General features: G+C 38.7%; 1 protein-coding gene across 2 annotated transcripts; it reads left to right on the top strand.

Moving 5' to 3' along the window:
- Positions 1 to 42,445: 42,445 nt before the first annotated feature.
- LOC128654301 (retinol dehydrogenase 7) lies at positions 42,446 to 89,409 on the top strand. 2 transcript variants are annotated; one of them, XM_053708163.1, is made up of 5 exons: positions 42,446 to 42,554; positions 67,370 to 67,707; positions 80,722 to 80,980; positions 86,725 to 86,888; positions 87,736 to 89,409. In XM_053708163.1, exons 2-5 carry the CDS (start codon positions 67,392 to 67,394, stop codon positions 87,954 to 87,956), a joined length of 960 nt encoding a protein of 319 aa, XP_053564138.1. In that variant the 5' UTR covers positions 42,446 to 42,554; positions 67,370 to 67,391; the 3' UTR covers positions 87,957 to 89,409. The 2 variants fall into 2 exon arrangements, with proteins under 2 accessions (XP_053564138.1, XP_053564137.1); XM_053708162.1 differs by lacking the exon at positions 42,446 to 42,554 and adding an exon at positions 60,751 to 60,972.
- The last annotated feature ends 40,775 nt before the right edge of the window (positions 89,410 to 130,184 follow it).

Consider the following 130,184-nt stretch of genomic DNA (forward strand, 5'->3'; position numbering starts at 1 on the left):
TAAGTTAAGGAGGTTGCGATATTGCAAAGTCCGAAAGGTAGGGTGCGACGGGTTTCGCCCCACTTCAAATTATTTACTTTCAACTTATAATACGAGTGCAACTCGATGCGTGCAAAAGATTATTTCTATCAAAGTTTGCTTTTGAGCGGGAATACCAAATAGCATGCCACTTGTAATCTAGCCCACAATATTTTATATCCCTTGAAGGATAAAAAATATAGAAACAAAAGTGGGCGAGGAAGAAACTTAGCACTAGAGTGCAACTGACAAAAACATAAAAAAAAAACAACACACACAGACACAAAAATGTATTGCATAAATCTATGGGGTAGTAAATGTACTAAGGGAGTACCTTCATTGTTCTCAGGATTCAGTGATACATGAGGTGGTAAGGTATAAGTTAAAGCTAGGAACCAGCAGATTTATCAATAACCAGGTGGTTGGACACAGGAGTAGTCAGGTACAAGGCTGAGGTCAGGAACCAGCAGATCTGTCAGTAACCAGGCTGTTTTACAAAGGAAATATACAGAGGAATAGTCAGGTACAAGGCTGAGGTCAGGAATCAGTAGATCTGTCAGTAACCAGGTGGTGATACACAGTAGATATACAGAGGAGTAGTCAGGTACAAGGCTGAGGTCAGGAAATAGCAGATCTGTCAGTAACCAGGTGGTGATACACAGTAGATATACAGAGGAGTAGTCAGGTACAAGGCTGAGGTCAGGAAATAGCAGATCTGTCAGTAACCAGGTGGTGATACACAGTAGATATACAGAGGAGTAGTCAGGTACAAGGCTGAGGTCAGGAAATAGCAGATCTGTCAGTAACCAGGCAGTGTTACACAGGAAATATACAGAGGAGTAGTCAGGTACAAGGCTGAGGTCAGGAATCAGTAGATCTGTCAGTAACCAGGTGGTGATACACAGTAGATATACAGAAGAGTAGTCTGGTACAAGGCTGAGGTCAGGAAATAGCAGATCTGTCAGTAACCCTGCAGTGTTACACAGGAGATATACAGAGGAGTAGTCAGGTACAAGGCTGAGGTCAGCAACCAGTAGATTCATCAGTAACCAAGCAGCAGAAGACTGGGGAGGTCAAGAAGAAAATCATTCATGAGAATCAAGCAGGATTTATGGCCATCAGAAACTCCGTAAAAATATGTGTAAGGTCTTGATTTTATTGGATTATTTGGGGAACGAATTCAAAGATACTAAATGCATAAATAAAAATGATCTTGCAAGGTTGCCCTCTATCGCCACTGCTCTTCAATATATTGTTAGAACCATTAGCAACGCTTTTACAACAAAATCTAGAAGGGATCCAGTTAGGGGGACAGAAACTTGTTCTATCCCTATATGCAGACAATCTGCTTTTATTCTTAATCCAAAATTAGCTGCAGGAATGGCATTCCCCAATATAAGACAATACAATCTAGCTGCTTTACTCAAAGTTGCAGTTGATTGAATTACTAAGAAGGAACAGGTTTCATCCCTATAGTTTGAAACCAATCTGATAGCGCTGTTTGATCTAAAAGCAATCCACTATTGCCCTTTATCAAATTTGCCATGCAACGCTTCTAATCTAATAACTTTTAAAAATATAGTTCATGTCTGGCAGAAATATTGTATTGCGATTGAATGTTCTCCATATGCTACTGAATTTCTTCCAATCAGCAGCAACCCTACCTGATTATACTAATATAATATTTAAAGACTGGGCAACTAAAGGATTAAAGTGGGTTAAGCAATTGATTAGACCGGACCTGGTGCTTGAAACATTTGAGAATATTTCTCGCTGATATGGACTAAGAGAGATTTTTATGCATATCTCTGATTGAGGCATTATATTTTAGAGCTGAAAAACAAAAACAGCTTAGACTGGTCACTGGGGACTCTCTTGAACAGAATTAAATAATATCAAGAAGGTACTGTATATATTCTATTTCTTCTCTGTATGCTATTCTGAACTCATTTAATATTCCCAAGCAGCTAGTTTATCTTCAAATGAAATGGACTAAGTTTTCCCCAAACATTAGTCCTCAGTATATAGAGGATAGTTTAAAAATAATGGATAAATCCTGAGTTCTGACATCTTGGCGTGAGTCACACATAAAACTAATATACTCTATTTATGTCACACCCGAGAAACTGACCAATTGGTACAAAAAGAATAGTCCCTGTACTAGATGCAGTGTTAACAAGGCAGATATGTTTCATAGTTTTTGGTCTTGCCCAAAGATTACTCAATTTTGGGTGAAGGTTAATTTCTGGATCAACACAGTATTAATGATAGACTATGATATCACTCCGCAAAATGTATTCTTCTTAGTGAAATATATAGGCAGATAAAAAAATTAAAATTTAATTAATATAATTATATTCCTAGCTCGGAATCTCATTTTAAGAACATGGAGAGCATGGCAGGCCCCCAAATTTAGCGATTTGAAAAAAGCACTGATTTCTCATATTACTATGGAACAATACAACTTACAAAACCCCAGCAGTCATCAATTGAAAGTGTTTTTTTAAAAATTGGTTAGGAACTATTAAAACTCTCCCAGAGGCAACTAGTTAAACCTTGGGTCAACTCAGATTACGTGCTACTAAATATATATGCTGGTCTTCTCCCAGACACTTGACTGGATAATTATCCCAGTTTTTAAATTTTGTTATGTTGATTATTGAACCCGTTAGAATTCTCTGAGGTGGAGACGGCGGGGGAACGGAGTGTGTGTTTTTTTTTTGTCTACTTCTTTGTCCTTTCTGAATAGATTCTGTTACGGGTCACATAAACATGCTAAACTATTATTTAGATTAATCTGATGAGAATGTATTATTCAATTTATATGGATACATGGAGATCTCATAATTATTTGAACTTTTAAATGACACAATATTTTCTTGCTTGTGTACTCTGTTTATCTGCTTGTTGAGATTTGTTATTTTGTTGTGCTATGTTACTTGTGTGACTATATGATACCAAGAGATTGGCATGGAAGATAACGTTTTAATTTGTAGTATTATATGGATTTATGTTTTTTGTTTTTTATCTGCTCTGTTCTTTCTTATCGATATCTTGAATGTTTGTGATGTAATACTTTATTCAAGACAATTAATAAAAATATATTTAAAAAAAAAAGAATAGTCAAATACAGTGTTCTAAAAGTTAGAACTGTGTTTCCTTTGATGCTGTTTCTATAGCAAAAGAAGAAAGTTAATACCGCTGCAGATGTCTGACGTGTGTGAGAGGAAGAAGGTCTAAGCCAAACGGAGGTAGCATGGAGCAGGCTAAATAAAGCAGAGGACAGTCTGCACATCCGTAGGCAAAAAGAAGGAAAGCCGCTACTGAGCAAAAGTACAAAAAGAAGCTTTATTTAAAAAAAAAAAAAAAAAAAAATATATACACATACAAAACAGAGAGGGCTCCACCGTCTTACGGGTTTCGCGCCGAAGGGAGCTTACTCATAGATTTGGAGCACAAGTAAAAGGCCATTTGAAGGGGAAACAGCCAATCAGCCTGTGTGTCAAACAATGACGTCAGCACTACGTATTATGCAGCCACGGCCCCTTGTTACTGGAGCAACACCTTCATAATGCTACGGTATTTAAAAACATGTTAGTTATTACCTGTAGATGGAGGCAAAAGGCAAAACACATTAAGATAAAGAGACTTCATTAACATTGGTGTGTTGATAGGAAACAATTTCACAATGTAGCTATAAGTGTAAATATTTAAACAATGTAACAAATTCTGCAGCAAATCATCACGCAGTCATGTGCGCCACTGATCAAACATGACCCACAGCAGAGAGGTAATACAGAATTATCACATTAAATTAACTTGCAAACTTAACTGAGTGTTATGTACTTCAGAATATTTATCAAGCAACAATATAATTAAATAATGTTAAAGGAAAATAGAAATTCTCTATGTATGAATATGCTGATAAACTAATTAAACACTATTGCAAAAAGTATCAAATCTATGGGGGCCTATCTATCAAGCTCCGAAAAGAGCTTGACGGCCCGTGTTTCTGGCGAGCGTTCAGACTCGCCAGAAAAAGCAGTTATGAAGCAGCGGTCACAAAGACCGCTGCTCCATAATCTGTCCGCCTGTTCTGAACTGGCGGACAGACATCGCCGGAAATCAACCCGATCGAGTATGATCGGGTTGATTGACACCCCCCTGCTGGCAGCCCATTGGCCGCAAGTCTGCAGGGGGCGGCGTTGCACCAGCTCTTGTTAGCTGCTGGTCCAATGCTGAATACGGAGAGCGTGGTGTGGTGCAGAATACATGATACAAATATACATATAATTCATTATAATGGGTGATTCATCTATAATGGGTATAGACTTTAAAAGTCAATAATATCATGTTCTCATTTATGTGTATGATAATTTATGCAATACTACTTTACGTATTAGACAGTTGTAATGGAGTTCAGGATATTTAAAGGTTACATAATACATCCACAAAATAAGTTCACAAAATAAATCTACAAAATCAATCTACAAAGTCAATATACAAAGTCCCATTCTAAGTTCATGCCAGATGGCGATTTTGTTTTTAATTTATAAACTTATAAAAGTTCTTTTTTTATCAAGAATTGTGGCTTTATTGCCTCCTCTTTGTGGAATTCTGGCTAGATTAATGATTTTTACTTTGAATTGCGTGACATTGGTGAAATGTGTAAAATTAAACTGCTAGATTATGAGTCTTGCGTTAGCCTTAAAAAGCAGCGTTGAGAGGTCCCAACGCTGCTTTTTAACGCCCGCTGGTATTACGAGTCTTGCAGGTACAGGTGTACCGCTCACTTTTTCGGCCAGACTCGAAAATACCGCAAATACACTTACGTCAATTGCCTATCCTATTTTTTCAATGGGACTTGCATAACGCCCGGTATTATAAGTCTTCAAAAAAGTGAGCGGTAGACCCTCTCCTGTCAAGCCTGGTACCAGCATTTTAAAAGTCAGTAGTTAAGAGTTTTATGGGCTAACTAGTCCTAAAGCCCATTCACACGGGCCATTTTTTGCAGTACAGCGGTCCCACCCCTTGCGCTCTCTCCCTCCCCCTCACTTTTGCTCTCTCTCCCCCCTCTCTTTTGCTCTCTCTCTCTCTCTCCCCCCTCTCTTTTGAGTTTTTCTCTCTCCTCCTCTCTTTTGAGCTCTCTCTCCTCCCTCTCTTTTGCGCTTTCTCTCTCCCCCCTCTCTTTTGCACTCTCTCTCCCCCCTCTCTTTTGCTCTCTCTCTCCCCCTCTCTTTTGAGCTCTCTCTCTCCCCCATCTCTTTTGAGCTCTCTCTCTCTCCCCCCTCTCTTTTGGAGCTCTCTCTCTCCCCCCTCTCTTTTGCGGTCTCTCTCTCCCCCCTCTCTTTTGCACTCTCTCTCTCCCCCTCTCTTTTGTGCTGTCTCTCTCCCCCTCTCTTTTGTGCTCTCCCTCTCCCCGCTCTATCTCCCTCCCTCTCTCTCCTCTCTCTCGCCCCCTCTCTCTCCCCACCCCTCTCTCTCTCCCACACTCTTTCTCTCCCCCCTCTCTATCTCCCCCCCTCTCTCTCTCTCTCTCTCTCTCCCCCTCTCTCTCTCCCCCTCTCTCTCTCCCCTCTCTCTCTCTCCCCCCTCTCTCCCCCCTCTCTATCACCTCTCTCTCCCCCCCTCTCTCTCTCCCCCTCTCTCTTTCCCCCTCTCTCTCTCCCCTCTCTATATCTCTCTCCCCTCTCTATTTCTCCCCCTCTCTATCTCTCTATCTCTCTCCCCTCTCTATCTCTCTCCCCTCTATTGTGCGACCGTGCCCAGGCCACGCCCCCTTCACGACCATTCACATCTGGCCATGCCCCCGCTCATGCCCACTTCTGCCGCAGAGCGCAGATCAGCTAGGGACTCAAAGGCCAGGTGTGTTTGTCCTTGTGCTGTCTCTACTGCGCATGACAGCTTCGGACAAACACACTTGGCCTTTTATTATATAGGATGCAGTAGCATAAAACTCTTAACTAAAGTGCTAAAAAGTTCACTAACACCCATAAACTACCTATTAACCCCTAAACCAAGGCCCCCCACATCGCAAATACTAAAAAAAATGTTTTAACCCCTAATCTGCCGAACCGGACATCGCTGCCACTATAATAAATATATTAACCCTTAAACTGCCACACTCCCACATAGCAAACACTAGTTACATTTTATTAACCCCTAATCTACCATCCCTAACATCGCCGACACCTACCTACATTTATTAACCCCTACTCTGCCACCCCCAATGTCGCCACCACTATATTAAAGCTATTAACCCCTAAATCAAAGTCTAACCCTAACCCTAACACCCCCTAACTTAAATATAATTTAAATAAATCTAAATAAAATAACTATCATTAACTAAATTATTCCTATTTAAAACTAAATACTTACCTATAAAATAAACCCTAAGCTAGCTACAATATAACTAATAGTTACATTGTAGCTAGTTTAGGATTTATTTTTATTTTACAGGCAACTTTGTACTTATTTTAACTAGGTACAATAGTTATTAAATAGTTATTAACTATTTAATAGCTACCTAGTTAAAATAAAGACAAATTTACCTGTAAAATAAAACCTAACCTAAGTTATAATTACTTTTAACACTACACTATAATTAAAGGGACAGTCTAGTCCAAAGCAAACTTTCATTATTCAGATAGAGAATATAATTTTAAATAATTTTCCATTTTACTTCTTTCACCAATTTTGCTTTGTTCTCTTGGTATTCTTAGTTGAAAGTTAAATCTAGGAGGTTCATATGCAAATTTCTAAGCCCTTGAAGGCCGCCTCTTAGCTCAGGGCATTTTGACAGTTTTTGACCACTAGAGGGTGTTAGTTCATGTGTTTCATATAGATAACACTGTGCTCCTGCACGTGGAGTTACCTAGGAGCCCGCACTGATTGGCTAAAATGCAAGTCTGTCAAAAGAACTAAAATAAGGGGCAGTTTGCAGAGGTTTAGATACAAGGTAATCACAGAGGTAAAACATATATTATTACAAATGTGCTGGTCATGCAAAACTAGGGAATGGGTAATAAAGGGATTATCTATCTTTTAAAACAATAAATATTCTGGTGTAGACTGTCCCTTTAAATTAATTCCCTAAATTAACTACAATTAAATACAATTATCTAAAGTACGGAAAACCCCCCACTAAATTACAGAAATAATAAAATAATTACAATTTTTTTAAACTAATTACACCTAATCTAATCCCCCTACTAAAATAAAAAAGCCCCCCAAAATAATAAAAAGCCCTACCCTATACTAAATTACAAATAGCCCTTAAAAGGGCCTTTTGCGGGGCATTGCCCCAAAGTAATCAGCTCTTTTACCTGTAAAAAAAAGTACAATACCCCCCAACATTAAAACCCACCACCCACACACCCAACCCTACTATAAAACCCACCCAATCCCCCCTTAATAAAACCTAACACTAACCCCTTGAAGATCACCCTACCTTGAGAAGTCTTCACCCAACCGGGCCGAAGTCCTCAGCGAAGCCGGGCGAAGTGGTCCTCCAGACAGGAAGAAGTCTTCATCCAAGCCGGCCAGAAGAGGTCCTCCAGATGGGCAGAAGTCTTCATCCAGGTGGCATCTGCTATCTTCATCCATCCGGCGTGGAGCGGCTCCATCTTCAAGACATCCGGCGTGGAGCATCCTCTTCGTTCTTCATCCGACGACTGAATGAAGGTTCCTTTAAATGATGTCATCCAAGATGGCGTCCCTTCAATTCCGATTGGCTGATAGAATTCTATTGCATCAGCCAATAGGATTTTTTCTACCTTAATTCCAATTGGCTGAAAGGATTCTATCAGCCAATCGGAATTGAAGGGACACCATCTTGGATGACGTCACTTAAAGGAACCTTCATTCAGTCGTCGAATGAAGAACGAAGAGGATGCTCCTCGTCGGATGTCTTGAAGATGGACTGCCTGTCTGGAGGACCTCTTCTGCCTGGCTTGGATGAAAACTTCTGCCCGTCTGGAGGACTACTTCGCCCGGCTTTGTTGAGGACTTCGGCCCAATTGGGTGAAAACTTCTCAAGGTAGGGTGATCTTCAAGGGGTTAGTGTTAGGTTTTATTAAGGGGGAATTGGGTGGGTTTTAGAGTAGGGTTGGGTGTGTGGGTGGTGGGTTTTAATTTTGGGGGGTATTGTACTTTTTTTTTACTGGTAAAAGTTGATTACTTTGGGGCAATGTCCCACAAAAGGCCATTTTAAGGGCTATTTGTAATTTAATATAGGGTAGGGCTTTTTATTATTTTGGGGGGCTTTTTTATTTTATTAGGGGGATTAGATTAGGTGTAATTAGTTTAAAAAAACTTGTAATTATTTTATTATTTTCTGTAATTTAGTGTTGTTTTTTTTTCGTACTTTAGATAATTGTATTTAATTGTAGTTAATTTAGGGAATTCATTTAATTATAGTGTAGTGTTAGATGTAATTATAACTTAGGTTAGGTTTTATTTTACAGGTACATTTGTCTTTATTTTAACTAGGTAGCTATTAAATAGTTAATAACTATTTAATAAATATTCTACCTAGTTAAAATAAATACAAAGTTGCCTGTAAAATAAAAATAAATGCTAAAATAGCTACAATGTAACTATTAGTTATATTGTAGCTAGCTTAGGGTTTATTTTATAGTTAAGTATTTAGTTTTAAATAGGAATAATTTAGTTAATTGTAGTAATTTTATTTAGATTTATTTAAATTATATTTAAGTTAGGGGGTGTTAGGGTTAGGGTTAGACTTAGATTTAGGGGTTAATAACATTAATATAGTGGCAGGGACGTTGGGGGTGGCAGATTAGGGGTTAATAAGTGTAGGTAGGTTGCGGCGACATTGGGGGATGGCAGATTAGGGGTTAATAAATATAATGTAGGTGTCGGCGATGTTGGGGGCAGCAGATTAGGGGTTAATACATATAATGTAGGTGGCGCTGGGTGTCCGAGCGGAAGATTAGGGGTTAATAATATAATGCAGGTGTCGGCAATGTCGGGGGCAGCAGATTAGGGGTTAATAAGTGTACGATTAGGGGTGTTTAGACTCGGGGCTCATGTTAGGGTGTTAGGTGTAGACATAGATGTATTTCCCCATAGGAATCAATGGGGCTGCGTTAGGAGCTTTACGCTGCTTTTTTGCAGGTGTTAGGTTTTTTTTCAGCCGGCTCTCCCCCATTGATTCCTATGGGGAAATCGTCTACGAGCACGTTTAGCCAGCTCACCGCTAGCGTAAGCAGCGCTGGTATTGAGGTGGGATGTGGTGCAAATTTTTATTTTTTTTATTTCAAAAGCTTTATTAAGCAAAAGTCAGTACAAAGAGAATGCAAATAAATCAATAAGCATAGAAACAAACTTTCAACAATTCCAAATGTAAAGTATAAGATTATTCATTATACATAACTAGCACGAAATTTTGACATAGGATCAATTACAATCTTTTAGGTTACTCTCATACCTACACCTGGGTCAGAGAGAGATATCTCAAGAAATAGAGTGTCATCCCTTGTATTATCACCTATAGCAAAATATAGTTTCATACAATTAGTTGGGGAATGTCACAGGAATCATTAGCAGTGAGTGTTCCTAGTGTCTCAATCTACTGATAGGTACTAATGTAAGTTAAAGTAGCCCCTAACAAATTTAATAGATAGAAAACATCAGAAGAATTTATAGCAAAATTTAGAAGACAAGCATTGAGATATAGAAGAGAGAAAATAGGGGAAAGAAAGGGAGAGGAAAAAGAGAGGAAGAGAAGAGAGAAAGAGAGAGAGAGGGGAAGAAGAGAAAAAAAAAAAAAAGGGAGGGGGGGATAATGGATCAGCCAGAGGAACGGAAGGACAATAGTGAATATTTGGACGTCTAAGGAGGTTTGAGGAGCCACCTACTCCAGATCGTCCAATACTTGTCAATACGATCAGTCGTGTTGTAGAAGCCTTTCTCCATAGAGGCTAGATAGTCTATAAGTTGAGTAGTCTGAGCAAGAGTAGGAGCTTCAAGTTTTTTTCATGACCTAGCAATGCACACCTTAGTTGCGATAAGGATTGCAACTCCAAGGATTTGTCGGGGTTTCTGCAAGTCTTTAAGACCAATATGCAGAAGGGCTAGAACTGGGTATCTAGGAAGTGTCATACCCAAATCAGAAAGCAGTGAGAAAGTCTCTCTCCACAGGGGAGCAATTTTTGTTTGGGCAAGACCACCAGATATGTACATCTGTGCCCTGTTGGCCACATTCCCTCTAGCATTGGGGAGAGGCTGCAAGATATATCTTTGACAACTTGAAAGGGGTTAAATACCATTTTAAGAGAACCTTTAAATAGGTTTCTAGGTATGTTATGCAATGTATGGCTGATTTAGTAATTATTGTCGCATGCTCTACATCTGCCGGTGTGATTTGAACATCAATTTCTCATCCCCAAGCCTTTATCTGCCATAGGATTACTTCACTGTAATCACTGAGAAGAAGCAGATGATGGTTCGTAAGTGGTTTTATAGGCTTAGTCCCTGATTGCCATCTTTTTTCCCAAGTAGTACTTTCTCTCAGATTCGTCTTGGGGAAACCTCAAGCCTGACAGTACTCCAGTAATCTATAGCTTGCGAATATTAGCCACCGCGGAGCCTCTCTCACCTGCTCGACTATTTGTTTAGTTGTTAATAGCCTCTTTTGTCTATAAAGGTCGCCGACAGAAACAAAATTCCATGATAGCCAGTCCTGTGTATGTCTATCTGGAAGACCCATCATCAATCCCTGGAGACTATGAATAGGTGAGGGATGTGGGGCCAGTCCTTTGTGATGTCTGAGTCTATGCCAAGTCTGGCAATTGTCCAAAATTATTTTATTTGTGAGCGCTATATCAGGGAGCCTATGCTTGGGAATCCATATCAGGTCTTTTAAATGGAATTTTTTGGGGATAATCTCTGTCTCGAGCAAAAACCACGCTGGTTTCTCTTTCTTATTGCTCCAGGCTGCAATATGTGTTAACCTGGCTGCGTCATGATATAAGTATATATTGGGAAAAGCTATACCTCTTCTGTTTATCGGCAGTTGGAGAATGTGATTCGCCACTCTCGGAATCTTCCCTCTCCAAACATAGTTGATGAATAAGGAATGAATCTGAGAGAGATAGGTTTTTGGAATCGTGCAGGGTATGCACCTGAATAGATACAACATTTTTGGAAGGATGGCCATTTTGAGAGTAGAGATACGTCCCATCCAGGAGATTTCTCTATAGTCCCACCTCTGCAAAAGCTTTTTGATTTCAGTAATCAGTGGCTCAAAATTGTGTTTAGTAACCTTACTTATATCAGGGTCGAGAAGTACACCTAGGTGTTTTATAAGGTCTGATTGTCCCAAAAAATTCTAAGGTCCTAAAAACTTCCGGAATTGAAGAACTCTGGTTAGTTAGTATGATGGTTAGGTTGTTGGCAAAGAGGGCGATCTTCTCGGATCGCTCACCTATCTTGACCTCTATGCCTTGAGAATGTCTGATCTCTTGGGCTAGAGGTTCCATAGCCATGGCAAAAATCAGAGGTGAAAGAGGGCAACCTTGTAGGGTACCATTTGCAATGGAGAAGGCTCTAGACCGAAAACCTACTCCTCTGACAGTTGCAAATGGTGCAGTATACAGCGCCTTGACCATTCCTACAAATTCTGGGGGAAAGACAAATGATTTAAGAACTTGACAAATATAGTCCCATCGAACCCTGTCAAATGCCTTTTCCGCATCTAGAGACAGGGCCACAATGGGAACTCCTAGTTTAGCAGACTCAGAGAACACCTGCAAAAGTTGTCGGGTCCTTGCCTACAGAAGGTAAAGCCAACTTGGTCTATTTGTATAATATCAGGTAGTAGATGAACAATCCTGTTGGCCAATAGCTTAGAGTACATCTTGACATCTAAATTTATCAGTGAGATAGGCGTATAACTGGCAAAGTAAAGGGGGTCCTTTCCCGGTTTGGGAATCGCATAATAGACGCTTCCAAGAACTCTCTCAAGAAGCTTCCCAACTCAGCCACCTCATTAAAAAAGGGCATAGAAGAGGTAATAGGCACTGTTTAAACATTTTATAGAAAGAACCTGTAAAACCGTCAGGTCCTGGAGACTTATTCGGTTTGAGTTGGTTAATGACATTGTGAATTTCTTTAGTGGAGAACGGGTGCAAAGAGAGTTTCTTGCTTCCTCAGTAAGTTTAGGGAGCTCAAAGGAATCCAGAAACTCCTGTATCCTGTCAATAGAGGGAGTGTCTAGGTTTTCTACTTCCGAGATATTATAAAGTTTATGGTAATAATCAGCAAAAGCATTTCCGATATCTTCTGGAGCTAAAATTTTAGAGCCGTTGATCTCCAAAGCTTGAATCCTAGAGTGGGCGGTTCTCGCGTTGAGTTTTCAGGCCAGGAGCTCATTTGCCTTATTACCTTTATAGTACATTATTTGCTTAAATTTTGCCAGATTGGCTTTGACTATGTCATGCTCTAGCTGTAGGATTTGTCGTCTAAGGGTACTGATTTCATCAGAAATTGAAATGGTAGAATTATTTTTGTTGGTTTTCTCTAGATTCCTTAGTTTTGTAGCCAGCTGGCCGAAGGGGCCTCCTTTATTCTTCCTAACTCTAGCTGATTCAGAGATGCAATACCCCCTAATATATGCCTTAAATGCCCCCCATAGGATTTGGAAAGAAGTTTGGCCCGGTTTATTAAACGGAATAAAGTCATTGAGCGCTTTTGTGAGGGAGTCTTTGAACCCTGGCTTCTCCCAAAGGGAGTTCGGGAACCTCCAGGAATGTCCCCCTTTGCGAGCCCCTGATGGAAAAACATCAAAAGAAACCACATCATGGTCTGACCATGTACATATATGTATACGTGAGTTGGTGACCTCGTTAAGAAGCCTGGAATCAATAAGGAAATAATCCAACCTACAATAGGATTTATGTGGGTTAGAGAAAAAGGTAAAATCTTTGTCCTCTGGGTGGCATGACCTCCAGACGTCATATAATTCATGTCTAGCAGACAGAGATCTAAATTTGATTGCTGTAGAACTAGTATAGGAATCGATAGATTTATCTGATATAAGTTTTTTTGTCTAATTTAGGATCCCAAATGACATTAAAATCGTCCCCAACTACGATATGACCTTGTCTCACCGATTTCGCTATGTTAAGGACTTTTGCTAGCAAATGTAATTGCTGCTGATTTGGGGCATAGAGATTGACTAGGGTGAAGAGAATACCGTTAAGTTTGCACACACAGATAATGAATCTACCTTCAGGATCTCTATCTAAGTATATTTGTTCGAATTGAAGGTCCTTATGTAGGAGTATTGCAACTCCTCTTGACTTATTGGTAAAGGAGGCTGTGATAAGGCCTGGATATAGAGACGATCTGTAGGGTTGGGGCCTATCTATAGTCCAATGAGTCTCCTGAATATATAGGACGTCCCCCTTAAGTTTTTTGCCGTATGTTGTTAACAAACTACGTTTGTCGGGCGAATTTAAGCCCTTAGTATTTCGAGTAAGAAATCGTAAGGAGGTCTCCATTTTTAGGAGTGGGGCAAAGGAGAGGGAAAAATGGGGGAAATCAAACAGGAAAGAAAAAAAAAAGGGAAGGAGGGACAAGTGGAGAGACTAAAGTATAAGAATCATATAGAAGAGGAAGTTGAAAAAATAAGAAAATATGATGTATAGATTCTTAGGGGTTAGATGTACCAAACAATTAGCAGTATTCTAAGAAGTGTAGGGATTCTAATTGATCCACAAGTTTACGTCCTTAAACTTAAATATTATGGAGGGGGGTAAACAAGGCCAGACAAAAATAAAGGCCTCAAGATTGGAGAACAGATAATGTGAAGACAGAGAATTGAAAACGTATATTAGTTTATAAGTGCTTGTAGCTAGTGTATTAGGTGTAAATAAGGGAGAAGAGCCAGTGCCCTCCCTTAAATAATAAATAAGTGAGATCCAATGGGGAGGGTTAGGGGATGGGGAATCTTTTTATTTTTATAGGGTGTCGTGGGAGACTTAGGAAAGTATCCTATGTTTATCCATATACTCTCTTCAAAGAACCTATGTGTCTATGCTGAATCTAAATTAAAGACAATTTTCAAGTAGGTAACATTTAGTGGAAAAACCACTAAGCACTGAACAGTTATATGATTAGTAACAGTTACTTGGCCTGAGATAGAACATGGCCTACACATGTTCCATAGAGTCTCTGGAAGGGAAATGTAATCCTGTAATCACCATAAAACTAAATGTCCCTGAGGAGACTGATGATAACCTATTACATATAATGGCAATGACTGTATACCTTATCACCAGAAAGATGAGATAAGAATGAGCAAAAGCACACTTAAACAAAAACCTAGAAACATATTGCTGAGATGATCTGGTCTCAAAGCCAGGGCCAACAGCCTTCCATTAAGCGCCCCTCTAACAGAAAGGAGCCATGCAGGCTATGGGTGCCGTTCACTCCGACGAGGGAACCAAAACATAGGTTTTAACATTACCGGGCAACAAACATTGGAGTAAAAACAAATAAAACAATAATTGCATGAACAAACCTGAGACCAGTGACGTGCAGTCATAGGAGGCAGGTGAGGCAGCACCTCACCTGTCCTATGTGTGGAATTACACTTTTTGTAATAATCTTGAAAATAAGTTATATCTTTTTTAAGTTTAAAAAAAAAAATTGGTGTTCCAACTGACCAACCCTACCCCCCCACCCTCTGCCACCGCTGCCATCATGACAATTCCGAATCTAATTAGTAAATTACATTTGTTGTCTTATGCATCCATATTGCGCAAGGATGGAAAGGCTGTGAGCCGTTCAGCTCCCCTCCCTTTGCGCAATATGGCTTGTCTTTTAGGCTTTTTTTATATGGGCTACACAGACTGCCACCCAGTGGTTAAGTTTTAGTTTGCTGCCCATATTATTCCCAATAGAGGCTGCTCTCTATCAGCCTCGGAGCCCTCAGCCCAGTCAATCAGCGCTCAGTGCTCTTTTCGTCGGTGACGTCATCAAGGTCCGGGGGGTCGGGTGGGACTGGGAAGAGAGAAGCGCCACGCGTAGTAGTGAGACGTGCTGTGTCATTTGGTGAGCCAGGTGAGGTGATCGTCTCTGTCTGTCAGTGAGCTCTGAGCCCAAGCCCTTAAGCCTGCCATTGTACTAGGACCTCTCCTTCATTACCGGAATACCGTCCGGCAGTACAGCTGAGCAGCTTGTTGGTACAGTACAGTGTTAGGTAGGTGCGTGACTGTCAGGGACAGGATCAGCCTGGGTGGGTCTGACTCTGAGGTCTCTCAGTCACAGTCAGCAGCAGCACTCACAAGTACTCAGCAGGTCACGGTGGCAGTGCCAGGACCGGGGTGGACAGGGACAATTTTAAATGATGAGAACATCAACACACTGGATTTGGATTATAATTCAGACAGATCAGCTCTGGAGTAACTGGATTTTTGCCTAAATCAAAAACAACATAGAGCCTCTGTTGTTTTTTATTTATGCAAAAATCCAGTTACTCTATGATAAAGGTTATAAATTTGCGGGTACTGCGCCTTAGATTAGATTGTTATGTTTGATCAAAAACGGGTAGGAAATTTAAATTGACAATAAAGTAATTTTTGTTATACATACATCATAGTTCTCTGGAGACTGGTAGATAATCAGCCACAATTTGTATAACAAAAATTACTTTATTGCCAATTTAAATTTCCTACCCGTATTGCAAAAATCTAGTTACTCCAGAGCTGCACTGTCTGAATTATAATCCAAATCCAGTGTGTTGATGTTCTCATCATTTAAAATTGTCCCTGTCCACCCCGGTCCTGGCACCGCCACCGTGACCTGCCCACAATAACTATTATATATTAATTATACAGCAGACACTTGTCATACAAAAACAGTGAATCAAATGTGTGCAACACTAGCAGCTAATGTAAAAGTAACATAGCAGCTGGCAATAGAACCCAATCAAAGCTTGCACAAATCATATTTAGGATTTTTAAAAATAATTATATTACTTTATTATCCCACATGCAACAGAAGAGATGCATTTGAAAGGGATATAAAATTTGTATTTAAAAATCACATCAACACAATCAGTAGTATTTTAGAAAATGTGTTTGTGTACTTTGTGTCACATGACTTGCTGCAGATAAAACCTCAACCATGACCCCACAGCATAGCATACAAATTCAGCTCAGAACCACCCACTTAGACGCCTCCGTCCGAAATGTCTGCTGCCCATGAACTTCCAGACTCCACTCCATTTTACCAGGAATCAGGCTCAATATAATACAGTATACACAAAAGGACATGTAAGTAGGTTGTTTATGCCTATATGCAGAGTAGACCAGATGCTGTTTAACATCTATTTTTATTAAAGGGATATAACCCCCCCCCCCTCAATTTGTAGAGAGAACATATGATTTTAAACAAGATTCTGTTTTCCACATTTGTTTTGTTCTCTTGGTATCCTAGGTAAGCATACCTAGGTAGGCTCAGGAGTTAGCTTATGATTGGTGGATGCACATATATGTGACTTGTCATTACCTTATCTAATAAAATAAGTTCATATAACTCCCAGTACTGCATTGCTGCTCTTTTAACAAAGGATACCAAGAGAATGAAGCAAATGTGCTAACATTGGAAAGTTTTTTAATTTTGTATCCTCTGAATTGTGAATGAAAAATTTGGGTTTTATTTCCCTTTAAGGCTAGTATACATGTGCAACTATTGCCTTGGATAACCTCGATAGTTAAGAGTTACACATGATGTATGGTGTGCACTGCACTATGCAGGGAGGCTCATGACTAGCGCTGTCCAGAAGTACAATACATGTTCCTTTCTGCACACCGGTAGCAAGTGTAACTCATAACTACTCAGGTTAACTTGGCCAAAGTAGTATCCCTAGCTGAAATTTCCCACATTACTAGCCTTTCTCCCTACTGTTATACCAACAACACTGGACATGGAATATTATTATGCAGGCGTGGCCAGGGACAAGGCAAGCACAAGCCTAGCCTTGAAAGCTATTATGTTCCTTTACCCCAACATATGGATGAGTCAGTGTGACCTTATGAAATTAATCTCAAGTAGATCCATTCAAAACTAGTCTTCCTTTCAAACACATTGCTAGTTCTAAGCAAAACAGAAGTGTACACATTATACCTATTGTACCTATATTATTTTGAATGGTTTCTCATTAAGTCTTTTACTTTAAGGGGAACTGGTTCTGGTGAAACTTAGTAGTAGTGTGACTGAGTAGACTGTAGTCAGAGGGTGTAATGGGGTTAGAATAATATTCTGTTTTGTTTTATTTAACATTATTATTTATATAATAAATGAATAGCGTGATGGAATATGTTAGACTTTTTACTACTTCATGTGGTGACATGTTTTTTAACGTTTACCTATATTGTGCCCTATAATTTTCTAATTTTCTGAATTTCTGCTGCCTTAGATCCCATCTGTCCTAGTGGAAATTGAAGGTACCACTATTATTGGAGCATATAATATAGTTGCCATGTAAAACCTAGTTTTCACAGCAACTTTACTATAATGATGATTTTAATGTACAAAGTATAGGCCATTTGGAGATTGAGTTTCCAATTACTTGTTAAACCAGCTGTAGAGTGTTAATAGTATTGGAAACTTTTTAGGTTTATTTTGGCATATACAATAATGGGTTTTGCTAATTTAAGCCACAACCCATTTTAATGGGCTGAATTTACAAGAAGTGCATAAGTAGAGTCTGTGAGAGAGATAGACAGAGAGTGTGTGTGTGTGTGTGTGAGAGAGAGTGTGAGAGATAGAGATTGAGAGAGAGTGTGTGAAAGAGTGTATGAGAGAGAGTGAGAGAGTGTGAGAGCGAGAGTGTGTGAGAGAGAGCGAGAGTGTGAGAGAGAGAACGAGAGTGTGAGAGAGAGTGATAGAGTGTGAGTGATAGAGTGTGAGAGAGAGTGTGTGAGAGAGAGTTCGAGAGATAGAGAGTGTGTGAGAGATAGAGAGTGTGTGAGAGATAGAGAGTGTGTGAGAGCGAGAGTGTGTGAGAGAGAGCGAGAGTGTGTTAGAGAGAGCGAGAGTGTGCTAGAGAAAGCGATAGTGTTTGAGAGAAAGCGAGAGTGTGTGAGAGAGTGTGTGAGGGAGAGTGTGAGAGAGATAGAGAGATAATGTGAGAGAGAGACCATGTGTGTGTGAGAGAGTGTGAGAGAGATAGAGAATGTGAGAGAGTGTGTGAGAGAGAGAGTGTGAGAGAAATAGAATGTGTGAGAGAGTCGGAGTAAGAGAGTCTTGGAGAGAGAGAGAGAGTGTGTGAGAGAGTCTGAGTGAGAGAGATTGAGAGAGAAGAGAGTTAGAGAGTGAGGTACAGAGTGAGTGAGAGAGTGTGAGTGAGAGAGTGAATGAGTGAGGGAGATAGAGTGTGAGTGAGTGACAGATTGAGTGAGAGGGAGTGTGAGTGAGTGAGATTAAGAGAGAGTGTGTGACAGAGAGAGTGTGAGAGATAAAGAGTGAGAGTGTGAGAGATAAAGAGAGAAAGAGAGAGAGAGAGAGAGAGAGTGGGTGAGGGAGAGTGTGTGAGAGAGAATTTATATATATATATATATATATATATATATATATATATATATATATATATATGTGTGTGTGTGTATATTTCTCGGGAGTGTCATAGCCACTGCCTCACCAGCCTCTGACCTCACCGCACCTCACTGCCTGAGACCATCATATAAGTACTGTTTAAACATTGAGTAGGCACATTAACTGGAATTAGGTGGAACAAGTTACTCATAGCCGGGACTTTGTAGTATAGGTAAGAATGCAGGAAGAGAACTATGGGTCCAGGGTAAGAACAAATATCTATGTTAATACTCAGGTCTCTAAGGTTTCATAGTGGGTATTTTATGGTAATCTAGTATATCATTATTGGGTATCTGAGTAATACAGAATCTCAGCAGCATCATGCTGTTGGTTCCACCCCAAAACCAGACAACATCTCTTATAAGGCATAACAAGCCAAAGGGGCCAAATACGAGGCCACATGTCACTGTATCTAGATCCAAAGGCAGAGCCAAGACCATATTTACACAAAATTATAGGCAATGGGAAGTGGCTTTGAAAATAGAGCTTAGAAAATTACCTCAAGATTGGTATAAGAAATTTGAAAAACTCTGATAAACAAAAATCTAATGGTGAACAAGCATATCATAGAACTCACAGTATGTGTCTCCGATGGGTTACTTTCAGAGCCAGAATTATAACTCCCCTCTCGGGCTGATTATAGCCACCAAAATAGGAGCCAAATCGACATGTGTTGTCTAAACTGGCAAGGAAAGTAAAACATAGGTTTATCCACTGCGAATCAGTATAATTATACAGAAAAACATACATTATAATCAGTGTATAAACAAATTTGAAAACAATACATTATAGCGCTCTATAAGAAAACTGTGTACAAAATGCACAAATAAAAACAGTGAACCAAGAAAATAAAGTCTTTCCCAGAGTCTCCCACAGCATAAGTGGACAATATACATAAATGAAATTGCAACGGGTGTTGCAGAATGGCTCCCAGTGAAGCAGTGGCCAAAAGGATCATCACCGGAACAGTCCTGGGACTAAAAAGCAAAAAACATATGCAACAAAGTTCAACATTAGGGTAAATACTTATCAGATTATCCTGGAGAAGATTCCCTGGAAGCCGAGTTCCTTTTACTGGACTGGAGGCGTTGAGGAAGGGGGTTCCATTGATCCACTGCAGGTCTTAGCTGTGGGGGCCTGGTAGGAGAGTGGGCAGTATGATTGTCCGATTGATCCCATTTCTTCAAAAGATCTTCGCCTTTCGCTGGGGAGTCCACTGTAACCAGAGATCCCTCAGGATGGATGATTAGCTTAGTTGGATAACCCCATCTGTACTTTAATCCTCTTGAACGGAGAGATTGGGTAAGCAGGCGGAAGGTGCTCCTCTTCTGGAGGGTAAACTGCAATAAATCTGGAAATACTTGGATATGACTCAGATGCTCAGGGAGTTGAGGTTTGGCGAAAGCTGCCCTCATGAGTTGTTATTTATATGTAAAGAAGTGGAACCTTGCTATTACATCTCTGGGCTTGTCTTTGGGAGCATTTCTGCACCTAGGAATCCTATGGACTCTGCCAATTAACATATCATTCGGATCCGAGGGAGGTGCTAAGGAGACACAGAATTTCTTGACAAATGTCTCTAATTCGGCCTGTAAGATCTCTTCAGAAATGCCTCTAAATCTGGCATTATTGCGGCGCAAACTATCCTCCTAAAGTTATGAGAATGGGCAATTTTATTCTGCTGCTCAATCGCCAGGTCCTCCTGTTTACGCTCAAGCGCTTTGGTCCTCTCTTCCATTTCTGCTAGGTCTTTTTTAAGGTCTGCAACTGAGGATTTAACGGTAGATGTCAGATTATCCTGCAGGTCATTTAACCTCTTAGTCAGGGTATCAACTATATCTGACCTAGTGGTAAGTTCCATTTCTTCCTCCTGTTGTTGGAATACGGGGAAATTAGTATTATCAGAACCCTCTTGACATGAGTGAGGCGATGCAGGTCCTCTATGAGCAGACGAATCCTTAGGTTTAAAATGATCAGCAACAGAATTCTTAGATCTGGTTGATGTCTTATTTCTATTCTTGAAAGATTGAGAAATTGCTTGTATGAATAGCTGATCTGTATATTTACCCAAAGAAGGTAGTGGGGATGGAAGCAAATAGAGGGACAGAGTCAGTCACTGGATCTCATCTTGTAGCTCAATGTAGACGACTAGCAAGGGGAGGGCATCTGATTACCAGCCCCCCTACCCCTGCATTTTAATGATGGATGTCTTGTAAAATCTCAGAAGAGATGGTTGTAATGAAAACTGCAGAGATTAGCTAGATGAGTAAACAGATATTATAATTGACTCTCCAGGGCTGCAGAGCAGGAGCAATAAAAAGTTTGCCTAGGCCTTCATGTAGAGAGAAAAATAAAAACAGGCAATAGTATTGTTTCTTTTTCCACACAGTTGCAAGCTTCAGGCCCACACTAGAATAGTAGTACACCACACTCTATGTCACCTAAACTATAAAAGTGACCTTCAAAAGTCTTAAAGTGTGTTGTAGAAAAGTAAGAAATCTTGGGCTGAATTTCTCCTAATAAAAAACAGGGCAGAATAATGTTCCCAGCCTGCCACGTGGGTTTCCTCTAGGCCCTCTCACTTTAGGCTCTAATTAGGAGTTAATAATCACCTGCTCTGTGTCTGAAGGAGGTCTAGCAGTGTGATGGCACCTCTGGTCAGTTAAACTTACAGTTATGTGCGGTTTTAAGGCCGCAGCCGCGGTGTTTCCTAGAAGAGCCTCCGGTTCTCCTTTCAGGCCTATTACGATCTCCGAAAGTTGCAGCCAATTTGGCTGGAAAAACTCTCCAAACGTTCCCTCTGAGTGGCCCAAGGTGTCTATGGTCAAAACCGCTTATGTTTAAGCAAATAATATGTATTTTAGCTCTTAGTTGTAGCAGAGCTCTGTCTCCACATGTCTGCACAGCTCAGCCATTGGTTCCGCCCCCCCAGTGGAGCAAAATTTTGCTCTCCTCTCACTTTTCTAGAGCTAACGCCGGGTTTGTCAAAACCCGTAATACCAGCTCTGTCTGTAGGTGAGTGGTGAGCATAAACTGCTCATTAGCACCGCACACCATTAACGACAAAACTCGTAATCTAGGTGAAAATGTTTGGCAAATGCAAAATCTTTGTTAAAGTTTTTTTTGTTTTGTTTTTTTCTGCTCTTTTCATTCTTAGCGATGTCTTGAATGTTTGTGATGTAATACTTTAAGAAAATTAATAAAATATATTAAACAAAAAAAAAAAAATAGTCAAATACAGTGTTCTAAAAGTCAGAACTGTGCTTCCTTTGGTGCTGTTTCTATAGCAACATAATTTCTGATGCATGAACTATAATTAGCACCATTCAGAGCATCAGCCGTAATACTTGTGCTTTTTCTAGTGTTCCTTCAGCTGGAACCAGAACCTTCTTCAATGTGCATTAAAACATGATTTGCTCTACAAACTACGCTATAATTGGCATCCTTGTAGGAGTAAGCTGCATCTATAGCACACTTCAAAGCCCTGAGTGTGCAACAAGCTTTACTCTCCATAATGCAAGTTGGTACCACCAGGTCTGTGAGTAAAGATGAACACAAGTGACCTAAAGCTATTAAGAGAAGATTGAAATAGAAAGTTATGTGCAACCTGTGCATTTATCATAATATACAAACTAATAACACCTGCTAATAGCTCATATTCCAACCTCACACACTGGTCTTAGAGCATCAGAACTTTTTTGTTAAAGAGATACTAAACCCATTTTATTTTACTTTCATGATTCAGATAGAGCATGCTATATTAAGCAACTTTATAATTTACTCATATTATCACATTTTCTTCGTTCTCTTGGTATCTTTATTTGAAAAGCAGGAATGTAAGCTTAGGAGCCGGCCCATTTTTGGTTCAGACCCTGGGTAGCACTTGCTGATTGGTGGCTACCATTTAGAAGAAAAAATATGGGTTTTAGTATTCCTTTAAATGTGTGTGCATTTTTTATATTTATTTTAACAAATAATTCAAAAAATCAATTAATTTTGCAATCGTTCATATAGTTAATCAAATTAGTTAAAATTCTTTCACCTAGATTACGAGTTTTGCGTTGCAGCTTTTAATGCTGAAAAAATTGCAATTTCAGCGTAAAAGCAGTAACGCACTATTGGGAGTCGTGACGGCATAGCTATACTGCAAACATTTTAGCCTGTAATGCAACATCAATCCGCACATTTTTGTGCAGGATTTCCATAGCGCCGGTATCACAGGTTGTGTGGTGAGGCTAAATTGCTTGCCTCACAGCCTATACCGACACGATCCATACCGCCATCTGAGAGCTGTAGTTATGGATTTTGTGTAACAAAAATGTCTTGTAATGCAAACACTATATTAAACCTACTAACCCCTAATATGCTGCCCCCTTTACCAACACTATTTAAATATATTAACCCCTAAACCGACACTCCCCAACATTGCCGCCACTATAATAAGGTTATTAACCCCTATTCCGCCACTCCCTTACATAGCCGCCACTAAATAAAGTTATTAACCCCTAAACCTCCGGCCTCCCACATCTGTGCCACTAAATAAACCTATTAACCCCTAAACCGCTGCCCCCCACATCGCAAAACACTAAATTAAACTATTAACCCCTAAACCTAACACCCCCCTAACTTTAAATTAAAATTACAATATAACTCTATTTAAATAAATAAAAACTTACCTGTGAAATAAATATAAACCTAACATTAAACTAAAAATTAACCTAACATAACTAATCTAATAAAATTAAAAAAAAAATACCAATTAAAATATTAAAATTACAAATTTAAAAAAACATTACACTATGAAAAAAATAAAAAAAATCTAAAGTACAACTAAAAAAAATATTAGCCAATAGGATTCAGCTTGCATTCTATTGGCTATTCCAATCAGCCAATAGAATGCGAGCTTAATCCTATTAGCTGATTAGATTAGCCAATAGGATGAAAGCTCAATCCTATTGGCTGATTGCAACAGCCAATAGGATTTTTTCAACCTTAATTCCGATTGGCTGATAGAAATCTATCAGCCAATCGGAATCTAAGGGATGCCATCTTGGATGACGTCATTTAAAGGAACCTTCATTCGGAAAAAGACGTCGAAAGAAGAGGATGCTCTGCGCCGGATGTCTTGAAGATGGAGCCGCTCCGCACCTGATTGATGAATATAGAAGATGCCATCTGGTTGAAGACTTCTGCCGGCTTGGATGAAGACTTCGGCCCGCTTCGATGAAGACTTCTGCCGGCTTTGCTGAGGACTTCTGATGCTTCGTTGAGGACGGATTTCAAGTCTTCAGAAACTGTAAGTGGATCTTCAAGGGTTAGTGTTAGGTTTTTTTTAATGGTTTATTGGTTGGGTTTTAATTTTAGCTTAGGGTTTGGGCAAGGAAAAAAATCTAAATGTCCTTTTAATTGCAATGCCCATACAAATGCCCTCTTCAGGGCAATGGGGAGCTTAGGTTTTTTAGATTAGGTTTTTATTTGTGGGGTTGGTTGTGTGGGTGGTGGGTTTTACTGTTGGGGGAGTATTTGTATTTTTATTTACAGGTAAAAGAGCTGATTTCTTTGGGGCAATGCCCTGCAAAAGGCCCTTTTAATGGCCATTGGTAGTTTATTGTAGGCTAGGTTTTTTTTTTTCTATTTTGGGGGTGGCTTTTCTTATTTTCATAGGGCTCTTAGATTAGGTGTAATTAGTTTAAATATTTGATAGTTTATTTTTTATTTTGTGTAACTTAGTGTTTATTTTTTTTGTAACTTAATGTTTGTTATTTTGTGTAACTTAGTTGTTAGTTTTTTGTAACTTTGTAACTTTTAATAGTAGATTTAAATTATTTGAGTAGGGTTAGGTTTTTAACTATATAATATATTTAATTTAATTTGTAGTTTAATGTAATTTTAGTATAACAGTTAGGGTAGATTAATTAATAGTTTAATATAGTTTAATATAATTTTAGTAAAATAGTTAGGGTAGGTTAATTATTAGTTTAATATAGTTTAATGTAATTTTAGTCTAATAGTTAGGGTAGGTTAATTATTAGTTTAATATAGTTTAATGTAATTTTAGTCTAATAGTGTAGGTTAATTGTTAGTTTAATATAGTTTAATTTAAATCTAAAGGTAAGTTTTAATTTATTATAAGATAGGGATGAGTTAATATTTAATATAAAGTTAGCGGGTTGTTAGGTTTAGGGGTTAATAGGTTAATTTAGTTTATGGCGATGTGGGGGGCTGGCGGTTTATGGGTTAATAGGTTTAGTAAGTGGTAGTGATGTGGGAGGCCAGGGGTTTAGGGTTAATAACTTTATTTAGTTGCGGTGGGCTCCGGGAGTGGAGGGATAGGGGTTAATACATTTAGTTAGTTGCGGATGTGTCGGGGAGCGGCAGAATAGGGGTTAATAAGTTTATTAGAGTTGCGGTGGGCACCGGAAGCGGCGGGATAGGGGTCAAACAGTTTAGTATAGTGGCGGTGTTTAGTGACAGTATATAAATAAAGCTTGGAAAAAGCTGAGTAGCAGCGAGATCGATGACTGTTAGTTAACAACAGTCCGCTGCTCATTGCCCCGTACCTGGTGCGCAGCTTTTTGACAGCTTTTTATATAAATATGGAGAGCATATTCAGGTCCGTGGCCGTGATGTTAGGCGATATCAGGCGAGCGTATTGGTGCCGTCGAATGCAAGTAAGTTGACGGCTTGATAAGTAGGCCTCTTAGAGTGTGGTATTACAAAGTTAATTTTAATCCGCCATACCTTGATCTTAGTGATTCCCTGTTGACTTTGACAATCGTATGGTTGTAGAACTGTGGCCCTGCTGCTAGGCCATGATGGCGAATGGTGACATAATCTATTTAGAACCCTGCAGATGTTTGATATGCTGATCACTGGCCCAGTATAATGGAAGGGCCCCTTGTATTAATAATGTGGAGAGGTGGGAGCCGTGAGGATAGATGCAACACTATATTTTAAAATGCAACTGGCAAGTGGGATAGGGGTTTAACCTCCAGAACACTCTATTCTCAACCAATGTGAGATCTTTCTATTGTGCCCAGTTGGATTTGGTGGTTATAAGTATGATCTGACATCGTACTTAGGGAGGCGGAGTACTTTCTCCCACTGTTAGAGGTTGTGGCTAGTGATGTCGCGAACAGTTCGCCGGAGATGTTCGATCCGCCCCCTATTCGTCATCATTGAGTAAACTTTGACCCTGTATCTCACAGTCTGCAGAAACATTTCAGCCAATCAGCAGCAGACACTCCCTCCCAGACCCTCCCAGCTATTATGTTCCTTTACCCCAACATATGGATGAGTCAGTGTGACCTTATGAAATTAATCTCAAGTAGATCCATTCAAAACTAGTCTTCCTTTCAAACACATTGCTAGTTCTAAGCAAAACAGAAGTGTACACATTATACCTATTGTACCTATATTATTTTGAATGTTTTATCCTTAAGTCTTTTACTTTAAGGGGAACTGGTTCTGGTGAAATTTAGTAGTAGGGTGACTGAGTAGACTGTTGTCAGAGGGTGTAATGGGGTTAGAATAATATTCTGTTGTGTTTTATTTAACATTATTATTTATATAATAAATGAATAGCGTGATGGAATATGTTAGACTTTTTACTACTTCATGTGGTGACATGTTTTTTAATGTTTACCTATGTTGTGCCCTATAATTTTCTCATTTTCTGAATTTCTGCTGCCTTAGATCCCATCTGTCCTAGTGGAAATTGTAGGTACCACTATTATTGGAGCATATAACATAGTTGCCATGTAAAAATCTAGTTTTCACAGCAACTTTACTATAGTGATGATTTTTTTCTGTTTTTTTTTTTTTAATGTATTGTACAAAGTATAGGCCATTTGGAGATTGAGTTTCCAATTACTTGTTAAACCAGCTGTAGAGTGTTAATAGTATTGGAAACTTTTTAGGTTTATTTTGGCATATACAATAATGGGTTTTGCTAATTTAAACCACAACCCATTTTAATGGACTGAATTAACAAGAAGTGCATAAGTAGAGTCTGTGAGAGAGATAGATAGAGAGAGTGTGTGTGTGTGAGAGAGAGTGTGAGAGATAGAGATTGAGAGAGAGTGTGTGAAAGAGTGTATGAGAGAGAGTGAGAGAGTGTGAGAGAGAGCGAGAGTGTGAGAGAGAGAGCGAGAGTGTGAGAGAGAGTGATATAGTGTGAGCGAGAGAGTGTGAGAGCAAGAGAGTGTGTGAGAGTGAGTGATAGAGTGTGAGACAGAGAGTGTGTGAGAGAGAGTTCGAGAGATAGAGAGTGTGTGAGAGATAGAGAGTGTGTGAGAGCGAGAGTGTGTGAGAGCGAGAGTGTGTGAGAGAGAGCGAGAGTGTGTGAGAGAAAGTGATAGTGTTTGAGAGAAAGTGAGAGTGTGTGAGAGAGTGTGTGAGGGAGAGTATGAGAGAGATAGAGAGAGATAGAGAGATAATGTGAGAGAGAGACCATGTGTGTGTGAGAGAGTGTGGGAGAGAGTGGGAGAGAAATAGAGAATGTGAGAGAGTGTGTGTGAGAGAGAGAGAGAGTGTGAGAGAAATAGAATGTATGAAAGAGTCGGAGTAAGAGAGTCTTGGAGAGAGAGAGAGTGTGTGAGAGAGTCTGAGTGAGAGAGATTGAGAGAGAAGAGAGTGAGGTACAGAGTGAGTGAGTGAGAGTGAGTGAGTGAGGGAGATAGAGTGTGAGTGAGTGACAGATTGAGTGAGAGGGAGTATGAGTGAGTGAGTGAGATTAAGAGAGAGTGTGTGACAGAGAGAGTGTGAGAGATAAAGAGTGAGAGTGTGAGAGATAAAGAGAGAAAGAGAGAGAGAGAGAGAGAGAGAGAGAGTGGGTGAGGGAGAGTGTGTGAGAGAGAATATATATATATATATATATATATATATATATATACATACACGTGTGTGTATGTTTCTCGGGAGTGTCATAGCCACTGCCTCACCAGCCTCTGACCTCACCGCACCACACTGCCTGAGACCATCATATAAGTACTGTTTAAACATTGAGTAGGCACATTAACTGGAATTAATGGACTTTGTAGTATAGGTAAGAATGCAGGAAGAGAACTATGGGTCCAGGGTAAGAACAAATATCTATGTTAATACTCAGGTCTCTAAGGTTTCATAGTGGGTATTTTATGGTAATCTAGTATATCATTATTGGGTATCTGAGTAATACAGAATCTCAGCAGCATCATGCTGTTGGTTCCACCCCAAAACCAGACAACATCTCTTATAAGGCATAACAAGCCAAAGGGGCCAAATACAAGGCCACATGTCACTGTATCTAGATCCAAAGGCAGAGCCAAGACCATATTTACACAAAATTATAGGCTATGGGAAGTGGCTTTAAAAATAGAGCTTAGAAAATTACCTCAAAATTGGTATAAGAAATTTGAAAAACTCTGATAAACAAAAATCTAATGGTGAACAAGCATATCATAGAACTCACAGTATGTGTCTCCGATGGGTTACTTTTTCGAGCCAGAATTATAACTCCCCTCACGGGCTGATTATAGCCACCAAAATAGGAGCCAAATTGACATGTGTTGTCTAAACTGGCAAGGAAAGTAAGACATAGGTTTATCCACTGTGAATCAGTATAATTATACAGAAAAACATACATTAAAATCAGTGTATAAACAAATTTGAAAACAGTACATTATAGCGCTCTTGAAGAAAACTGTGTACAAAATGCACAAATAAAAACAGTGAACCAAGAAAATAAAGTCTTTCCCAGAGTCTCCCACAACATAAGTGGACAATATACATAAATGATATTGCAACGGGTGTTGCAGAATGGCTCCCAGTGAAGCAGTGGCCAAAAGGATCATCACTGGAACAGTCCTGGGACTTAAAAGGAAAAAACATATGCAACAAAGATCAACATTTAGGGTAAATACTTATCAGATTATCCTGTAGAGGATTCCCTGGAAGCCGAGTTCCTTTTACTGGACTGGAGGCGTTGAGGAAGAAGGTTCCATTGATCCGCTGCAGGTCTTAGCTGTGAGGGCCTGGTAGGAGAGTGGGCAGTGTGATTGTCCGATTGATCCCATTTCTTCAAAAGATCTTCGCCTTTCGCTGGGGAGTCCACTGTAACCAGAGATCCCTCACGATGGATGATTAGCTTAGATGGATAACCCCATCTGTACTTTAATCCTCTTGAACGGAGAGATTGGGTAAGCAGGCGGAAGGTGCTCCTCTTCTGGAGGGTAAACTGCAATAAATCTGGAAATACTTGGATATGACTCAGATGCTCAGGGAGCATTACATGCTATTACATCTCTGGGCTTGTCTTTGGGAGCATTTCTGCCCCTAGGAATCCTATGGACTCTGTCAATTAACATATCATTCGGATCCGAGGGAGGTGCTAAGGAGACACAGAATTTCTTGACAAATGTCTCTAATTCGGCCTGTAAGATCTCTTCAGAAATGCCTCTAAATCTGGCATTATTGCGGCGCGACCCATCCTCCTAAAGTTATGAGAATGGGCAATTTTATTCTGCTGCTCAATCGCCAGGTCCTCCTGTTTACGCTTGAGCGCTTTGGTCCTCTCTCCCATTTCTGCTAGGTCTTTTTTAAGGTCTGCAACTGAGGATTTAATGGTAGATGTCAGATTATCCTGCAAGTCATTTAACCTCTTAGTCAGGGTATCAACTATATCTCGCCTAGTGGTAAGTTCCATTTCTTCCTCCTGTTGTTGGAATACGGGGGAATTAGTATTATCAGACCCCTCTTGACATGAGTGAGGCGATGCAGGTCCTCTATGAGCAGACGAATCATTAGGTTTAAAATGATCAGCAACAGAATTCTTAGATCTGGTTGATGTCTTATTTCTATTCTTGAAAGATTAAGACATTGCTTGTATGAATAGCTGATCTGTATATTTACCCAAAGAAGGTAGTGGGGATGGAAGCAAATAGAGGGACAGAGTCAGTCACTGGATCTCATCTTGTAGCTCAATGTAGACGACTAGCTAGGGGAGGGCATCTGATTACCAGCCCCCCTACCCCTGCATTTTAATGATGGATGTCTTGTAAAATCTCAGAAGAGATGGTTGTAATGAAAACTGCAGAGATTAGCTAGATGAGTAAACAGATATTATAAGTGACTCTCCAGGGCTGCAGAGCAGGAGCAATAAAAAGTTTGCCTAGGCCTTCATGTAGAGAGAAAAATAAAAACAGGCAATAGTATTGTTTCTTTTTCCACACAGTTGCAAGCTTCAGGCCCACACTAGAATAGTAGTACACCACACTCTATGTCACCTAAACTATAAAAGTGACCTTCAAAAGTCTTAAAGTGTGTTGTAGAAAAGTAAGAAATCTTGGGCTGGCTGAATTTTCCTAATAAAAAACAGGGCAGATTAATGTTCCCAGCCTGCCACGTGGGTTTCCTCTAGGCCCTCTCACTTTAGGCTCTAATTAGGGGTTAATAATCACCTGCTCTGTTTCTGAAGGAGGTCTAGCAGTGTGATGGCACCTCTGGTCAGTTAAACTTACAGTTATGTGCGGTTTTAAGGCCGCAGCCGCGGTCTTTCCTAGAAGAGCCTCCGGTTCTCCCTTCAGGCCTATTACGATCTCCGAAAGTTGCAGCCAATTTGGCCGGAAACGTTCCCTCTGAGTGGCCCAAGGTGTCTATGGTCAAAACCGCTTATGTTTAAGCAAATAATATGTATTTTAGCTCTTAGTTGTAGCAGAGCTCTGTCTCCACACGTCTGAACAGCTCAGCCGTTGGTTCCGCCCCCCCAGTGGAGCAAAATTTTGCTCTCCTCTCACTTTACTAGAGCTAACGCCGGGTTTGTCAAAACCCGTAATACCAGCTCTGTCTGTAGGTGAGTGGTGAGCATAAACTGCTCATTAGCACCGCACACCATTAACGACAAAACTCGTAATCTAGGTGAAAATGTTTGGCAAATGCAAAATCTTTGTTAAAGTTTTTTTTGTTTTGTTTTTTTCTACTCTTTTCATTCTTAGCGATGTCTTGAATGTTTGTGATGTAATACTTTAAGAGAATTAATAAAAATATATTAAACAAAAAAAAAAGAATAGTCAAATACAGTGTTCTAAAAGTCAGAACTGTGCTTCCTTTGGTGCTGTTTCTATAGCAACATAATTTCTGATGCATGAACTATAATTAGCACCATTCAGAGCATCAGCCGTAATACTTGTGCTTTTTCTAGTGTTCCTTCAGCTGGAACCAGAACCTTCTTCAATGTGCATTTAATCATGATTTGCTCTACAAATGACGCTATAATTGGCATCCTTGTAGGAGTAAGCTGCATCTATAGCACACTTCAAAGCCCTGAGTGTGCAACAAGCTTTACTCTCCATAATGCAAGTTGGTACCTCCAGGTCTGTGAGTAAAGATGAACACAAGTGACCTAAAGCTATTAAGAGAAGATTGAAATAGAAAGTTATGTGCAACCTGTGTATTTATCATAATATACAAACTAATAACACCTGCTAATAGCTCATATTCCAACCTCACACACTGGTCTTAGAGCATCAGAACTTTTTTGTTAAAGGGATACTAAACCCATTTTTTTTTACTTTCATGATACAGATAGAGCATGCAATTTTAAGCAACTTTATAATTTACTCCTATTATCAAATTTTCTTTGTTCTCTTGGTATCTTTATTTGAAAAGCAGGAATGTAAACTTAGGAGCCGGCCCATTTTCGGTTCACACCCTGGGTAGCACTTGCTGATTGGTGGCTACTATTTAGAAGAAAAAATATGGGTTTTAGTATTCCTTTAAATGTGTGTGCATTTTTTATAATAATTCAACAAATCAATTAATTTTGCGATCGTTCATATAGTTAATCAAATTAGTTAAAATTCTTTCACCTAGATTACGAGTTTTGCGTTGCAGCTTTTAATGCTGAAAAAATGGCAATTTCAGCGTAAAAGCAGTAACGCACTATTGGGAGTAGTGGCGGCATAGCTATACTGCAAACATTTTAGCCTGTAATGCAACATCAATCCGCACTAAAAAAAATTTACATTTTTGTGCGGGATTTCCATAGCGCCGGTATCACAAGTTGTGCGGTGAGGCTAAATTGCTTGCCTCACAGCCTATACCGACACAATCCATACCGCCATCTGAGAGCTGAAGTTTCACAAAACTCATAACTAAAATGTTAAAAAGTACACTAACACCCATAAACTACCTATTAACCCCTAAAACGCACCCTCTCGTAATGCAAACACTATATTAAACCTATTAACCCCTAATCTGCTGCCCACTTTACCAACACTATTTAAATATATTAACCCCTAAACCGACACTCCCCAACATCGCCACCACTATAATAAAGTTATTAACCCCTATTCCGCCGCTCCCTGACATAGCCGCCACTAAATAAAGTTATTAATCCCTAAACCTCCGGCCTCCGACATCTGATCCACTAAATAAACATATTAACCCCTAAACCGCCGCCCCCCACATCGCAAAACACTAAATTAAACTATTAACCCCTAAACCTAACACCCCCCTAACTTTAAATTAAAATTACAATATAACTCTATTTAAATAAATAAAAACTTACCTGTGAAATAAATATAAAACTAACATTAAACTAAAAATTAACCTAACATAACTAATCTAATAACATTTTAAAAAAACCTAACACTACGAAAAAAATAAAGAAATCTAAATTACAACTAAAAAAAAATATCTGCCAATAGGATTGAGCTTGCATTCTATTGGCTATTCCAATGAGCCAATAGAATGCGAGCTCAATCCTATTAGCTGATTGGATCAGCCAATAGGATGAAAGCTCAATCCAATAGGATTTGTTCAACCTTAATTCCGATTGGCTGATAGAAATCTATCAGCCAATCGGAATCTAAGGGATGCCATCTTGGATGACATCATTTAAAGGAACCTTCATTTGGAAGAAGACGTTGAAATAAGAGGATGCTCCGCGCCGGATGTCTTGAAGATGGAACTGCTCCGCGCCTGATTAATGAAGATAGAAGATGCCATCTGGATGAAGACTTCTGCCAGCTTGGATGAAGACTTCGGCCCGCTTCGATGAAGACTTCTGCCTGCTTTGCTGAGGACTTCTGACGCTTCGTTGAGGACAGATGTCAAGTCTTCAGAAACTGTAAGTGGATCTTCAGGGGTAAGTGTTAGGGTTTTTAAGGGTTTATTGGTTTGGGCAAGGAAAAAGAGCTAAATGCCCTTTTAATTACAATGCCCATACAAATGCCCCTTTCAGGGCAATGGGGAGCTTAGGTTTTTTAGATTAGGTTTTTATTTGTGGGGTTGGTTGTGTGGGTGGTGGGTTTTACTGTTGGGGGGGTATTTGTATTTTTATTTACAGGTAAAAGAGCTGATTTCTTTGGGGCAATGCCCTGCAAAAGGCCCTTTTAATGGCCATTGGTAGTTTATTGTAGGCTAGGGTTTTTTTTTATTTTGGGGGGGGGGGGCTTTTCTTATTTTCATAGGGCTCTTAGATTAGGTGTAATTAGTTTAAATATTTGATAGTTTATTTTTTATTTTGTGTAACTTAGTGTTTATTTTTTTTTGTAACTTAATGTTTGTTATTTTGTGTAACTTAGTTGTTAGTTTTTTGTAACTTTGTAACTTCTAATAGCAGATTTAAATTATTTGAGTAGGGTTAGGTTTTTAACTATATAATATATTTAATTTAATTTGTAGTTTAATGTAATTTTAGTATAACAGTTAGGGTAGATTAATTAATAGTTTAGTTTAATGTAATTTTAGTAACATAGTTAGGGTAGGTTAATTATTAGTTTAATATAGTTTAATGTAATTTTAGTCTAATAGTTAGGGTAGGTTAATTATTAGTTTAATATAGTTTAATATAATTTTAGTCTAATAGTTAGGGTAGGTTAATTATTAGTTTAATATAGTTTAATTTAAATTTAAAGGTAAGTTTTAATTTATAAGAAGATAGGGATGAGTTAATATTTAATATAAAGTTAGCGGGTTGTTAGGTTTAGGGGTTAATAGGTTAATTTAGTTTATGGCGATGTGGGGGGCTGGCGGTTTATGGGTTAATAGGTTTAGTAAGTGGTAGTGATGTGGGAGGCCAGGGGTTTAGGGTTAATAACTTTATTTAGTTACGGTGGGCTCTGGGAGCGGAGGGATAGGGGTTAATACATTTAGTTAGTTGCGGCCGTGTCGGGGAGCGGCGGAATAGGGGTTAATAAGTTTATTAGAGTGGCGGTGGGCACCGGGTGTCACGGGATAGGGGTTAATAACTTTATTTAGTTGCGGCAGGGTCTGGGAGCGGCGGGATAGGGGTTAAACAGTTTAGTATAGTGGTGGTGTTTAGTGACAGTATATAAATAAAGCTGGGAAAAAGCCGAGTAGCAGCGAGATCGATGACTGTTAGTTAACAACAGTCCACTGCTCATCGCCCCGTACTTGGTGCGCGGCTTTTTGACAGCTTTTTATATAAATATGGAGAGCGTATTCAGGTCCGCGGCCGCGATGTTAGGCGATATCAGGCAAGCGTATTGGTGCCGTCAAATGCAAGTAAGTTGTATTTAATTGTAGGTAGTTTAGGTAATTAATTTAATTATAGAGTAGTGTTAGGTGTAATTGTAACTTAGGTTAGGGTTTATTTTACAGGTATATTTGTATTTATTTTATCTAGGTAGTTATTAAATAGTTAATAACTATTTAATAACTATTGTGCCTAGTTAAAATAAATACAAAGTTGCATGTAAATTAAAAATAAATCCTAAAATAGCTACAATGTAACTATTAGTTATATTGTAGCTATATTAGGGTTTATTTTATAGGTAAGTATTTAGTTTTAAATAGGAATAATTTATTTAATTATAGTAATTTTATTTAGATTTATTAAAAATAGATTTAAGTTAGGGGGGTGTTAGGGTTAGGGTTAGACTTAGGTTTAGGGGTTAATAACTTTATTATAGTAGCGGCGACGTTGGGGTCGGAAGATTAGGGGTTAATAATTGTAGGTAGGTGTCGGCGATGTTAGGGACGGCAGATTAGGGGTTAATAAAATGTAACTAGTGTTTGCGAGGCGGGAGTGCGGCAGTTTATGGGTTAATACATTTATTATAGTGGCGGTGATGTCCGGTCGGCAGATTAGGGGTTAATAATTGTAGTTAGGTGGTGGCGAGGTTGGGGGCGGCAGATTAGGGGTTAATACATATAATGTAGGTGTCGGAGATGTTGGGGGCAGCAGATTAGGGGTTCATAGGTATAATGTAGGTTGCGGCAGTGTCTGGAGCGGCAGACTAGGGGTTAATAATATAATGCAGGTGGTGAGGATGTCGGGGGCAGCAGATTAGGGGTTAATAAGTGTAAGGTTAGGGGTGTTTAGACTCGGGGTTCATGTTAGGGTGTTAGGTGTAGACATAAACGTATTTTCCCATAGGAAACAATGGGGCTGCATTAGGAGCTGAACGCTGCTTTTTTTAGGTTTTTTTTCAGACAGCTCAGCCCCATTGTATCCTATGGGGAAATCGTGCACAAGCACGTTTTGCCAGCTTACCACTACCGTAAGCAACACTGGTATTACAGGTAGAAGTGGCGCTAAATTTGCTCAACGCTCACTTTTCTGAGGCTAACGCAGCTTTGTTTAAAGTGAGCTGGGAAAAAAAGGCTCGTTAGCAACGCAAGTTTTTACCGACAAAACTTGTAATCTAGCCGTATGTTAGTCGGCTGGCACAATAGCTCCCTTATAAGTCCAGCAAGTCTGTTGTGTGGGGCTAAGCAGAAGCTGCAATATTTAAAGTAAAATGCGCTCCGTCAGACAGAGCTCCTGTGAAGTGCGACTGCTTAGTTCAGAACAATTTTAAACAACTTTTCAATGTAATTTAATTATCAATTTTTGTTTGTTTTTTTGTTATCATTTTTTGAAAAGCAGGAAGGTAAGTTCAGGAGTGTGCACATGTCTGCAGCACTATATGGCAGCACGGTTGCAACAATGTTATACATTAACAAAAGCACTAGATGGCAGCACTATTTCTTGTCATGTAGTACACGAGACGTGCATGCTACCTATCTAGATATCTCTTCAACAAAGAATAACATGAGAATAAAGCAAATTTGAGAATATAAGTACATTGGAAATGTCTTCATAATTTTATTCTCTATATGAAACATGAAAACTTTGTTGTAGAAAAGCGTGATGCATCTATTGAAGCATCATAGATAAAAAAAGATTGAATAATTTAATAAGAGAATGTATGTCTAAATGGTTATTTTGGTTTAATCACTCTTTCTGGAGTGTCTCCATGACCATTTACAGTCATACATTCATAGTTCTGGATGCACAAATTTTAGCCCTAGTGGGAAAGAAGAACCAGTCTTTCAAAAACTTTGTATAAAGATGATTTTGCTTACTGGGTTTTTTAGGTCCTACTCTAAAAAGGGACAGTGGTATGCATTGGCAGCTGATATAGGAATCGTTTAAAGGGACATGAAAGTTAAATTTAACTGTTCTCAAAAACTGCTCACATTGTTTTGAAGATATTCAAGTCAGGTGATTGAACTGGCCAGGGCATATATTGAAGCTCATCTTGGTGATCCTCAAACCAAGACTGAACTGTTCTGATTTGGTGTTTGGACACTGTATCATCTTGAAAATGGCATCATTGTTGGGAAACTACATTGGGACCATAGGATGAACCTGATCTCCAAGAATGTCCAAGTACTTGCTGGCAGTAACTCAACCATTTAGGTTAATAATGGGGCAAGCCATATACCAAGAAATGGCCACCAACATCATCACAGGTCCTCCCCCATGTTTGACAGTTGTACCCTTCATTGGTCGTTCACCATACGTAAACCCAACTGTTGGGAATAATGTAAATTTTGACTCATCAGACCACATTGCCGCCACTATAATAAAGTTATTAACCCCTAAACCTCCGGCTCCCACATCACCACCACTAAATAAACCTATTAATCCCTAAACCGCCGGCCCCCCACATCGCAGAACACTAAATTAAACTATTAACCCCTAAACCTAACATCCCCTTAACTTTAAATTAAAATTACAATATAACTATATTTAAATAAATAAAAACTTACCTGTGAAATAAAAATAAACCTAACATTAAACTATAAATTAAACTAACATTACTATTCTAATAAAATAAAAAAAACTACTAATTAAAAAATCTAAATTACGGGGGGCGGAGCCAACTGCAGAAGCAGCAAGACTTAATCTGAGAGTGCTCTCAGTTCTAAATGTCAATAATGGAGGCTTTTTGATATAATTTTAACTTCTGACTGAATTTCTCAAGCTCCTTAATCTTAGCTGAGGTCGCTGACTAAGAAAGGAAGCCTGCTCTACTACAATAGTGTCTCTTAGGAGATATATGGAAAAATTGGACCTCAGAGGCACATAGTGTTTGGGATCAAGATGGCGGCGGACATTGTTAACGCACTTTCTGCACTGCAGTATACTATGGACTTTCACTGTTGCGGTCTGAATCGCCAGACATGCCCAGCCATGAAGATTGTCGGTTAACCTACCTCCCCACCTCAGCGGAAGATAGCTGTGACATGTTGCCACCGGATCTTATGGATACGCCGGACACCCGGTCTTTTATTAGGCCCAATGATTCAATGATGCGGGCTGAGGGGAACTACCATCTGGTGTTCCTTCGTGCGCATTTGGATGAGTATGCGGGCGAGCTCTCTGAGGCAGTTGCAGCGTCATTGGACCCTGCGAAGAGGCGGCCGATAGGTGTTGGGCCAGTGACCGGAGCTATAGGAGATGGATACTTACCACCGCACTTCGGGCGGCCTCTGTGTTGGGCTCCGAAAGTTAGTACTCACCTGATTTCGCTGATGAGCGGTCGGAGCTCTCTGTCAACTTCTCCCTATGCCGGCTCTTCATCCCAGGCGATCAATCTATTATGTTGCCTTCCTTGCAGCATTTTTCTTCAGAAGATGCACGGGGAAATTTGGAGCAGTCCTATGAACGCAGTAAGGCTGGGCATTGGGTAAATTTATACTGACTATTTCACTACCGCAGGTGCCCAACCTTTGCTGGTTCGTTATGGGACTTACAGCGATGGTATGGTCTCCTCTGGGACTGTTGCTAAATACCTGCGAGAATACTTTTTATTTATTATTATTTTATTGACGTTCTATTGCTAATTCTTTGGTGTCTAAGTGTATTTGCACCATAATGTTTAACCTCACTCTGTGTAAGTTTAGTGATGTCCTTCCCTGCAATAAATAGCTTCCAGGTTGTTTATCACCACATAGGAGCTCAGTACAGAGAGACTCCCTTACCCCATTCGAAAGGTTTAAATGGTTAGATAGTCTTGTTGTTTTACTCTTAGAAGTCAACTAGGATAGTTGTTGTATTTTATTATTACTCTGCTCTATAATATAGGGTGCCCTAAAGGATCCCAGCTATGCACTTAGGACTGTTGTTATAATGTGTGTATTGGGATATTTTTGATATATATTGTCATGTATAACCTATAGGTGTGTGATTGTTTAACTTTAATTATGTTCCATTGTAATTAGACATATCTATGGAACCATTACAGTTGACTGCTTTTGGCAGCTGAACTAGATTTAAATGTCGTATAGTATTTACATATGCAGCCGTTACTTCTAGTAGATTCTGTTTAGCACCCAGTAATAGGATTTAAGCTCATGTTTTACTATGCATACCTATGGCGCATCAATAATGTATATAATTACGGCAGAAGGCATATCTGGATATTTTATTCTTACAGATAAGCTCCAATATCACCGTTAGAAAGTTAGTTGCATACTGAATTGTCTATTACCCTCTATCTCCGTGAAGTCTACAGTAAATAGGTACACTATATCCTGTGTCTTCAGATAATGAGCCCCTGAGATATCGCTATCCTTTCCACTGAAGATGGCTTATAATTAGGATACCTTAAGGATCAGGGTTGCATATATGCATTTTAAGAATTTATATGTGCTTGGTTTCCCTATGGCTATGGCCACACTTAACCTATACAGAAGCTCCTCTGTAATGTGCATGCACAGATTTTGCACCATTAATCTACATTTCAGGAGATAGAGCTTTAATATCCCCCCCCCCCTGAATTTAACTATTTCTCATTGATAAAGAGGGTTATCATTATACTTATAGACACTCCTCATTTTTGCTACATTTTATTTATGCTAATTGTATTCACTGTTTTATGTTGTATTAGTATCTCATATTTGACTGTGTTATGTTATTTATTGCAAGCACTTCCAGAGCTAGGCTTGAGTAATCCTTCCATATCTTCCCTGAAGCATAGCTATATTATAGGCTAAAAAATAATGTCGCAGTTTAGCCCTAGCTAGTGTGGTTGTTACTGAACGTTGGAACCTTGTACAACAGCATATGGTTATATATTACTGTTACCCATTCCCCATGCCATCCCTCTTTAACTCTAAATAATTTATATTAGCACTGCTACTTCTCCCCCTTTAATTATAAGACCAACATAATTTCTGCCCTACTCCATATATTTATTATTAACAGATGTCCCAGACTCCCCTCAATATTAATAAATGCACTGTTTGGGTACTTCCAAACATTAACAACATTAATTTATTTAGTAGTGAATTTCAAAGCTCTAATCTTGCAGTACATTTACAATCCCGGTATACTAACTGGCTCCGCCCCCACCCCCCTAACTCTATTTTGAGCGGCTCTTGCCCGCTGCATCCCTCTTCCCCATGAAACTGTAGAGCTATCGCCTCCCCAGTCCCAACCTTATCTGAATAAGACACCTTACTCTTCTTTTTATACAACTGGGAGAGGACCATTTTCTGTTTACATTACATTTAAGATTCTCTATGATAAAACTGAAGTCTTTCTATATGTTCGCCCACATTTTCTAGGAACGCTTGAGATATTTGAATACATTACGCTTCTGTTTACTCTGGGTATACATTTCTATGTAAATGTTTTGGGTCATACCCTATATATTGTATCTGTTTATGACTTCAATAAAAATTATTTAAAAAAAAAAAAAAAAATCTAAATTACAAATTTAAAAGACCTAACACTACAAAAACATTAAATATCTAAAATTACAAAAAATAATAAACACTAAATTACAAAAAATAAAAAACAAAATTATCAAAACTAAAAGCAAATACACCTAATCTAATACCCCTATAAAAATAAACCCACCACCCAAAAAATAAAAACAAAATAAAAAACGTAACTCTAAAAAAACCTAAGCTACCCATTGCCCCTAAAGGGGCATTCGTATGGGCATTGCCCTTAAAAGGGCATTCAGCTCTTTTTCACTGCCCTTAAAATGGCATTCCGCTCTTTTACAAAAAACAAAAAACCTACCCAAAAAAGTGAAAAAAAACTAACACTAACCCCAGAATATCTACTCATGGTTGCTGAAGTCCAGACATCCATCTTAATCCAGGCAGCGAGAAGTCTTCATCTAGGTGGTGTCACCTTCATCCATCTCGGGGACATCTTCTATCTTCATCCCGGTGACATGGAGCGAAGCCATCCTGGAAGCCGATCCCATCCTGCATGGAGCGTCCTCTTCATACGGTTACTGCCATACACTGAAGTTGAATGCAAGGTAGCCGTTTCAAAATGGCATACCTTGCATTTCTATTGACTGATTTGATTCTTCAAATTCAAATCAGCCAATAGGATGAGAGCTTTTGAAATCCTATTGGCTGTTCAAAACAGCCAATAGGATGAGAGCTACTGAAATCCTATTGGCTGTTTTAAGGGATATTGGTAGTTTATTGTAAGCTAGGGGGTGTTTTTATTTTGGGGGGCTTTTTTATTTTTTATAGGGCTATTAGATTAGGTGTAATTGTTTTTATTTTTGATCATTTTGTTTATTATTTTTTGTAAGCTTAGTGTTTTTATTTTTCGTAATTGTTTATTATTTTTTGTAATTTTAGATTTTAATTTTTTTTTCGTAGTGTTAGGTTTTTTCTAAAATTTGTAATTTAGATTTTTTAATTGGTAGTTTTTTTTTATTTTAATAGAATAGTAATGTTAGTTTAATTTATAGTTTATGTTAGATTTATTTTTATTTCACAGGTTTATTTTTTTAAATATAGTTATATTGTCATTTTAATTTAAAGTTAGGGGGGTGTTAGGTTTAGGGGTTAATAGTTTAATTTAGTGTTTTGCGATGTGGGGGGCAGTGGTTTAGGGGTTGATAGGTTTATTTAGTGGCGGCAATGTGGGAGGCTGGAGGTTTAGGGGTTAATAACTTTATTATAGTGGCGGCGATGTGGGAGGCTGGAGGTTTAGGGGTTAATAACTTTATTAAAGTGGCAGCAATGTGGGAGGCTGGAGGTTTAGGGGTTAATAACTTTTTATAGTGGCAGCGATGTCGGGGAGCGTAGGAATAGGGGTTAATAACTTTATTATAGTGTCGGCAATGTTGGGAAGCGGCAGAATAGGGGTTAATAGCTTTTATTAGTGTTGGCGTTGTCGGGAGCGGAAAATTAGGGGCTAATAATTTTATTTAGGTGTCTGTGATGTCAGGAAGCGGCAGGTTAGGGGTGTTTAGACTTGGGGTTTATGTTAGGGTGTTAGGTTTTAACGTAAACATTTTTTCCCCATAGACATCCATGGGGTTGCATTATGGAGATTTTTCATTCCGCACTTCAGGTGTTAGGTTTTTTTCTAACACTATCTCCCCATTGATGTCTAGGGGGGAAAGCGTGCACGAGCACGTCAAAGCAACCCTTGGATTTTGTGCGGTATGGAGCTTAACGCCACCATATCGCACGCACAAGGAGGCTTTTCAGTAACTCGTAATGACAGCGGTATGGAGAGTGAAATAACGCAACTTTTTTAGCGTTAGTTTCGCACCCTGTTTAGCGCAAAACTCGTAATCTAGGTGTTAATGTTTTTAGAATAAATTAACATCTTTTTTACTGCAATTATTAATCAATAGCCAAACTCCACCCACCATTTGCTTTATTTGGGGGAGCCAATCTGGGCTTTAGTCAACAGACAATAAGGAAACTCACTGTTATCTGATAAAGCTAATTAATTACATATATGTAGCAGGGTTAGTCCTGATGAGTCAGTAGGGTACATTTCAAGGTCTGAAAATTAGAAATTGCTCAATTTTCAGAGCTACATTTCACGAGAAGCGGACAAAATAAATAACAACAACATTTTGCAAAGTTGTTTCATTATACATAACTAAACATTTTATATGAAAATATCAAGGTGTTTACTGTCAATTTAACAAATATTTCTGCAAAAACAGGTAATATTGCAAAACAAAAAAAGTCTCTAATGGTGTTCATTTTAGAGGGACATAAAATCGTAATGCAGATAAATGAATGAATGAATAAATGAATATTGCTGATGAATACACATCACCATTGTGTGTCTGAGCTGAAGCAGTGTTTGAATGAGGGCACACAAAGCATATGTAGATATGCTCTGTGAACTGTAACAGTCATAACTTCTATTAGAAACATTTATTCTTTTAATACTGAAAAAAAAACATTTATGTGAATTTCTATTATGGATGCTATATCCTTTTAATGATAATTATTTCAATATAAATTAAAGTGCATTGGTTTTTCTCAAGTTTTGTACACCCTTTTAAAGTCGGTAAACCTACAATAAATCCATGCTATTGCTCTTAAAGTAAATCTACTAATTCTATTTTATTTCTGCTAGGTTTGTATTTAACATTTTATATGGGGTTTAGAATAAGTAAAATGCAAACTTGGCAATTTGAAAAATGAAACAGCAGCAACAGCTAGAAGCTTTTTTTTTTAATTATATCTGGTTTTATCACTTCCTTTTCCTCCTACTACATGAAAGGCTGTGCTTTACTTCAGAGCCAGCCTATTTATTCTCCCTTATACAGCAGTGCAGCTGTTCTGTTTACTTTTCATTTGCTGAGCTGACAGCCACGCTTGCCACTGATACTTTTTGCTAAAAGGTGAGTGACTGTACTACTATTTATCCCTATACAAATTGTTTTATATATATTCGGTTTCCCCACCTGGGGGTCTTGGAGCATTGGTATGCAATATTCCAGGACTTGCTATTTAATTATCTTTCTTTTGCCCTGATACATCTAAGGTAAATAGTCTGTAAAACAAAGCCAGCCCTCATGCGCTCACAACAGGACAAATTGTTTTGTGATATGCTAAGATAAAGTGTGCCGCAGGCGATGTGCCAGGTACAGTGTGTCAAGTGTCACAGAGGGGAACTGTGAAGGCTAAATTGTATATGAAATTAAATAAAATGGTATAGTGAATGTTATGTCTTGCAACATATGATGAAATTAAATATTTTATTTTTTATATGTATAATGTAAGAGACACTGTTAACCCTTTCACTGCTAAATCATTTGTTTGCTCCCCCCCCCCCATTGCTTTAACATATTAATTTCAGCTTTTTTTCTTTGAGGTACCCACACAAATTGTACCTCATTCAGCAGACCTGGCATTTTTAATTTTGCTAATATTTAAAACCCAATTTTTTGTCCCACGTTTAGCGTCAGTTCACATTCACAATATTCTAAAATTATTCTCCAGCATTGCAAGATCCCTAGGGAAATATTCAAAAGGCAGATTTTGCTTTACTTCTCCAAGGGGCGTTCCCTACATTTCTGTATGTAAAGGAGAGACAAGCCCAGTGCAATATAACACTACATAACCCAGCAGCTATGATGAATTTACACTTTGTGCTTTCTATTTTATATCAATTTACATTTCCGATTAAATTTTATTACATTTAAACTTTGCACTTTAATTTGTGTACAGCAGCATATTTAGGATTGTGATTTTTTTTAGTTTCTGTGTAACTTTAACAAATTAGGCTCATACTTTGTATATACTATATATATATATGTGTGTGTGTGTGTATTTTATAAATTAGATTGCACTTTGAATATCTTTTATTTAAATGCAAAACTGAAGCTGACATTTTTTTGTTTTTGTTTTAAGAGAGCGTCATTACTTTCTATGGGCCAGATAATAAAACATTCCTTAGTTTGGAGAGAGACTATACAGGGAGTGCAGAATTATTAGGCAAATGAGTATTTTGACCACATCATCCTCTTTATGCATGTTGTCTTACTCCAAGCTGTATAGGCTAGAAAGCCTACTACCAATTAAGCATATTAGGTGATGTGCATCTCTGTAATGAGAAGGGGTGTGGTCTAATGACATCAACACCCTATATCAGGTGTGCATAATTATTAGGCAACTTCCTTTCCTTTGGCAAAATGGGTCAAAAGAAGGACTTGACAGGCTCAGAAAAGTCAAAAATAGTGAGATATCTTGCAGAGGGATGCAGCACTCTTAAAATTGCAAAGCTTCTGAAGCGTGATCATCGAACAATCAAGCGTTTCATTCAAAATAGTCAACAGGGTCGCAAGAAGCGTGTGGAAAAACCAAGGCGCAAAATAACTGCCCATGAACTGAGAAAAGTCAAGCGTGCAGCTGCCAAGATGCCACTTGCCACCAGTTTGGCCATATTTCAGAGCTGCAACATCACTGGAGTGCCCAAAAGCACAAGGTGTGCAATACTCAGAGACATGGCCAATGTAAGAAAGGCTGAAAGACGACCACTACTGAACAAGACACACAAGCTGAAACGTCAAGACTGGGCCAAGAAATATCTCAAGACTGATTTTTCTAAGGTTTTATGGACTGATGAAATGAGAGTGAGTCTTGATGGGCCAGATGGATGGGCCCGTGGCTGGATTGGTAAAGGGCAGAGAGCTCCAGTCCGACTCAGATGCCAGCAAGGTGGAGGTGGAGTACTGGTTTGGGCTGGTATCATCAAAGATGAGCTTGTGGGGCCTTTTCGGGTTGAGGATGGAGTCAAGCTCAACTCCCAGTCCTACTGCCAGTTTCTGGAAGACACCTTCTTCAAGCAGTGGTACAGGAAGAAGTCTGCATCCTTCAAGAAAAACATGATTTTCATGCAGGACAATGCTCCATCACACGCGTCCAAGTACTCCACAGCGTGGCTGGCAAGAAAGGGTATAAAAGAAGAAAATCTAATGACATGGCCTCCTTGTTCACCTGATCTGAACCCCATTGAGAACCTGTGGTCCATCATCAAATGTGAGATTTACAAGGAGGGAAAACAGTACCCCTCTCTGAACAGTGTCTGGGAGGCTGTGGTTGCTGCTGCACGCAATGTTGATGGTGAACAGATCAAAACACTGACAGAATCCATGGATGGCAGGCTTTTGAGTGTCCTTGCAAAGAAAGGTGGCTATATTGGTCACTGATTTGTTTTTGTTTTGTTTTTGAATGTCAGAAATGTATATTTGTGAATGTTGATATGTTATATTGGTTTCACTGGTAAAGATAAATAATTGAAATGGGTATATATTTGTTTTTTGTTAAGTTGCCTAATAATTATGCACAGTAATAGTCACCTGCACACACAGAGATCCCCCTAAAATAGCTATAACTAAAAACAAACTAAAAACTACTTCCAAAACTATTCAACTTTGATATTAATGAGTTTTTTGGGTTCATTGAGAACATGGTTGTTGTTCAATAATAAAATTAATCCTCAAAAATACAACTTGCCTAATAATTCTGCACTCCCTGTAGTTAGTGCTGACTTCACAGGGGCAGAACTCACTGAATTTTCTAAGAAAATGAGAAGAACCTGGAAATCCCAGAGAGATGATATATGCCTTCTATAGAAAGCTCTCTGGGATAGAAAATTTCTCATGGGAAAGAGAAAGTAACTGGAGAACACCTGGGGCTGATATAAAGGCTCCGTTTGCATCAATTCCAAATTAAACTGAAATCTTTTCACTACAATTTAACTTGCTTTTGTCTATATTTTAGTATATATTACTTTTCTGTTAGTTAAAATAAGTTTATTGTGAATTTTTAGAAAACTTCAGGAGTGTCCCGCAAACATCGGGACAGATGGGGGGTATGTTATATTGCACTGGGCTTGTCTCTGCTTCAGATACATTCATTAGAGAGATCTTGCCATGCTGGAGAATTCCGTCCTTTTGTTTTTGAAAATTAAATGAGTTCTATAAAGTCTGAACTACAATTTCTCTCCAATCTGGATAATCTTTGACTATCAGGGCCTTAGGGCCTGATATTCAAAAGCTCGCCGCTCAGGTGAGAAGATCTAAGATGTCTCGTCAGTAGGGAGAGGTCCCTAAAAATATGTTAGAAACACAAATTTTAGTTTGAAAGATGTTTATCTCACTATGCAGGATTCTTGATGTGAAGGAGAAACTCCTACATTACAATATTTATAAGGTCTAAAAAAAATCCCCAAGATTTTGCATGATTTCTCTCCATGCCGACGAGCCTTTGAATATCAGGCCCTTAGGCCCTGATGTTAAAAAGATCTCTGGGCTGCTGAGATTCTTTAGGAATTCTCGCCTGTCCTATTTCCCTGGTTGAATTATATAAAGACACTTGAACAGGGTGTTTCTCTAAGGGACGTATACTGCATTTTCGTATGTGAAGGCGTTGCTGACATTACAAAAGTGCACAATAAAATTTGTTATTTTCAAAATCTTACAGAACAAATAATTGAACAAATTCACTCAAAAATATGCATGGAAAGCTTGTATTGTTAAGGTGCATACAAATTTTTAACAAATTTTTAACAAAAAATCATATTTTATCAAAAACGTAAAATATGTAGGTAAATTAAACAGGAATAAATCATATTAACTAAGTACACTAGATTTGCAAAAAAATAAAAAAAGCAAGAAATTAAAGCGTAATTGTTGTTATATTCGTAAAATAGGCTGAACCTGGGCGTTCCATTGGCGTTTATTACATTTTCTCTCAAATCCCAGCTTAATTCTATTAACATTTTTACTCTACAGTTCTAACTGTTTTTTCTCGCCAGTTAAAAAAAGACGAGTCTTCACCAAAATACTGAAAACACTAATTATTTTCAGGAAAACCTGAAAACAGTGTAATATGATTTGTATTATGCGTAATATTCAAGTTTTAAAAAACGCTAATTACATCCCCTGTACTTTGCCCTCCATTGAAAACTTTTACCTACCATTACTTGTATGGAAGAGATCTCGCCACCTGCAGGGACAGACTCTTTTTTTTTTTTTTATAGAATTCCAGGAGGGCTTCCTTGTAAGTGTGGAAAACCACGCCTTTACTGTGACATTTTTAGAATCGGGGGCTTCAGCATAACAAAAATATATTTAAAAAAAATACTTTTACCACATGAATAGAATTCAACAAAAAATCACTGAGTTTAACATTTTCCCAGTTCTCTTTAATTTATTTTGATTTCTTAAATGTTTTATTAGTTCATAGAAACATGGATCTATGAGCTGTGACACCAAACAACACAACACAATAAGGCTAGTGGTCACTGGTTACCAGGGCCGCCATCAGGGGGTAACAGGGATGACTCCTGTCAGGGGCCCAATGGGCCAGGGGGGCCCCATGAGGCAAGAACAACTTATTTAAAAATTTTTTTTTTTTTTACATTTTGGCAGCCACCATAGCGTACTACAGCTGTGCTATTGAGTGTGGGAAATGCTATAAAGTAAAGCATTAGCATTTGAGAGGATTTCGGAGTGTGCACTAAACCACTATGCACAGTGTGAGACGGACTTGGCACTTAAGTTTGTACAGTGTGTGCCTGAGTCAGATGGAAGATCACTTTCATTTGCAGAGGAGGGTAGGACTTACTAAGTAAATGTTTTTTATTTCTTTGTGCAATTTTGGATTGAAACTTCAGTGTGGTAGTAGTGGTATGGTGGGGCCAGGGGTCCATAAAAACACATAAAAAAAAATATGCAGCAGTGTATTTATGATTATTTGACAATACTGTAGAAATTCTATATTTAAGCCATGCATAAATATTTCCTCCTCAATACACAAATGGTAGGGGCCCTTGTGGCAGATATGAGTTTATTTGTTTTTTTATTAATATATATATATTTTAAATTAAATTCCAGTTTACTGCCCCTTTATGCAAGGACTTTCCAGATGCAAGGATGCATTTTATCTAAGATTTTTACATCTGCATAAAATGTTATACTCTCTAACTTAACACTGTTTAGTGTACACTACAGCTAACTTAATTTTGAAATACATACAAACAAGCCTTAATCCTGCATTTAACCAGATCTAATGGTATGAGACTGAGTACCACAGCGTATGGTTCCACCAAGACCATATAGAGTACAGCATTTTCAAAATCCATAAGTACAGATGACAGATGGGAACATTTGTACACCATATTTGAAGTGGTGCTCTTGGTTGGGGAAAATGGGGAAAAAAACAAACATATGTCAACCTTTCAAAAGTACTTTTCTTCATCTAGCCATCTACCCAGATCATTAATGTACAATTTTGAATTAACAGAATTATTTTTGTTTGCACATTTACAAATATGATTCTTTAAAAAGTGATCTCTTAATTTTTGCAATTTTTTTATCATGCATGTCACACACTGTTGATTTAGGGGATGCAATGTGCAGAAATGTTACCTCCTGTGAGTGTTTCTGTGGGTATATGTGTTTATGTCTTTGTGCTTTTGTTTGTGTCTCTATGACTGTGTATGTATTTTTTTCATGTGGGTCTCTCTGTGGGGGTGGGTGTGTATGTCTTTGTGCATTTTCTGTGGATGTCTGTGAGGGTGTGTGAGTATGTCTTTGTGCTTTTTCTATGGGTGTCTCTGTGAGAGTGTTTGTATGTATTTCTTTGTATATTTTCTATGGATACCTCTGTAAGGGTGAATGCGTATGTCTTTGTGTGTTTTCTGTGGATGTCTCTGTGAGGGTGGGTGGGTGTGTATGTATGTATGTCTGTGTTTTCGGTTGATGTCTCTGTGAGGGTGTGTGTATGTCTGTGCATTTTCTGTTGGTGTCTCTGTGAGTGTGTGTATGTCTTTGTGTGTTTTATGTGGTTGTCTCTGTGTGTGTGTGTATGTCTTTGTGTGTTTTCTGAGGCTGTCTCTGTCAGTGTTTCCTTGGGTGTATGTGCAAGTTTGTGTTTGAGTTTGTGTGTGTGTCCACTGTTACTTTTTAGGACATTTTGACCTTACTACTGATTAGTCACATCTTTCTACAGACTTTGAGACCTTTCCGGAAGTCACCAATCCACCATTTAACCTTTCAATTATTGCTTAGACAGTTCAGGGCCCATCCTTGCAGCCACTGCATGCTGTTGTCATCATTTAGTTGGTATCTTCTTTGATAAAAAGATAATCAGAACTCCTTATTTTGTTTTGTAAATCTCCTTTTTTGACAAAACTTTAGTCTACCTCATTACTTGTCAGGTCAATGTAAACAAGTGCTGAGTTTCTGTTTGGGTGTCTGTGTCTAAGTGTTTTTGTGTGTTTCTTTGCGTGTCTGCTATAGTGTCTATGAGGTCGAATTATGAAAGGTCTTGCGGACCTGATCCGACAGTGTGGATCAGGTCCGCAAGACCTCGCTGAATGCGGAGAGCAATACGCTCTCTGTATTCAGCATTGCACCAGCAGCTAACAAGAGCTGTTAGTGCAATGCCACCCCTGCTGACTTGCGGCCAATCGTCCGCCAGCAGGGAGGGGTTAATCAACCTGATCGTATTCGATCGGGTTGAATTGCGGCGATTCCTGTCCACCTCATCAGAGCAGGTGGACAGGGTTATGGAGCAGCAGTCTTTAGACTGCTGCTCCATAACTTGTGTTTCTGGCGAGTCTGAAGACTCGCCAGAAACACAGGCCCTCAAGCTCCATACGGAGCTTGATAAATGGGCCTCTATATGTGAATCCTTATGTGTGAGTGTGTTTCAGTGTATGAGTGTGTCTGTGTGTTTCTGTGTTTGTGTGTTGCTACCTTTACAACATTTCAAAGTTTGACTACACTTAAGAATAAAGTGCATATACGTTTTAGTCATTTGTTTAAAAATTGCACATGTCAAAGGGGGGGCCTGATCAATGGTTAAGTCAGGGGCACCAAAATTTCTAGTGGCAGCCCTGCTGGTTACTGACAGGTTATCATTATTAGTATAACTTCTTATCTATAAGGACAAGACATCTCATAGTTGAATAATTAAACCTAACTCTTTCAAATGCCGTGGCTTATGATATATTACTATTTTGAGGGTTTAATAAAAGGTCTCTTAAAAAGTGCTAGAACCTACAAAATACACCCAATACTGGTCAAGTTGAGCGCTATTGATAGCAAGAGTGCACTATCGATATAGCCGGACCACAATAACATTAGCGTGCAAATTTTTATTACATGGTAAAACTGAATAACCAGAGAATATTTAGCTCAGCTGACATCCCCTTAGCCTGCCCTATACTTTCAATGGAGTGCAACACATAATAGAAAATTTCACAAAACACATGAAAAACATATTAAAATAAAGTATTGCACTCGTATATGTAAATATTTAATAATATAAAATATGTTTATTATTGAAAAAAAAAGTTTATGGTATATGTAAAGGTGTTTGACTGTGAAGTGCTCAAAAGTATATATATATATATATATATATATATATATATATATATATATATATATACATGCAGTGTTTTCCCAAGGACCTTTTTAGCATGTGCAGCACCTGGCTAAAATTCTAGCCAATATTAAGCTAAAATTAGCTAATATTAGAAATGTTTTGATTGAACAAATTATTATTAAATACCTGTATGTTAAATTATGCAATTAATGTGTGCTTTGGATAGCAAAGAATTTTATAATATTATAAAATATTACACTGCCCTCACTCGGCTACTTCTAAATGCCACCTGGTTGGCAACATTTTCTGTGGCAAAATTGGTATGTATTTATATACGTGTGTTTATGTGTGTATGTATGAATGTGCACACATACATACATGTATACACATCTATCTATCTATCTATCTATCTATCTATCTATCTATTATCTATCTATCTATCTATATAGCAGCAAAGGAAAAAATGTTGCAGACAGCGGTTTGTAGTAATAAAAATCACAGTCTTTATTTGAACAAAGTTAAAAGTTGAAACACTCCAGAGATCAACACAGGTACATCACAACAATAGGTCCGCTAACATGTTTCGGCCTCAGGCCGTAATCATAGCTAAAGGACAATGCACCAGAGCCACTTAAAAAGGCACCAGGATCACCCTGATTGGGTAAAATCAAAATCAAGTTGTGAAGTAAATTTAACTCTATGAGTACTTATATGAATTATACAGCCAATAGTCAATATTAAGGAATATGCACTTATACTAAATGACAAATCAGAAATCAGAGAATTATTATATAAAACAGTACATTATTACAACTATATCATTAAACCAATTAGGTAAGGCACATAGTCGCATTTTATTATAACACATATTAAATAGCAATAGAACTTGTGCAATAAATAACATATTTCAAAGCCCATTTTTTAGACTAAATTGGGAGCTAAATAACTGTGTGATAGAGGGCAAAACATATCAAAACATGATGAGCCAACATGATAAATACATAAATAGTGAAATTCAGTGCCAAAAATAGTAACAATATACTGTAGTAAAAATAAAAAGTAAAAAGATGAAAAATAAAAGAAAAGGATTATTAGAAAGTATGAAAAATGGAGAAAGAAATACTGAAAGGGCAATAATGTACTAGTAGGTGTAATATTGGAGACATAACTGGACCAGTGCAGGATTAGGACAGGCTGCTGCATGATAGGGAAGAAATGACCCATGACAATAAAAGAATCTATTGCCAATAATTTATTAGGTCATATTCTGAATTTAAACCAGTGGGTACACGTGTCACTGTTTTACCCCATTCACACGAGGGGCAACACCTTGGAGACTTTCTTCAAATGTGTAGAACAGGACCTTATTAAACTAAAGAACTCTGTTGGGTATCAAGCCCCTAATCTATCTGGACCGGAGAGAGCTGCCCTTAAGGAGCTTCAAGAGAATCATGACATTGTCATACGTACAGCGGATAAGGGGGGCTCTTTGAGTTTTTGGTGGTTGACCATCCTGTGGTGCCCATCTTCCACCACCTACCAAAGGTGCACAAATCCCTTGAGGACGTTAGGGGTCATTCTATAGTCAGTGGAATTGGCTCACTGATGGAACATGTTTCACAGTGGGTGGATAACCTCTTGCAGCCTTTAGTTCAGAATCTGTATAGCTATATTCAGGATACTAAAGAGGTCATATGTACATTTGAGGATTTGAAATGGCAACACAATAGCCATAAATGGGCCACTATTGATGTGGTCGCATTATACTCCTCCATTCCACACGAGGAGGGTCCGACAGCGGTCAATTTCTTTCTGGAATTTTATTCAGATTTTTCTGTTGAGTTTAGACACTTTATTCTTAGAGTTCTAAAATTTTTGCTCACACACAATTATTTTTCCTTTGAGGATGGCTTCTATCTCCAGAGACGTGGGACGGCAATGGGGGCCCAACAGAGTTCTTTAGTTTAATAAGGTCCTGTTCTACACGTTTGAAGAAAGTCTCCAAGGTGTTGCCCCTCGTGTGAATGGGGTAAAACAGTGACACGTGTACCCACTGGTTTAAATTCAGAATATGACCTAATAGATTATTGGCAATAGATTCTTTTATTGTCATGGGTCATTTCTTCCCTATCATGCAGCAGCCTGTCCTAATCCTGCACTGGTCCAGTTATGTCTCCAATATTACACCTACTAGTACATGATTGCCCTTTCAGTATTTCTTTCTCCATTTTTCAATCTTTCTAATAATCCTTTTCTTTTATTTTTCATCTTTTTACTTTTTATTTTTACTACAGTATATTGTTACTATTTTTGGCACTGAATTTCACTATTTATGTATTTATCATGTTGGCTCATCATGTTTTGATATGTTTTGCCCTCTATCACACAGTTATCTAGCTCCCAATTTAGTCTAAAAAAATTTGAACTATGTCATTTATTGCACAAGTTCTATTGCTATTTAATATGTGTTATAATAAAATGCGACTATGTGCCTTACCTAATTGGTTTAATGATATAGTTGTAATAATGTACTGTTTTATATAATAATTCTCTGATTTCTGATTTGTCATTTAGTATAAGTGCATATTCCTTAATATTGACTATTGGCTGTATAACTCATAGAGTTAAATTTACTTCACAACTTTTGATTTTACCCAATCAGGGTGATCCTGGTGCCTTTTTAAGTGGCTCAGGTGCATTGTCCTTTAGCTATGATTACGGCCTGAGGCTGAAACATGTTAGCGGACCTATTGTTGTGATGTACCTGTGTTGATCTCTGGAGTGGTTCAACTTTTAACTTTGTTCAAATAAAGACTGTGATTTTTATTACTACAAACCACTGTCTGCAACATTTTTTCCTTTGCTGCCTTTTTTTCTGGGCTGCAGCAGCGGTTTCAGGACGTCAGCTCTGAAGTTCTCTTGAGGGATTCCCTGCAAGTATTCGAATCCGTTCCGGATTGGCTTACGGATACCACGTGTCATCCGACACACCCCCTCCCGCATAGTGGGACGCCTCACAGGGACGCCGCAGCGTTTGTTGAGTGAGCTCCGAGAAACTGCCTTTTCCTACCCAGGATTTCAAGTAAAAGCTACAGGAGGAGATGATGATCGATGCACCCCGGGTGGTGAGTTTTAGGCGTTAGTGCCTTATGGGAGCACGGCTTCCCTTGTCTCTCATTCTCCACCTGTATGGCTCCGAATTGCAGGAGATTTAATGTTCACGGCTTATATCTATCACACCTGCATTGCTAGTGGCTGTGATTTCTTTTTCTCAGGAGCTCTGAAGTGAGCTGCACCCACAGTGGAACTTCATGTGAGGCGTGTATATATAGGGTTTTTTTTTCTACAAGCAATATCTTAACAGCATTCATTTATTTAAATCAGTTCACTGTTATATCAGTGTCCTTGTTTATAGGAACTTTTACCCTCTGGAATTTGAACTTTGCTTTACAATATTAGTATTTGTGTTAATACATGGACAGCAACTGTGAATTGTACTTTACTTTTGATTTATATATATATATATATATATATATATATATATATATATATATATACACACACACTTCTGATCCCTTCCAAGTCAAACACGTTGTCAGTCATATAAAATATATATTTTTTGGCTTATATATCCAGAGAAGGTATACAAACTCTGGCATATTGATGATAACCAGTCATTGTTGCTCATATAAAACTTCTAAATCATTGTATAATTTATATTTATATCAATATTATTTACGTTTTTGCTAAAAAAAAAAAGGGTGAGATATACCACCACATATGAACGAAACAGGTAATTTCCTCAAACGGTAGAAATGAATTCCCATTCAATTTACATAATTCTTAGTTAAAACATGACAATATGGCCCCCATTTATTATTCTGTGTGCTGACAATGTTCTCATAAAGAAACCTGTCCGTATGCCTTCTGGGCCTCCAGCAAAGCATTGCTTGCTGAAATATAAAATTACACAAGAAATTGCTCATGCGACCAATTGCACAAAATCAGGATTTGTCAGTCATCATGAACAAATGATTCCGGGTTGTCTGACGTCCACAATTTCTGAGATTGCGGACCCATTACAAATCAATGGTTGTATGACCGGTGCCACTTAACTGGGTTAACAGCCCTGAATCTGCTGAGCCAGCCTCATAAATGAGGGCCTGTGGCTAGATTCATAGATGCTTATTAGGCTGCTTAGGGGCCTTTTTACTAAGGTGACATGACGTTCAAAATGTATTGAGGCTTGGCTCACCTATATTATCTGCCTTTAATATATATTGCTTTGTTATGTGCCTCAATATATGATATCTTATACAGTAAATGAGAAACACGAGCAATAATTGCTTATGTCAATGTAATTGTAAAATATTTGTATGTATATTTTATTAGCAGATACAAACAAGGGACTGGCCATGGAAATTCAAGGACATTCTTGATGCGCTGTCAGGGTTTTTTACCTGAAACTTGTTCACACATGCAATGTTCATAACAATTAGACCAACCTGAGAAGTATCATGTATCGTGGTTGGATTTCATAGTGACTCGTGTTTGCGTTAATTATAACTGAAAATAAAAACAAAGATGTAGAGCGCTGGTCTGTAGAGGGATTATCAAAAAGTCCTACTAAGACCTGCTGAAACAATAATACAAATATAAAATGCAGTACCTTGTGTTAGATACAATTTATTAAATCAAACATAAAACATACTACAAAATGATAGGCACAAACAAATAAAAATGCAAATACAATACAAAATGATTAAAAAGTCAATATTAGTCCCAGATGATTACATGAAAGTTGAGATCAAAGAAGAAAATGTGATTCTAAAAGTGAGTAAATGGGGAAGTCCATTACAGGTGGCAATCTTTAGTCGGGAAAAGGTTTCTTTAGTTACTTACACCATAACTTTTACAAATCGTGTCCCAGTCTCGGCCTCCATTTCTAATTGTCCCGGCAATGTAATCCGTTTTACAGGATGATAATCGATTGCATGGGTCCTGGTAAACATCAGCCCTCAAGGATTAAAGACTGTTTGCTACTTTTAACGTTCTTGTATTCAAAGCAGTCTCTTAGTGTTCCTGGGCAGGACCTCCTGCAAACAGGTATTCCTTAGAACTGAAAGTGTATTGAGCAACGCGTTTCTGAGGTTACTCCTTCTTTCTCAAGCTCAATTTCCTTTGCTCCTGGCATGTGTATATATCCACCAGGATCCTTAATATATTTAGATAATAACATTTATAAAAAAACATTTTTATACTCATAAAAACTAGTTTAAACAAACTTTTAAAACATCATATAAAAATTGTGTATATTTAAAATAACCCTTTTATATAAAAATACATTATTAGGCAATCATTTATATAATGTAGAAATGTCAAATTATTATAATTGGGTAGAACCAGTGATGCTTAAATGAAAATTTCACAGCATATTAGAATTTTTTTTTAAATCTATATTAAATTTAAGTTATCTTGACCATATAAGGAGCAGTACGATATCCTTATTTTAACCCTAAAAAGTTCATATGTAAAAATGAAACTAGGGAATATAACATCTATCATACAGCTAGATTACGAGTTTTGCATTATGAGTGAAAAAGCATGCTTCATAACGCTGCTTTTTCCCTAACGCCGCTATTACAAGATTTGTAGGTATAGGTGTACCGCACACCTTTTTGGCTGTCACGCAACATCAGTACCAATGTCAGGGGAAAAATCCTGTTGGCTGTTGCAATCAGTCAATAGAATTGAGCTTTCATCCTATTGGCTGATTGGAACAGCCAATAGGATGAAAGCTCAATCCTATTGGATTTTTTCCCCTTTAATTCCTATTGGCTGATAGAAATCTTTCAGCCACTAGGAATGTAAGGGACGCCATCTTGGATGACGTCACTTAAAGGGAAAATTCATTTTCCAGCAATGACCGTAAGAAGAGGATGCTCTGCGCTGGATGTCTTGAAGATGGACCCGCTCTGCGCCGGATGGATGAAGATAGAAGATGCCGTCTGGAAGAAGACTTCTTTCCACATGGATGAGGACTTCACTGGGTGGATGAAGATCTAAGAGGGCCTCCTGGATGAAGACTTCTTGCTACTTGGATGAGGACTTCGCCGGCTGGATGAGGATGGATCTCCGGACTTCGATAACTGTAAGTGGATCGTAGGCGGTTAGTGTTAGGTTTTTTAAGGGTTTTTGGGTGTTTTTTTTTTCTTATGTTCGGGTTTTGGGCAATGTAAAAGAGCTAAATGCCCTTTTAAGGGCTATGCCTATCCAAATGCCCTTTTCAGGGCAATGTTTATATTAGGTTTATTTTAGGTTTTTATTTGGGGGGTTGGTTGGGTGGAGCTTTTGTTTCCACAATCGCAAGTAAATTTGTCTTTATTTTAACTAGGTAGTTATTAACTATTTAATAACTACCTAGTTAAAATAAAGACAAATTTACCTGTAAAATAAAACCTAAGCTAAGTTACACTAACACCTAACACTACATTATAATTAAATTAATTACATAAATTAAATATACTTAATTACAAATAAATAAAATTATCTAAAGTGCGAAAAAAACAAACACTAAATTACAGAAAATAATAAAATAATTACACGATTTTTAAACTAATTAAACCTACTCTAATCCCCCTAACAAAATAAAAAAGCCCCCCAAAATAAAAAAGCCCTACCCTACACTAAATTACAAATAGCCCTTAAAAGGGCCTTTTGCGGGGCATTGCCCCAAAGTAATCAGCTCTTTTACCTGTAAAAAAAAAGTACAAATACCCCCAACATTAAAACCCACCACCCACACAACCAACCCTACTCTAAAACCCACCCAATCCCCCCTTAAAAAAACATAACACTAACCCCTTGAAGATCACCCTACCGTGAGACGTCTCCATCCAGCCAGGCAGAAGTGGTCCTCCAAATGGGCAGAAGTCTTCATCCAAGCTGGGCAGAAGAGGTCCTCCAGACGGGCAGAAGCCTTCATCCAGACAGCATCTTCTATCTTCATCCATTCGGCGCGGAGCGGGCCCATCTTCAAGACATCTTCTTACTAAATGACAGTACCTTTAAGTGACGTCATCTAAGATGGCGTCCCTTCAATTCTTATTGGCTGATAGAATTCTATCAGCCAATCAGAATTAAGGTAGAAAAAATCCTATTGGCTGATGCAATCAGCCAATAGGATTGAGCTTGCATTCTATTGGCTGATTGGAACAGCCAATAGAATGCCATCTCAATCCTATTGGCTGATTGGATCAACCAATAGGATTTTTTCTACCTTAATTCCGATTGGCTAATAGAATTCTATCAGCCAATCGTAATTGAAGGGACGCCATCTTGGATGATGTCACTTAAAGGTACCGTTTATTTTAGTGTTTATGTGGGGGGGCCTTGGTTTAGGGGTTAATAGGTAGTTTATGGGTGTTAGTGTACTTTTTAGCACTTTAGTTAAGAGTTTTATGCTACGGCGTTGTAGTGTAAAACTCTTAACTACTGACTTTAAAATGCGGTACCAGGCTTGACAGGAGAGGGTCTAACGCTCACTTTTTGGAAGAATCGTAATACCGGTGCTATGCAAGTCCCATTGAAAATATAGGATACTCAATTGCCGTAAGTGGATTTGCGGTATTTCCGAGTCTGGCCAAAAAAGTGAGCGGTGAGCCTGTCATTTCACGACTCGTAATACCAGCGGACGCTAAAAAGCAGCGTTGGGACCGGCCAACGCTGCTTTTTAAGCCTAATGCACAACTCGTAATCTAGGTGTTTATTTTTTTTTCATTATATGTGTAATTGAATGGGAATGAAGCCGAGCGCATGCACGCTTGTTCATGGCCACTTTAAGAAGAAATGTGAGGATTACATTTCCTCTCTGTTGAGACTTGCTACATCCATGTCCATGTTTGTTGTCGCACTCCACACATTCTTTTGAAAAATATGTGGAGATGTTGAGTGCGTTTAAGTAATTGTGCAGATGCGCACACAGAGATAGCAAATCTTGTTGCGGTAGCAAATTTTGACAGAACACCGGGGAAGATCCAATTTATCATCACTGGGGAGTTGCAGTTCAGGGTTTTCTCAGACTCAGAGCAATTTGTTTGCTAAAGAGATGTGAGGGGATGGATCTCTGTTCTTGAAGTTTGAAAAGTCTGTATCTTCCAGCTCTAGTTCTTCAAGTTTATGTACAGTAATTAAAGTAACCCTATAATAAAAAAATAATAAGCATGTATCTTATACTACGTTGTCTCTTTGTGTCGTCTGCTTGATAAGCTCCTGTAGCGTATAGTTAATTCATTTAGGAGTAATGTTAATTAATGTGCATATTAAAAATGATGGAGAGGTGGAGACAAGCTTTGTTTCATTTTGATTACATATTGATATTTAATTAAGAAGTAGAGAAGCACTTTATTTATTTTTCATTATATGTGTAATTGAATGGGAATGAAGCCGTGCGCATGCACGCATGTCCATGGCCAATTTAGAATGAGGGTTACATTTCATCTCCATCGAGATTTGCTACATCCATGTGCACATGTTTGTTGCGTTTAAGTAATTGTGTGCATGTGCACACAGAGATAGCAAATCTTGACGCGGTACAGTATATATATGTATATATACTGTATCTCACAAAAGTGAGTACACCCCTCACATTTTTGTAAATATTTTATTATATATTTTCATGTGACAACACTGAAGAAATTACACTTTGTTACAATGTAAAGTAGTGAGTGTACAACCTATATAACAGTGTAAATTTGCTGTCCCCTCAAAATAACTCAACATACAGCCATTAATGTTTAAATCGTTAGCAACAAAAGTGAGTACACCCCTAAGTGGAAATGTCCAAATTGGGCCCATTTAGCCATTTTCCCTCCCCGGTGTCATGTGACTAGTTAGTGTTACAAGATTTCAGGTGTGAATGGGGAGCAGGTGTGTTAAATTTGGTGTTATCACTCTCACACTCTCATACTGGTCACTGGAAGTTCAACATGGCACCTCATGGCAAAAAACTCTCTGAGGATCTGAAAAAAAGAATTGTTGCTCTACATAACGGTGGCCTAGGCTATAAAAAGATTGCCAATACCCTGAAACTGAGCTGCAGCACGGTGGGCAAGACTATACAGTGGTTTCACAGGACAAGTTCAACTCAGAAAAGGCCTTGTCATAGTTGACCAAAGAAGTTGAGTGCACATGCTCAGCGTCATATCCAGAGGTTGTCTTCGGGAAATATACGTATGAGTGCAGCCAACATTGCTGCAGAGGTAGAAGGGGTGGGGGTCACCATGTCAGTGCTCAGACCATATGCTGCACACTGCATAAAATTGGACTGCATGGCTGTCGTCCCAGAAGGAAGCCTCTTCTAAAGATGATACACAAGAATTCCTGCAAACAGTTTGCTGAAGACAAGCAGACTAAGGACATGGATTACTGGAACCATGTCCTCTGGTCCGATAAGACCAAGATAAACTTATTTGGTTCAGATGGTGTCAAGCGTGTGTGGCGGCAAGGCAACCAGGTGAGGAGTACAAAGACAAGTGTGTCTTGCCTACAGTCAAGCATGGTGGTGGGAGTGTCATGGTCTGGGTCTGCATGAGTGCTGCCGGCACTGTGGAGCTACAGTTCATTGAGGGAACCATGAATGCCAACATGTACTGTGACACACTGAAGCAGAGCATGATCCCCTTCCTTTGGAGACTGGGCCGCAGGGCAGTATTCCAACATAATAACGACCCCAAACACTTACAAGATGACCACTGCCTTACTAAAGATGCTGAGGGTAAGGGTGATGGACTGGTCAAGCATGTATTCAGACCTAAACTCTATTGAGAATCTGTGGGGCATCCTCAAATGGACGGTGGGGAAGCGCTCTAACATCCACCAGCTCCATTGAAGAGGAGTGGAGTGGAAGAGGACTTCAGTGGCAACCTTTGAAGCTCTGGTGAACTCCATGACCAAGTACTGGAAAATAATAGTGGCCAATGCCATACAAAATATTGACACTTTGGTCCCAATTTGGACATTTCTACTTAGGGGTGTACTCACTTTTGCTGCCAACGGTTCAGACATTAATGGCTGTGTGTTGAGTTATTTTGAGGGGACAGCACATTTACACTGTTATACAGGCTGTACACTCACTACCTTACATTGTAGCAAAGTGTCATTTATTCAGTGTTATCACATGAAAAGATATAATAAAATATTTACAAAAATGTGAGGGGTGTACTCACTTTTGTGAGATATTGTATATTCATTAGTACTGTGCCATTTTAATAAAATACAGATGTATTAGGGGAGTTACTTTAGTACAGATATGATAAAAACAAATAGTCTAACATAAAAAAAGGTTTTAGATAAAATAAATAGATACATTATTAAAAAGATCTAATGGGCGTCCAGTATATCTCACAGGGCAGCATATGTATTCTCAAGCATATTCACAAGGAATTCTAAAACTTTCTAATTCTTGCATTATCCTAACAGACAAAAATACAGTCTTCACAGCCACAATGTCATACTGACTGACTAAAATACTCTTATTTGCATTCATGCTGACATAAATAATCATACAGACACACACTAATAAATGACAATCACACACAAATTAAATGCTCACAGTTTAATCTAAGCTGTTCTGCCACCATTTCTAACATTGCTTTCTCCACAGCAGTGAGTCAGTGTATACTGCTGAGAAGAGGGAGGAGTTCATCATGTCCTAGGGAGCCAAGAGAAAAGTTATTTTGGTTGTTCATAACTCCTAAGGCAGCAATATACACCATAAAATAAAGAAAAGTTTTGATGGAAAATCTAGCAGCAGAAAAACTTCAGAAGTTTTTTTCTTTTGAGAAACTATGGTCTAACAGGGGTGAGGGGACATTAGAAAGATCAATCCTGTGAGGAAAGTACAGAGCATTCTTGTGGAAGGTAAGGTATTTATTAAAATAAATGGCTTTAAAACTTCTTTTGCAGATAATGTAGATTGTGTGTGCAAGCATGTGAAACAGCAGCAGCAGCACGTCTGTATGCACTTATCTTGCTCTACAAGCAATACGGTAATTATTTATGTAAATTAGTCAGAAGGCCTGTGCTTGCTTAGGCAATTTTCATTTTATGCCTCAAAAATGTAGCTGCCCATATGAATAAACACTAACAAAAAAACTTTAAAAAAAGAGGGTGACAAAATAAAAGTTTTAAAAGAAATAGGGCCAGATTACATGAGAGCGCGCTTCTATAGGCTCCAAAAAGAACCTCGTTCTGATGCCGTCATATACGGCACAGAATCAAAGCACAGCTTAGGTGATAAGTCGCTCAGCGATGGCAGCAAATTGTAAATATAGATATATATGTATATGCTTATATACATATATATTTATGTGTTAATATGTGTGTCCCCTGTAATTATATATGTACAATTATATATGTACAGTATATGCTTAAATACTGTACATATATATTTATATGTTATTATGTGTGCCCCCTGTAATCATATATGTACAATTATATATGTACAGTATATGCTTATATACTGTACATATATATTTATGTTATTATGTGTGCCCCCTGTAATCATATATGTACAATTATATATGTACAGTATATGCTTATATACTGTACATATATATTTATGTTATTATGTGTGCCCCCTGTAATCATATATGTACAATTATATATGTACAGTATATGCTTATATACATATATATTTATGTGTTAATATGTGTGTCCCCTGTAATTATATATGTACAATTATATATGTACAGTATATGCTTAAATACTGTACATATATATTTATATGTTATTATGTGTGCCCCCTGTAATCATATATGTACAATTATATATGTACAGTATATGCTTATATACTGTACATATATATTTATGTTATTATGTGTGCCCCCTGTAATCATATATGTACAATTATATATGTACAGTATATGCTTATATACTGTACATATATATTTATGTTATTATGTGTGCCCCCTGTAATCATATATGTACAATTATATATGTACAGTATATGCTTATATACATATATATTTATGTGTTAATATGTGTGTCCCCTGTAATTATATATGTACAATTATATATGTACAGTATATGCTTAAATACTGTACATATATATTTATATGTTATTATGTGTGCCCCCTGTAATCATATATGTACAATTATATATGTACAGTATATGCTTATATACTGTACATATATATTTATGTTATTATGTGTGCCCCCTGTAATCATATATGTACAATTATATATGTACAGTATATGCTTATATACTGTACATATATATTTATGTTATTATGTGTGCCCCCTGTAATCATATATGTACAATTATATATGTACAGTATATGCTTATATACTGTACATATATATTTATGTTATTATGTGTGCCCCCTGTAATCATATATGTACAATTATATATGTACAGTATATGCTTATATACATATATATTTATGTGTTAATATGTGTGTCCCCTGTAATTATATATGTACAATTATATACGTACAGTATATGCTTAAATACTGTACATATATATTTATATGTTATTATGTGTGCCCCCTGTAATCATATATGTACAATTATATATGTACAGTATATGCTTATATACATATATATTTATGTGTTAATATGTGTATATACACATATAAACTCATAAATATATATGTATATATTCATATATATGTATTTATATTTGCTGCCAATCGCTGCACGACTTTCCACCTTCGCTTAACGAGGCTCCCACTGGTGCCTATGGAAGCACACTCTCGTGAACGCAAAACTTCCATGCAATGCGATGTCACGTTGTCATTGCATCTCTCTTGTAATACCAGTGCACATTTGCGTAGGCTGGTATAACTCAGTTAAGTGCAAATATCGCTTTTGCAGAAGTGATATTTTGCACTCAATTTGTAATCTGGCCCTTATTATTTTGCTGTACAACATGTATATTAAATTAATTTTGGGTGACTGCCAGTTATGTGTTCAATAAATAATTGAGATTACTTTGGAAAACTGGCAGCCTTGAATCACCCATCACACAAGTGATTGTCCTTTTTTGGGGATTAAATGGTACAGACATGGATCCTTTGAAAGTTGGAAACATATTTGTACCTTATTTACCCCTAAATGGTACATATTAGTTCCTTAAGGTGTAATTATGATCCATTGAGGGTACAACCACAGCAGTTTTACCCTTAGTGTTCCCAAACGGCTCCCAACCACACCCTTTTTTTCTGACAGTGTGTGTATATATATATATATATATATATATATATATATATATATATATATATATGTGTATATATATATATATATATATATATATATATATATATATACATATATATATATACATACAGAGGTGTAACTAGAAACCACAGGGCCCAGGTGCAACAATCAAAGAAGGGCACCCCCAAAAAAGGTGAATTTGATACATATCTTTTTTTTTTTTTTTTTTACATTTAACACAGAAAAAGAAAATGTGAATCAGATTAATTCTGCAAAAGGAGGTACCCTTTGCCCACAGCCTGTGAAATGGTCTGACCCCCTATTATTGTATATAGTGACACTGTTTAACCCACCAGTACTGTATATAGTGAGTTAGTGACACAATCTGTAATCTGCCGGTGAGGTGATTGGCCTGACCCTACCTGCCCCAGTACTTTATAAAGTGACCGCAGTAGTCAGTGACATGGTCCAGCCCCCCCATACTGTATATAGTGGTACTGTGTAGTGACACTGTTTACCCCCTGCCCCGCATGCTGTAGTAACAAGGTCTGTAATTTGCTGGCTCCACAAACATACACACAAACACATACATGCATAAATACACACACAGTCACATACATACACACACACACACACGCACACATAAACACCAATGGGTCAAACAGAAACACTAACCCCTGTAGTCAGAGACACTAGTGAAGCATCATGTCACTCTCACATAATATCAGTGCAAGCAGTGGCAGGTCAACATTTTTTTGTGTGGAAAAAATGTTTTTGTTTTCTTTCTAAGTTGGGCCCCCACCCACAGGGGCCCAGTCACAGTTGGGGCCTCTGCACCCCCTGTATTTCCACCTCTGTATATGTATACACACACACACACACACATATATTTAAAATTTGCAGTTCTGGACAATTCCAAGTTTACTGAATAAGAATACCCCAGATTTATTTAGGTTCCTATGTCCATGTGTGTGTTTATACATGTTTTAGATTTGTTTAACATTTTAGTATACAGTAAAGGGCATTTTAACACTTTATACCTAGGAACGACTGACAAAAATGTTAAGCCATTAAGGGCTGCTTAGTGGGGTCAGTATAAACAGTGAGCAAAATATTATTATTTTTCTTCTCCAATTAACATAAATAGGGGCTGAAAAAAAACTTTTGATTGACAGCCATTTTAATGGCAAACAGTTAGCACCACCAATAGATGAGTCACCTGTGTTTACACAAAGATGTAATAAATAATAAAAGTTCAGTATTACAAAACAAAATGGCAATAATAAGAATAGGAATATTTTACTTTCCTCTTGTTATACCTTTCAACAAATACAACCCATCTCTTCCCTCACATTTTCCTCATTCGAAACCCACATGATTTGCTTATTCTCTCCCCTCTCTATACATGTTGCAGTCATATACCGACCCCTGGCTCCTCAACTCAATTTCTAGATCACTTGGCTGCCCTTCTACCTTATTTCCTTTCCTCAGACACCCCTGCCCTCATTCTTGGCGATTTCAACATCCCTCTTGACAATCCCACTGCCTCCTCTGTAAAACAACTTCTGCAACTCACTTCCTCTTTCGGTTTGTCAAAATGGACTGATTTTTCCCACTCACAAAGATGGTCACTCCCTTGACCTGATCTTTAGCTATCGATTCACTATCTCAAACTTCACAAACTCCCCTTTTCCTCTTTCTGACCACCATCTCTTTACTTGTAACATATCATCCCTCCCTACAACTCTCCCTCCTCCTACTCCTCACACCAAACTTCACAGAAGCATTATGTCATTAGATCAGCAACAGCTTGCTAATTCCTTTGAACCTGTCCTCTCATCCTTCTCCTCCTTTTCCTGCCCTGACCAATCAATCTGCCACTATAATTCCACCCTTACATCCGTCCTTGACAATTTGGCCCCTCTTACCATAGCTTGGAAATCACACACTCATCCTCAGCCCTGGCATACTCCTCTGACATGGTACCTACACAGATATTCTTGTACTGCTGAGCGGCACTGGAGAAAATCTCGGAGTTCAGCTGATTTTCTTCATTACAAATTCATCTTGAACTCCTACTTTTCTGTCCTTAATCTCTAAAAGCAACATTACTTCTCTACTCTTATCTCTAATCTTTCTTCAAACCCAAAACATCTATTCTCCACTTTCAATACTCTTCTCCGCCCACCCCCACCTCCTAATTCAACTTCTCTGTCAGCTCAAGACTTTGCCAGCCACTTTAATAACAAAATTGACTCCATCAGAAACAAAATCAGCTCTCAACATAATTCCATTTTCTCACCCCCTCAAACGCTCGCAACCAACCACAACCCACATAGCCATAAACTTAGCTCTTTCTCCCCTGTTACCAAGGAAGACGTTTTGTCACTTATATTGTGCTATCACCTCACTACCTGTCCCCTTGAACCTATCCCCTCACAGCTACTCCCCTCCCTCTCTTCTACCCTTACCACTATACTCACACACATTTTCAAGTCTCCCTCAGCACCGGTATATTTCCCTCATCTCTGAAACATGCACTGGTCACACCTATCCTCAAAAAACCTTCCTTGATCCAACCTCCCCATTTAACTACCGCCCTATTTTCCTCCTCCCTCTTGCCTCAAAGCTTCACGAAAAAACTAGTATATGCATGTGTATCCCATTTGACTCATTTCTTTATTTCACTCCTCACATTCAGTCCATGGCTAAAACCTGCCGCTTCCACCTTAAAAACATCTCTAAAATTAGATATTTCCTTACACAAGACACAACTAAGATTTTAATCCACTCTCTCATCCTTTCCCGCCTTGATTACTGCAACTATGTCCTCTCTGGTCTCCCCAACTGCTGCCTAGCTCCTTTACAATCCATAATGAATGCCTCTGCCAGGCTCATCTTCCTTACACGTCGCTCTTCATCTGCTGCACCTCTCTGCCAATCTCTTCACTGGCTTCCTTTTGCCTCTAGGATTAAACACAAAATTCTCACTCTGACATACAAAGCCCTCAACTGCACCGCTCCCCCCTATATTTCAGACCTTGTCTCCAGATACTCTCCCTTCCTTCCCCTTTGTTCTGCTCATGACCATTTACACTCCTCCTCTCTTGTTACCTCATCACACTCTCCCCTAGTTTGAAAGATTCAAGCACTCCCTAAAGACGCTACTGTTAAGGGAAGCATACAACCTACACTAACCTTTCTTATTTCTTTATACCAGTTCCTCTCCTCCATTGCTATCCCCTGAACCCCCTTAGCATGTAAGCCTAAGAGTCCAGCTTTTGTAGATCACCTTCTTAAGAGCTGACTACAACAGTGCAACTCTTGGCAGGGCCCTTTACCCATTTGATCAATATAATTGTTTTGTTGTACTCTGCCTTTGTTATAGCGCTGCAGAATCTGTTGGCGCTCTACAAATAACCGATAATGATAAAAATAGTGTGACAATATAAGCAATTCAAATAGGGACTTTTTCAATTGTAACATGGAAGTTCCAATAAATGGTTTTCTTGAATCTTTTATATCGAACCCTTAAAGAAAGAAAGTGATATATATACAAGTTACTCAGTGCTGGTAAAAAAGCAAACTGATAATGCACACAGATTTCAGCTATCTTACCGTTTTGCTTGCTCACCTATTTACACCGTCAGGCTATAGTTTCTCTTCTCAGTAGGTAACTTTCTGCAGAATTATGTAACATTAACCTAGGGATGCCTGTTAAAAAAAAGGAGGCATATTACATTTTTCAGCCCCAAAACTTTACTTCCCTTCGTCGCTGTCCTCTTCAGCTCCTCATTTTTTTCAAAATTGCGTGACAGGTCTTATAACAGTGTGCCCGGTCGCGCTGTTGAACTACATGTAGTGCGCTCCCTCTCTAGGTAAAACAGCCAACATCGTTAGCCAGCACAGGAGCACGCTACTTTTTTCCCAGCAAGGTTAATGACAATGATGACTGGCTCTTTAACTAAGGTGTATACTTTAAATTGCTCAGTTTGGTGCAGCTGACACATAACATATAGAAGTATTAAACAATCTCTTTGATATACAAATTAGTATAACTACTAATACTGTTTTTTACACTAATGTAATTCTATTACAGAAAAAACACTGCTGCTTCAGCCATGTGGCTTCCTTTACTGTTACTGCTGTTTGCTCTGGCCCTGGTGTACAGATGGTACAGACAAAGTCAGATACTAGAGAATCTCTCAGATAAATATGTGCTGATCACAGGATGTGACTCTGGCTTTGGGAACTTAGCAGCAAAACAGCTGGATCGCCGTGGTCTGAAGGTGCTGGCTGCTTGTCTGACTGAGAAAGGTGCTGAGGAGCTGAAGAAAGAGACATCCAGCAGACTGCAGACTGTGATCCTGGATGTTACTGACAGTGAGAGGGTGAAGTCTGCTGCAGAGTGGGTCTCTAGTATTGTTGGAAATGCAGGTGAGATCACTTTAACTTATGTCTGTAGACTGCTATTTATTGTGCAGTTGACCAGTGTTTCTCAATATTTTAAAAGTATATGGCCTAGATTTGGAGTTTGGCGTTAGCCGTGAAAACCAGCGTTAGAGGCTCCTAACGCTGGTTTCAGGCTAACTCCGGTATTTGGAGTCACTCAAAATAGGGTCTAACGCTCACTTTTCAGCCGCGATTTTTCCATACCGCAGATCCCCTTACGTCAATTGCGTATCCTATCTTTTCAATGGGATATTTCTAACTCCGGTATTTAGAGTCGTGGCTGAAGTGAGCGTTAGAACTCTAACGACAAAACTCCAGCCGCAGGAAAAAAGTCAGTAGTTAAGAGCTTTCTGGGCTAACGCCGGTTCATAAAGCTCTTAACTACTGTACTCTAAAGTACACTAACACCCATAAACTACCTATGTACCCCTAAACTGAGGCCCCCCCACATCGCCGCCACTCGATTAAATTTTTTTAACCCCTAATCTGCCGACCGCCACCTACGTTATGTACCCCTAATCTGCTGCCCCTAACACCGCCGACCCCTATATTATATTTATTAACCCCTAATCTGCCCCCCACAACGTCGCCGCCAGCTACCTACAATAATTAACCCCTAATCTGCCGAGCGGACCGCACCGCTACTATAATAAAGTTATTAACCCCTAATCCGCCTCACTAACCTTATAATAAATAGTATTAACCCCTAATCTGCCCTCCCTAACATCGCCAACACCTAACTTCAATTATTAACCCCTAATCTGCCGACCGGAGCTCACCGCTATTCTAATAAATGTATTAACCCCTAAAGCTAAGTCTAACCCTAACACTAACACCCCCCTAAATTAAATATAATTTTAATCTAACGAAATTAATTAACTCTTATTAAATAAATTATTCCTATTTAAAGCTAAATACTTACCTGTAAAATAAATCCTAATATAGCTACAATATAAATTATAATTACATTGTAGCTATTTTAGGATTAATATTTATTTTACAGGCAAAATTATTTTAACCAGGTACAATAGTTATTAAATAGTTAAGAACTATTTAATAGCTAAAATAGTTAAAATAATTACAAATTTACCTGTAAAATAAATCCTAACCTAAGTTACAATTAAACCTAACACTACACTATCAATAAATTAATTAAATAAAATGCCTATAATTATCTACAATTAAACCTACCACTACACTATCAATAAATAAATTAAATACAATACCTACAAATAACTACAATGAAATAAACTAACTAAAGTACAAAAAATAAAATAGAACTAAGTTACAAAAAATAAAAAAATATTTACAAACATAAGAAAAATATTACAACAATTTTAAACTAATTACACCTACTCTAAGCCCCCTAATAAAATAACAAAGGCCCCCAAAATAACAAAATGCCCTACCCTATTCTAGATTACTACATTTCAAAGCTCTTTTACCTTACCAGCCCTGAACAGGGCCCTTTGCGGGGCATGCCCCAAGAAGTTCAGCTCTTTTGCCTGTAAAAAAAAACATACAATACCCCCCCCCCAACATTACAACCCACCACCCACATACCCCTAATCTAACCCAAACCCCCCTTAAATAAACCTAACACTAAGCCCCTGAAGATCATCCTACCTTGTCTTCACCCTACCAGGTTCACCGATCCGTCCTGAAGAGCTCCTCCGATGTCCTGATCCAAGCCCAAGCGGGGGGCTGAAGAGGTCCATGATCCGGCTGAAGTCTTCATCCAAGCGGGAGCTGAAGAGGTCCATGATCCGGATGAAGTCTTCATCCAAGCGGGAGCTGAAGAGGTCCATGATCCGGATGAAGTCTTCTATCAACGGCATCTTCAATCTTCTTTCTTCCGGATCCATCTTGCAGACCTTCGACGCGGAACATCCTCTTCTCCCGACGCCTACTAGCCGAATGATGGTTCCTTTAAGGGACGTCATCCAAGATGGCGTCCCTCGAATTCCGATTGGCTGATAGGGTTCTATCAGCCAATCGGAATTAAGGTAGGAATATTCTGATTGGCTGATGGAATCAGCCAATCAGAATCAAGATCAATCCGATTGGCTGATCCAATCAGCCAATCAGATTGAGCTCGCATTCTATTGGCTGATCGGAACAGCCAATAGAATGCAAGCTCAATCTGATTGGCTGATCGAATCAGCCAATCGGATTGAACTTGATTCTGATTGGCTGATTCCATCAGCCAATCAGAATATTCCTACCTTAATTCCGATTGGCTGATATAATCCTATCAGCCAACCGGAATTCGAGGGACGCCATCTTGGATGACGTCCCTTAAAGGAACCGTCATTCGGCTAGTAGGCGTCGGGAGAAGAGGATGTTCCGCGTCGGAGGTCTGCAAGATGGATCCGGAAGAAAGAAGATTGAAGATGCCATTGATAGAAGACTTCATCCGGATCATGGACCTCTTCAGCTCCCGCTTGGATGAAGACTTCAGCCGGATCATGGACCTCTTCAGCCCCCCGCTTGGGCTTGGATCAGGACATCGGAGGAGCTCTTCAGGACGGATCGGTGAACCTGGTAGGGTGAAGACAAGGTAGGAAGATCTTCAGGGGCTTAGTGGTAGGTTTATTTAAGGGGGGTTTGGGTTAGATTAGGGGTATGTGGGTGATGGGGGGGGGGTATTGTATGTTTTTTTTTACAGGCAAAAGAGCTGAACTTCTTGAGGCATGCCCCGCAAAGGGCCCTGTTCAGGGCTGGTAAGGTAAAAGAGCTTTGAAATGTAGTAATTTAGAATAGGGTAGGGCATTTTGTTATTTTGGGGGTCTTTGTTATTTTATTAGGGGGCTTAGAGTAGGTGTAATTAGTTTAAAATTGTTGTAATATTTTTCTTATGTTTGTAAATATTTTTTTATTTTTTGTAACTTAGTTCTTTTTTATTTTTTGTACTTTAGATAGTTTATTTCATTGTAGTTATTTGTAGGTATTGTATTTAATTAATGTATTGAGAGTGTAGTGTTAGGTTTAATTGTAGGTAATTGTAGGTAGTTTATTTAATTAATTTAATAATAGTATAGTGTTAGGTTTAATTGTAACTTAGGTTAGGATTTATTTTACAGGTAATTTTGTTATTATTTTAACTAGGTAACTATTAAATAGTTCTTAACTATTTAATAGCTATTGTACCTGGTTAAAATAATTACAAAGTTGCCTGTAAAATAAATATTATTCCTAAAATAGCTACAATGTAATTATAATTTATATTGTAGCTATATTAGGGTTTATTTTATAGGTAAGTATTTAGCTTTAAATAGGAATAATTTATTTAATAAGAGTTAATTAATTTCGTTAGATTAAAATTATATTTAACTTAGGGGGTGTTAGTGTTAGGGTTAGACTTAGCTTTAGGGGTTAATACATTTATTAGAATAGCGGTGAGCTCCAGTTGGCAGATTAGGGGTTAATAATTGAAGTTAGGTGTTGGCGATGTTAGGGAGGGCAGATTAGGGGTTAATACTATTTATTATAGGGTTAGTGAGGCGGATTAGGGGTTAATAAGTGTAGGTAGGTGGAGGCAACGTTGTGGGGAGCAGATTAGGGGTTAATAAATATAATATAGGGGTCGGCGGTGTTAGGGGCAGCAGATAAGGGGTACATAAGGATAATGTAAGTAGCGGCGGTTTACGGAGCGGCAGATTAGGGGTTAATAATAATATGCAGGTGTCAGCGATAGCGGGGGCGGCAGAATAGGGGTTAATAAGTGTAAGGTTAGGGGTCTTTAGACTCGGGGTACATGTTAGAGTGTTAGGTGCAGCGTAGGAAGTGTTTCCCCATAGCAAACAATGGGGCTGCGTTAGGAGCTGAACGCGGCTTTTTTGCAGGTGTTAGGTTTTTTTTCAGCTCAAACAGCCCCATTGTTTCCTATGGGAGAATCGTGCACGAGCACGTTTTTGAGGCTGGCCGCTTGCGTAAGCAACTCTGGTATCGAGAGTTGAAGCTGCGTTAAATATGCTCTACGCTCCTTTTTTGGAGCCTAACGCAGCCTTTCTGTGGACTCTCAATACCAGAGTTATTTTTATGGTGCGGCCAGAAAAAAGCCGGCGTTAGCTACGCGGGTCGTTACCGACAAAACTCTAAATCTAGGCCTATGAAAGCTAAACATTGTTTTTGTGATTCACACATTTAGATTTATCCATTTAAAAAAAGTTTCCAATTTACTTCTATTATCAAATTGACTTTGTTCCCATGATATTCTGTATTGAAGAGATACCTAGGTAGGCATCTGGAGCACTACATGGCAGGAAATAGTGCTCTTGCAAATGGATAACATTCTTGCAAACACTGCTGCCATATAGTGCTCCAGAAATGGGCCGTCTAAACATACGTCTCTGACTTTCAAAAAAGGTACCAAGAGATAGAAGAAAATTTGATAAAAGAAGTAAACTAGATTGTATTTTAAATTGCTTGCTCTATCACAATTATGAAAGAAAAATGTTGTTACAAGTATAACACTTTTCCTAAAAAAGCCCAGAAATTGATTTAAAGCAACATTTAGTTAAAATAACATAGCTTGATAATGTAATTGCGCCAAAAGAATCTTTAGAATGGCGTTTCTAAGTAGGTTAGTTTTATCAATGTAAAATGCAGCAAGGATATACCCATGGGCGGACTGAGACCAACCAGGGCCCCGAGCAAAAGTGTGGCAGGGCCCCCCACCTCCACTTTGCTCCACCTACGTACCTCCTCTGCCCCTCCTCTACCATATTGCCCCTCCCATCCCATGTGCCCCTCCCACTTCCCTTGTCCCTCCCACTTTATATGTCCCTCCCCACCATGTTTTTAATTTCCATATAAAGAGACAATTTTTTCCTTAATTTTTTTTAATAAGAACTAAATATTGTAAATTAACAAGTGCTTGTGCAAAAAAAAAAAAGAAAATCCAATGCCTATATGCACTACAGTATGGAGCAGAAAGTAGTGACGGGCAGAGAAGAGTTTAAAATCACTTCTGTTTACTTGTTACTGGCAGCTAAATAGGTACAATCTTAAATGTGTATGTTACTGGCAGCCAAGGGGTAAAATGACTGATCAGTTATCAAAAATATACATCATGGGATTAACATTGGGGCTAAGGTAGTGCTGTTAGGTGGGACATTGTGTGAGACAACTATCATTGTGCCCATCACAGATTGTACTAGTGATGTCGCGAACATAAAAATTTGGGTTCGCGAACGGTGAACGCAAACTTCCACAACTGTTCGTGAATGGGCGAACCGGGCGAACCGCCATAGACTTCAATAGGCAGGCAAATTTTAAAATCCACAGGGACTCTTTCTGGCCACAATAGTGATGGAAAAGTTGTTTAAAGGGGACTAACACCTGGACTGTGGTATGTCGGAGCGGGATCCATAGCAAAACTCCCATGGAAAATTACATAGTTGATGCAGAGTCTGGTTTTAATCCATAAAGGGCATAAATCACCTAACATTCCTAAATTGTTTGGAATAACGTGCTTTAAAACATCAGGTATGAAGTTGTATCGACCAGGTAGTGTAAGGGTTACGCCCGCTTCACAGTGACAGACCAAACTCCCCGTTTAACGCACAGCAAACAACCGAAAACAGTCCATTTGCACAACCGCAAACTCCCCATTTGCACAAGGTTGGATACCAAGCTCGCCATGTCCCATTCCTTGTCCTCACTGATGTCATTGAAGGTCTCTTCCTCCACCCAGCCACGTACAACACCAAGGGTCCCCGAAAGGTGACAACAAGCCCCCTGGGACGCCTGCTGTGTTTGGTCTTCCACCTCCTCAAAGCCACTTTCCTCCTCTGACTCCTCTTCTTCAGACTCCTCTCTCTGCATTGCCTCTCTCTGCATTATTATAAGGTGTGTTAAGTAGTACTATTCCTATCAGTTTAATCCCTGTTACGTCCCCTATCAGGGGACGTGTATATGGCATCGATTTTAGGAACCGGGAGATGGAAAAAGATGCTTGGTCAGTCCTCCTACTTCAAATTTGGGGCACTGCACGTGCAATCTAATGTGCCACCAGATAGGAGTGGTGTGTTAAGTAGTACTATTCTTATCAGTTTAATCCCTGTTACGTCCCCTATCAGGGGACGTGTATATGGCATCGATTTTAGAAACCCGGAGATGGAAAAAGATGCTTGGTCGGTCCTCCTACTTCAAATTTGGGGCACTGGGCGTGCAATCTAATGTGCCACCAGATAGGAGTGGTGTGTTAAGTAGTACTATTCTTATCAGTTTAATCCCTGTTACGTCCCCTATCAGTGTTGTTTTTTTTAAATGTACACTACTGTTACACCAGATATGAGTTGCACTGGTGTGACAATGTGCCCTGGCAGGCAGGCAGGCAGGCAGGCACTGAAACCCACACGTGTGAAGGAAACTGACTGCTATTATTTCACAGTCAAAAAAATGTTGTTTTTTTTAAAATGTACACTACTGTTACAACAGATATGAGTGGTGGCACTGGTATGACACTGTGCCCTGGCAGGCAGGCACTGAAACGCACACGTGTGAAGGAAACTGACTGCTATTATTTCACAGTCAAAAAAATGTTGTTTTTTTTAAATGTACACTACTGTTACACCAGATATGAGTGGTGGCACTGGTATGACACTGTGCCCTGGCAGGCAGGCACTGAAACGCACACGTGTGAAGGAAACTGACTGCTATTATTTCACAGTCAAAAAAGTGTTTTTTTTTTTTTAAATGTACACTACTGTTACACCAGATATTATGTTGCACTGGGGTGACACTGTGCCCTGGCAGGCACTGAAACGCACACGTGTGAAGGAAACTTACTGCTATTATTTCACAGTCAAAAAAGTGTTGTTGTTTTTTAAATGTACACTACTGTTACACCAGATATGAGTTGCACTGGGGTGACACTGTGCCCTGGCAGGCACTGAAACGCACACGTGTGAAGGAAACTGACTGCTATTATTTAACACAGTCAAAAAAGTGTTTTGTTTTTTTTAAATGTACACTACTGTTACACCAGATATGAGTTGCACTGGGGTGACACTGTGCCCTGGCAGGCACTGAAACGCACACGTGTGAAGGAAACTGACTGCTATTATTTCACAGTCAAAAAAGTGTTGTTGTTTTTTTTAAATGTACACTACTGTTACACCAGATATGAGTTGCACTGGGGTGACAATGTGCCCTGGCAGGCACTGAAACGCACACGTGTGAAGGAAACTTACTGCTATTATTTCACAGTCAAAAAAGTGTTGTTGTTTTTTAAATGTACACTACTGTTACACCAGATAGGAGTTGCACTGCGGTGACACTGTGCCCTGGCAGGCACTGAAAAGCACACGTGTGAAGGAAACTGACTGCTAGTATTTAACACAGTCAAAAAAGTGTTGTTTTTTTAAATGTACACTACTGTTACACCAGATATGAGTTGCACTGGGGTGACACTGTGCCCTGGCAGGCACTGAAACGCACACGTGTGAAGGAAACGGACTGTTATTATTTAACACAGTCAAAAAAGTTTTTTTTTTTTTTTTAAATGTACACTACTGTTACACCAGATATGAGTTGCACTGGGGTGACACTGTGCCCTGGCAGGCACTGAAACGCACACGTGTGAAGGAAACTGACTGCTATTATTTAACACAGTCAAAAAAGTGTTGTTTTTTTTAAATGTACTCTTCTGTTACACCAGATATGAGTTGCACTGGGGTGACACTGTGCCCTGGCAGGCACTGAAATGCACACGTGTGAAGGAAACTGACTGCTATTATTTAACACAGTCAAAAAAGTGTTGTTTTTTTTAAATGTACACTACTGTTACACCAGATATGAGTGGTGGGCAAGTGGGAACATTATACGCTGTGAGCCTGACACACACGCTGGCAGGCAGGCAGGCAACTGCAATTAGATTACACAGAAAAAAAAAAAAAGCAGACTGATGTTCTAGCCCTAAAAAGGGCTTTTTGGGGTGCTGTCCTTACAGCAGAGATCAGATGAGTCCTTCAGGACTGTAGTGGACACTGAATACACTAGCCTAGCTATCGATTTCCCTATTAAATCAGCAGCAGCTACACTGTCCCTCCTCTCATTAAGAATGCAGCTTCCGAATGAATCTAAAATGGATGCTGTCCAGGAGGTAAGCGGGTCTGGGAGGGAGGGTCTGCTGCTGATTGGCTGGAATGTGTCTGCTGACTGTGAGGTACAGGGTCAAAGTTTTACTCAATGATGACGAATAGGGGGCGGATCGAACATCGCATATGTTCGCCCGCCAGCGGCGAACACGAACAAGCTATGTTCGCCGGCGAACTATTCGCGACATCACTATTGTCCAGTATATTGGTGGAGGACAGCTGGAGTCTGGTTTTGAGGATAAAAATAAAAAGCCCCTTTAAGTTAGCCTGGGGCATGTGATGCTTGTTTAAATAAGAGAGTTATATGGTCTTTTAAAGGGACAGAAAGTGAAAATAAAACTATCATATTACAGATAGTGCATGTCATTTTATACAATATGCCAATTTACTTTTATCAAATTTGCTTAATTTTGTTGGTTACTTTGTTGAATAGTAACCCATGGTGGGCTTAGGTGCAGAAATGCACTACTGTGAGCTAGCTGAACATATTGGGTGAGCCAATGACAAGAGGCATATATTTGTATCCACCAATCGCCAGCTAGCCCTCAGTAGTGTATTGATGCTCCTGAGCCTACCTATGTATGATTTTAATGATATCAAAGGGGAAAAGCAAATTTTAATATTAGAAGTTAATTGGAAATTTGTATAACATTGTGTGCCGTCCGAAGCATGAAAAGTTTAATTTAGATTTTATAGTCCCTTTATGTATCACGTGTCTGATATAAATATATACATTTTTTATCTAACTAGGCAATGTATCTAATTTTAAAGATAATATATATCTTTTAAAGGGATATTCCAGTCAAATCTGAATTGCACATAGATGAACCTTTCTCAAGACTATGGGGTCAATTTATCAAAGCGTCAATCTCAGTGCATTCGCCAGCATCAATACGCTCGCGAGACATCGCTGACGCGGATTTGAATACTATACCCTTATTTATCAAAAAAGCCGTCAAAAACACTTGCGTCAAGTACGGTGCAAAGTGCATCGGACTGGTTTTTACTGTCATCGATGTTGCGGTTATTCGGGTTTTTCCCAACTTTATATATTCCATTTTATTACTGTCCATGAACAAGCATGTATCTCTAAAGCTAATCTTTTATTTTTCAACTGTTATTGCCCAAGAAATATCTACATTTATACCTCAAAAAATAATATGTCATAGAAAGTTATTTTTATATTTATTTGTTATACAAAAAAATCTGTTATATGATACTTTCACATAAATTAATGTGTATTTCTATTTCTAGAAGTCATGATATGCTTTTCTCTCATTTTTTTTTATTATAAATGATTATTAATGCTAGAATTTGTACATATATCTTTTGTACATATATATATATATATATATATATATATATATATATATATATATATATGTGTGTGTGTGTATTATGTCAAAAATCTTTTGCAAACATATTTACATGTCCCTAAATTCATTTTGTTGTTCTAAACAATGTTGTCTTACATATCTCTGTGTTTATTTATACCACTTTATGTATATAGTGTAAATGTATTATTATTCAGGAATAATTGCAAATATAACATGTAATCAGAGTATCATGTGTATTTATTTGCAGTCAATGGATATTTTAAGAGCTGGGTCAGTTTTTTATCTGCACCTGTGTAACCCCTACTGATTGCAACCTAGTTTTAAAAGCCACCCCTTCACAGGTGTTATAAAATGGGCTGGCATATAAGATGACATTTCTTACTGAAAAAGAAATCCAAGAGAAGGAAGAAATACACTGAAAATAGCATGCCAGTAAAGAGGTGGTTTTAATATCTGCTGTATCTTAATCATGACAGTTTAAAGTTAGGTGACTATCCCTTTGAGCTATCAGTTTAAGATTATATTGAATCAAACATCAATTAGAATTTTAAAATCCTTGTCTAAAATATTACACTGTGTGTTCTAATGTCAGCATCAATGTTTATCTTTAATACTAATTTCATATATACATACTTTCAAAGTATAATATACAATGTCACAAAAGGCACTTACACTTACGTCACAAATTTCAACATTTGCCGATCTTGATGCTTTGATAACTACGGCGGATCAATCTTCTGACAAATACAACGCTGAATTCAAGTGTATTTTCAGTTGACGCTTTGATAAATCGACCCCTATAAACAGTTCTATTGAGGTGTCTATATAAAGGGTATATGATGTTTCCTTATTGGCTGATTTCCATAATCATTTGGCACCATAATTTAGAGAAATATGCCCCTTGATGAGCTACGTCCTATGACAGACTTAGAACGCATGTTTAACATATACAAGATATGATTGGAATGCATGTAACGGAAGTGATGTCAAATCGTTATTGTCACTTCCAGTATTCGTCAACTGCGTAATCCGTCATCCACTAGCCGTGTTATCCACTTCCGCAAACACAAATAACACCTATTTACATACACCCTCATACACACACGCATGCATACTCATACACACACAGTTATACACCTACATACATACCTGCTCATATGCACATATTTACACACACATGCACTGTTATACACACACTCAGTTATACACCTACATATATGCTCATACGCACATATTTACACACACACACACATGCACAGTAATACACACACACAGTTATACACCTACATACATACATGCTCATACACACATATTTATATACACAGACACTTATACACATTTACACACACACATGCAAAGTTTATACACACATATACACATTCACACATTTACACACACATGCACAGTTACATACAAACACACTTATACACACTTATAAACATTTATACACACACATACTTATACACATTTATACACACATTTACACACACATGCACAGTTATACACACACACTTATACACACATATACACATTCACACATTTACACACACACATGCAGTTATACACGCAAGCATACATACTTATACACATTTATACACTCATATACACATACACACATTTACAAACACACATGCACAGTTATACACGCACGCATACATACTTATACACATTTACAAAACACATATACGCATACACATATTTACACACACACATTTATACACATACATTCAAAAATTGTGTAAAATTATTCATCTACCTTAGTAATAGTATAAATTAATCTCATGAAGCTGATTACACCTCAGGCAATAATATCTCATAATACTACACATCCTATGCTATGTTAGTGCTACATGCACAAGTGTGATCAGGCAGTATTGTTAATGAGTTTGAGCAGCTTACTAGAAACATTTATTTAGGACAGTGTTATACATCTTGTGAATATTTCAAGACTACCTGTCCTGCTTACTGGTAATATGCCATGTTGTAAATAACTTTAGAGCACCTCCCTTGTTATATAATTCTAGTAAGTGCAGTAAAAAACCATCTGCTCTAAAATCAAACAAAGTGTATATAGGAGCCAGGACTAGATCTGCTTCCCCAGCACAGCCATCATCTAGCCTATAGACTGAATCCAGACTGAGTGGTCATGACCGGTGTGACGTCCTCACTCAGCTGAGCACACCACACAATTACAAGTAGACATAGAGGCAGAGCACTGCTAGTCTGATCTGGTCCTCCTCGAGACAATAGTTAGCGCGGTACACAGTTGTTTTCACTCCTGAGCTCAGCCTCATTCAGACTAGAGCAGAGCCAGAATCAACACAGCACATGCAGTCACGTGCGCCAAAAACCCTGTGACACTTGAGCGTGCATCAAAAACCCTGTGACACTTGAGCTGATATTGGAGATGTGATAAAGTGATAGGAGAAATTATCTGGGGTATTAAATAGTTGTACATCATTCCTTATTCAGAAGTCCAAGCTGTAATTAATTTTGTGTAATTATCCCACTTTGAAAGTTCCGTCCCACTGTCATTACTTCCCCTATAAAAGTTTTGCACAAAAGTAAACAGGTGACCACATAGACCCCACTCACAGACTGCTTACTGACTACAGGAACTGCTCAACCACAATCAGGAACACAATAACTCTGTGCCAAGTCTTCCAGTGAAGAGGTCTGTCTGTAGTCAGAATATACAAACTCAGTAGTGGTGATAATCTTTACCCGGTAAGGGTCTTTGTCAAAAACAGCCCACAAACAAATCAATGCTTATGTGTGAGTAACGCACTAAACCCTGGAGCTATGCTCTCTACTTACGTAACCAGTAGATGCACAGGGAGAAAGAAGCCACCAGACCTCAATATACTTCAAACTCGTCTGTGCCACTGTGGCGTCTTCGGCGTTGCTCTCCAGCTTAGGTCCGTTACACCTTTCATGGTCCAATGACGTCACGTAGTGGAATCCCTTACCCAGACTCTTGGAGATGACGAATAAGCAGGCAAAATTCCATGCCTGGTAAATTAATCCACAATGAAGAAAGAAGAGTCCGGTCCTCTAAAAATTTACTTTTATTTCAAAAGTGTAAAAACGGAGATGCACACAGCAAGGAGCAAAACATACAAGCGCAGCCTGACAGTGCTGCGCTTGTATGTTGCTGTGTACGTCTCAGTTTTTACACTTTTGCAATAAAAGTTAATTTTTAGAAGACCGGATTCTTCATTGTGGATCCAAGTCTTCCAGTCCCAGAAACAAAATAGTCAGAGTTATTAAACAAAAATGTGACTGCTCAGCCAAGTAAATACAATCTATAATGTTATACAATGCATTAATTTGCTTTCTTTTAACAACACAGGCCATGGTAGTGAATTTATAGAAGTTAGATGGTTGTTGAATGAGTAGACATATTGACAATTCAGATAAGCATTGGACATTTTGCAGGTTGCCCTAAAGTTAACAGATAAGACAAGGACTGACAACTGCTAAATTATATAATTAAAGAAAAGAATAATATAATTTGTTCTATAGATTCTTCATTATATTCTTCTTGTATCCTTTAGGACTCTGGGGCTTAGTAAATAATGCTGCATTTGGCCATGCATTTGCACCAAATGAATGGCAAAGAAAAGAGGATTTTGCTAAAGTGCTGAATGTGAACCTGCTTGGTTTGGTGGATGTGACACTGAATCTGCTGCCACTCATCAGAAAAGCCTGTGGGCGCATTGTTAATGTTTCTAGTCTTGCAGGAAGACTGTCAAACATTGGTGGAGGATATGCTCTTTCTAAGTATGGAGTGGAGGCTTTCTCAGACAGCTTGAGGTAACATGAGCTATGAACTGCTTCAATGTGTGTCTGTACCATTATTGCATAAAATAGAAAATTTATGTTAAACTTTTATTACATCATTCTAAAATCATAATATTAGCCTTATCTTTGATACACATAGGGGCTTGTTGTTTCCTCAAATGGGAAGGATTACAAAACTTAGGGCAGCTCACAATATACAATTTAATACTTATTGTCAGCTTAATGGCTTCCAGTGTTGATGCAATCACAATCACACTTTTTCTATTGGTTTACAGCACCGAAAATGCAATATCTGATTGCTGAAAATGGCCTATATACTTATCATGGGCCAGGCTTGTTCAACGTCATCACAATGCAAAATCACAATCCTTATCAACACATTTACAGGTCTTTTTGCCACTTACTGAATTAGGCAGATAAAGGTACTTGATAAATTGCTATTTGATTTGTTAGTATATATCTCAAGAAGTTTTTGAATGGTGCAGTGGTTTTTGGCAAGGGCAAAACACTGCAACAATACTGGTGCTCAGCTGAATTGGAATCTAGTAGATGGTGTAATTATGACAAGCAAAAGTCAAGAATCAGAGAGAGCCGGAGTAGTCAAAGAAGCTGTAGTCAGTACACAGGAACACAAACTGTAGAGACAAAGCTGTATTCTTGCTGGATTCTTGCTACAAACATCCGCAGTAATCAATGAATGAGTTTTTGCAGGAAATGGGTTCTTATAGGCCCAAGCCAGTAACATGGTCAGATTCAGGAGTAGACAATTTATGTAATTACACAGATCCAGATACAGAATTATCAGAGTAGAGGAAAATATCTAAATTCAGATCAGTAGATGGACAGAGCAAAGGAACAGGGAGACCATAATTCAATACCATACAAAGACAGCTCCAAACACACTCAAAAGAGCTGACAATGCCATATTGAATTAACTTTTAAAATTATGGTTTAGATTCATTTAGGCTCTCTTCATCTTTTTTTATCTAGTCTTTCGCTATTGGGCATTCCTGTAATTTACATTTTTAATTGTATTTGTTGGCCAAATACCTGGGGGTAGATTTACCAATGTCTCTTCAACATTATACGCTGTAGCGAATCATGTCCGACAGACATCGCTGAATGCGGTCAGCATACGCTGTCAGCATTTATCATTGCACAAGTAGTTTACCAGAACTGCTTGTGCAATACAGCCCCCTGCAGATTTGCGGCCGCGGATTGAAGACCGCAGCCTCAGAGACAGCGGACAAGTTATGGAGCGGCGGTTTAGACCGCTGCTTCATAACTGCTATCACCGGCGAGCCTGAAGGCCCTTGTTAAATCAAATCCCTAATATCTTGTACAGCAAAGGAAAACTTGCAGAAATAAGAGAAAACAAAATTCACAAGAGCAAAATCTAGAAAACCTGTTACGGCAAATGTATCTAAAAGCATGTGTATTTATTTAATACTCACATTTCAGTATTGTAAGTTACAGTTTATTTGTTTTTGAAATCATGATTGACATAAAAGAGATTTTATTCTCTGGTGTTCCGTGTGTTTGTGGCAATTGTTGGCGTTCTAGATCCATGGTACATGTTTTTTGGCACCAATCTGATGTTACTAACAGAAATCTTTTAGGATATTCCTTTTAAAAAATACATAACATATCCACATTCTAGAGCTGACTGTTTTAATATGGGTGTTGTGGTATTTTTTCCATTTTTCAAATGTTTTTTTAAAAATGTTGTTGCCATTATCCTGCAGAATAAAAACACGTTATGTACAGTCAAAGGGGCATATTTATCAAGCTGCGTACGTGTTCGGGCTCGCTGCTCCATAACCTGTTCGCCTGCTCTGAGGCGACGGACAGACATCGCCAGAAATCTGACAGCCCCTGCTAGCGGCAGGGGCGTAATTGCACCAGCAGTTCACAAGAACTGCTGGTGCAATGATTAATGCCTAGAGCGTATGCTGTCGGCATTTATCGATGTGCAGCGGACATGATCCATAATATCGGATCATGTCTGCTCGCACATTAATAAATAGGCCCCATAATGTAAACCTTTAGTGGGATTGAAACATCTGCATTGTTTCAGCAAAATAAATCTAACAATGTTGTGCTTTGATGATGAATATTTAGAATCCCACTATTGTAGATTATAGAATTTAGGGACACTTTTCTGTGATATATTCATTTCCTGCACAGTTATTCATTGAAGTCCAAAATCAAGCAAGACTGATACACACTTATTCTTGATCAATTATGATTTAAGAAATAAAAATAAAAAAATAGCTCTTTTACACTATTATCAACATAAATAAACCATCCTACACACAATCCCACTATACCCATAATGCCCCTGTTCAAATGGCTTTATTTGTCATTAACACATATTGCTTTTGTTTTGGAAAAATTACGTTAATTTTGCACGTCACTTATTAACATTAGATACTTCATAAATAGAGATCAATCAAAACGCATATCATTTAATATTTAAAGCTGCATTTGTCATTTTCTTTTGGATTTTGATTTTTTATGTCAGTATCAAGAACTTGACAGAGGCAAAATACATTTTTTGTGTTATGTGGGAAAAACAATTTTGCAGCTGAGGCCTTTGATTGGCAGAAACAATTTGGGAATGTGATCACTTGAAATCCATGCTGGCAATATTGACTAAAGTTCAGAACTTAATATTGTCTGAAAATATTAGATTATGACTTTCCCCTTAATTAGATATGGGCTATAATAGAAATAGTTTGGCAAAAACATGAGCTTGGGTACAACCCTTGTTAGAAACAAGTTTCAATTTGACTTGTGGCCATTAGAGGTACAGTAAACACCTTGTAATTGCAATGTTTCTCTGCAAAAAAATCATCATTTTAGGTCAGTGTAAAATGCATTAACACCTTGTTTTTGAACAGTCAAACGCCACCCATTATTTAAAGGATCCTATCAATTTGTTTCTGGAGAAGACACAGCTAGCCACAAGAGATTATGTTGGCAAAGCGCGTTTTTTCCCAGATCTTATCATCTCGTTTGAAGCCAAATAAAGGGATGGCAAGCTCAAAATTTAAGTGTGCATGTGTGCATTTCAATTTTAAATAGGAACGTTTTTGCAATATACATCCGTTGGCACAAATGCTTCTAGTAAAACTAGTTTTCTAGTTTTTTTAGGTTCATAATAAGCTGTAGGGGCCTTTGCACTAGTATTTAAACACTAAATCTTCTCAGAGCCACTAGTGGCTTGTATGACAGAAAAATATTAAGTTTTAACAGCCACAATAAAGACCATCACCAGCTATCTGAGCTTGAATACTGGTACATAGGAAGTAATGGAAGTATGTTGCAAAAACATGTCTATTTAATCCCTTCACTACCGGGACATTCAGAAAAAAACTTTCCAAAAATACCGGAGAATTTTTAGCATTTTATTGCTATCACTCCATTTAAACAGAAATAGAGCTTTTTTTTTATTTACCATTCAAAACGATATTTGTTTTTTAAGTAAACAACCCAAGGTATTGATCTAGGCCCATTTTGGTATATTTCATGCCACTATTTCACCGCCAAATGCAATCAAATTAAAAAAAAATAATCAATTTTGTTCTCAAACTTTGGGTTTCTCACTGAAATAATTTATATACCGCTTGTGCAATCATGGCACATATGGTTTTAAAATATTTATTGGGATCCCCTTTATTCAGATATAGCATATATATATGGCTTTGCCATTGCTTTTTGGTAATCAGAAGGCCGATAAATTAAAGCTGCGCACCACACTTCCATTATTCCCAGCAGTGAAGGGGCAAATTAGGTAGCTTGTAATTTTAGCTTTAGTGTAGAGATTACTCTTCCACCTGAAACTTCCCACCCCTGATCCCTATCTGATCTCTCCCAAACAGCTCTCCTCCCTCCCCCCCCTCCCCCCACTGGTCACCCCCATCTTAGGTACTGGCAGACAGACTCCCAATGTGAAAATGTAACACTTGTTTTTAATTAATTTTTTTTCTGCAGTGTAGGATCCCCCTTATCATCCACCCTCCCTGATCCCCACCAAACAGCTTTCGAACCCTCCCCCCCATCTTAGGTACTTTTTAAAAATATATATATATATTTTTTTTATTTTGATTATGTAGTGTAGTGGTCCCCACCCCATCTTTTTCTGTAGCCCCTTCCCTCCCTCTCCCTTTATTTTTTATTTTCTGCAGTGTAGGGCCATCCTACTCCCTCCCCCCTCCGCTGCTCGACTAACCACCCGCCTCCCAAATTCCCTCCCACACCCCCGCCAGCGCCGCAGATGATTGTTACAGACAGTGACACACACAGTGTGACTCTCTGTAACGATCTTGCATCTGCCCTCACCGATCGTGCTCCGGTACAATATGCAGGCAGATGCCTGGAGCTCAGGGACTCCAGCACTGGAGCTTCCTGAAGCTCAGACTTATATATACGTTGTGCTGTATGATAGCCAAAGTACCACACAACGTATATATACATCCAAGTGGGTGAAGGGGTTAAAGAGACATGAAACCCAATTTTTTTTCTTGCATGATTCAGATAGAGCATAAAATTTTAAAAAGTTTCAAATTTACCTCTATTATCAATCTTTTCTGAAAAGCAGAGTCATATACTAGGTAGCATGCATGTGTATGGAGCACTAATATGGCAGCAGGTTTTCAAGAATGTTATTCTTTTGCAAGAGCACTAGATGGCAGCACTTATTTCCTGTCATGTAGTGATCCAGACACCTACCTAGGTATCTCTCCAACAAAAAAATGCAACGAGAATGGAGCAAATTTCATAATGGAAGTAAATTGGAAACTTTTTTGAAATTGAATGCTCTGTCTGAGTAACAAAAGAAAATCTTGTGTTTCATATCCTTTTAGCATTGAAGTGCACCCATGCGCATTTCAATTTTGAATGTTCTAACCCTTTAAGGAAAGACTTGTGAAGCTTACCCTGTGCGCTTGTTGTTCCTAGAACAGGAAACTCCTCATTTGTCAGACTTAAAGGGACAGTCTACCATAGAATTGTTATTGTTTTAAAAGATACATAATCCCTTTATTACCCATTCCCCAGTTTTGCATAACCAACACTGTTATATTAATATACTTTTTACCTCTGTGATTACCTTGTATCTAGGAACCTTCTTCCAGCCCCCTGATCACATGACTGTGACTGTTTATTATCTATTGTATTAAATTTAGCATTGTGTTGTGCTAGATCTTAAATAACCTCCTGTGTCTGAACACAGTGTTATCTATATGGCCCACGTGTACTTTCTGTCTCTTTTGTGTTGAAAAGAGATTTAAAAAGCATGTGATAAGAGGCAGCCCTCAAAGGCTTAGAAATTAGCATATGAGCCTACCTATGTTTAGTTTAAACTAAGAATACCAAGAGAAAAAAGCAAATTTGATGATAAAAGTAAATTGGAAAGTTGATTCAAATTAAAAGTCCTTTCTGAATAATGAAAGTTTAATTTATACTAGACTGTCCCTTTAAATAACAGAAAAAAAGGTAAATACATAATTGAAATGCATTGCAAAACTATTGTACTGGATATGAATAATTAACAATTTTATAAAACAATATCAGGGTTTACTGTTTCTTTTAGATGTATATATTGTGTATATGGGCATATAGATTGTGTCATAAAATGATGGTGCAGAACAGATTGAATTTAACAGCTTTACTTCAATAATTATGGTGATAAAGGTGTAAAGAGTAAAGTTGTTCCTATAATTATAACAAATATTTTTATCTTCTCCCTACAGAAGAGAGTTGCGGGACTTTGGGGTTAAAGTGTCCATCATAGAGCCAGGGGCTTTCAATACTCCATTGGCTGTCTATGAACCTCATTTTAAGAACTTGGAGAGGTTGTGGAACAATCTCCCTGCTGAGAAGAAGAAAAGCTATGGAGAGCAGTATTACCAGCAATGTGAGACACTTATCAATACTCTAATTGGTTGACAAGTATTTGTGTTATGAAGAGTGTAGTCTGTGCTTCCGGTATAGGTTTCAAGCTGGATCTATATGACCTCTTATTTGCACCATTTATTTTATATATAATTTACCTCTCCTCTGTGACCCCCCCCCCCGCTATCTCCTTCTATACTGAAGTTACTCCAGCAGTACTTTTTAAACTTCTAGGGTACATAGGGTTAACAGACAGCTCTTTTTTTAATCATAGGTAAAGAGAGAAAGGCTGTGTCCCATATAAATTAATTTCCTAGCAAGAAGGTTATAGTACATACAGCCGATGCTTAGCACTCTTTAATTTGCGTTATAGCACACAGACATTGCAGAACTAAGAAGAAAGAAATCCCTTGCCTGGTCCAGGTGATCACTTGGCGTAAATAAATGTGCATTTATTTGAGTAGAGGCTCATGGGAGCCCCTATGTCACTTTATATACCCAAATGCTTTATATGAGGATAACCCCTTATTATGCCCATAGAGCTTTGGAAAAAAACACCCTGTTTTTTACAACCTTGTTTATTAACATTTTAAGACTATTCTCACTTTGTGTTGTAGATTATATAAATTGTTGAAGATTATCATATGTGTAGCTTTTTCACTGAAAATAGCCTAGGGTAGGGTTTAAATGTGAACAGCATCTAAAAACACTAAAACAGCTCAGCACAGGGGTGAGTGGGAAATGATTCAGCAGTTAAAGGGTTGACTATCAGTCAGATGACTACATTGGCTTGGTGGCAAGTTTAGTGCCACACTTACATTTCTTACCTTTCTCCTGATCTTTCATACTTTTTAATTTTTTTCAAACAGATGCCAAGGGCCTACAACAAATACTTGGATCTGGAAGTCCTAAATTACACATGGTTACTGACTGCATGGAACACGCCCTGACTGCTGTTTATCCATGGACACGATACTCCCCTGGATGGGACTGCAAGCTATACTATATTCCCCTCTCATACTTACCTACTGCAGTATCTGATTATGTGCTCTCTGCCAATGGCCCAAAAATAGCTTGCAAAGTAGAATAACCTTATTTTGTAATAGTTGTCAAAAATAAAGACACTAAAAATAAAAAAAATCAAAAAAAAATCAACATTTTCAAAATATCAACCTGTTGCACCAAAATAAAAAACTTAACTTAAATTATAATTAATTAATGATTAAATGCCAGATTACAAGTGGAGCACTAAATATTGCTTTCTAGAAAGCGATATTTGCGCGCTCCACTTTGTAATACCAGCACACGCTAATGTGCACTGGTATTACAAGTTTGGTGCAATGTGAACGTGACTTTGCGTTCGCATTGCATGGAAGCATTGCGCTCATGAAGACGTGCTTCCATAGGCTCCAATGGGAGCTTCGTTCTGATGCCTGCAGAGACGGCATCAAAACCTCACGCAGCGAAAGGGTAAGTGGCTCATCGATGGGCAGCATTTTTAAATATATATGTATATGATTATTTACATATATATTTATGTGTTAATATGTGTATGTACACATATTAACACATAAATATATATGTATGTAGTCATATAGATATATGTTTACTGGGAACACACAGTTCCCATAGACCGCAATGTAAAGGCACTTTTCAGTGCCAGATTTTTTCTAACACCCCACTTCCACCAACTTTAAAGCCCCAAAACTGCCTAGTGACAGTCTCTGGTTAATTTTCTGAGCTCTAATTGCTACTGTGAGGTTGCAGTAGCCATAACCAGTCACTTGTAAGGGCTGGTTAATTATTGCATTCCGTTTGCAGGAGTAAGCTCCACTTGTAATCTAGCCCTAAATGTATTTTTTTATGTTAGCTTGAGTATCAACAGAATGCTACACATTTACTGAGATACATATGGGGTTGATTACCTCAAGCCATTCTTCCCAAAAAAAAAACAGACTGTCCCTCCAAGTTGTGAGATGTCTCCCATAGAAAGTATGGAGTTTATTGTTAAGGAAGTGAAGTAAGCAGGGGGCAGGGGGGACACTTTTTAAAAATTACATTTTGCGGCCAATACAAATTAGATGACCTGTTTTCAGGTATTTTTGTATACGTGTGTTTTTATTTTAGGGTAATACATTTTTTAAGTATTTTGACACAATCTCACCAGTTTGCAAGATAAATCTGCAGGGAGAAAAAGTTAAAAGAGAATATACCAGACCTGAGAGACAACCTTCATCTATGCACTTGTTCAACCCACTAGCAGGATTACAATAAGGAAAACAGTATACTTTGACTTGCATTTTATAAATAAAAAAATAAAAAGCATTCTTGCACGTAAACTGTTATTTTATCTCAATTTCTACTTTGTGCATTAAATTTGTTTGTTTTGTCTTGTGTACTTTTAATATGAGTTTCTCTGTACAATAAATATTTTGCAGAATAATTTCATTATGAATTTAAATGAGATTTAACAATGCAAATTTGTACAGCAAATATTCAATATTTCATTAATTTGTTTCAATAAATGCAATTTTTAAATTACAGTTTTAATATTGTAATGAATGCATCTCCTTCACATACATAAATTAAGAAAACACCCCTTTGCGACACACTGTTCTGAAGGTAAAAACTGCCTTTCGAAAATTTCACCAGGGGCTTCCTGGCGAGATTTCTTACAGAACCTTTAGATAATCCCTTGTTTTAACAAATTGTGCACTATTGTTTGCACAAGTTGCGATAACTATATCGTGACCATGCTAACTTTAACCCGCTATTGCAAGTTGAAAGCAAATGCGACTGCTTCAGCACAAACTACATTTGTGATTGTCGGGTTGGTGTCACTGAAGACCTTGCATTATGATAAGGAATTAAAAAAAAATATGCACCAAACAGTGTTAATACATTTATTTAGTTGCGGTGGACTCCGGGAGCAGCGGGATAGGGGTTAATACATTTATTTAGTTGCGGTGGGCTCCGGGAGCAGCGGGATAGGGGTTAATACATTTATTTAGTTGCGGTGGGCTCCGGGAGCAGCGGGATAGGGGTTAATACATCTATTTAGTTGCAGTGGACTCAGGGAGCAGCGGGATAGGGGTTAATACATTTATTTAGTTGCGGTGGACTCCGGGAGCAGCGGGATAGGGGTTAATACATTTATTTAGTTGCGGTGGGCTCCGGGAGCAGCGGGATAGGGGTTAATACATTTATTTAGTTGCGGTGGGCTCCGGGAGCAGCGGGATAGGGGTTAATACATCTATTTAGTTGCGGTGGACTCCGGGAGCAGCGGGATAGGGGTTAATACATTTATTTAGTTGTGGTGGACTCCGGGAGCAGCGGGATAAGGATTAATAAAAAATAAAAAAAATTTAAGTTTTTATTGAGGTTTTTAGCGAGTACAATAAATGAAAAATAAACAGAAATCAGGAAAAGGCACAACCTGGATTATTACATTATAGTTACAAAAGACACATAAAGATCATTTTCATTACCTATTTTCTAACATATCTGAAAAACAAAGTACTCAAAAATAATTAACTTTAGTAAGCATGTTGATGAAACCTCATTTTATATAAACTGTAACTTCCTCCATATCTACATAGAGCCACTCATGGGCTCAATGAAGTTTGAATGACACAGGGGAGGAAAGATAGTGATACAAGCGGTCACTCTTGGACCTTTGAAATAAGAAAATGTTAAAACTTGGTAAAGCTAAAGCTACAATTCTGACAGCACATTGTTGTACACAGCGTATATTTCCTAATACTGTCTTTGTTTAATGTTTAATTAGGGTGCTAGGAGATTAGGACCACTGGTGGGCTGTATCAATCACTTATGAACCTATATACACACAGGTTAAAATTGACCAATAGGGGGTTTAAAACAGGGTTAGAGACATCCCCTGGTTCTTTGACTACAAGCATAAAACCTTTTGGGAAATGTCATATTTGTTTACAACTCATCAGTCTAAAGAATTTGATGGAGCAAAGTCTGCGGCTCGAACACATATCTATAAGCAAATTAGTCTATAATTACCATTATTTAATGGCAAAAAAGGGGAGCTGAAAATCAGTACCATCGGCAGGCTGAGTCAGTTATTTTATTTTTAAAAATAGCTAATGTACTTTCACCGATATTAGCAGCAGATTGGGCATATTTAGATCAATATAAAGGGTATTGTATATCTTATGACTCTTAGGGTAGCTTATTGGGGTAGGGGAATTAATACTCATTAAAATACTATCAGGTCATCTTTGTTCTGATATAATATATATATAAACTTCTTCCATGTTGCCTCGGCCGTAGGCAACATGGCTTAACACTATACCTGGATTAGCTGGTTTTAAGAAGAGTGTTATGGGAGTAGGGATATACACCACATAAAATAAAACTGCCATTTTAGTAGTGATACAATTGAGGATCTTAGCATTTGTACATTAATAGGCTGATAGAGAAAATTTGTTCCATGAAAACCTACTACTGGAGTATTTATACAATGATAGATATAAACTGGGAACCTCACTTAAATGATCATGGACTATCAATACAGGCAAACATAAGCATAAAACATAGCAATACAAATTAACAAGAGAATAGTGGCTCGTGTATTTGTTATATATCCTATGTGAATTCTCAATATGACTATTATGGCACGAGTATAATAATCTGCTTGCTTTCATTCTACAACTGCTGCAGACCAGATTTGTGAAAATTAAATACTGCTATATACACGTTGAGCCTAAGAGAGCTAGCAGAGTGTTAGCAAAGAATTTGTCAGTATTAGAGATGTTGAAACCCATGAAAATAACTACACTGACATGAATGTGCCCCAATATATAGAAGGTAAGAGTGTAGCTAGTGGGTGTTGAGCAGCATCCTCGCTAAACACATGATGTTCCTGCCACCAATCTTCTGTCAATACTTAGACTCTATTATGTGTTTTGAACAAAATTTAATTATTGGATTAACAAAATTCTGGCCATCTTGGCAAACTATCAACAGACAATTTCAAACTGAAAGAGATCTTGAGTAAACAGGGGGTGACTATCTAATTTCAGACATTGTGTTCATATCTAAAGTCACTGGGAGAACATATAGGTGATGAGGACTTACAGACCAGCATAGGGTTGCACAAAGTCCAGTTCACTCCGGGGTATATGTGTAAATTCCCAATAGAAAACCTTGTAGGGAACACCATTAAGTAGGAGGTCGAGCTGTCCGTTTCAGAGACTGCGTTATGGTGACAGTATCTAAGTCTCAAAGCAACCAACTACCTCTGCATTAGAAAAATTTAACCCACTCCAGCCCTGTCTCTTTGAGCTGCAATCTATTCCTGAACAGGAGTGAGAAGTGTGCCTCACTTGAGAGAATACCGTAGGTAGGTTGGTAGATGCAAAGTGCCGGACCAAAAGAGGAGCATAATCTCAGAGGACCAGGCTGCAGGCCGTATTTTGCATGATGGTTCTTGGATGATGTGTCACTCTGCGCGGCATCCTGTGTCCATTGCTTATTATACCCTTAATCGCTAAGGGTTAGGAGCCCAGTGACCGGCCACAGTATCTTGGAGCAATAAATTACTTTCTTGCTCCATTGTGCAGTCTGTATCCCCAGACTGGGTAGACTCCGCAGTGTAGTCACAATAGGTCTCCACAATCTGGCTAATCAGGTAAGTTGTGAGTGGTGTCTGCAACTCAGATGCCGTGTTGATTGGTACTGAGAGTGCCTCGGCTCTCAAATGCAAATGATGAATCAGTGTATGTTCAGTATACATGACTAAGGACCTATAGCAGGTCTGAAACGTTGTATGTTTGTCAAAAGACCCCATATGAAGAAATAAAGGTTTTTTAACTATTGGTGGCTGGAACAAATCTTTTTTGCTACTTGAAGTATTTGCAGGATAAGGCAGATCCTGGGTTCCGTGCCCCACAAGCCACATATCTGTTGGTGCTGTTTTCCACACTTTGCTTTGAGGATTTGATTTCTGCCATTGGAAATACTTGCATCAAATTATGGCTGAAGGTATGACTGAAGATATGACAGATACAATAAAGGGTCCTAAGACTTTTGGCTATGATGAAGAAACTGCACAGCAGATTAATGCTAAAGTACTGGGAAACAGAGACTTTCTTAAAATTGCTTCCTCTGATGTTTCAAGCAGGAATTTGGAAAAAGACTGCAAGAGGAAAATGGTGTTGGAGCTACATGCCATCACACTCTCTGAATACCATAAAGTGCAAAGGATTCCCAGGGGGCTAAGAATGTCTACCTGTCCTACTTTATTTGCAGACCGTAAGGAGTATACTGACAAGTTTGAAAGTATTTTAAACAAATGCTCCTTCGATATAATTACATGGACAGTAGAATATGCCCAACAAGAAATAGAGAAATACAAGGGAACCATTAACAAACAGAAAGAAGAAATGGTGAAGAAAATACCTTTAGATGAGTACAAGAAATTGGTGATGGAGGTAGAAAAATCCGTTAACGACTATAAGAAGCAATTGGAGAGTCGGAAGCGTCTTAAGTTCATCAGGGATGAGCAGGATTATTGCCATGGGTTGGTCTATAGGTGGCGACAGAACACAGGCACTGGTAGGAGCTTCAATTATAGATCAAGAGAGCAAAAACGTCAGGCCACACGAAAATCTACCCCGGAGGAAGGTCACAGTGGCTCTGAATCATCGGTGAGTTTTTTTAACGGAAGACTCCGACATCGATGCCACCGGGCCGGTAGGAAGCACAAGAGAAAGCCTACCGCGCCAACCGATGACGTCAGAGCGACAGCGTCCGCGACGGACGCGCGGAAATCAACGAGGACACTATCGCTACTAGTTCCAGAGAAGGCACTCAGCATGAATGTAAAAACGGAAGACGCTAATGGGTATAGACGCTCCTCACGAATGGATGGCACAAATGAATATGGGGTAAGAGATGCGAAAATATTTTCCAATAACATGCATGCAGTTTGTTCCTATGTGAGAGTGACTGACTCCAATGACCGGCTGGGCTGCCTTGACATAACTAGTGAGCATGGAGAAAAAATATCTTATCTAAGCTTATTAGATGCTCCAGGATATAACCAGACCTGTAACCCTATAGACCAAAATCCTGTAACAGAGACTATGGATGTATGCACGAAAGGTATAAATGATGGATCTCATTCTGCCTTGAGGGATATGGCTGTTACAAAGGGACTATCACCCAAACAGGGGATCTGCACAGAACTCTCATATGCAAATGTGGACTGTAACACTAATACCACTATTGTATCTAATGATTCACAGAATGGATATGAAATGTCTAATGTTGAAAAGGTTGATGCACAGGTTGATTCACATATTGTTTTTAAAGGTTTAAATAAATCATTACACGATATTACACACCAGAATTCACAGTATAACACACAGCACTTAGAAGAGAATTTAATTTTTAATTTGTCTAATTTGAAAATGACAAAAGAGCAAGAAATAGCTCTTAATAAAGGATTATCCTATTGCCTAGAGAATTATTGTGATGAATTTAAAATTCAACAAGATCTACAGAGGTTCTATAGGAAACTGAGGCTAAAGATTTATTTCTCTATGCAAAGGGATAACATAAATGACACCAACACAATTAATAAAATAAAGTTTAATGACATTAGGCACTTTGGTCTATCTAAAAAAAGCACTTTTTCACCAGCATCCACACATAGTGCAGCCACATATGTTAATCTTGTACAGAGGGAAGTGGACAACTTATTTAAAAGAGAGAAAAAAAGAAAATTGGTGCAAAGAAATAGGAAAAATAATAAAGAGGATATGTCAGCCGTTAGATCTCTGAGAGAGAATAAAAATATAATCATCAAAGAGGCCGATAAGGGCGGGGCCATTGTGATTTTAAACAAATCTGATTATATAGATGAGATCAATAGGCAACTAAAAGATACCCAAGTTTATGAAATACTGACTAGAGATCCCACCATACAGATTAATAAAGGGATAAATAACATCTTAACTCTGGCTACACAAAGAGATATTATAACAGACAAGTTTAAGGAGGCCTTATATGTAACAGATCCAATTAGGCCAGTAATATATGTACTACCAAAGGTACATAAATCCTTAAAAAATCCCCCAGGTCGCCCTATTGTGGCAGGGATGGGTTCAGTATTTTCTAATATCTCCATCTTCTTGGATAAAGTATTGCAGCCTTTAGTTAAGAACACTACATCTTACATTAGGGACACTAATGATTTTTTGGCTAAATTACAGGACTTAGGACATGTAGGTGATAAATGTATTTTGTTTTCATTAGATGTCTCAAGCCTTTACACATCTATCAAACATACAACAGGGATCTCATCTGTGGAACATATGCTTAGATCTAGTAAGAGTTATGCTGAGGCAGATATCTGGTTTCTAATAGAACTTCTATCTATTATTCTTTATCAGAATTATTTTCTGTTCATGGATACATATTATCTGCAGAAAAAGGGTACAGCAATGGGCTCCAACGTTGCCCCCTCATACGCCAACATTTTCATGAATAGCTTTGAGGAATACTTTGTGTACCCTCATGGCTTGTTCCAGCTCTATGGCGCCTCCTGGTGGAGGTACATTGATGACGTGTTTGGCGTGTGGGGGGGGGGGTGACGTTGGTAGCCTATTGTCCTTTGTTGAAGATCTTAACAATTCTGTCAATGGATTAAAATTCTTTAAATATGAGTGAAATTGGAATTGAGTTCCTAGACACCTATGTATACTTTAAGGATGGTTTCTTAAAAACAGATATCCATACAAAAGATACAGATAAGAACAACATATTGAAATATGGAAGTCACCATCCAGATAGTATCTTCAGGGCCATTCCAAAGAGCCAATTTTTAAGGGTTAAACGCATAGTGTCTGAGGAGAATAGATGCAAGCAAAGGTTGGAGGAGATGGCTGACAAATTTATCAATAGAGGGTATCCAATATCACTAATTAAGGAACAACTAGATGTAGTTAATAATAAAGAATTACCTAAAAGGTACAAAAGTAAAGAAACAGATCGTCTAGTGTTTGTAACACAGTTCAATGAATTTAGTCAGAAGATCAATGGTATTTTAAGAAAGCATTGGCACATCCTAAGGGACTGTAACCCTCAAGTGAATGAGTTTAAAGAAAATTTTATGACAGCATACAGAAGAAATAGAAGTATCAAAGATAGCCTTGTACATTCAGATATAGGCAGCAACAGATTGAACATAGAGAAGACTATAGGCCCTAGGAGAGATGGATGTTATCCCTGTTTGAACTGCAGTAACTGCAGTTCAATGATTAAAGGCGAATATTTCTCTCACCCCACAAATGGTAGAAAATACAAAATTAATAAATATCTTACTTGCAGGTCATGTTACTGTATTTATTTGATCAAGTGTCCATGTGGTCTGATCTATTTGGGCGAGACCTGTAGAGAGGTAAGGGAGAGGATAACAGAACATAAGTCCAATATTAGATGTAAGAACAAAGAGGCTCAAGAGCTGCTGGTGCAATGCCGCCCCCTGCAGACTCGCGGCCGTCAGCAGGAGGGTGTCAATCAACCCGATCGTACTCGATCAGGTTGCTCAGAGCAGGCGGACAGGTTATGGAGCAGCGGTCTTTGTGACCACTGCTTCATAACTGCTGTTTCTGGCGAACCTGCAGGCTCGCAAGAAACACAGGGCATCAAGCTCCATATGGAGCTTGATACATATGCCCCTTAGAGTCTGTTGAATCTCAGGGATGTAAACCTGCTTAGATGATCAAATTATTATTAGTTTACTGCTAGTAAATTGTAATTATCTGTTCAAACTCCTGGAGCTTCACCAAGACGTGCCTTGCCGCTTTGAGGGTAGGCTCTGCCCCCCCCCCCAAGGATTAATACATTTAATTAGTTGCGACGGGCTCCGGGAACGGCGGGATAGGGGTAATATATTTATTTAGTTGTGGTGGGGTCTGGGAGCGGCGGAATAGGGGTTAATAACATTATGTAGGTTGCGGCGATGTTGGGTGGTAGATTAGGGGTGTTTAGACTCGGGGCTTATGTTAGGGTGTTACTTTTATTCTAGGATAGAAATCAATGGGATATCTGGCAGCATCGAACATAAGCTTTCGCTGCTTTCAGACTCCCATTGATTCCTATGGCATCCGCGGCCTCCAGGGTAGCGGATTGAAAACCAGGTACGCTGGGCCGGAATAGTGGTGAGCGTACCTGATAGAAATTTGTTAACTTGCAAAAGGTGTCAGATAGTGCCGATTGTGTATTCGGAACATCTGTAATGATGTATGCATCGATCTGTGTCGGATTGAGACCGGCGGATCGTTTGTTACGTCACAAATTTCAACTTTTGCCGGTCTGTAGGCTTTGATAAATGGGACGAATCAGGCTCGCCACAATTACGCTGCAGAATTCCAGCATATTTGCGGTTGATGGCTTGATAAATATCCCTCATTGTCTCAATAGGCCTGGGGTACTAATAACTATTTTGTATTAACAAATTCCTCCCAAAATAAGTCAGAAAATTTAAATTCTGTAGCAGCATTATTAAAGGGAGAGTAAACGTAGGTATTTGGATATAAATGTACTAAATGCCTAATGTAAATATCACAATATAGCATTATTTCATTTAAAATTACATTATATAACATACCTTAAACAGACTGCTAATCTCAGATGTAGGGAGTTAAGGCCGCCCGCCCAATACTTCTTATGTCTAGATATTTTTTTACATGCTTCTTAATTCCTTCCAATCCCCTGTATATCGATCACGCAGCTCCTTCAGTGTCAGGGGCGCGCGTTCTTTGATTGATAGGGATTGCAGTAGACATACTGCGCATGCGCATTACCACACTACACACTAAAACTGCAGTACATAATAAAACAAAGTATGTGATTGATATTAAATAAATGTATTTATTAAACATAATTAATAAATATTTTTCCTTTTATTATTACGTTCGAAAATAAATGATTATTACTTTGCTGCCCGGTCTCATAGACTACTGAATCGATGTAGTGAAGTAACAGAGATCCGGACTTTACCCTATCACTCCGCTTTTGCTATTGCGCATGCGCAGTATTATTAGATGGCGAGACATATAGAAGCTTGTGAATGGGCAGTAATGGAAGGAACGGGGGGGGGGGGGGCGCTTGTAGCCCTTCCCATGGGATGAACTGTTATCAAAGAAAACACTCCCAGAGCAGGAGCGGCTTGCTGGGCGTTGGTTATTTTAGTTAACTTTAAAACGTTATAACTTTATTTTTAAAAAGTTTATTTGAAAAACTAAAATACAATATATATTACAACATTATAGTCTGCCTATATGTGAAATGATAAACTACACTATTTACTGACACTTTAACTGGACCAGGGTTAATCTTTTTAACAGCCGCCCACAGGTGGGAAAAATTAGGAAAGTCTCTGCCAATTATTATTTCATGGGCTAACTTTTTAAAAAAACAACTCTATAATTTACAGTGCAGTCATGAGCCTCAATGAGCTCCTCAGCTTTAGGATAACTGTGTATGTCCCCATCTACACATGCAATTTCTAACTCATGTGAGTCATCTATATGAATATTTCTTAATAAACCTTTATCTAAAAGGGTAACCATACTCCCAGAGTCTAGTAAAGGATGCACTTCTTTACCTTTCACCTGCACGGTACACCAGGGGTGGCTATTCAAACAACCAATTTTGTTAACAGAATACACTGTTAGAGAATAAAGAGAATAGCCAACCCTATTACTCCCAATATTACATTCCATAGTTTCATCATTCTCAGAACATTCCTTCGCTATATGTCCATATTATTTACATTTAAAACATTTGACATTATAGTTAGACATAGTCTTTGAGACTTTTATAGGCTCTTCTAACCTTAAAAAAAAATCCTGCCTCTCATTTTATAGTCCCATATGCTCCTCCAGAGACCCCCTTGGAACAGTATTACATATTTTAATGGGGTTCTGGATCTTTAGGGTCCTAGGCCTCTCTTGTATGGGGATTGAAGAAACTCCATGCCACGTGCCATTATACCAACACAACTAGTTGGTCAGCCATTTTCAGATAACTCTAGCTTACTCAGAGACAAAGAGAAACAGTCAATCCTCTAGGAACCGTTCCATAACAAGCTGTTCCGCAATATAACTAGATGAGTTGACTTCTGGCTGTAACCATTATCTGGCAAGATGTATTAAGTCAAACTGTAACCATACTGCTTTATTTGGATTATATAACCAGGAGTGAACTCTCTGGGCCCAAATTGTTGTTTTTACTCCTAAGTGGGCCAAGATTTCTGCTTTCAGTTTGCTGTAATCACTGGCTTGAGCTGGCTCCAGATCATATTATGTCTTCTTAGGCTCTCCAATTAAAAACTGTGCAGGAAGACTTGCCCATTTAAGAAAAGGGCATCCTTCTCTTTCAGCTGTTCTCTCAAAGACCATCAGGTATGCTTCCACATCATCTGTAGCAACCATCTTTTGTAAGTAGTTACTCCTTCTCAGCCTCTTGGGACTTTGTAGTGCTTCTGTGGTGTTCCTGACAAGCCTTTCAGAAAGGACCTGGATTTTTGGCTGCATAGCACAAGTAGCATTTTGCTGCTCATCTCTTTAGTAGGGCTCAATTTTCCCAGCAATTTATCTGTAATTTGACTTTACAGACTTGCAGTGTGGTGTCCACATTCTCCAGCATATGTGACAAAAGTACCTCTTGCTTGTACCATTTGTCCAGGGATCAGTGATACCACACAGTCTTTGCAATTTAGCCTTGAGACAAAATCTCTCCATCTCTCAGCTAGAGGAATTTTTATTAGCAGTCTCTGCTAATCAACAATCTCCGGTGAATATAATTTGGAGGTTTCATTAAACTGCCGGCCTGGATTCCCAACCTTATGTGCTGTTTATAAAATGTTGAGTGGACCACTGGCCCACCCTGTGCTCCAAATGCTCCACCCCAGGGACCCAAAATACTACTGGCTATTTGCAATAGCTTCTATAAATTAACACAGATGAAATCTTTCTCCCTGGGGTTATAGTACCGGTTATCCAGTCTTCAGCAATAATAGAGAAATATAAATGCCATCCATGATGAGACCTTGCACTATCTATCTATCTATCTATCTATCTATCTATCTATCTATCTATCTATCCCCTCATGATAGATAGATAGATATCTTGTTTTTGCCATTAATTCCTTGCCCGGGTGCTGCCACCATGAAATATTTGTATAAGAAATTAGTTGCTTGAGGGCACTCACAGGTATTTCCAAAAGTCTATTACTTATTATGAATTTCTATACAGCATAACTGAAGTTGGCGTTTCGGCTTTGAATTAAACCTTTTCAAGACATCACAAACATTGTTTTAAATTTGTGTACATAAATGACAAATACAAAAAATAATCAATCCCCTTACCAAATTGCTATACAACATAATCACTACCCCACCTGAAAAAGCTACACACCAATGTGCTATCTATGTCTAACTGTTGTTTAGCGTGTTTTAAAACCGCCATTACACATTAATATAGTCTATGCATGGTAACAAAATTACACTAGTTATAATTCCTAACGCTTTACATATGCATCTAAACCCCCTACATTGTGCAAATAAATTAGCACATAAAACACAAAATCAACTGGGTTACTTACTTAATTCAGTGTAACCATCATGTAACAATTGCTGTATCTCCTTGTTGGCTACATCAATCTATTTGATTTAATTTTATAGCAAACCCCTAGCTCCAACTCTACTCCAGCTTTTTAATGACCTAACTAAAAATCTCCAACTTACCAGCTCAATACTAGAAGCCCATATTACTGTAATACCCAAAACCAGGCAAATATCCTACTCACCTTGAAAACTTTAGACCTATCTCACTGTTAAACACAGATGTTAAAATCCTAGCCAAAATTCTTTCTCAATGCTTAAATAAATACCTCCCATACCTCATCTTGACGGATCAAGTGGGCTTTGTCCCGGGAAGAGAAGCCAGGGTCAACAACTGCAAGGTTTTGCAATTAATACAATATGCTTGAGTAGAGGACGTACCTATGGCACTCTTCTCGACGGATGCGGAGAAGGCCTTCAACCTTGACGACTGGCTTTTTCTGCATCAAGTTATGAAAGCAATGCATTTTGGGGACTCATTTATTAACATGACATTTGCACTATATTCCAAACGCACGTATTAGGGTAAACGGAACCCTATCGGACACATTCAACTTTACAAATGGCACAAGGAAGGGTTTCCCCCTGTCCCCCCTATTGTTTGCCCTATCAATTGAAGCCCTTGCCCAAAAAACTAGGAATAACTCCAATATTACCGGAATAAAAATAGAAGATGTCGAGTACAAACAAGCACTTTATGCGGATGACATCCTATACACCCTTACAAATATAGACACCTCTGTCCCAGAACTTCTTAAAAAAATAAATGAATATGGCACCCTTTCTAACTTTCACCTTAATCTCAAAAAGTCAGAGCTCCTAAACATTAATGCGCCCCAGGAACACATACAAAACTTACAAGCATCTCACAAGGTGCCCATAGCAGCTACACAACTAAAATATCTAGTTGTAATATTACAAAGAACCTTCAGGATTTATATAAAAATAATTATTTAAACCTAAAAGAGGAAATAACAAGAGATCTCTCTTCATTAAAGAATAAACCTCTTATATGGCTAGGTAAAATCGGGGTGATTAAAATGAATATTCTCCCACGTATCTTATACATCCTGCAGACACTCCCGATCCCTCTTCCAAAAGATTTCCTACCACACCTGCAAAGAGCACTCAAGCAGTTTATTTAGACAGGTATGAAACCACGTGTCCCAAGAAAAACAATGTACCTTCCGTGAGATAGAGGAGGGCTAGGATTCCCTGAACTGGCTATTTATAGATGCGCAATACTTTTTCAGTGCCTAATAGAATGGTCCCACAATACCACACACAAAGCCTGGGTGCGCCTGGACGGACAAATATTTAAGTTAAATAACATGGTAATTTTGGCTTGGACCCCATCAATGTTAAGCCTAAAAAGACTAAATAAATATCCATTATCTGCTGAAACATTGTGAGAGTGGGACAGGACAGTAAACACTAAAACACACATATCTTCCAGATATTCACCATTATTGCCTATCATCGAAAACCCAGAACTGCCATATTATAATCTAGGTACATGCTTGAGTAAACCATATAGCCTTAGAGCCGGCTCATTGCATTTTACTATTGAAAATGGAAAGTTATACCCACAACAACATATGGGAGAGAAATATGGTGACATACTTTATTCTTGGATGAGATACAATCAACTTTCACTCTACCTAATGCACCACAAACACAAGAAACACGTTGCAAAAGAACTCACTGCATTTGAACACTTATGCACATCTGCCAAGCCATTGAGGCGCCTAAAATCTCTGGTTTACAAATTGTTACTTTTGCCCCCGAATACACAACTACCTACATATACATCAGCCTGGAGAAAATATCTTAATAAAGACATTGACCAAGACACCTGGTTTAAGTCCTTTAAAATATCAAAACACTCATCAGCCTCCGCCATTATACAAGAAATACAACTAAAACTAATTTGCAGATGGTATCTAACACCGACAAGATTACATAAATTTTTCCCATCGGTGAGCCCTATATGTTGGAGAGGCTGTGGGGAACATGGTACACTCCTCCACATATGGTGTTCTGGACTAAGGTAAATGAGCCTCATATCAGATAAACTACAAATTATAATCCCAAACACCCCAGAGGTGATTCTCCTCTTTCAATTACCAAAAATCAGAGAAACACACACACAGGCCCTACTACTGATTATGCTTACAGGAGCTAAAAAAACGCGTTCCCAGAAAATGGAAGTCAGGGGCCATCCCAACAACTGAGGAATCGATCACCTTGGTTGATAAATTGCTCCTGCTAGAAAGATTCCACTATTTCAAAATTAACCAAATTGGCACTCACAAATTGATGATGGCCTCCTGGAAAGACACCCCCATTTAAGTTCTAATAGTCTAAGACAGATAAATGGGGACTCCCCCCTTTTCCTCTCCCCTTCCCCCTTTTTTTTCTTTTTTTTTCTTCCCCTCCCATCTCTCTCCTCCTCCTTTTTCTCTTCAATCTCGTCATTCTTTTTTTTTTTTTTTTACATTTGACACGCAACATACTGTTGATAATTGTAAAGTGCAATAGTATGAAGAAAATGTTAAACAAAACAAGCTTTCATATACCCTGACAAATGGTATTACACTTTTTTCTCTCACCCCAACCTAACCTACAGCAGGATCGACTACATTTTAACAAATCAAGAAGGCCTTCCCCTAATCACTACTTCGGCTATTTCGCCGAGCTCATGGTCTGATCACTCGGCTGTGAAGGTGAAATTTAAATGGCCAGACACTAGACAAAGCCCCCATTATTAGAGACTTGATGACTCTCTCTTAGGTAATCCCATAAATTTAGAGAAATTAACTAAATCGCTGACTGAATACTTTGTGATGAACATAAATTCAGTCACTGACCCATACGTGCTCTGGGAAGCCCATAAGTGTACCATTAGGGGGGAAAAACTGAAAAAATTGAAATCATACATATATGACCTTAAGTTACCTGACAAAACAAGGGTTCAGACAACACCGGAAATCTTGCAGCAATTCCACGAGTATTACTCCAAACTATATAACATTAACACACAGAAATGCACAGCTACTGATGACCAAGACTTATTAGACTATTTGCATTCCTGTCAGCTTCCTCAACTTACAGAAGACCAAGTTAAGAATATAAGCTACCCAATCACTCCCTCAGAATGCGATCAAGGTGAATATACACTACGGGCAGTGAATTGTATTTCCTTGCGACTGGCCACCCCCATAAACAATGACATCACTTTCTGCTAATTTGGGATTGTATGCCTCTTGTAGTTATGGCAACCAAGGTCCTTTACACACACTATTAGGACCCACGATAATGGTGTTTATTAAAATTCTAACATACAAGTTTTGTTTTGTGAGTTTTATTATCCACTCTGGTGCTAGTTTCTGGTGCTACATGTGGGGGGTTTTGAGATCGCTTTCTCAAACTTTGGACACTTTTTACTTCTTACGTGTCTAGGCACGCCTCTGACCACCTGACATCACATCAACATGCAGTACTAAAAATACATGAATTCGAATAAACATTCTAATAAAATTGATTTCTCCCTGTTATTTCTTTACATTATTAGGAGTCAATATCCTAAATATTAATATCATTAAATTATTTTTAACCAAGCAGGTTCAGCTCACTAATACTATCGATGTTAGTTTGTTTCTCAATGATTAAAGGAAGGTACCATTATTAGTGTGCTACAGGTTCATTTAATCTTGTCTTGAATTTTTTGCTGCAATTCCTGGGTATTCTCCACCTCCTTTAAAATCTCAAAATTATAGATCTGTTGACATTGGAGAAAGCACAGTGTTTATGTACTATATATACATTTTATGCACTATACTGATATATCTTTTTAATCTATCACCCCCATGTATTTTGGTATGACCTGTTGGGGGAGTGCAATTTTTCTTGCAGCCTGATTGGTCTGTTACGTTATAAATATGGCAGCTTAGAGTGTGTTTGTATATAGCCTGATGAAACAGTGTGTTACACTGAGAAACGCGTTGCTGTTGTTTTTATCATTTTAATAAACTTTTACATTAGTTTATCAACCCTCTTCCTGCTGCCAACCATTATTTCCCAAATTTGGGACTCATCCTCCTATTTGGAGCTGTGGACTCTCTTCCCAGGCCTCTGGACTTGTGGGACTGACCATCGCTGTACAGAACTCCTCTGTGGTTTCTCTGGACTCTCCCTGGTGAGACGAGGATTCCTCTTCTATATACTGGTCTACCGGACGACGTGTGGTTCCGGACTGCTGGTATTGCACATCTGTGCTTTACACTTTGTGAGTAGGATTCTTCTACCATTCCTGTTTTTACATTTGAATTACCTTATGATCTGCACTATGTGGCACCCTCTATTCTGATTTGTTTAGATCTTTTGATCTATGTAATTCGTATCTATCTAATGTATATTGCATCTTTTGATCTATGTAATTGGTATCTATGAAATGTATATTGCATCTATTGATCTATGTAATCTATGTATCTATCTATCAAATCTATCGATCTCGTGGTTGTGCAAATGGACTGTTTGCGGTTGTTTACGGTGCATTAAACGGGGAGTTTGGTCTGTCACTGTGAAGCAGGCGTAACCCTTACACTACCTGATTGATACAACATCATACCTGATGTTTTAAAGCATGTTATTCCAAACAATTTAGGAATGTTAGGTGATTTATGCCCTTTATGGCTTAAAACCAGATTCTGCATCAACTATGTAATTTTCCGTGGGAGTTTTGCCATGGATCCCCCTCCGGCATGCCACAGTCCAGGTGTTAGTCCCCTTGAAACAACTTTTCCATCACTATTGTGGCCAGAAAGAGTCCCTGTGGGTTTTAAAATTCGCCTGCCCATTGAAATCAATGGCGGTTCGCCTGGTTCGCCCGTTCGCGAGCAGTAGCGGAAGTTCGAGTCCACTGTTCGCAAATCGAAATTACTTCTCATTTTGATTTATTAGATATGTCGTTCTGACACATCCACTGGTATTCTATGTTTTTACCACTATAATCTCCAGCACGATCAGAATTGGCTGCTATTGGCTGCCTTTCTGAACACTATAGTATAGACTGCATGTCCATTGGTGGACACATACACACACACCCTTTTTTTCGTCGGATACTATTTACCTCCTTTTCTCAAGAAGTGTTAAAGATGCTTCGATATATTCCAATTGCCATCCATTCTGTCCAAATTCTGGCTAACAATAAACTTGCAGATTAATATGCAAAGGGTCGCTATGGGCACATATATTTTAGCGTGTCGGTTCACGCATCTCCCCATCGGTCTAGCCATATTACATTAGAGACTGCCACCCCGATCTTCTTGACATTCATTCAGCACCTGATAGTGAGGCTGGTGTGGTAGCGTATGTACTGTGTAGTTAAACTGGTGATCTGACACTTATCACTGTTGCGATCAAGGTGAATATACACTACGGGCAGTGAATTGTATTTCCTTGCGACTGGCCACCCCCATAAACAATGACATCACTTTATGCTAATTTAGGATTGTATGCCTCTTGTAGTTATGGCAACCAATGTCCTCTGCACACACTATTAGGACCCACTATAGTGGTGTTTATTAAAATTCTAACATACAAGTTTTGTTTTGTGAGTTTTATTTTTTTGAGATCGCTTTCTCAAACTTTGGACACTTTTTACTTCTTACGTGTCTAGACACGCCTCTGACCACCTGACATCACATCAACATGCTAGTACTAAAAATACATGAATTCGAATAAACATTCTAATAAAATTGATTTCTCCCTGTTATTTCATTACATTATTAGGAGTCAATATCCTAAATATTAATATCATTAAATTAATTTTAACCAAGCAGGTTCAGCTCACTAATACTATCGATGTTAGTTTGTTTCTTAATGATTAAAGGAAGGTACCATTATTAGTGTGCTACAGGTTCATTTAATCTTGTCTTGAATTTTTTGCTGCAATTCCTGGGTATTCTTCACCTCCTTTAAAATCTCAAAATTATAGATCTGTTGACATTGGAGAAAGCACAGTGTTTATGTACTATATATACATTTTATGCACTATACTGATATATCTTTTTAATCTATCACCCCCATGTATTTTGATATGACTGTTGGGGGAGTGCAATTTTTCTTGCAGCCTGATTGGTCTGTTACGGTATAATTATGGCAGCTTAGAGTGTGTTTGTATATAGCCTGATGAAACAGTGTGTTACACTGAGAAACGCGTTGCTGTTGTTTTTATCATTTTAATAAACTTTTAAATTAGTTTATCAACCCTCTTCCTGCTGCCAACCATTATTTCCAAAATTTGGGACTCATCCTCCTATTCGGAGCTGTGGACTCTCTTCCCAGGCCTCTGGACTTGTGGGACTGACCATCGCTGTACAGAACTCCTCTGTGGTTTCTCTGGACTCTCCCTGGTGAGACGAGGATTCCTCTTCTATCTACTGGTCTACCGGACGACGTGTGGTTCCGGACTGCTGGTATTGCACATCTGTGCTTTACACTTTGTGAGTAGGATTCTTCTACCATTCCTGTTTTTACATTTGAATTACCTTATGATCTGCACTATGTGGCGCCCTCTATTCTGATTTGTTTAGATTTTCTGGACCTGTGTCACGGCACGACACCCTAGAGGAGCGGCCTACTGTATGAGAGTGACATCATCTGGGACAATCTAGTACTAAAATAAAGGACTGCCTCACCATAATTTACTACCCATTGGACTATTAGTTTGTATACTTATACATATATTTTTTTATTGGTTTATATACCTTTACAATTATACACTTCTATCTATTGGTCTATCATTAGCCTTATTAGTATAATATCATATATTATATATTATATTTCAAGTGGTTTTTTTCCCTGATCCCAGGCGCCTCTTACAAGTACTGTAGCAATGTTTCCTGCCACTAGAGTATTTTTCTATAGATCAAAAGATGCAATTTACATTTGATAGATACGAATTACATAGATCAAAAGATGCAATATACATTTGATAGATACGAATTACATGGATCAAAAGATGCAATATACATTTGATAGATACGAATTACATCAATAGATGCAATATACATTTGATAGATACCAATTACATAGATCAAAAGATGCAATATACAGTTGATAGATATGAATTACATAGATCAATAGATGCAATATAAATTTGATAGATACGAATTCCATAGATCAATAGATGCAATATACATTTGATAGATACGAATTGCATAGATCAATAGATGCAATATACATTTGATAGATGCCAATTACATAGATCAAAAGATGCAATATACATTTGATAGATACGAATTACATAGATCAAAAGATGCAATTTACATCTGTTACAACAAATATGAGTGGTGCCACTAACTTGGCAAGTGGGCCTGGCACACACGCTGGCAGGCAGGCAACTTCAATTAGATTACAATAGCAGACTGATGTTTCACAGTCAAAAAAGTTTTTTTTTAAAATATTTACACTACTGTTATAACAAATATGAGTGGTGGCACTAGTTGGCAAGTGGGCCTGGCAAACACGCTGGCAGGCTGGCAACTGCAATTAGATTGCACTAGCTGACTGATGTTTCACAGTCAAAAAAGTTTTTTTTGAAGTATTTACACTACTGTTACAACAAATATGAGTGGTGCCACTAACTTGGCAAGTGGGCCTGGCACACACGCTGGCAGGCAGGCAACTTCAATTAGATTACACTAGCAGACTAATGTTTCACAGTAAAAAAAGTTTTTTTTTTTAATATTTACACTACTGTTATAACAAATATGATTGGTGGCACTAGTTGGAAAGTGGGCCTGGTACACATGTTGGCAGGCAGGCAACTGCAATTAAATAACACTAGCAGACTGAAGTAAAAAAAATTTTTACACTAATGTTACACCAGATAGGAGTGGTGGCACTGAGGATGGAAGTAGGCACAGTATATGCTGGGAGACTGACACACAGGCTGGCACTGGTGGCAGGCTGGCCTGGCAACTAAAATTAAATAACACTAGCAGACTGAGGTAAAAGTTTTTTTTTTACAAAATTTACACTAATGTTACAACAGATAGGAGTGGTGGCACTGAAGATGGAAGTAGGCACAGTATATGCTGGGAGCCTGACACACAGGCTGGCACTAGTGGCAGGCTGGCCTGGCAACTATAATTAAATAACACTAGCAGACTGAGGTAAAAGTTTTTTTTTACAAAATTTACACTAATGTTACAACAGATAGGAGTGGTGGCACTGAGGATGGAAGTAGGCACAGTATATGCTGGGAGCCTGACACACAGGCTGGCACTAGTGGCAGGCTGGCCTGGCAAATAAAATTAAATAACACTAGCAGTAGCAGACTGATGTAAAAGTTTTTTTTTTTTAAATTTACACTAATGTTACACCAGATAGGAGTGGTGGCACTCAGGATGGAAGTAGGCACAGTATATGCTGGGAGACTGACACACAGGCTGGCACTAGTGGCAGGCTGGCCTGGCAACTAAAATTAAATAACACTAGCAGACTGAGGTAAAAGTTTTTTTTTACAAAATTTACACTAATGTTACAACAGATAGGAGTGGTGGCACTGAGGATGGAAGTAGGCACAGTATATGCTGGGAGCCTGACACCCAGGCTGGCACTAGTGGCAGGCTGGCCTGGCAACTATAATTAAATAACACTAGCAGACTGAGGTAAAAGTTTTTTTTTACAAAATTTACACTAATGTTACAACAGATAGGAGTGGTGGCACTGAGGATGGAAGTAGGCACAGTATATGCTGGGAGCCTGACACACAGGCTGGCACTAGTGGCAGGCTGGCCTGGCAAATAAAATTAAATAACACTAGCAGTAGCAGACTGATGTAAAAGTTTTTTTTTTTAAATTTACACTAATGTTACACCAGATAGGAGTGGTGGCACTCAGGATGGAAGTAGGCACAGTATATGCTGGGAGACTGACACACAGGCTGGCACTAGTGGCAGGCTGGCCTGGCAACTAAAATTAAATAACACTAGCAGACTGAGGTAAAAGTTTTTTTTTACAAAATTTACACTAATGTTACAACAGATAGGAGTGGTGGCACTGAGGATGGAAGTAGGCACAGTATATGCTGGGAGCCTGACACCCAGGCTGGCACTAGTGACAGGCTGGCCTGGCAACTACAATTAAATAACACTAGCAGACTGATGTAAAAAATTTTTTTTTTTTTAAATTTACACTAATGTTACACCAGATATGAGTGGTGGCACTGAGGCTGGCAGTGGCAGGCTGGCCTGGCAACTGCAATTAGATTACACTAGCAGACTGATGTAAAAGTTTTTTATAAAAATATTTACACTAATGTTACACCAGATATGAGTGGTGGAAAACAGAGCAATTAGGCACAGTATATGCTGTGGGCCTGACACACAGGCCTGATGGAAAATGAAATTAGATTACACTAGCAAACTGATGTAAAAGGTTTTTTTTTTAAATTTACAAGAATGTTACACCAGATATGAGTGGTGGCACAGAGCAATTAATCACAGTATATGCTGTGGGCCTGACACACAGGCCTGATGGAAAATGTCTGCTGCTGATTGGCTGAAATGTGTCTGCAGACTGTGAGATACAGGGTCAAAGTTTCCTCAATGATGACGAATAGGGGGCGGATTGAACATCGCATATGTTCGCCCGCCGCGGCGAACACGAACAAGCTAAGATCGCCGGGAACTGTTCTCCGGCGAACTGTTCGTGACATCACTAGTGGGGAAATGCCTGGGCCCCGATGGTTTCTCGGTTAGATATTATCAAGCGTTTCAATCAATTTTACTCCCACATCTGTTACACCTATTTAATCATACATCACACACAGTTACTTTTCCAGCATCAATGTTAGAAGCCCATATAACTGTTATACCCAAGCCAGGGAAAACCCCAGATTGTACATCCAATTTTAGACCCATATCACTTCTAAATGTAGACGTCAAGATCTATGCAAAAATCTTAGCATAACGAATGAATAAATTCCTCCCATCTCTTATTAATATAAACCAAGCAGGATTTACCCCGGGCCGTGAAGCCTGAGATAACACTACCAAAATACTCTCCCTATTAGAATGCGCATCTTCACATAAAATCCCCTCTATATTTGCGTCGATGGACGCAGAAAAAGCTTTCGATAGGCTGAAATGGTCATTTCTCAGGCAGACACTTATAAAATTTGGGTTCCCAGATATCTTTATTGACAAAATATTTGCTCTTTATAGTTTCCCCAGCGCAAAAATTGTCATAAATAACGACCTATCCACTTCACTCCCCATACTGAATGGTACAAGGCAGGGATGCCCGCTCTCACCATTGTTGTTTGTGCTGGCAATGGAGGTCTTGGCTACCAGAATAAGACAAAATGTTGAAATTAGGGGTTTTCAGATAGGCCCTCAAGATTATAAGATCACCCTCTATGCAGATGACATATTCCTAACGTTATCTCACCCAAACAACTCTATCCTCTATCCGTTGGAGGAAATAACACTCTAATTTTAAAGTTAATGCGAGTAAGTCAGAATTTTTAAGCATAGGTCTCTCCCAAACAGACATACAAGATATAGTGACGGCCCATGAATTTAAGTACCAAACAACCTCTACAAAATATCTAGGGATCCATCTAGCTACAACTCCACACCTTCTTGTTAGACTTAACTACTTGCCCCTTATTAAAAGTATACAACAGGAATTACGTTCCTGGCAAAATAAAACCTTATCATGGATAGGGAGGATAAATGCAGTTAAGATGTCCATATTACCAAAGATATTATAAATTCTCCAAACAATTCCTATAAACATCCCAGACTCTCAATTACTCACATTGCAAAAGCTTATTAATACCTATATTTGGCAAAATAAAAGACAAAGAATCGCCAGGTCCACCATGTACCGCACAAAAGAAAATGGAGGCCTGAATGTACCGTGTCTACAATATTATAGGTGGGCGGTCTTTCTCACCCGGATAGTTGACTGGTGTAAAAACTCTCAGAGCAAACAAAGGGTTACTCTAGAACACACCCTTGCTGGAGTGTTGCAGCTAGTTAGTTGTTGCTGGCTTACTCCACAGAATAGACAGTTTGAACACAGCATCTCCAAACTGACGTTAGAGACATATAAAGTTTGGGACAAACACCTCACAAAGATACCCACTATATCATCAAATATCTCACCGCTGACTCCATTATTAAATAACCCGAGCCTACCAATACGGTCCATTCCCATGTTGCATCGTAATATTACCTTGTCAGACACTGACTCATGTTATGATGTTTTGCAAAACAACAGAATAAAGCCTAGATCAGACCTCCAAGAATTCCAAGGAGGGATATTCCATCAATGGTTTCGTTACCAACAGCTTGTACACTACATTAATAGTCAGGTAGAGAGAGACAACATTTTTACCCCTCTTACAGCCTTTGAAACCCTTTGCCACATGAAACCTTCCAGAAGAGGCATATTATCACTGACCTACAAATTGCTTTTAACACATCATTCCAGGAAACTGCCGACCTACACTAATAAATGGGAGGTGGAATTGCAATATACTCCTACACAAAAGGAATGGTTACAGATATTTTCAAGCATGAATAGGTACACTTCTTCAGTTCAAATACAGGAGATGAATATTAAATTCCAATGCAGGTGGTATTATACACCATCCAGGCTAGCCACCATATTTAAAAACACATCATCAGAGTGTTGGAGGAGGTGTGGAAACTCAGGTACGTTCATACATATATGGTGACAATGCCCCTTCATTACCCCTTACTGGTCCGATATTGTAGAAGAAATTAAAAAGGTTATCAACATCACATTACCCTTGGATCCAGTGACCATCATATTTAATAGGTTCCCAACAGTCAGATGCAAACTTAGACTTCAGCTATTATATACTATGATTAACAGTGCCAAAAGATTAATACCACGGCTTTGGAAACAGACTAATCCACCTACACTTGAGCAGTGGAGAACTCTTGTTTCCACTACAATATTGTTAGAAAAGCATCACTTTGTTGTTTCCAGAAGGCTTGATGAATATCTATCTATCTCCTTTCTATGGGAGGAATACATGTTATCATACAAACTCCAATAGCATAATCCCACACAAGGTAATTCTTTAAACCAGCAAAGTCACTGCACACTCAGGAATGTAAACAATTTCATATGAGAATGCTGTAGGTATGATGTAATAGCCATTGTATATCCTGTGGATTGAAATACAGTGGGACCTCGGTTTACAAACGACTCGGTATACGAAATTTCGGTTTACGAATTCAAAATCTTGAAAAAAATTGTCTCGGTTTAAGAATTTTTTTCGCAATACGAAACAAATGTTCCGGGTTTGCCCCTCGGTTTACGAATTTTTTTTGCAATACGAAACAAGTGTCCCAGTTTGCCCCTGCATACTGAAGTGTGGGTAGCAGTTGGAGAGGTTTTGGAGCCATTTGCAGCAAGTTGTTGAGCCTTTTGGAGCCATTTGCAGCAAGTTGTTGAGCCCTTTGGAGCCATTTGCAGCAAGTTGTGGAGCCTTTTGGAGCCATTTGCAGCAGATTTTGGAGCCATTGGAGCCTTTTGCAGCAGGTTTTGTAGACTTTATTTGACTTTTTCTCTCACCTCCGGAACGCATTAATTGGTTTTCAATGCATTCCTATGGGAAACCGTGTTTCGGTTTACGAATTTTTCGCAATACGAAACGTCCCAGAGAACGAATTAAATTCGTAAACCGAGGTCCCACTGTAGTTTTATACTAATTAATTTCAGGAACCATATGTGAATGTAAACTTACTCTCCCAAGTTTTCCCTTCCCCTTTTATTTATTATTACATGATGGAAATGTCTACTTTTATGTTTATAATACATGCCTTGATGTAATGTTTATAACTCAATAAAAATTAAAAAAAAAAACAAAAAAAACAAGCTTTGTATGAAATAAGGTGAATCTAGATGTATGCAGACTTTTCATCAACACAATGTCAGAGGGTTAGCTATCTGTTTTTTATGTTGTCAATCTTAATAGATTGATTATGAGATCAGCCTTAATAACAACTTGTAAACAATCATGACACCAGACTTTTGGTGGAAAATCTATTTAATTTTTTCTTATTGTACAGCTACAACTATGGTTTAATAAAGCTTGATTACTAATAAAAAAATAATAATAATAATCTATCTCCATTAACCTCTAGTTACCACCAGCTTCCACACTTTACCACCTCAGTGGAAACTAGCCCTAATTTAGGAAAGGTGTCTTTGAACTTAGCTTCACTTCATAATAGATGATGTAACAGTATATACTGTATTATATACTGTATGTCAGTATTGTAGACTGTAAAAGCTGCAATAGCTATAACAAATATACTACTCTATGGTAATCCCCATTGTTTCAATGGAGACTATTAAATCCACATGCTGTATCAGTAAATGAAGTAGTACACACCCTCAGTCTCAGCAATATATATATATATATATATATATATATAATGACCCCTTAAGTGACTACAAAAAGTAGATTCTTTTTTTGTAGGGAAATGAGATAATAGTAATGTGTACAAAACGAGCAGTGGTTGGATTGTAGTGTAGATAACATATTATGTTATGGATAAATTTTCAATAGAACGCCTATTTCACAATGTATGGTGATGCACACGCAGAAGTACAAACTTGATGTAAACCAAACAGAAGTAAATCATTAATCAAACAGTAGTGGTAATAAATGTAAAAATGTTATGAATAAACTTTGATTCAGAACACACCCTTTGTGACATTGCACTACATGGCGACCTGCACGCAGGGGTTTAGACTTGCTATAAATTAAATCAAATACATCGATGTAGCCATCAAGGAGATACAACACTTGTTACATGAAGGTTACACTGAATTAAGTAAGTGATTTTGTGTTTTATGTGCTAATTTATTTGTTCAATGTAAGTGGTTTAGAGGCATATGTAACGCTTTAGGAATTATTATTAGTGTGATTTTTTTACCATGCATAGACTATATTCACATGTAATGGTGGTTTGCTTCCTAAGATAGGGAGAGTCTACGGCTTCATTTCTTACTGTTGGGAAATACAACACCTGGCCACCAGGAGGACACCCCAGGCAAAAACTTAAATATCCCTCCCACTTCCCCATTACTCCAGTCATTCTTTGCCTTTTGTCACGTTAGGAGGTGGCAGAGAAGTGTCAGAAGATTCAGAGAGTCCTTAAAAATGGTATCTGCCCTTTGAGATAGGACTGGAGTTTTAAGTAGTCAACCTTTCAGTGAGAGTATTGATGAAAGTTAGAGTCTGGAGATGCAGTGAAAGTTTTTCTGCGAAACCATCCAGACTACTGCTAACAGCTCCTAAGCAATCAGTGTTGACGAGTTTCACTGCCTGCTTTCTCTCACTCAAGTCCATGTCAGGAGCGCTGCTATAAGACTGTCACACTTGAGAGGCTGTGTTCTGTTCCACAGCATGGATCCTGGAGGTAAGATCATTTAAATTTTTACACATAAAACACTATAACAGGGTCACTGTCATGCCGCGCTGCTCTAGCTGTTGCTAGGCATGGGGCGTCTACTACCTTGCTCTTTGTTAGGGGCTGTGTCAGCTCCTGTTGCATGCGGCTCTGACGTCATCGCCGCACGCTCCTCTCTGAAGCCGGTCGGGTCTCCCTGTGGTGCAAATCCTGCGCCTATGTAAGTAGCTCCTTTGCAATCCATCACTGCCCAAGTTTAGGTGTTACCTTGTGTGCTCCTGGGTGTGATAGATTGTTGTTTACCGGATTGCCTTACAGTTTATGAACTCTGCCTGCCTGATTACTCTGCTTGCTTAACACCTCAAGTACTGATAGCCTCACAGTGTACGAACTCTGCCTGCCTGACTACTCTGCTTGCTAAACCCCTCAATTACTTATTACCTCACATTTTATGAACTCTGCTTGCCTGACTACTCTGCTTACTTAACCTCAAAAATACCGGATTGCCTCACTGTTCAAGAACTCTGCCTGTCTGACTACTCTGCTTGCTTACCCCTGAAGTACTGGATCACTATTCTGTTGCTGAACATTGCCTGCCTGACCACTCTGCCTGTTTATCCCTTGAACCTTTGGACTGCCTTACTGTTGCCAAACTCTGCCTGCCTGACCATTCTAGTGGTTTACCCTTGGTCTGCTATTTTCTCTATCTGTCATCAAAAGCTATCCTGTTGCTCATCAGTCTTTCAAGTGGTTTTCCCTTTAACCACCTAGCCGCTGATTCCCTGCCTGTTGCCGCTAAAGACTACCCTGCCTATTGTAAGTACTGCTTACCTCTTTTGCAAACTTTAACTTTCTCTGCTCTGGGATATTCCCTTTCATTTCAGCTTGACGCCGGGATAAGAAGACTACTGGCCGAGTTAGGTCTGATAGCGGAATATCCCACGAGCATTACAGTCACAGTGTGGCTCCTTTATACCTTGATAGGATCCAGGGTTAATATCCTCTGAAGGGGGTTTATTGAACAGTTGGGGTTAATTAATCAGTGTATTAATTATTTACATGCTGCTTTGTGTGATTTTTTCCTGGGCTGATAGACTGTGTGTTTTTGGCTGCAAAAAACAGATCTCACTTTTAAGTTTCACTTTCGTTTTTGAAAGTGTTGCACAGCTCCTATTACTTGCTGTACTTGAAATAACAGGGGAAGCACTGTCTTGCACTCCATGTGACAGGGTGTGGTCTATGTTAATTTCCTCCATTCCGACTGAGACTTGAACCTGAGGAGAGTGTTTCCTCTGTTAACTGTCTGGGTCTAGGAGGTGGTGAGTGCCCCAGCTATTTGGAGTATAAAGGTAAAGTTTTCTATAATAAAAAATGTTTTTATTTGTGTCCTTCTGTGGGTATAACCTGAGCTATGGAGGACTCTGACATGTTAGAAGGTACTCCTTCTGTACTAAATCATACCTGTTTATATTGTGAGGAGGCCGTGGTTTTCCTGCCCACTCAATTTTGTTCCACATGCCTTAACACTGTTATAAAGTCTAAGAATGGAGACAAGCCTGCTAAAGCTCTTAGTCCCCTTGAGCCGTCTACCTCTCAGGACTCGGCATCCCATGAGATTACTACCCTTGCTACATTATCCACTCCACATGCAGTTCCCTGTAGCACATCTAATCCTCCATTCGGAGGGGGCCTTCTTCCTGTGGACTTTGACGATCTCTGATGAAGCGCATGTGCCCATGCGCGAAACGCGTAAGATAGGAGCTCACCTGGCATTTTGAAGCCTGCTCAAAAATAAACCCTTATTACTGACTTCAGGACTCAGCTTCCTTTCTTCCTCATTCTGACTTTGACGCCCAGTTGCAAACTGCGGTTTCTGTGGCCCTCAGTGCATTGCCTTGCTCTAACAAACACAAGAGAAAGGTTAAACATAGCTCTCCTGACCCAGAGTCATCTAAATATTTATCGGATTTAGCTATTATGTCCCAGTTATCCGATGATGAGTTAACCTCTGTAGCTTCAGAGGGTGAACTTTCTGGGTCAGAGTCCTTAGCATCTAAGCCTCCTGCTGTGGAGGAACCATCCTTTAGATTTAAAATTGAGCACTTGCAGTTTTTATTAAAGTAGATTCTGTCTACGTTAGAGGTTCCAGAGGCCGCGCTGCCTGAAGAACCTATGATACCTAATTTAGACAGAGTTTATGAAGACAGGAAAGTTCCTTTGACTTTTCCTGTGCCTGTTAAGATGGCGAACATTATTAAGAATGAATTGGAAATAATTGGTTCTTCGTTTTCCCCCTTGTCTACTTTTAAAAAGTTGTTCCCGGTCCCGGACTCTCAACAGGATTTTGGGGCTCCATTCCTAAGGTGGATGGTGCTATCTCTACGCTTGCTAAACATACTTCTATACCTCTTGAGAATAGTTCTTCTTTGAGAGAGCTGATGGATAAGAAAATGGAAACCTTTCTGAGAAACATGTTTTAACATACAGGATTTTTGTTTCAACCGATGGAACTCATTGAGGTGGAGTCTCCCCTAGTGATATTCAAGACAGAATTAAAGCTCTGAGAATTGCTAATTCTTTTATCTGTGATGCGAACATGCAAATTATTCACCTAAATGCAAAGGCCTCTGGCTTTGCGGTCCTAGCCCGCTGGGCGCTCTGGTTGAAATCTTGGTCTGCAGATATGACTTCTAAATCCAGACACCTTTCTCTTCCCTTCAAGGGAAAGATTTTATTTGGTCCAGGCCTGGAATTCATTATTTCTACGGTTACTGGAGGCAAGGGTGCATTCCTACCGCAAGATAAGAAAAACAAGTCTAAGGGACGACAATCTTCTAATTTTCATTCCTTTTGTTCTGACAAATCCCAACAACAACAATCCTCCTCCAAGCCTGAGCAACCCAAGAGTACTTGGAAGCCAGCTCAGTCCCGGAATAAATCCAAGCAGAATAAGAAGCCCACCAAAAACAAATCAGCATAAAGGGGCAGCCCCCGATCCGGGATCGGATCGTGTAGGGGCAAACTGTCTCTTTTTTCAGACGCCTGGTTCAAGGACATACAGGAGCCATGGGTCCTGGAGGTGGTATCTCAGGGAAACAAGATAGGCTTAAAATCTCATCTGCCAAGGGGCAGATTCCTTCTCTCGAATCTGTCTACCAGAGCAGAAAAGAGGGATGCCTTTCTAGGGTGCGTTCGGGATCTATCCTCCTTAAGAGTTGTTGTCCCGGTGCCTATCGAAGAAAGAGGTTTGGGGTTTTATTCACACCTTTTCATGGTCCCAAAGAAGGAGGGAACTTTCTCAAATTTCTCAGTGTCCCTTCCTTCAAGATGGAGACGATAAGGTCCATCCTTCCTTTAATTCAGGAAGGCCAGTTTATGACCACTATAGATCTGAAGGACGCTTACCTTCATGTTCCAATCCACAGGGAACACTTTCAGTTCCTGAGGTTTGCATTCCTGGACCAGCACTTCCAGTTCATTGCCCTTCCATTTGGCCTAGATACTGCTCCAAGAATCTTTACAAACATTCTGGGGGCTCTTCTAGCCTTTGCCAGAACTCAGGGTATTGCAGTAGCCCCATACTTGGATGATATTCTGGTGCAAGCACCATCCTTTCGTCTTGCAGAAGAATTCTCTGAGTCCCTTCTCAGTCTTTTTTGATCACATGGATGGAAGATAAACTTGGAAAAAAGTTCTCTTATCTCAAGTACCAGGGTGGAATTCCTGGGTACTATAATAGACTCCATATCCATGAGGATATTTCTAACAGACCAGAGACATTGCAAACTAACTTCGGCATGTCTTGCCCTCCGGACCTCCTTGAGTCCCTCTGTGGCTCAGTGTATGGAGGTGATTGGTCTCTTGGTGTCCTGCATGTACATCATTCCTTTTGCTAGGTTCCGTCTCAGACCTTTACAACTGTGCATGCTGAGGCAGTGGAACGGTGATCATTCAGATCTGTCTCAACAGATTGTATTAGACAGCTGGTTGAGAGAATTGCTCTATTGGTGGCTTTGTCCAGATCATCTGTCCCGAGGGACATGCTTCTTAAGACCATCCTGGGAGATTGTGACTACGAACGCAAGCCTATCTGGTTGGAGAAATGTTTGGGGTGCAGGAAGGCCCAGGGGTTGTGGACTCAGGAGGAATCCTCCCTGCCGATCAATATTTTGGAACTATGGCAATCTTCAAGACCTTGAAGGCTTGGCCACTTCTGGGTTCGTCCCAGTTTACCGGATTCCAATCAGACAATATAACCTCGGTGACTTACATCAACCATCAGGGGGGAACGAGAAGTTCCTTGGCGATGAAGGAAGTATCTCAGATTCTGGAGTAGGTGGAGGCCATCAGCTGTTTGCTGTCAGTGATCCACATTCTGGGTGTGGACAACTGGGAGGCGGATTTTTTCAGCAGGCAATCCTTCCATCCAGGGGAATGGTCTCTCCATCCCGAGGTGTTTGCAGAGATATGCAGCAAGTAGGGGAAGTCAGAGATAGATCTCATGGCGTCTCGTCTCAATACCAAGCTACCCAGGTATGGGTCAAGGTCAAGGGATCCCCAAGCAGATCTAATAGATGCACTAGCAGTGCCCTGGAGGTTTACACTCATATATATTTTCCTCCATTAATGCTTCTTCCTCGAGTGGTGGCCTGTATCAAGGAGGAGCGGGTATCAGTAATCCTGATTGCTCCATTGTGGCCATGAAGGAAGTTGTTCGCAGATCTAGTGGGGATGTAATAATCTCCTCCGTGGAAGTTACCTTGTCGCAGAGACCTGTTGATGCAAGGTCCATTTGTTAATCAAAATCTAGATTCTCTGAGGCTGACTGCGTGGAGATTGAATGCTTAGTCTTAGCTAAGAGAGGTTTCTCTGAGAGTGTCATTGATACTCTTATTTAAGCTTTTAAACCAGTTACTCGGCATATCTACCACAAGGTGGGAAGGACCTACTTATTCTGGTGTGAAGAGCGTGGTTTTTCCTGGCACAGAGTTAAGGTTGCCAGGATCTTATCTTTTCTCCAGGATGGGCTGAAGAAGGGCCTTTCTGCTAGTTCCCTGAGGGGACAGATTTCGTCCCTGTTGGTTTTATTGCACAAGAGACTGACTGTGCTTCCAGATGGGCAGTCCTTTGTTAAGGCTCTGATTAAGATCAGACCTGTGTTTAGATCTGGGGCTCCTCCTTGGAGCCTAAATCTTGTTTTGCAACAGGTTCCGTTTGAGCTTTTGCATTCCGTTGGCATTAAATTGTGATCTTGGAAGGTTCACTTTTTATTGGCTATTGCCTCTGCGTGCAGAATTTCTGAGATCTCTGCTTTCCAATGTGAGCCCCCTTATTTGATTTTTCATGCAGATAAGGCAGTTTTACGTACTAAATTAGGTTTTCTTCTTAAGGTTGTGTCAGATTGCAAAATCAATCAGGAGATTGTGGTTCCTTCCTTATCTCCTAATAATTCTTCATCGAAGGAACGCTTATTTCACAATTTGGATGTGGTTCGTGCCTTGAAGTTCTATATTCAGGCTACTAGGGAGTTTAGACAATCTTCCTCTTTGTTTGTTGGCTATTTGGGTAAGCGTAAGGGACAGAAGGCTACTTCGACTTCCCTATCTTTTTGGTTAAGGAGTGTCATCCACTTAGCTTTTGAGACAGCGGGACATTGTCCTCCTGAGAGGATAATGGCTCATTCGACTAGAGCAGTGGCTTCCTCTTGGGCCTTTAAGAATGAGGCCTGTATGGATCAGATTTGTAAGGCGGCTACCTGGTCCTGCTTACATACTTTTTCAAAATGTTACAATTTTGATGTTTTTGCTTCAGCTGAAGCAGCTTACAGGAGAAAGGTTTTGCAGTCTGTGGTGCCCTGTTCCCCCACGGTATTCATTCAGTGTCCTCTGGTGCTTCGGTATAGTTTTCCCAACAGTAAGGAATGAAGCCGTGGACTCTCCCTATTTTAGGAAGGAAAACATAATTTATGCTTACCAAATAAATTCCTTTCCTTCCGGATAGGGAGAGTCCATGGCCCCCACCCATGTCTTCTTGTCTATGGGTGGTCCCCTATTATTTATTTTATTCTTTTGGCACCATTTTTTACCCTAATGTTTCTCCTACTTTTCCTTGTTCCCTCAGCAGAATGACCTTGGTAATGAGGAAGTGGGAGGGATATTTAAGCCTTTGGCTGGGGTGTCTTTGCCTCTTCCTGGTGGCCAGGTGTTGTATTTCCCAACAGTAAGGAATGAAGCCGTGGACTCTCCCTATCTGGAACGAAAGAAATTACCTGGTAAGCATAAATTATGTTTTTAAAACACGCTAAACAACAGTTAAACTTAGATAGCTCATTGGTGTGTAGCTTTATCAGGTGAGGTAGTAATCATGTTGTATAGAAACTTGGTAAGGGAATTGTGTTTTGTATTTATCATTTTTGTACAATACCTTCTGATATACACATGAATACTAAATTAATTACAATTACATATAGAATTCAACCAATTTTTTTGGATAATAGGAATTAAAAGTAAAGCATACAATCGGCTAGATTACGAGTTTTGCGGTAAGAGCTGCTCGGTACTAACTTGCAAGTTATTTCCACCGCTCACCTCCCTATAGCGCTACATTAAAGGTTTTCATAAACCCGGCGTCAGCAGGCAATATGTCAGCGTTGAGCAAAATTGAGCTCCACACCGCAGAAAAATACCAGCGCTGCTTTGAGCTGGTTTTACGTGCTCATGCACTATTTCCCCATAGACATCAATGGGGAGAGACGGCTAAAAAAAAGCCTAACACCTGCAATAAAGGAGCGTAAAGCTCCGTAACGCAGCCTCATTGATTCCTATAGGGAAAGAAAATTTTTGTTTACACCTAACACCCTAACATAAACCCTGAGTCTAAACACCCCTAATCTGCCGCCCCCGACATCGCCGCCACCTACATTATACTTATTAACCTCTAATCTGCTGCCCCGACATCGCCGCCACCTACAGTACACTTATTAACCCATAATCCGCCGCCACCGCCGCCACCTCCGCCACCGCCGCCACCTACATTATACTTATTAACCCCTAATCTGCTGCCCCCAATGTCGCCGCCACCCACCTACACTTATTAACCCCTAATCTGCCACCCCCAATGGAATTGCTACCTACCTACACTTATTAACCCCTAATCTTCCTCCACCAACGTCGCCGCCACTAAACTAAAGTTATTAACCACTAAACCTAACCCTAAATCTAACCCTTACACCCCTAACTTTATATAATTAAAATAAATTTAATTAAAAATTCCTATCATTATCTAAATACTTACCTATAAAATAAACCCTAAGCTAGCTACAATATAACTAATAGTTACATTGTAGCTATCTTAGGTTTTATTTTTATTTCACAGCTAAGTTTGTATTTATTTTAACTAAGTAGACTAGTTAGTAAATAGTTATTAACTATTTACTAACTATCTAGTTAAAATAAATACATATTTACCTATAAAATAAAACCTAACCTGTCTTACACTAACACCTAACCTTACATTACAATTAAATAAATTACATTAATTAAATACAATTAACTAAATTACAAAAAAACAAACACTAAATTACACAAAATAAAAAAGAAATGATCAAATATTTAAACTAATTACACCTAATCTAATAGCCCAATCAAAATAAAAAAGCCCCTCCAAAATAAAAAAAAAACCTAGCCTACACTAAACTGCCAATAGCCCTTAAAAGGGCCTTTTGCGGGGCATTGCCCCAAAGAAATCAGCTCTTTCACCTGTAAAAAAATACAAACAACCCCCCAACAGTAAAGCCCACCACCCACACAACAAAACCCGCCAAATAAAATCCTATCTAAAAAAAACAACACCTAAGCTCCCCATTGCCCTGAAAAGGGCCTCTGGATGGGCATTGCCCTTAAAAGGGCATTTAGCTCTTTTTTGGTGCCCAAAACCCTAATCTAAAAATAAAACCCACCCAATAAACCCTTAAAAAAACCGAACACTAACCCCCGAAGATCCACTACAGTTTTTGAAGACCGGACATCCATCCTCAGCCAATAGAATGCGAGCAAATCGGAATTCAAGGGACGCCATCTTGCCATCTTGGATGACGTCCCTAAAAGGAACCTTCATTCTTCGTTAGCCGTGGAAAGAAGAGGATGCTCCACGCCGGATGTCTAGAAGATGGAGCCGCTCTGCGCCGGATGGATGAAGAAAGAAGATACCATCTGGATGAAGACTTCTGCCGGCTTGGATGAAAACTTCGGCCCGCTTGGATGAAGACTGCTGCCGGCTTCACTGAGGACTTCTGCCGCTTCGTTGAGAATGGATGTCCGGTCTTCAAAAACTGTAAGTGGATCTTCGGGGGTTAGTGTTAGGTTTTTTTAAGGGTTTATTGGTATTGGATGGGTTTTATTTTTAGATTAGGGTTTTGGGCACTGAAAAAAGAGCTAAATGCCCTTTTAAGGGCAATGCCCATCCAAATGCCCTTTTCAGGGCAATGGGGAACTTAGGTTTTTTTAGATATGATTTTATTTGGGGGGTTTGGTTGTGTGGGTGGTGGGTTTTACAGTTGGGGGTTGTTTGTATTTTTTTTACAGGTAAAAGAGCTGCTTTCTTTGGGGTAATGCCCCGCAAAAGGCCCTTTTAAGGGCTATTGGCAGTTTAGTGTAGGCTAGGGTTTTTTTTTTTTGGGGGGGGGGGCTTTTATTTTGATAGGGCTATTTGATTAGGTGTAATTAGTTTAAAATATTTGATAATTTCTTTTTTATTTTGTGTAATTTAGTGGTTTTTTTTGTAATTTAGTTAATTGTATTTAATTACTGTAATTGATTTAATTGTAGTGTAAGGTTAGGTGTTAGTGTAAGACAGGTTAGGTTTTATTTTACAGGTAAATTTGTATTTATTTTAACTAGATAGTTAGTAAATAGTTAATAACTATTTACTAACTAGTCTACCTAGTTAAAATAAATACAAACTTGCCTGTGAAATAAAAATAAAACCTAAGATAGGGTTAACTTTAGTATAGGGGCGTCGATTTTGGGTGCAGCAGAATAGGGGTTAATAACCGTAATGTAGGTTGCGGCGATGTTAGGGACAGCAGATTAGGGGTTAAAAATAATTAACTAGTGTTTATGATGCGGGAGTGCGGCGGTTTAGGGGTTAATATGTTTATTCTAGTGGCGGCGATGTCGGGAGTGGCAGATTAGGGCTTAATCATTTTATTTTAGTGTTTGCGATGCGGGAGGGCCTCGGTTTAGGGGTTAATAGGTAGTTTATGGGTGTTAGTGTACTTTTTAGCACTTTAGTTATGAGTTTTATGTTACGGCGTTGTAACATAAAAGCCATAACTACTGACTTTCAGTTTACGGTATGGCTCTTGACGGTATAGGCTGTACTGATATACCTGCAAGACTCGTAATACCAGCGGTACTGAAAAAGAGCCGCAACGCTGCTTTTTCACTCATACCGCAAAACTCGTAATCTAGCTGACTGTAATCTATATTGATTTTGGATTTGTTTCTGCTCAGTTTCACAACCCATTTTTGTGGATATTTTTTATGACTAATATTAAAAATATTTAGATTTTTGTGTTTTATCTCTGTATCTATTGCATTTCAGGTCATTTAATACAATAATTGTAAATGTTAGTGAGATTGTGCATTTAGTTTATTATTTATGTAGCAATTATTTTGCCATATCACCTCCCATCCTCATTATTGGGAATGTGTTTCTACTTGCCAGGCATTCTTGAACTCATCTCTGTGTATTTTTACATAATATGGAATTGGAGTGATATTAAAATATAAAATTATAATGACATTGAACTTTTCTATAGAATAAATAGATACACAGAGCTTCTCAGTTAGGTTAATTCATTATTATTCTCTGCATGGCCCCTATACTTATCCTCTGTTATCTTTTGGGTTCTCCTCCGTATATGCATCACTGGGCTCTGTTGATAAACGTTAATGTCACCATTAACACTTAAGAGCCTTATTATTGCTCTTGCTGTGTGGAAACATAATACTTATATTTCAGCCTTCTGGATATTTGAAGGAAGATACGACTCTGATATCTACCTGTGCTTGTAACATATGACTGCTGGAACACATAGGGGTCACTTTATCAAATGCCAGGCAGATGTTATTTGCTGTAGCATACGCTGTCTGCATTTAACATTTGTGAAATGCTTGTGCAATGCCGCTCCCTGCACATACCGCTAACAGGGGGTGTCAATCATCCCGATCGTATTGGATCGGGATGATTGCAGTCATGCAAAGGTGGTGGACAAGTTAAGGAGCAGCGGTCTTACGATCGCTGCATATTAACTTTAGTTTCAGGCGGACCTGAAACTTTGTGGGTTAAAAGCAGCATCCGCTGCTTGTTAAATCTACCTGTGGGAATGTATCATGGCTACATGAACATATCCTGTTTCCTTTGCCATTTGTTTTGTAAGGATCCTAGGGGAGTATTTGAAGGTGCGGCTTGTGGTTTGTGCGCAAGTGTTGATTCATAGAGATGGTTTCTCGATATCCATGTTTCATTTCAAGAAAGTGTTGGGGTTGCAGTGCGTTGGGGGACATTGTGAATCTCACCACATTCTTTTCTGATTGGTGTGGCTACTAGCGCTGTATTGCAGAGGCTTTAGAGAGTGAGATAAAGAGGATTGGGAGATGGCATTCTAAAGGTTACTGGCTACATGCATGGCCCTTACCCTCTGTTTTTGGAGCTGGTTAGCCTTGCTGTGCTCTTTTGATTTGATTGCAGTTTATTGCCAATATGTTTGGCTGTTTATAGGGCTTATTTGTATTTGTTTGCAGTTAAACAGGGTTGTCAGAAGAAGGTATGAATTGCAGGGCATTCCTACATTAAATGGGCCAGAATCAGAACAGTGTGCCTATAAGAGCACTCTGAGGGGCAACACCTTGGTTTTAAACCTGGCCAGGTGGTGGCGATACAGGAGACTCACATGGGATGGGATGTGCTGCAGAAAGCTTATTACTGAATGGATTGACCACATTGCATTGTTTTACATTTAGGCATTGATTTCGGGTCTATTCCTGCCTTTGATTTGGTGCTAAAAATTGCCTTGTGTTTGTGTGGGTTGCCAAATGTTGTTGCCAGGTTGATGTAGAAGCAGATAGTGTGCAGCTTATAATATACAGAATAAGGTACATCTTGAGTTGAGAAGAGGGGTTTGTAATCAGAGGTCATAGGGGTTTGTAATCAGGCATGACGATATTATGGATTACTTTTTTTATGACCAGTATTAAGATGGCACTTAATTTGAAGCTTGAGTTAAACACACACACACACACATATATATATATATATAGTATACAACAAAAGTGAGTACACCCCAGTGCAATATCACTTAAATGTCAAATGATTTGAAATTGTATAACCTAACAGTAACTGCATTACATCTAAGTTTTTACAGTAGGGTATTTGCTCTTATGCAAAATGAAAAAATAACAGTTTAGATTTACTATATTAAAAATACCGGCCCCAAAGCAGTAAATCAATGCAACAAAAGTCAGTGCACCTTTCATTACAGAGACTCAAATCTTTATTTTTTTTTCAATACTTTGCATGTCCACCTTTATTTTTGATGACAGACTCAATCCTCCTTGGCATGGAGGAAACCAGTGTAATACAAATTGCTAGAGAGATGTTCTCTTCAGAGATAATTTTTTTCAGCTGCTCTTTGCTGGAGGGGTTGTGTTACTCTACCATTCTGTTAAAAATACCGCAAAGGTGTACTACTGGATTCAGGTCAGGTGACATACTTGGCCAGGTCATAGTTTTCACTTGTTTCTCCTTTAGAAACTCCTTTGTGATTTTGGCAGTGTGCTTTGGATTGTTATCATGCTGGAATATTCGTCCTCTGCCAAATTTCTGGAGACTGGGAGTCGTTTTGTCAGCCAGTAATTTGGTATATTGCAGGCATTCATGGTGCCATCTATAAATGTCATCTCCAACACCTTTTGCAGTCATCCAGCCCCATATTGTCACACTCCCACCTCCATGATTTACTGTTAGGACTATGCATTCACTGTAATAATCCTGACCAGGTTCACACCAAACATGCTGCACCACATCTGAGCTGAAAAATTGTATCTTGGTTTTTGCCATTTTACCAAATAATGCACTCCCAGTATTCATCAGGCTTTTCATGTTGTTTAGCTAAGTTTAATCTTGCAGTTTTGAGCCGAAGAGCAAGCAAGGGCTTTTTCCTTGGATGCTGTCCATAGAAGTTGACATTGTGCAATGCCCTTAGCACTGTCTGAGCTGTCACAGAAACTCCAATTTCTATTGATAATCCCTGAGCCAAATTTCGTTGATGCAAATCTGAAGCACTTGCCTGTTGCCTATTTTTCAAAGCTAGATTGTGCAAGTAACTCACTGTCCGTGGCGTCAATTTAGGTGGAAAGCCACTGCGGCTCTGATTTTTGGCACTGTGTATCGATCTTTACCTCCTGATTACTGCTGCAACTGCTTTGTGACTGATTTTTAGTTGGTCACCAATCTTCCTGTGTCCTTTTCCATCTTTGTGAAGTTTCACAATCAGATTTTTCAATGCTTCTGGCAATTCTTTTCCGTGTGGAGACATGATGCAAACTTGTAGATAGACACGGCTCATTGGTCAAAAAATTAGACTGTTCTGGTAACTATGCTCATTCAATTAGGCTAATTGGAAATTATAGGTGTACTCAAGTTTGTTTAAGTGATGTGTGTCAGTGACCACAGGTGTTTTCACTTTTGTTGTATTAAGTTTCTACTTTGGGGCCAGTATTTTTAATATAATATTTCTAAAGTATTTGTTTTTGATGTCTGTAATAGGAAATACTCTACTTGTCAACTTAGAAATAAAACATTTATTGAGAGGTGATACAATTTTGAATAATTTGATATTTAAGTGATATTGCCCAGGGGTGAACTCACTTCTGTTGTATTTTATATATATATATATATATATATATATATATATATATATATATATATATATATATATATATATATATATTGATATTGAGATATATATATATATATTGATATTGATATATATATATATATATATATATATACAAAAATAATTCTAAATAAAGGGAATTTAAACTTTCCAAGTCTGATTTAGTTTTTTCTTTTTATTAGTATTTAATATGGTTTATTATGTTTTGGTTGGTTGTAGGTGTTCTACTCCCTGAAGCATAGCAGTACCCCTCATTGTGGGCCAAAAAGTTCATTGTCCCTTGACTCAGTTGTGGGTGGAACAAATATGCTCCATTACAGGTGGTCAATCTGCGGCTATGTGGATATTCATATTTAAAAAAAAAAAGTTTAGTTAGCTAATTCTATTGTATAATGAGGTTATTTGTTAGTAAATGCTACTGTGACAAATCTTCCTCTAAATGGTGTCTGCGTGTTTATTGGGGTTGGTATATTTGTAAATATGGTAGGTGGTGTATTGTAACAGAAGATTAAATGGGTAATTGAATCCCTTATGACAGTGGAAGACCTCTCATTGGTCAGAAGTGCATTTGAGGATTAAAACCATGAGAGACGTTAGGGAACAGGGCAGTGCTGTTTGAGTTCTTAGTTATTTGAAAGCTAAGGGGTGTGTTTTTCATACCTTCTATAAGTTCCTACATGGGGAGAAATCCACTAGGTGGTGCCCTAGGGGTACATTTCCTCATTAGTAGGAGGGCCAGAAAGCTCATTAAACTCCCTTGACTCAGTAGTGGGTAGAGCAAGCATGCTCCATTGCAGGTACTCAATGTAGTGTTGTGAAAAGCTGTATTAAGGGACTTAATTGCCACTATCTGTATATTCATATTTATGAATAGTTTAGTTGGCTAATACTATTTACTAATAAAGTTATTCGTTATAAATGCATCTATGACAGATCTTCCTCCAAATGGTATCTGTCTGTTTATTAGAGTTGGTATTTTTAGTAATAGGGCTTTAAGGGGTGGATTCTCACAGAAGAATGAACGGTTACGTTAATCCCTTAAAGTAATTGAAGACATATTACTGCCTTGCTAAAAGTCAATACAAGTGCCTACATTAAAAATACAGTAAGGCACTAAGACCAAACTAACATTTTTCTCTGATGTGTTTTGCGTATTAGTTTGCACTTTATCTAAATTGCTCAATCTACCTTTATTGTAGACATTTTTTAGGCAGTGATAGACCAGCTGTAGGTTAGAATTTTATGAAAGGGCATGACACATGGAGACTGCACTTTGATTGGTGAGTTTTCCTTTCTTCATTGTATATTCAATTAATGGATAAGTGTATATATATATATATATATATATATATATATATATATATATATATATATATATATATATATATATATATATACACATAACAGATATACAAAAGTATTTCTATCTGTGGGTGAATATAAAATATAACTGTACAGCCTATGAAAGTAAAAGTATATTTGTGTATGTGTATGTTGTATGAAATAATTAAACTTCTTGGTATATATCTCTGGGCGTAGTAAGGCTTAACCAGTTTTTCAGCATATTTTTCCCAGAATAAAATAAAAGGCATGTCTAGACTACATGGTAGATAGCGTTATGCATGTCCCAAAATTGTTCTTTAAATCCTTTATTGCAATTGTCCCTTCCAATGTAGCTGGAAATCTTTTCCATATATCTACTATTCTTTTTATAAGTAGTGTTTTTTTATCACCTCTTCATTTTCTCCTCCAATTCATATATATTAACCCCTTCGCTACCATGAATTTCAGAGAAAATCTTTACCAAAATACTGTCAGTACCTAGTTGATACCCATTTTATTTTATATTTATTTGTTTATTATTATTATTTTTTCTGTAGTTTAATAGCCCCCGCCACCTCTCATCTCCCCTCGATCCTTAAATTACACCCACCCTCTTATATCCCCCTTTTCCATATTGTACCGTCCACTCCCTCTCCATTCAATTGTTTTTTTCTGCAGCGTAGGGTCCCTCCAACTCCCTCCGTCCCCCCTCTGCCACTGGGCCGCCTACCCTGCTTTTCCTCCCACACTTCCCTCCGGCACCAATGGAGATCGTTGCAGACAGCAAGTGACAGTTAAGTTACCGCTGTGTATATGTTACTGGCATTCATATGGATACTGGGTGTTGAGAATGTCTTATGATAGGTGAATGTCACACATGTAAATGAGTATTTTCCT

Source organism: Bombina bombina, chromosome 3, assembly GCF_027579735.1.
Source record: "Bombina bombina isolate aBomBom1 chromosome 3, aBomBom1.pri, whole genome shotgun sequence".
Lineage (NCBI taxonomy): Eukaryota > Metazoa > Chordata > Amphibia > Anura > Bombinatoridae > Bombina > Bombina bombina.

Bases quoted from the DNA above. Each gene is read 5' to 3' on its own strand.
- LOC128654301 (XM_053708163.1), top strand. From the start codon at position 67,392: ATGTGGCTTCCTTTACTGTTACTGCTGTTTGCTCTGGCCCTGGTGTAC. The intron at 80,981-86,724 runs GTAACATGAGCT...TTCTCCCTACAG, and splicing joins GCTTTCTCAGACAGCTTGAG to AAGAGAGTTGCGGGACTTTG. The intron at 86,889-87,735 runs GTGAGACACTTA...TTTTTCAAACAG, and splicing joins AGAGCAGTATTACCAGCAAT to ATGCCAAGGGCCTACAACAA.